Source organism: Castor canadensis, chromosome X, assembly GCF_047511655.1.
Source record: "Castor canadensis chromosome X, mCasCan1.hap1v2, whole genome shotgun sequence".
NCBI classification, from domain to species: Eukaryota; Metazoa; Chordata; class Mammalia; order Rodentia; family Castoridae; genus Castor; species Castor canadensis.
This window is the reverse complement of record NC_133405.1, coordinates 94,732,635-94,851,187: the sequence shown is the minus strand read 5'-3', so window position 1 is coordinate 94,851,187 and position 118,553 is coordinate 94,732,635. Positions and strand designations below refer to the sequence as shown.

Sequence of the window (118,553 nt, the reverse complement as noted above, 5' to 3'; positions counted from 1 at the left end):
AGGAAACCCTTATATACTATTAATGGGAGTGTAAATTAGTTCAGCCATTATGGAAAACATTCTGAATGTTCCTAAACTATTAAAAATTGAACTATCAGGTGATCCAGCAATTCTACTACTAAGTATATAGCCAAAGAAATTGCAATAAGTATGTCAAACAGGTATCTGCATCCCATGTTCACTGCAGCACTATTCACATGAGCCAAAAGATGGAAACAGCCCAAGTGTTCGACAATTAATGAGTGGATAAAGAAAATGTGGTACATACACACAATGGAATTCTGTTCAGCCATTAAAAGACTGAAATCCTGTTGTTTGTGATGACATGGATAGAACTGGAGATCTTTTTGCTAAATGAAATAAGTCAGGCATAGAAAAACAATTACTGCATGATCTCACTCATATATTGAATCTAAAAAGTTGACTTCATAGAAGTTAAGAATGGTGATTACTAGAAACTGGGGAGAATGGGAGGTAGGAGTGGATAAAAGATGACCAATGGACACAAAATTACAGTTCCATACAAACAAGTTCTGGTGTTGTATTTCACAAGTGGGTGACTAAAGATAATAATAATGTACTGTACATCTCAAAAAGCTTGAAGAAAGGATCTTAAAGTTTTCACTACATAGAAATGATAAGTATTTGAGGAGATCATTATGTTAGCCTGATTTAAACATTGCACAATGTATACACGTATTGATAAATTACACTGTATCCCATTAATATGTATATTTTGTTTTGATGTATCAGTTCAAATAAACTTTAAAAATTAAAAATAAATAATAAAAAGCCTATAGTATCACAATAGGTAACATATATAAAGAAATTAGGCCAAATGTAAAACAAGTGGAAGAGAAAAGATAGCAACAAACTTTAGCACTAATTGCTCCTCTGAAGATGGCAGCCATTACCCTTCGATGAGTTGTTTTCATATAGCATCACTAATCTAGTGTCTCCACAGCTAGTTATCTGAGACAAGCCAGAAATTCAGTTTTATGTGAAGTGTCCTGATTTTTTTGTGTTAGCAATTAATACAATTAAAAGGTAAAAAAAAAAAAAAACTCTGAGGGCCAAATAAAACCTAGCTACACTCCTAATTCTGCCCAAGCAAAGTCCATTTGCAAGTTATGCTTCTTTTCTTACTTACACTGTTCTCTCTGCCTGAAATGTCATGTCTTAATGACTGCCTCTCACTGTCCACCAAACCATCCATTAATAAGTAAGTTATCATTTATTAAGACTCAGCTCAGATGTCATCTCATCTCAGAAGGCTTCCAAAACTTCCACGTTCCAGCCCCTTCCTCTGAAAAGTTAAAGTCAAGAGAATAATAGGGCATAAAAATTTCTACACAGTATTTTGCTTACTTTGGGAGTGTTAACAGGGGAAAAAAATCATAAAGTAGGGTGATAGCTGCCTGAGCACTGAAGGACTAAGGGAGTTCAAAGAAAAGGTAAGATATAAGGCAAGCCATAGCACACTATTTTCATGGAAGTGCAAACCATTCAATATTACTAGGGTATAAACTGGGAGACAATAAGTGGAAAGAGATAAATCAAGAGAAGTGTGAATGGGTATGCTAAAAACCTGAACTTTATTACAAAGTCATTACTGAATTTTATAAAAAGAGGTAACAGAGTTTGTTTGATTTTTACATAGATTACTCTGGTAGCAGAATGAAAAAAAATATTTACTTTTATGTCTAAATTGACAGCTAAGCTGCAGAGAGAGGAGAAAAAAGGGGGAGGAGGAAAAGAGAGGGAGGAAGGGAAGGAGGGAGGAGAGGGAGTTTGGAGATTGATATTTGGATATGTTGAATTTAAAGTATTTGTGGTATGTTCATGCAAAAACAAAGTTTGATGTCTTAGTTTAGATATCAAAGGAGAAATGAATGCTGGGGATATAATTCATGAATCATTATCAAATACAGGACCATTTACAAGATGGTTGTATGCTATACAAGATGTCTGATTGAGGGGCTCAGTTGAGATGGAAATTTAGTCCACATGCTTTAGACCCTTACATAAGATAAAATGACCTTAAAGGAAAACAGATCTTTAAAAATTAGCACAACATTGCCATTCACTACCCAAGCACTGTACCTACAAGAATGGGACCACCAAGAGGGGACACCTTTTTCATATTCTTACAAAGGTGTCCTAATACATGAATGGCAGCCCTGAGCTTATTTGTAGTCACTAAAACCTGTGAGAGGGAATGGACTCTTCTAAGAATAATGTGTAGCTCAAGGATGACAATGATCTGAGGATGGAAATTTAAGGAAAGTTGGCATTTAAGGCAAGTAATGGAAAAGATATGTAAATAAATACTTAGGAAATGAATGAATAAATAAGTGAGTAAAAGAAAAAAACAGGAAAAGGAAACAGAGAATATGGCCAAAGAATTCTAAGAGAAACAAGAAAGTATGGTAAAGCTGGGGGGAGTTGGGTACATAGATGACTATTACATCATTTCCTATACTTTTATTTTTGAAACATTTAATCAAAATATGTGGAATTATAAACCCTATTGCATATTACAAAGAGATATAGTAAAATACAAATGAAATGGTTACTTTTTGCATTGTGTTCATGCTATCTGCTTTAATATATGTTTTCCCAATAACTGTGATCTCCTTAAAAACCAGAGGCTGGTCTTAGTTATCACTGGATCTCTAGAACTTAGAACATTATATGGTATAAAGCAGGCTTCAATGTTTTCTGAATGAATAAATGAATGGTTGTCTTTAGTATCTAACACAGGGCAACACATAGAATAGGCTCTTCCAGAATGTTTATTAATTGTCCTAAAGATTAAATTTATGAGAAATAAACTTCTTTATCTTAAAGACTTAGCTGGATGAGAAACTGTCTCTGTATATTGTGGTTGGGTCAGCAAGCATTCTTGAATTTATTGGCTTAGGAGTCAAAACACACTGAAATATAACTAACTCTAACAATGATACCAGAAAATACTAGTCTACAATGCATGTGGAGAAAGATCACAAGGATACCAGACAAGCATCTGGGCAGAGTACCTGTTCAGGGCAGATGGACTTTTTCATTCACTCATAATAAATCATCCTACAAACCACATATTCCTTATTATTAATCCAAATGAGGGTTGTATTTTTCCAATTATTGTTATTTAATCAAGATACTGACTTACCCAATAATGTAATGCCTGATATATCAGTTAATAATCAGAAACTTGCTTGGAGACTAGGAAAACAGAACATAGGGAACTGAATACCCTTGATAGATGTTTCATTATGGCTATAAATAAAACCTTATGCACAATCCCTGGCTCAGAAAATAATTCACCTTTCCAAAATATACGTGTCAGCTAGCATTCTGGGACAAAACAAAAAGAGAAGTTGTTCCCAAGGTTTTCTTTTTTTAGTAGGACTGACGTTTGAAGTCAGGTCTTTGCACTTGCAAAACAGGCACTCCACCACTTGAGCCACATCTCCACTCCATCTGGCTCTGCTTATTTTGGAGATGAGATCTCTTGAACTATTAGCCCAGCTGGCCTCAATTCATGATCCTCCCGATCTCAGCCTCCCAAGTAGCTAGGACTACAGGTGTGAGCCATGTATATTTGGCATCTTTCTCCTTCTTTGATGCAATGCAGGCCTTTTGCTTCAACTAACACAGTTTTCTTTTGGTTTTATAATATTATGTTGATTGACACATAGTTTTCTTCAATCTTGTCAAAATTTATTTAGACCCTATCCTTCCTGCTTTAAATCAAGGAGTCAGCCAGTCTTTTCAAGGTGACTCCTGCATATGATTCACTCAATATGTGTCAAATTCATTAGATCAACCCTAAAAGGGCAATATTTATTTTCAATATCATGGTAATTTCATATGTGGACTACAGACAAGGTCTACAACATTATTTAATCAATATGTTGTTTGACTCAGACATTCTTTAAAAAATAGTTCCAACATTTTAAACTCTCAGGATCTTATATAAGAACATGAAATTTGTTCTTAAAAATTTGAGAACATAGGGACTACATTTCTGCATCATAACAACTGGTTCAAGTTGTGAAGTGACTGCCTTATTTAACTATTTATTCATTTATCCATTTATTTTTGAGACAGGATCTCACTATCCAGCCCAGACTGGTCTAGAATTTGCTATGCAGCCTTAGGCTTGCCTCAAATTCATGATCTTCCTGTCTCAACTGCCCCAGTGCTAGAGTTACAGTCATATGCCACCTTACCCAATTACTGCCCCTTCAGATGAGGTATGCATATGTAGTTTGCCATCCTCCAGAATGCTCCATATTTTTCCCTGACAATGAAGTCATACATTTTTACTCCATTTGTTTTCTTATGCTTTGCCTGGTTCATTTATATATACTACTTGCTTGGTCCCTATAGGAATGTGAGTTCATAAGCCATGAATTACTTTTAAAGAAGTGGTATACCATGTAAACATTAAATGTGGGCATAAACAAGATTTTAGGAGAATTATGTGTCAGGAACCGTTAAAGGAAACTAACAAATCTCAAGTATCTCATGTTCCATTAAAATAGTGCATAATATATTTCATTTAGTATTTTAATTTACTGAATTATATATCCTCTTAATACATTCCTTATATTCATTGTCTCTGTTGGAAAATGGTGCCTCCAAGTTTTAGTATATATTAAGTGGTAAAACTATATATTTTTTTAAAGCAGCAACTGATTCAGAGTCATCATGGACCCAGACTGGCTGTCATCCAGTCTGGGTCTGGTGGCATGGCTCAAATGCCATAAAAAAAAAGGTTAGGCATAAAGAAAAATACTCTGAAGTATATATTTCTTCTCCTTTTCCAAAAATAAATATTCTTAAACCAGGCCAAAGTCTTTGAGTAAATACTGATGCCAAGAAAGAACAGTGAGATGCATCAAAGGTGAAATAATTACAGAGAATGTAAAAACTTTTGGAACTGATATTTGAATTCAGGGCCTTGAATCTGTTAGGCAAGTGATCTGCTATTTGAGCCACACCTCCAAATCTCTTTGCTTTTAGGTTGTTTTTTTAGATAGGGTCTCTGGTTGTTGGTGGCCTAGACCATGATCCTCCTACTTATGTAGCTTGGATCACAGGTATGTGCCACCATGCCTGACTTATTCGTTGAGATGGGATCTTGCTAACTTTTTGCCTGGGCTGGTCTTGAACCTTCATCCTTCACATTTCTGCCTCCCAAGTAGCTGGGATTAGAGGCACAAGCCATTATGACTGACCTAGTAATAAGTACTTTTAAAAATTGAAAACAGGAAATTCCAAGATGGTGACTAGAGGAGGGAAGCAGAAAGCGTGCTTCCTAAAGTAAAATCTTGGAGAGATGCTGGAGATACACCTTGCAGGAAAAACCACCAAGAAGAGGTAAAACTCCAACACCACGACACCCCCAGCCCGTGCATAGCATCTCCACTCCACAGTAAACGGAGAAACCAGGAGGGCTTCCACACCGCCAGATGCCATCTACTACCAGCTTGAGAGAAGCAGACCACCAGGTGAGCTAAGCGGCACGTGGTACTCCCACAGACAGCCCTGGGCAAGATCAGCATAGCCCCCTGGACAGACTGACCCCCATCCAGGGAAAACAGAGAAAAAAACAAACTGAATAATAACAACAATAAAAAAAGACACGTAACAAAGAGGGTGGGGTGCTCTGAGCACCAAAGGTGGGGGAGGAGCAATCCCTCACAGAACTGTAAATAAACAAGCCAGCCAGAGAAGGTAGGAGCGGAGGCACCTGCCCAGCAACCAGGAGCAGGAAAGTTTGTAAAAGTGATGGTGGGAGGAAAACTCCACAGGAGAGGGGGGAAGTGACACTTCCCATGCGAACTGTAAATAAACACTCCAGCTGGAGAATGCGGGTGTAGCGCCATCTCACCCAGTGTGCTTGGAAAGAGGAAAGCTTGTAACAATGACAGTCGTGCCCAAGTAAACAAAGCCTGGGGGGCTAGGTGAGTGGTAAGCTCACTCCTGAGATCTGCTATCAATAAACCCTGCAGCAACAGCTGGCTGACAGCAGTGGGCAGGCGAGCCACAACCTCAGATAGACTTTCACAGAACTGTTTCCAGACTCTGTTTTTCTCTCCCTTCCTTTGATGAGACAACAACCGAACTACACCTGCATGCTGAAAAACTTACTGAAACTATATTGCATCTGAACTTGGGACACTTTGTTGTCTTTTGTGGGTTTTTTTTGCTTTTTTGGTTTTTCTCCTTTTGATGAAACAATGACAGAACTACTTCTGAGACACCATCTCCAGGATTTCAGGCTAAGAGACTAAAACCAAAATTATTAAGACTGAAACTTTATTGCATTTGAACTTGGAGATTTTTTTTTTAATTATTTTACTTTATTTTTTTTACTTTTAATTTTTATTTCATTTATTTATTTTATTAATTCTTTATCCTCTCTCTGTCTCTCTAATGCCTGTTTAGCTTACTGTTGATTAGTACACTATCTCTCCCTGTCTATATCTTTGACACAGTTTTGTTTGTTTGTTTGTTTTTACTTGTTTGTTTGTCCCTTTTTCTTTACCTTCCTTGCTTTCCTTCTCCTCTCACCACTCCATTCTAAATATCACCATTGTTATTATTACAACCTAGAAAATACTTATTGCACACAGTACAGGGACAGTAACAATACCAAGGGCAATGATGTGAAGACAGAAAAAACAGGGAAACCAGTTTCCCCACTGCAAAAAATTAGTACAGGAATGAGAGGGAAATAAAGAAAACAGATACTCAGATCCAGACTACAAAAAAACTAAGATAAACTATGCCAAAGAACCCAATGAAGCCCACAAGAATAATCTGAAACATGAAATACTCCAAGTAATCAATGAAAATTTTATAGAGATGATACTGGATATGGTCAACCAAAATGTGCAGGAGACACTCAAGAAATTCCAAGACAACAAAAATAGAGAATTTGAAAAAGTACAAGAAGAAATAAAAGAAACCATAGAAGCATTTTATAAACACCAAAGAACTATTAGTTAAACAACTCAAGACCTGTGAAAAGAAAATGCAAGAACTCACTGACTCCATCAAAAGAACAAAGCTGAGAATCATGGGCATTGAAGAAGGAGAAGAGGTGCAAGCAAAGGGAATACATAATATATTCAACAAAATAATTACAGAAAATTTCCCAAATCTAGAAAAATCTATGCCCATACATAGATGTTCTGGAGGCAAGAGGCCTAGGATACTCTACCCAGCAAAACTATCATTCAAAATAGATGGAGCAATAAAAGTCTCCCACAATAAGCAGAAACTAAAAAAATATGTGACCACAAAGCCACCACTACAAAAGATTCTTCAAGGGATTCTGCACACAGAAAGTGAAATCCAACATAACCATGAAAGGGCAGGCAGCACCAAACTACAGGAAAAGAAAAAGCAAGAAAGTAGAGAGTAACCTAGATTTAGGTACACACAATCAAACTTTCAAACAACTAAGACAACTAAATGACAGGAATCACCACATACCTGCTTAATACATACATATACCTGCTTAATCTTAACGGACTTATTTCCCAATCAAAAGGCACTGCTTGACAAACTGGATTAAAAAGGAAGATCCAACAATTTGTTGCTTACAGGAGACCCATCTCGCTGACAGAAATAAGCATAGGCTTAGGATGAAAAGCTGGAAGAAGATTTACCAAGCCAATGGCCCCCGAAAACAGGCAGGAGTAGCAATACTTATCTCTGACAAAGTAGACTTCAAACCTACATTGATCAAACTAGATAAAGAAGGACATTCCATACTAATACAAGGGGAAATAGACCAAAAGGAAATAACAACTATCAACATATATGCACCCAATATCAACGCACCCACTTTCATCAAACATACCCTGAAGGACCTAAAAGCATATATTAACTCCAATACAGTGGTCGTGGGAGACTTTAACAGCCCTTTATCATCAATAGATAGATTATCCAGACAAAAAAATCAATAAAGAAACCCTAGATCTAAAATATACCATAGATCAAAAGGACCTAGTTGATATTTACAGAACATTCCATCCAACTTCTACACAATATGCATTCTTCTCAGCAGACCATGGAACCTTGTCCAAAATAGATCATATCCTAGGTCACAAAGCGAGCCTCAGCAAATATAAGAAAATAGAAATTATACCATGCATTCTATCTGATCACAATGCAATAAAACTAGAACTCAACAACAAAAGTAAAGACAAAAAACATGCAAACAGCTGGAAACTGAAAAACTCATTGCTTAATGAATAATGGCTCATTGATGAAATAAAGAGGAAATTAAAAAGTTCCTGGAAGTCAATGAAAATGAAAACACAACCTACCGGAACCTATGGGACACAGCAAAGGCAGTCCTGAGAGGAAAGTTTATAGCATGAGTGCATATATTAAAAAGACTGAAAGATCCCAAATCAATGACTCAATGATACATCTCAAACTCCTAGAAAAACAAGAACAAGCAACTCCCAAAACAAATAGAAGGAGAGAAATAATTTTAAAAAAAGCTGAAATCAATGAACTAGAAACCAAAAAACCATACAAAGAATTAATGAAACAAAAAGTTGGTTCTTTGAAAAAATAAACAAGATCGACAGACCTCTGGGAAACCTGCCAAAATGAGGAGAGGAAAAAATTAGTAGAATCATGAATGCAAAAGGGGAGATAACAACAAACACCATGGAAGTCCAGGGAATCATCAGAGACTACTTCAAGAACCTATGTTCAAATACATTCGAAAATCTTAAAGAAATGGACATATTTCTACATACATATGATCATCCAAAACTGAACAAAGAGGACATTAATCACCTGAAATAGATCTGTAACACAAAATGAAATTGAAGCAGCAATCAAGAGTCTCCCTGAAAAGAAAAGTCCACGACCTGATGGACTCTCTGCTGAATTCTATCAGACTTTTAAAGAAGAACTGATACCAATCCTTCTTAAACTGTTCCATGAAATAGAAAGGGAAGGAAAACTGCCTAACACATTTTATGAAGCCAGTATTACACTTATCTCAAAACCATTTTTACTGTGGAAAGTTTCAATTATACACAAATGCAAAAATAATAATATAATGAACTCCTTTGTACTCATAATGATCTTTAACAATTATCAAGTCAACATCTCATTTCATCTATACATCTACACAGACCTTCAGATAATTTTGAAGCAAATTTCTAACTTCCTATATTTTCATCAATAAATATTTCAGGCCTATAGCACCAGCTACTCATGAGGTATCGGTAGGAGGATCACAGTCCAAGAGGGGCCTTGAACAAAATCAAGACTATCTGAAAACAGTAACTAAAGCAAAAAGGGCTGAAGGGCATGGTTCAAGTAGTAGAGCACCTGCCTAGCAAGTACAAGTCCATGAGTTCAAAACCCCAGTATCACCAAAACAAATATTTCAGCATTTATGTCTGAAAAGTAAGAACCATCTCAGAGTTTTGAGCAGGGGAATGGTAAGATTTATGAGGATGAAGTAATGTAAGTAAAATGCCTACATCACAGAAGGTACTCTCCACAAAGCAGGTATTACCATAATTACTTTGGCAGGATACTGAATGACACTGAAATTTTGAGTGGTATTGGAACTAGAATGGCTGACAAGCATAAAGATAGAACTGGGAGTCAGATGGGGAGGAGAAAGCCAGCTAGGATATGAATGGATGTAGATTAGGCAAAGGAGCTCTTGCCATCATGGCTATCAAATCAGAGCCCAAGTCTACAAAGAGAGACACAAATACTCAGGCTTCAGTTAAACCCTAGGAACACATTATCATGTGTTCACCGAAGCTTTCCGGTGAACCTTTCTAGGTTCAATATACCACTAATTTGTAGAGACTTCTTGTAGTTTACAGTTGGATTGTCTCCCATGTCTTAAATAAGGTGGGAGGTCTTCCGGACCCTGGGGGCACACTCTTGAAGGGGATTTTGGGACCATGGTCTCTTCCTCCTCTTCTTTTTTTGGACAGCCACAAGGTAAACAGGCCTTCTCTTCCATGTGATTCCACCATAATGTACAGTGCCACAACAGCTTCAAAAAATGGGCCAATCAGTCATGGACTAAAACCTCAAAGACTGTGAGCCAAAATGAGCCTCTCCTATTTGTAAGCTTATTTATTACAGGTGTTTTTTATACTAAGACCCCACTGCCTCATAACTTTTTAGTGGTTCAGGGTTTCAGATTCTGGGGAGTTAACTAAGCCAGCTCTCCCTTTACATCTCCCTGAACTTGGTATTCTAGATTCATCCCACAAGTATCTACAAATGGATGAATTTTATTATTATTTTTGTTATTATGATTCATTATTGTTGAGTACCAAATATTGAGAGGGATTGTTAGGGAGCTTTAGACGCATTATTTCATCTCATTCTCCATATAGACTTGTGAAGCTGTTATGGTAAAATTATCATCTAATTGATGAACAAATTGAGAGTGGGAGAATTTAAGAGACATTCAAAATGGTGTCTAAAGAGTATAAATCTGATCTGTCTGACTTTAATGTCCATCATTTTACTTCTATAATAGGCTACCTTAGAGAAAAATCAGTATCTTTTCCATATTTGGACATCTAGGTAGCTCATGGCTACCTGGTGCACTGAAGAATGTACCTCACCTACTCCACAGGGAAAGTGACAGAAGGAAGACCAGGTATCTCCCTGCCTTTGGGGGTTTTATACCCTAGTTCCTGAGAGCTCTGCTTAAGAAAGCATAGCTGGAGGCAAAGAAAGTGTCTGGAGTGGAAAAGTATGAAGCATGCATAACCCAGGCCATCTATTTCTTTACCTATCAGAGAAAACCCTCAGAGTAAGACAATGTCTCCTGCTTCAGATTATGTCACAAAGCATGAAATAAACTAATGTTATCTCCAGTGGCCCACAGCTACAGAATGCCTTTCCCTTGCTCAAAGTTTCAAGAGGTACTTTGGCAAGATAGTTCAAAAGACAAAAGGAAACCAAGCAGCTAACTCAAGCATTTTGACCTTGTGGCTCCAACTAACAACTTAAAATGACATGATTATACAGTAATCTAAAATCTATTAACTAGAGCTCAATTTATTCACAATTCAACTAATCCAGATAGCACTAGCTTGATCCCTCTCTATTTATTGAATGCTATGGCATGTGAGTCATTGCCAGTAATTGTAGAATTACTAGAGGAGAAAAAATAGACATTTTATGTCCTAACGGAGTGTCTAGTCTAGTAGGAAGACTTTTTTTTTGCACGTAGTCTTTGTCTTCTCAACTTCAAAGCCTAAAACAGTTCTAAGCATAAAGAGCTGCTCAGTAAAGGATTGTTGAATGCATGAAGGGAAATTAGCAATGATACCGTGGTGCTAATTTAATTTCAATCTTAATTGAAAGTAATGTGTCCATATAGTTCCATCCACCTTAATCTGAAGTTTCTGATCTGTACAGGGTGCAGACAACTCCATCTCTAAGCTATTTTCTGCTGCTACAGCAGTACAGTGGCACACACTGGATTGCCCTGAACTCAAGACTTGACTTTTTCACTCACTAACTATGTGATTTGTGGACAAGTAGTCTAACCTCTCTGTGCCTCAGTTTCATTACCTATAATGGCACCCAATTAATGGAATTTTATTAAAGTATTAATTGAGTTTATATGAGTACTTGGAATATGTATATATGGTAAAGTGATGAATAAATGTTGGATATCATAATTGGTATTCTGGAGCTAGAATGAAGGAAGCTATCAAAAGTTAGTTGTTCGGCTAGTAGAGTGGCTCAATTGGTAGAGTACCTGCCTAGTAATTTACGCAAAGGCCCTGAGTTCAAACCTCAGTATCACCAAATATATTTGTTTCCAATTGAGTGATTCCAACAAAATCGTTTCCTATTTTAATAGGATGAACATGTGGCTGCTTTCACTTTATATACTGAATTCAGCCTTTCTAGTTTCAATGAGAGGATATATGTGGTACAGAAAATAAGTTACACATGAGGCAACTTTCACTCAGAAGCTGCTGGTCAGACTTTCTGAGATATTTATTTTGGTATATGAAAAGAGCCAAAGAAAGAAACTTTTAAGAAGTTGTGGAAAACTTCTTCCTTGGAAATTGCTGTCATTCTCTCTCCTTTCTTCCCTGCATCACTATACTTCTTTGAAGAGTTATAATTTTTTCCTTCACCACTTTTTACTCTTTATGCCTTAATGCATGGCTCTTACCTTTTCCACACCAATGTAACTGCTCTCTTAATAGTCAAATTGAAACTCAGAATTGCCAGCATGCAAACTGAAACTATACCTAGTTCTTATTTGACTCGATCTTTCTACAACATAACACTGTGTTGACCAACTAATTTATTGTTGAGTGTTTTTTCTCCCCTGGGGAAAGATAAGAGAAAATTAACATTTGTTAACACCATATGCTAAGAACTTTATAACTATTATTTCATTTAATCCTCACAACAATCCTTGGCAGTATGGTCATCTCTTGGGTGAGACAGGTTTCAGGTACCCACCCCCCCCCCACACACACACTGACAGCAAAATCTGCATATGTTCATGTCCATTATATAAAATGGTGTAGTATTTGCATATAAACAATACACATCTTCTTGTATACTTTAAATCATCTCAGATTATTTATAATACCTAATAAAATGTAAATGTTGTAAATAGTTATACTGTATTTTTAGGGAATAATGACAATAAAATGTCTGTACATGTCAGTATGAATACAATCTTCTCTTTCAAATATTTCAATCTATATGGTTCATTGAGTCTGTGGATACAGAACCCAGGGATTCAGAAGGCCAACTGTATTAACTTGATATTGTAGGTTATGTTACAGATTCTGAGAAGTTAGAACTGACTTGCCTTAGGTTGCACAGCTATAAGTAACTGCATCCAGAAAAGAAAGGTTGTAACCAGGATTCTGTCAAACAAACTTCAAATTCTGGCTCTACCATAACGAGATTTATGACCTTAGAAAGTCACCTGAATTGTTAGCTTCAGTTCCTCACTTATAAAATTGGGTAAAGAATAGGATCAAAATCAGAATAGCCATGGGATAAGGTCAAAGAAAAGTATTTTGCAAGTAGCCTTGCTTCTTAAGTAACTAGCTCTCTGCTGCTGTCACCTAACTAAAGCAGTTGCTTTAAGGAACAGTGAGTACTTTGAAAAAGGATATTTTCTATCTTTTTCTTTACTCATTCATTCATATGTGCATACATTGCTTGGGTCATTTCTCCCCCTTGCCCTCCACCCCATCCCTATTCCCCCCACCCCCTTGAGTCCAGGCAGAAACTGTTCTGCCCTTCTCAATTTTATTGAAGAAAAGACATAAGCAATAATAAGAAAGACATAGCATTTTTGCTAGTTGAGAAAAGGAGAGCTATACAGATATTCCTAGCATTGCTTCCATGCACAAATGTATTACAACCCGAATTGATTCATCTCTACCTGACCTCTTCACTACTTCCAAGTCACTTTCCCACATTGACCTCTGTCGCTTTAAGGTTACTGTATTAGCTCCTCTTCAGTGGGGACATCAAACACTTTCAAATTTTGGGTTTCCTACCTAACCCCATTCATCCCATATGTGCTCTCCCCTTAGCATGTGACCCAAGTCCAACAACATAACTACCTTTGTCCTAGATCTAAATTCCGCATATGAGGAAGAACATAAGATTTTTGGTCTTCTGAGCCTGGCTAACCTCACTCAGAATGATGTTCTCCAGTTCCATCCATTTACTTTCGAATGATAACATTTCATTCTTCTTCATGGCTGAGTAAAATTCCATTGTCTATAAATACCACATTTTCTTAATCCATTTTTCACTAGTGGGGCATCTTGGTTGTCTCCATAACTTGGCTATTGTGAATAGCCCGCCAATAAACATGGGAGTGCAGGTGCCTCTGGAGTAACCTGAGTTGCATTCCTTTGGGTACATCCCTAGGAATGGGATTGCTGGATCATATAGCAGATCTATGTTTAGTTTTTAAAGAAGCCTCCATATTGTTTTCCAAAGTGGTTGCACTAGCTTGCATTCCCACCAGCAGTGTACTAGGGTTCCTTTCTCACTACATCCTCACCAACACCTGTTGTTGGTGGTGTTTTTGATGATGGCTATTCTAACAGGGGTGAGGTGGAATCTTAGTGTGGTTTGATTTGCATTTCCTTTATGGCCAGAGATAGTGAGCATTTTTTCATGTGTTTTTTGGGCATTTGAATTTCTTCTTTTGAAAAAGTTCTGTTTAGTCCAGTTGCCCATTTCATTATTGATTCATTAATTTTGGGAGAGTTTAGTTTTTTGAGCCCCCTGTATATTCTGGTTATCAGTCCTTTGTCTGATGTATAGCTGGCAAATATTTTCTCCCACTCTGTGGGTCATCTATTCAGTTTAGAGACTATTTCTTTTGTTGTGCAGAAGCTTTTGAATTTTATGTAGCCCCATTTCTCTTAGTTGCTGAGTTGCTGGGGTTCTACTGAGGAAGTCCTTGCCTATACCAAATGAACTTTACAGTAGATTTTTTAATCTCTGTGATGAATGTCATTGGGATTTTGATGGGAATTACACTAAACATGTAGATTGCTTTTGGTAGTATAACCATTTTTACATTGTTGATTCTACCAATCCATTAGCATGGGAGATATTTCCACCTTCTGTATTCTTCCTTGATCTCTTTCTTCAGGGGTTTTAGTTCTCCTTGTAGAGGTCATTCACATCCTTTATTAAGTTTATTCCTAAATATTTGATTTTTTTAGGCTATTATAAATGGAATTATTTCCATATATTTTTTCTCAATTTGTTCACTGTTGGTGTATAGAAAAGCTAATGAATTTGTAAGTTAATTTTGTATCCTGCCACCTTTCTGTAGCTGGTGTCTAGGAGTTTTGGGGTAGAGTTTTTTGGGTCTTTAAGGTATAGGATCATATCATCTGCAAATAGGGATGTTTTGACAATTTTCTTACATATTTATAATCCTTTTATTTCTTCTTCTTGCCTAATTGCTCTGGCTAGGAATCCCAGGAATATGTTGAATAGGAGTGGGGATAGTGGACACCCTTGTCTCATTCCTGATTTTAGGGGAAATGGTTTCAGTTTTTCTCCATTAAGGATGCTGTTTGCTGCAGGTTTGTCATATGTAGCCTTTACAATGTTGAGGTACATTCCTTCCATTCCTAGTTTTCTTAGAGCTTTTATCATGAAATGGTGTTGGATCTTGTTGAAGGCTTTTTTGGCATGTATTGAGATGATCAAGAGGTTTTTTTGTCTTTGAGTCTACTAATGTGCTGTATTACACTTATAGATTTGCATATGTTGAACCACCCCTGCATCCCTGGGATGAGGCCGACTTGGTCATGGTAAATGATCTTTCTAATATGCTGTTGAATGTGGTGTGCCATTATTTTATTGAGGATTTTTGCATCAATGTTCATTAAGGAGATTGGCCTATAGTTCTCCTTTTTGGGTATGTCTTTGTCTAGTTTGGTGATGAGGGTAATAATGGCTTCGGAAAATGAGTTAGTTAGTGTTCCTTCCCTTTCTATTTCATGGAACAGTTTAAGGAGAGTTGATATTAGTTCTTTAAAGGTCCGATAGAATTCAGCTGATAATCCATCAGGTCCTGGACTTTTCTTTTTTGGGAGACTCTCGCTGCTTCAATTTCATTTTGTGTTATAGATCTATTCAGGTGATTAATATCCTCTTGGTTCAATTTTGGATGGTGATAAGTATCTAGAAATTTGTCCATTTCTTCAAGATTTTCAAATTTATTGCAGTATAGTTTCTCAAAGTAGTCTCTGATGATTCCATGGATTTCCATGGTGTTTGTTGTTATCTCCCCTTTTGCATTTCTCATTTTACTGATTTGGGGTTTTTTTCTCCTCAATTTTGTCATGTTTGCCAGAGGTCTGTCAACTTTGTTTATTTTCTCAAACAATCAGCTTTTTGTTCCTTTGATTCTTTGTATGTTTTTTGTTTGTTTGTTTCTATTTCATTAATTTCAGCCCTTATTTTTATTATTTCTCTCTTTCTGCTTGATTTGGGTTTTGCTTGTTCTTGTTTTTCTAGGAGTTTGAGATGCAGCATTAGGTCATTGATTTGAGATCTTTCTGTCCTTTTAATATATTCACTCAGGGCTATAAATTTTCCTCTTAGGACTGCCTTTTCTGTGTCCCATAGGTTCTGGTGAGATGTGTTTTTATTTTCATTAACTTCCAGGAACCTTTTAATTTCCTCTTTTATTTCATCAATGACCCACTGATCATTGAGCAATGTGCTATTCAGCTTCCAATTGTTTACATGTTTTCTGTTGTTTTTGTTGTTGAGTTCTAATTTTAATGTATTGTGATCAGATAGAATACAGGGGATTATTTCTATTTTCTAATATTTGCTGAGGCTAGCTTTGTGCCCTAAGATATGATAAATTTGGAGAAAGTTTCATGGGCTGCTGAGAAGAATGTATCTTGTGCAGTAGTTGGATGAAATATTCTGTAGACATCAGCTAGGTCCATTTGATCTATGGTGTGATTTACTTCTAGAATTTCTTTATTGATTTTTTGTTTGGACGACCTATCTATTAGTGATAGGAGGGTATTGAAGTCTCCCACTACTACTGTGTTTGAGTCTATATATGCTTTTTAGGTCCTTCAGAGTATGTTTGATGAAATTGGATGCAGCATTGATGTTGGGTGCATATAGGCTGATAATTGTTATTTCCTTTTGATCTATTTCCCTTTTTATTAGTACAGAGTGTCCTTCTTTATCTCCTTTGATCAATGTAAGTTTGAAGTCTACTTTGTCTGACATAAGTTTTGCTACACCTTCCTGTTTTCGGGGGCCATTGGCTTGGTAAATCTTCTTCCAGCCTTTCATCATAAATCAGTGCTTGTTTCTGACAATGGGATGGGTCTCCTGTAAACAACAGATTGTTGGATCTTCCTTTTTAATCCAGTTTGCCAAATGGTGTCTTTTGATGGGGGAGTTAAGTCCGTTAACATTCAGTGTTAATATTGATAGGTATGTGGTGATTCCTGTCATTTAGTTGTTTTTGTTGTTTAAGGGTTTGATTTTGTGCAGCTGAATCAATGTTACTCACTGATTCCTTGTCTTTTCTTCTTCTGTGGTTTGGTACTGCCTATCTTTTCATGGTTTTGTTTGCTTTCATTTTCTGTGTGCAGAATTCTTTGGAGAATCTTTTGTATTGGTGGCTTGGTGGTCATATATTGTTTTAGTTTCTGCTTATCATGGAAGACTTTTATTGCTCCATCTAGTTTGAATGATAGTTTTGCTGGGTAGAGTATCCTAGGGTTGAAGTTATTTTCATTCAGTGCCTGGAATACCTCACTCCATGCCCTTCTTGCTTTTTAAAATCTGCTGTGATTTTGATGTGTTTACCTTTGCATGTTATTTGTTTTTCCTCTCTTGCAGCCTTCAATGTTCTTTCTCTATTCTCTGTGCTTGTTGGTTTAATGGTAATATGTTGTGAGGTAGTTCTATTTTAGTCAATTCTGTTTGGTGTCCTGGAGGCTTCCAGTATCTGAATGGGCATAACTTACTCTAGATTTGGGAAATTTTCTGTTGTTGTTTTATTGAATATATTACAAATTCCTTTTGCTTGGATGTCTTCTCCTTCAGTTCCCATGATTCTCAGGTTTGGTCTGATGGAGTTGTTGAATTCTTGCATACCTTTTCTTAGGTCTTGAGTTGTTTGACTAATAGCTCTTCAATTTTTCCTTTAATTTCCATTTTATCTTCAAGTTCTGAGATTCTGTCTTTGGCTTGTTCTAGTCTGCTGTAGTGGCCTTCCATTGTGTTTTGTGTTTCTGTTTCATTCTTTTCCCTGAGGTTTTCCACATCATGAGTCACTTCTTCTTTAATACTGTCTATTTTCATCTTTAATTCATTTATCTCTCTATTTATAGTGTTCTCTGTTTCACTCTGGTGTTTATTTAGGGCTCTCATGAGTTTATTTGTTTCTGTGTCTTCTTGTATTCTTTATTTTTGGCATCTTGAAATTTCTTGAGTGTCTCTTCTACGTTTTGGTTAACCATGTCTAGTAACATCTCCATGACATTGTCAGTGATTACTTGCAGGATTTCATCTTTGAGGATGTTCCTGTGGACATCTTTGGGTTACTTGTTGTCATTTATCTTTGTTTTGTTGGAATCCAGAATTGGGTATCTGTTTTCTTCATTTCCTTCTGAATCCTGTATTAAATTATTTTGGGGGGAAGAATGGTTTCCATCCGTTTTTTGTCTTCACATCACTCTACTTGGTACTGTGCAACTATGTTCTTAATAGGCTACTTGGTGGTTTCAATCATCTGTTTTCTTTCCCTTGGTTTAATTTTGTTTTGTGGCTATATTGGGTTTGTAGCTAAATGTGTGTGTGCTATTTCTGTCCCTTGTCTGGGTGTAATATAGTATTAACTAATACACAATTGTAAAACTAACAAAAACAAACAAAAAACAACAAAACCCAAAGAAATCAACAGGGAGAAATGAAAAACAAACACAAACAAAACAAACAGAACCAAAATTCCAGGTTCAGGAACAATAGAATTTCATTCTTAGTTTAAGTTCTGGTGTTATTCCTCCCATATCCAGTCCTGGTGTTGGCATTTAAGCTGAAGCTCTGTCGTAGTGTTGCCAGGTGTTTGGGTAGTTTTTTGTTTTGTTTTGTTTTTCTCTTCTTTCAGCGGCAGCTGCTTGGTCAGCTCCTCCCTTAGTGAGGTGTGGCAGTTTAAGTTTGAGTGTTGTCCTCAGGTTCCAGAATCAGCTCTGTAGTCTGCCAGGTGTCCTGCTTTGGAGTTGGGTTTTCACTCTGCTTGTTTGCTGGGGTCTTGTTTCTTTGCCTCACCCCCTTTCTCTGGCGCAAGGTCAGTGATCCTTCAGCCAGCCCCCTGCTGTCAGTGTGGTGTGATGTTTTCCTGTTTGGTTTTCAATTTTGCAGAGCTGTTTGACTTTGGATATTGCTCACTGGCTCAGGAGATGAGCTTTGTGGACCTACCTACCCTATTTCAGGCAGTGGCTTATCACCCACCTGCTGTCAGCACTCCTGCCTTTTCAGTCTTTGTTTCCTGAAATTTCAAGTGGAGATCAGCTCCTTGCTCCTCCCCGCTTCTCTGGTGTGCTTTCAGAGTTCCTGTTCCCTTTGCTGTGTGCTAGTTTTCAGTTTATAGTTTATTATTCAGGTTTTTTTGCAGGGAGGGTCAGTCTGCCCAGGGAGCTCTGCTGGTTTATACCAGGGTTGGCTAGGGGAATTCCACATGATGCTTGGTGCTCACCTGTTTGGTCTGCTGACTGTCTTCCAAGCAGGTTTGGAGCTGGTGGCTGGTGGCCATGGCAGCCCTCCTGTTTTCTCAGTGTAAAGTGGCATGGAGAAGCTTTCTATGGGCTAGGGGTTCAGGTTGTTGAATTTTTTTTGTCCTTGGTGCTTTATTTTTGCCAAGTGTGGCCCCAGCATCTTAGCATTCACAGAGCTCACACTGTCTGCTTCTGTACCCTAGTCACCATCTTGGATCTTCCAGGATATTTTCTTAAAACAAAATTATTTTAAACTCTCTGCTAGAACAACCACCAAATTCAAGGCTTTTATTATCAATGAAGTCAGTGTAACATGGTAGACCCCACCTATGACAACAAAGATATTCTACTAAGTTGAAGTGGGTAATGAAAGCCATGATCTCAAATAGTCCACATAGTACACAATCACAGAAAGTTGTAAAGAAGGGCTGAGATTTTGTGAGTACTGTGCTTTCAGAAAATTAAAATTTCCTTTCTAGCCATGAGAATGTCGGAGACTAGACAGGATGAATTAATTTATATAAATCAATGTCATTCAAATGGTGAGCTGCAATTCTGAGAGTCATAAAAGGTCTAGTAGAATGCAAACATATACCCCACTTTTTCTTGCAGGTTCACTGTCATCATAACTTCCCAGCACAAAAATTTCATAATATTTAGCTCTTCCTTTACTCTCAGTAATTCCTCCCTACAATCCAAGGCTTATACATTGTTTTTGCACTGTCTCTCCCAACTCTTCTTTATTTATCTGTTCTCTTTCTACCACCTATGCAAGTCATGTAACTAGAACACAGGAAATCATATTGTTTGACCATGGCATGTATAAGAACCTACATTTTACATCAGAACACACACACACACACACACACACCTGCAAAGAGAGAGGGAAAAGGCTCAGAGAACATACTGTACTTCATTTGATATACTCTGGTATTTTCTAGTTTAGTATAGTCTAATTTGTTTTCTTTAAAAAGGAGGATAGAAATATGCTATAGATAGATAGATAGATAGATAGATAGACAGACAGACAGCATAATGAAACCAACCACTTTGAAAAAGGGAGAGGAGAATTGGAATATAATGTAGAGGATGAATGGATGAACTTGTTCAAAGTACATTGTATGAATGTATGGAATAATTACAATGAAATCCCCCCTTGGATTACTAATGTATGATTGTTGAATTTTGTCAAAGGCTTTTTCTGCATCTATTGAGATGTTCGTGTGTTTTTTGTCCTCATTTCTGTTTATGTGCTGTATTACATTTATCAATTTGCATCTGTTGAACCATCCTGGATGCCTGGAATGAAACTGACTTGATCATGGTGTATGATCTTTTTGATGTGCTATTGAATTCAGATTGTCAGTATTTTATTGAGAATTTTTGCATCTATGTTCATTAAAGAGATTGGCCTATAATTCATTCTCTCTCTCCCTCTGTCTCCCCCCCCCACTCTCCCTCTCTCCTCTCTCTCTCTCTCTCTCTCTCTCTCTCTCTCTCATCTTTGTCCAATGAGAGTAATAGTCACTTCATAGAATGAATTTGGTTGTGCTCCTTCCTTTCTATTTCATGGAAATTCTTCAGGAGTATTGGTATTTATTCTTTAAAGATCTGGTAGATTGAGCATGGAAAGGTCTGTGTTGTGGCTTACATATAGTCACTGCAGAAAAGGAAGGCAGAAAGAGAACTAAAAAGAAAGTGAGAAAGAGAGAACAAAAAATATCTAGAACAAACATAAACATATAAAACTAAAAAGGACAAAGACAACACCACAACCAAAACCCCCTCAAAAGCAATCCATATTGTCTTCTTTGCTCTGAGGGGAAGATTAGCTTTTTTTTTTAACATGTCCAAACTTGTTTTTCCAGTTAGGGGAGCCTGGTTTAGAGTCAATTCTGCAGAATGGTGCTTGTTTTGAACCTTCCCTGTAGGAAGATAGACTTAAAGTTCTGATTATAGGGAAGGCACTAAATCCCACAATTCTCAATCACTCCTGTCTTGTGGTGTGCTCCATCTCCCAGATCCCCACCAACTCACAGTCTGTTTTTCTGTATGCAGGCTCCCTTAGGCTTTCAGGTCAGAGACTGCTGAATTGTGCTCTGAGTTTGATGGCACTCTCCCTGGTCATGCCACTTTGGTCCACACCATGGAGAATTTCTGGATAGAGATGTGACTACTAAGTAGGACTCTCCTCAGGATTGTCTTTTATCTCATGGTGGGGGGAGGAGAGGTATCTGTGAAGCAGTTAGTGTGGTTTCCTCTCTTTCCACAACAGGCCCAGACCAGCTGAACTAAAGATCTCTGCCACCTGCAGCTTCTCTCATCCAGCTCATTTCCTATCACTTTTGGCATGTGAGTGGTCTGCACCACGTTGTCTGTGCAGATCTGTGCCCATTGTTGCCATTGTTGGCAAACTCGTTGGAATACTGATGGAATCAAATTCACTGTGCCAGGAGCACTGATTTCATTAGTAGTTTTTCAGAGTTTGGAGGGTGAATAGTATTCAATAAGGTGCATCCCTGAGAGATGCCAGGTGACGTCACTCAGCTACCATCTTCTTCAGTCTCTGAAATTTTCTTTTCATTTACTATCCTTATCTGGTTTTGGTATGAATGTGATGATGCAGGTTTTGTAGAATGAGTTTGGAAGTATTTCTCCTTTTCATCTTTTGGGAAGAATTTGAGGACTCCTGTTAATTTGTTTAATGCTTGGTAGAATTCATCCATAAAGCCATGTAGAACTGGTCTTTTCTTTTTTGGGAGGTTATTGATTTCTGATTCAATCTCCATACTCTATCGGTTTGTTCAAATTTTCTATTTCTTCATGATTCAATGTTAGCAAATTGTATGTGTCTAGGAATTAATTCTAAGTTATCTATTTTCTGGCATACAACTAAGTTGTCTCATGATCCTTTGCATTTCTGTGATTTTAGTTATGATGTCTCCTCTTTCATTCAGTTTTATTTACTTGACCTTCTTTTTCTTGGTTAGTTTCATTAGTGGTCTATCATTTATTTTATCTTTTGAAAAACCCAGTGCTCATTTTTATCTTTTCTATTTCTCTCTAGTCTTTATTTTATTTATGTCTACTCTTTACTATTTTATTTCTTCTGATTTTGGCTTTGTTTGTTCTTTTTCTACTTCCTTAGGTTGTGAAGTTGTATTGCTTATTTAAGATCTGTTTCTTAATGTTGGCAGTAACCATTACAAATTTCCCTCTTAGAACTGATTTTGCTGCATTCTTTAAGTTTTGGTACATTGTGTTTTCACTTGCATTCATTTCATGATAATTTTGATTCTTTCTTTGATCCATTTGTTTTTCAGAGTGTCTGATCTAATTTTCACATATTTGTCAATTTTCCAAAATTCAACCTATTATTTATTTCTAGTTTTATATCACTGTGGTCTGAAATGATACCAAGTATCATTGTTGGGTGCCCTACAACTGATGAATGGATTAAGAAAATGTGATATATGTATATATATATGTTTTATTCACCATAAAAAAGAATGATACCATGTGGTCTGAAGACAAATGGATGCAATTGGAGGACATCATGTTAAGCGAAGTAAGCCAGGCTCAAAGACAACAGCCACATTTTCACTCATATGTGGAAGATAGATTCAAAAGATAAATGTATACATAAAAACAAACATGATCATATACAAAAATATATAGAATATGTTTGTTATAGCAAAACCACTCTATGGAACTCAGGGGAGGAGGGAAAGGAAAAGAGAATGATAGTGTCAACAATATTGAAATATATAACATCTGTAAAAGTAGAGGATCTCACAATACATATTGAATGCTATTGAATAATGGGGGGGAGAGGGAAGGAGTAAGAGAGAGTAATGGAACAGGTTGAACAAACCAAAGTAAAGAATACTCACAGCAGGGATACATCAAGAAACCCCTTTGAAAATTGACTTAGGAATTAATAACTAAAGATAGGAGTGCAAAATAGGTACAGTGTGTGTGTGGGAGAGGTACTCGTGGGCAGTGGAGGGTGAGTGAAGGAGATTAAAAATTAAAGTGAGGGTATATGGTGGCTGGACTTCATATACTTATACGAACTAGAACAATGAAACCTCTTACAACTGATTTAAGAAGGGTGGGGAGGAGGTTGAGGGGGAAAGACAGTGGGGTCATCTAACCAATGTACAATATAAGCCTATTTGGAATTGTCACAATGAATCACCCCTGTACAACAAATATATCTTCAGTAAAAAAAAAAAGACTTGTGGCCCAACATATGCTATATTCTGTAGGATATTTTGTGAGCACTAAGAATGTTTGTTATGCTATTGTTAGATGGAATATTATATATATCTGTGTGTGTATGTATATATATCTTAGCACCATTTGGACTACAGTGTTACTGAAGTATGATTCCTTACTGTTTTTCTGCCTGGAGAACCTATCCATTGTTGAAAATGGGGTAGTAAAGTACCCTTCTATTATTGTATGGCTATCTATCTCTCTCTTCTGATCTATTACTATTTATTTTGTATAACTAGGTGCTTCAGCTTTGGGTATGCATAAATTTACAGTTGTTACATCCTTCTGATGAATTGACTCCTTTATCATTTTATCATTACACAATAACCTCTCATATCTTGTGACAGATTTTGACTAAAAGTTTGTCTAATATACAGTTTGTCCTGCTGTCTTTTTTTTTTTGAAGCAGGGTCATGCTATGTAGCTCACACTGGCCTCAATTTCACAAGCCTCCTACCTCAGCCTCTTGAGTGCTTGGATTATAGACATGCACCACCACACCTGGCCACCTACTCTTTTTTATATCACTTGTATGAAATTTATTTTTTGATCCATTGACTTTTAGCCTATGTGTGTCTTTAAAGCTAAAGGGAGTATTGTGTAGGCAGCTTGCTGTTGGAACTTGCTCTTTGGTTTTTTAACTTTTCTGGTAGAACTGGGGTTTGAATTCAGTGTCTCACAGTTGCTGGACAGGCACTCTACCACTTGAGCCACTCCAACAGCCTTTTTTGTTGTTATTGGGTATTTTCGAGATAGGGTCTTGAGAACCACTTGCCCAGGCTGGTCTTCAACCATGATCTCTGTCTCCTGAGTAGTTAGGATTACAGGTGTTAGCTGGGTTTTTTAAATCAATACATCCACATTGTGTATTTTGATTGGAGGATTTAATTCATTTATAGTTAAAGAAATTGATTAATGACTTGGTATTGATATTTTATAAATTGTATCCTGAATACTATGCAATTCTTTTATGTTTTCTTCTCATGTCTTCCTTTATGACTTGTTTTTTTTTTATTTTTGCAGCACTGGGGTTTGAACTCAGGGATTCATGCTTGCTAGGCAAGTGCTCTCACCATTTGAGCCACTCTGCCAGCTCTCAGTAATTTTTTTTTATAATGGTATGCTTTGACCCTTTTTCTCTTCATCATTGATATTTTATCTAAAGATATTTTTTACAAAGCGGATTACATAAGGCAATTTACAACACTCTTTTCTAAACTGATAACAACTTTATTTCAATAGCATACAAAACTCTACACTTTTACTTCCTCTCCTCACACTTTATACTATTGATGTCACATATAACCTACTTTATATTGTTCATTCATTGAAATTTATTGTAGCTATAGTTATTCTTAATACTTTCGTCTTTTAACTTTTTTAAATAAAATAATGGATTCCATTATGACATTCTTGTGCATGTATACTATGTATTTTGATACCATTTACCTCTCATCACCATTTCTTCTTCCCTGACTTTCTGATCCCCAAATGGTTCCCCTTGTACACTCATGTCTTTTTGTTTGTTTGTTTTTGGATCTCGATGCCACATGAGAGAAAACATGGTATTTGTCTTTTTGAGTCTGGCTTATCTCACTTAGCCTGATGATTTCCACTTGAATTCATTTTCCATAAGTAACATAGTTTCATTCTTTTTTATGACAGAATAATACTCTATTGTGTGAATAATTCCCAAAACAACCTACAGAATCAATACAGTGATTATTAAAATCTCAATGGCCATTTTTCAGAAATGGAAAATCTGATCCCTGAATTCATGTGTAATTATAAGGTATCCAGAGTAGCCAAAACATGAAAAAAAAGTTTCAGAATTTTCTGATTTCAAAAATTAAGAACCAAAATAGTATATAAACATGAATCAAAACACAATGTACATTTATGTATCAATCAAAAAATTTAAATGTAAAACAGTGTGGTACTGACATTGGGATGGAAATCTAGATCAATGGAATATAATCGAGTGTCCAGAAATAAATCCGTGTATCTACATCCAACTGATTTTTGGTAAGGGTGCCAAGACGATTCAATGACGGAGTCTTTTCAACAAAGGGAAATGACTAATAAAGGGTATTGAGACAACTGGATATCCACATAACAACATTATGAAGTTGGAACCTTGTATATGTAAATTACCTTAAACTGTATAAAAGACTTAAATATAATAACTAAAACTACAAAACTGTCAAAAGAAAACATGAGGTAAATCTCATGACCTTGGTTAGATATAACAACAAAAGCATTTAACAAGAAAAGACAGAAAAATTGGACGTTGTAAGAATTAAAAGCTTTGGTGCATGAAAGAACATTATAAAGCAATGCTAGGAATCTCTCTGCATAGCTATCCTTAACTCAAGTAGCAAAAACACTTTGTCTTCCTTATTATGATTATGTCTTCTCTTCAACAAAATTAAAGATAAGGGCAGAACAGGTTCTGCCTGGAAGCGAGGGGGGAGAGGGGGAGAGGGCGGGGGAGGGGGACGGGGGGGGGGGGAATGACCCAGACAATGTACGCACATGTGAATAAATGAATAAAAAAAAAAGAACATTATGAAGAAAGTGAAAAGGTAATCAAAAATGTGTGAAAAACTGGAAATCATATATCTGAGAATATATAGTTAACTCTTACAGTTCAACAACACAAAGACAAATACCCAATTAAATAATTAACAAAGTACTTAACTAGACATTCCTAAAGAGAATAAAAATATGGCCAATAAGCACATAAAAAGATGCTCAATATCATCAGTTATTAGGGAAATGCAAATCAAAACCACTTCATATCCATTATGATGGCTATATTCTTAAAGGCAAAAAACAAAATAACAGATGTTGTCGTTAGAATGTGAAGGATAAACTGGATTCCTCATATATTGTTGTTGGGGACGCAAAATGGTATTCCTGCTATGTAAAACATCCCCTCAGTAAGTTAACATGATGTTAGCAATTCTGAACCTAGGTACATACCTCCCCAAAATTGAAAATAGGCAAACAAAAACTTTTACAAAATGTTCATAGCAACACTATTTACAGTAGTCGAAAGGTGGAAACAACCACAAGGTTCATCAACTGAAGGATGGCTAAAGATAATATATCCATAGAATGAGTTATTATTTTGCCATAAAAAGGAATTAAGTACTGATACAACATGGACAAATCTTGAAAATATTACACTGAATAAAAGGAGCCAGATCCAAAAAGTAACTCATTGCAGGATTCAATTTGTATTAAGTGTTCACAATAGACAAATTCATGCACAGACTGCTGATAGATATGGGTTTTACAGGGTAGAGAGAGAAAAATTAAAATGTTCTGGAACTAGATAGCAGTAATATACAATTTTGTGAATATCTGAACTATTGAATACAGTACTTCAAAATAAAAGAGTGAATTTTATGGTATTTAAATTATGTCTTAATAAAAAAACTAGCCCCCAAATGTTTGCTAAAATAGCAAAAAAAAAAAAAAACCCTTTAATACTTAACACTCTTGAGGATGTCACTGAATAGTTTCATGATCTTCTGGTATATTGGTAGGGATCTGATTTGCCTAGAAAGTAATTTGCTACTAAATTTAATTTTTTGAAATTCGTGTGTCCTTTGATATAATCATCGTACTTTAAGAAATCTGTATTTAAGAGTTATAGTCAGATATGTGGATAGATTTTTGTTCAAGGATGTTCCTTTCTGAGTATCACATTGCTGTGGTATTTGGTTCCATTTGTGAAAGTTAAGTGTGAAGTAAAAATCTTATTTTAAAATGTGAACATTTATGATGCACCAAAACTTACATATTTTGTATTTAAATTTATCTTGAAATTTTTAGATGTCAGCTTAAAAATGTATGAAGGCATATATAGTTTATTTTAAAAAACTGCAGTGCTGCTCAGCCTTGGCTTGAACACAATTTTTTTTAATATATTTTTTGGTGGTGCTGGGAATTGAACCCAGGGCCTTGTGCATGCTAGGCAGGCACTTTACCACTGAGCTACATCAGGAGCTTGGCTTGACTTTAGAGTTTCAAAACTTCACACTGTGTAGCTTCAAAACTTATGGATGGTTGGGTCCCACTTCCAGAGTTTCTGCCCATATTGGTTTGGGGTATGACCTGGGGCACCAGGATTTTTAAAGCTTCCCAAGTAATTCTAGTATTAGCCACTGTGGACAACTATGCTTTTTATTACAGTTATTAACTCAATTATACAAAGTAATGGGTTTCACTGTGATATTTCCATACATGCATATATCATCCTTAGATCATATCTACCCTCCCTACCACCCTCTTATCCTTCTCTTACCCCCTAACTTGGCATCCTCTTCCCCCTCCTTAATAGAGAACTATGGTTTGGGAGTAGATGTATAAGCAAAAAAAGTGTGAAAACTCTGTTACAGGAATGCCTTTTGTCACTATCCATTTCAGCCCCATTTCTTGTGAGGATCACTATTAGTCACTCAATGTCAAGATCCTGGTCTCATTCATTTGATGTAGTTTGCTCTCCAGATGCTTCAAGTGGTCCTGAACATGATTCTTAAGCCCTTGGACTAGAGTTTTCTCCTATTATTGCCTTTTGTTCTGAAGAGAAGCATCAAAGCCCATCATCTGAACCATTCCCTTTCCAAGATCTTAAAGACAGAAAAAATTCCTTCCCTTAAGCATAGAACTGTCCTTTTGCTTGTCTCTTACTTTTCTAATCCATCTATTACCTATCAATAATTATGGGCTTTTATACAGTAACCAACACTGAATAAACATCCTTAAATTTCCCGAGATCCTCCTTAAGGATAATGGGCTCTAATTTGTTGTTAATTTAAAATTTATTTGCCAAAGACCTTAAATACCCATGGCATAAAAATGAAAATGTAATTAAATTTCCCTCCCATATCTGTTTCTAGCAATCCACTTCTTCCCATGGGCAACTCCTATTAACAGTTTCTTGTAAATCCTTTCAGATACATTCTGTGCATTTACATTTAGTTACACATAGATGCCCTTTTCCTCCTTTTTTCACAAATAGAACCACATCATACATTCTTCTCTGCATCTTGTGGATAGTCTCATATCAGCACACAGACATCTTGAGTTCTGACTTGGAGTTTAGTATATTAGCTCTGGTCTGTCTTGCAATTCTTATCTCTTCATTGTCCAGTTTAATGATAGGCTTCTATGTTCACTGCCTAAGGCTGGTCATTTAAGTATGGAAAGAGTTTATCCTATACTTACTTCATCACTAGTGGGGTGCTGTGGTATATGAGGTCCCATATTCCATTCAGCTCCATGAGCTGACAAAGGAAAGTGAGACTGAAACCTGGTGTATACTAGAGGAGATTTTTTTGTCTTTTCTTTTTTGATGCTGGGATCAAACCCAGGGCCTCACACATGCTAAGCAAGTGCTCTACCACTGAACTACATCCCAGCACACTAGAGAAGATTTTTAAGAGCCATTTTCTTTCCTTTTTTGTGTACCTAACTTAATTATTCATATACCCAAAAGTGAACTTCCAGTTTCTCTATTTATTCTCTAATAACAGCTACATGTATTGAATGTTCTCCCCTGTGCCAAGCCCTGTGGTAAACATTTTTCATGTCATTTTCTCACCTGTTCCTTTTACAGCTGTGAGAAGTGAGTTGTGTTATTTATTTCTATTTCACAGATGAGAAAATTAAGAGGGAAAACAGGAAAATCTTCCTTATTTGCCGGTAAAGTCAGGGTATGAACTGAGATGTTCTGGTTTCACTCAGACTTTACTTAGCTCCCTTCACTGCTGTGTATTTTATTGCATCCAGGGTACAAATAAGAAACAAAATCAACATAAGTATATTTAATACTGAGATTGGAATCCTTAGTCTGCAGATAACTTTGAAGGTTTGCTGGCAAGAAATTGGTTTCCACTTAATGGTGAGATTGAGGCCTAAGAGGGTAGGAAAGGTTTAAATAGCCATTATTGAGAGTGAGGGAGAGTCATCTGGGGGAAAAAAGCAGGCAGTTTACTGGAATAATATTTATTAAATAGTTACTAATATTTCTATGATAGTTGCTTTTTCCTATTGGTCTCCCTTCTAATAAGGAAGCTCTTCTAGGCAGTGTCTTAGCAATCTACTATCAAGAAATGGAAAAACATGAGTTATTAATTCAGCAAATGTTTATTCAACATCTATGACATACCAGGCACTAATGCACATCATTGGCACATTGGACCAAAATGAAAGACCAGCAGGAGGGCCAGTGTGTAGAGGAGAAATCTGCTGGCAGTAACCACGTGACCCTTCTTCATTTTCTCTAGGTGTCTTCTGCACTAGGATGGGGCTCTGCTATGCTATAAGCAGATCAGGAAGCAAGACTTACCTCATTGTTAAGGTGACATAAATCAGTGTTCTTACTGAGAAGGAAAAGCTTCTCCTTATCAGCTGAGGTTCCAGTCATGCTCTCTGAGAGGTAGGTAACCTCCTATTTTGAGTCTTCTCTGTGTTGGTGCCTTGTGTTTTTTATCAGGAGAAAATGGAATGCAAGCAAGACATCCAAAACCTTAGTCTGGTGCTCAATGCATTCCACCTTCTGGTAGCTGCATACATTTGCCTGTTTAAAATAGTAACAGTTAACATTTATTAAATATTCACTCTGCACCAGACATTTAGTTAAGTACTTTTTATGGACTCTCCTTTAGTCTGCCCCAGAAAATTTATGATTTGATGCTATTACCCTGTGTCTTTAAGAGGTATGAAGAGGTTAAGCCATCCTAGTTGGCAGCTGATAAAATGGCAGAGGTAGAATTTGAATCTGAGCAATCTATACCAGAGCTTATATACTTAACCACTTCATGATACTGCCTTCCAAACCCACAAATGGTTTTCCCTCACACTTAACATTGATTCTCACCATGACCTGCAAGATCCATATGATTTTTACCTCTTATCTACCTCTTCAACATTAAGTTTCACAAATTTCTCTTATATTCATTCTGTTCCTGCTATACTTGGCCTTGCTGTTTTTGAACACATCAAGCTAATTCTTATTTCCAGGACTTTTCTGTAGCTGTTAGCTCTACTTGGATTGTTGTTCACATTCAGTATTCAAATCTGTTCACATATTACCTCAGAAATCTCCTTCATGAACACCTTATCATGACTATTCTTATTTTACCCCAAGTTACTCTGTCAGAGTATCCCATTTTATTGTCTTTGTAGGACTTTCCATTAGTTTATTTGGTAATTGTCTATTGGCTTTCACGAAACTTGTAGGTTCCCATGAGGGCAGAGACCTTGTTCACTGCTATAGCTCCAGCACCTAGAACAAAACAGGGCATACAGTAAAGGACTCAGTACACAGTTTTAAAGGAGAACAAGGCTCACAAATTTTTATTGTACACCTTCTATGTGTCAGGCCAGATACTGAGAATACAGAGATTGCATAGGACATGGACTTTGCCATTGAAATTTCTGTAGTTTTATGAGATAGGAAGACACTGCAACACAGAGGAAACATTGTACCAGAAGGAAACAAGGGCTCTTAATGCAGCCTGGAGGCATCAGGGAACGCTTCTGAGAGGAGACCTTTGGGTCACATGTTGAAGACTAAGTCCATGCCAAGTAGAAAAATGAGGAAATAATAGCAGAGAGACCAGCACACCAGTAAGAGTCCTGGAAGTGTGAGACATCATGATGCTTTTAAGACACAATGGCATGACTGTTGCAATGTGAGAGTGCAAAGAGATGCCCCTCCCCTGTTCCAGCTTGATTCACTCCTACTGCTGTTTAAGACCCAGTTTGGATGGCACTGCCAGTGAAGCTGCCTTTGCCCCTGCTCTACCCTTCTTCCTTTAGCACACTATCCATGTCTTTAACATAATCCCTAGCTCACAGTATTAGAATGATTTTCTTTTTCACTTCAGTCTTTCCCACTAGAGTGGAAACTCCTTGAGAGAGGGGCTTGCGTAACTCATTTATATGCCCTTTCTATATTCAATGCCCAAATGGTGCAATTTTAAGTAATGGAAATTATTGAAAGATGGTCATGGGTCCAGCAGTGAAAGATAAAATTGTCATTAAATACAAAAAGATTCTGGTGTCAGAAGGGAAGAAAGAATTAGAAAAACCACTGTCCTGAAGCCAATGTCCTCTCCAAAGGCAATTTTCCTGGAAAGCTTTTCACCAAGTTTTATGGACTATCCAAGAAGACTATGATGTAGTGGTTAAATTACAGACTTTGGATCAAATAGACACTTTAAAAAAATCCTGGATCTGGGCTGGAGGCATGGCTCAAGTGGTAGAATGCCTGCCTAGCAAACATGAGGCCCTGAGTTCAAACACCAGTACCATAGAAAAAAAAAATACTGGCTCTGCCATAACTAACTTTAAGGAAGCAATTTAACCTCAGTTTCATAATCTGATGATTTGGGAGATAATAATAGGACCTATCTCATAAAATCGTTGTAAGGATTAAATAGGATGAGGCATGTAAAAGTTTCCTAGCAGCATTTGGCATGCAGTAAACGTACAAAAAATGTTTGCTTCTTTTGTTATTATCCAAATGCTCATCATCTATGGCACAGGAAAGTGTCAGCTGGGTTGAATCATAGGTCTTAGGAAGAACTATTCCTCACGTGGCAACATTTGGAAAATAATGTTTAATATGTAAATTTTTAAAGAAAAAGTCAATTATCTAAGTGTGTATGTGCTATACTTACAACTATTTGGAAGTTTATATATAGTCTGCCCTCCATATCCATGGCTTTCATGAAATCTGTGAATTAGACCAACCATGGATTGAAAATATTTAAAAAACTGCATTATCCTAAATATGTACTGATTTTTCATTATTTCCTAAACAGTACAGTATAACAAGTATTTACGTAGCAATTACATTGAATTAGATATTATAGGTAATCTAGAGATCATATAAAATATATGTATCGCTTTTATTACCTCTTGCAGTTATTGTTAATTCAAAATTCTAAGAATATCTCAGATGAGAGATTCTGTCTTAGGGTTTCTCTGGCAGTTAAAGTCAAATAGAAGGTAGAGTTGCAACAGAAAGCATGTGCCAAGAGTACTAAGAATTTATAATTGGCATTTCTGAATAGATGATTCTACCTATCTATCAATCCATCTATCCATCCATCCATCCATTCATCCTCTACTTGAGATGATAGAGGATATCTATATGCTACTCCTGACTTTAGTAGGAATGTTTTTAATGAAGTTAGGAAATTTGCTTTTATTCCTAGTTTCATCAGGAATGGGTGTAGAATTTTGATAAATATTCTTCAATATTTTTAGAGATGACCAAATTGATTTTCTTCTTTACTCTGAAAACGAAATGAATTCTATTGTTATTTTTCTATTACAGAACTGGCAGAATGGCTCAATAGGTAAGAGCACCTGCCTAGCAAGCGTGAGGCCTGAAATTCAAACCTCAGTACCACCAGGAAAAAAAAAAAAGAAAGCTGAGGATCCCATATAGACTGTGGCACTGGGGATTAAACTAAGGCCCTTGTGCATGCTAAGTAGATGCTACATAGTACTGGTGTCTTTAAAATGATAAATCTTTTAGTACCTTTTCTGTTTATTCTTTGGTTAGTAGACTTAGCCAATTCTGGGAACTTAAAAAATAAGTTTTTTTTCTAGATTTTCAAATTTATTGGCAAAAGTTATATAAAATGTTCTTAAATTTTTCCAATGATGTAAAATCTCTTCTGTATCTCCATGTTTCATTTCTCATTCCTATGTTTTATTTGTAAATTATCTCCCCATTACAATAAGAATCTAGGCCTGTTATTTCACTTTCCTCATTATTTTCTTTTGTCTTTTACTTGTGTTATTTTGCTGTACTTTATCATTTTGTAATTCTGTCCAAAAAAAATAAAAACACAAAGCCTGTGTTTTCTAGGTCTTGGTCTTTCTGAAAATTTCCTCATTTTATTTCCATAGTTGAGAGTTTTTCAGGGAGTATTAAACTATATTTAAAACCAGAGAAATGGCCCAAACAATGTATGCACATGTGAATGAACAAAAAAATTTAAAAAAATTTTTTAAAAACCCATTATTAACTTTTAAAATATCACTCCATTGGACCTTTTTGTCCAATATTGGTGATGAAAAATCTAATGCTATTGTTCTACTTCCTCTTTTATGTCAATTTTTCCTTCTGGAAGCTTTTGTATATTTTTCATTTAATTTTTTAAAAATTAAAAAAATTTGTATTAGCATATACTAGTTGTACAGGGAGATACATTGTGATATTTACATATGTACATACAATATATATTAGATTTATCCCCTCCTTCATTCTCCCTATTTCCCCATCCCCCTTCTGGAAGCTTTTATGATCATATTATACTTGTCAGTGCTCAGTAATTCCATCATTATGTGTCCAGCTTTGTTGTGGTTCTAGTATTAAACTTATGACCTAGTTCATGCTAAACAAGTATTGTACCACTGATCTGCATCCTCACCTCACGGATTCAGTTTTTTGTTTTGTTTTTGTGCTTTTTGAGGTGGTACTGGGGTTTGAACTCTGGACTTGTGCTTGTTAGGCAGGCATCCTACTGCCTGAGCTACACTTCCAGCCCTTTCTGCTCTGGTTATTCTGGAGATAGAGTCTCACTTTTTGCCCAGGCTGGACTGGACCACAATCCTATTTTAAGCTTCTTGCAGTCACTGGGATGACAGCTGCATGCCATCACATCCAGCTTTTTTCTACTGAGATGGGGGTCTCACATATTTTTTGGCCAGGCTAACCTGGAACTGTGACCCTCCCATCTTCAGCCTCTTGCATACTTTGGGATGACAGGAGTACACCATCCTGCACAGCTATTGGTTGAGATGGGAGGCTGTCCTGGAACCAGGATCTTCCTGATCTAAGCCTCTCAAGTATCTAGGATTATAGGTATAAGCCACTGGCAGCCGGCTATGTGCCCAGTTTCTTATGCTTTGTTTCATACTTATGCAAAGTCTCAAACTGCTAGGTACTCACTAAGCCTTTCCTATTTGAACATCTGTGGATTTTTTTCCACTTTGGAAAATTTTTCATCTTCTATTGATTTAGTATTTTTTCTCAAAATAATCTCCTCTTTCTTCTTGAGATCTTCTTCTAGATGAATGTTTTAATTTCTGGATCTCCACATCTCTTAAATTATCTTTTTTATATATTTTCCTTTTTTTGGTTATTGTTTGTTTCTATGTCTGTACAGCATTTTGCAAGAATTCTGTAGCTTGATCTTTTACTTTTCTAGTTATATATTAAGCAGCATTTATTCTGCTGCTTAACCTATTTAGTAAGCTTTTATCTTTTGACAGTTGGTTCTATTTCATAAAAACCAGTTCTGGCTTCTTGAATATAATATTCCCTTTTACGACTGATTATAGAAACTCTGGTTTCCTTTTTTAGCAAGACATTTGAAACTCCCTCTTCTAGCTATTTTAAACTATACATTACATTATTATTAACTATGATTACCTTACTGTATAATAGAATGTCAAAATTCATTGCATAATATATATTATTGAAGTGCTACATTGTATTCCATAAATATGTACTATTATGTGTCCATTAAAACAATTAAAAGAGGAAATTATCATTCCCTTAATATATTATTGTATTTTTCTATTAGCTCTGTTGTCTAGAACGTTATTCTATTTTAAAATTTAAGTTTGGTACTTTCTTTTCTTCTGGAGGGGATAAGCTTCCTTAATCCTTTGCCCATATCCTTAAATTATAGTTTAAAGATCATAATTTATAGCAAAATTTAAGGAACCATAAATATATAGTACAATCTATAATTTTTTATATTCTTAAACACTTTAACTTTTAATCTTGTATATGCAGGCTTCAGGCATGTAGAAATTTCAAGTTTTGATAGTGAAATATATTAGTCCTCTGCTACAGATTTTGTCTTTTCTCTGTTGCTTAAGGAGGCCTCCTACCACAAGTTTTATAAGGCCTCTTCTTGTGTATAGGACACCTTAGAGTGAATTAGAAAAAAGCAGATGGGTTTGGGTCTGATAATATTATCATAACCTCACAGTTTCCTGATTGATCACAACTCTTGGCCCACACTCTAGCTGCTTTTCTGGGTCTTCCTGTTTGGCAGTGAGAAGCTAGTCCCTGGTCCCATGACAGGAGGAATGGGATAGAGGAAATATTTTCCTTTAGTCAATTATAGGACAATCTTCTACTTTGGCTCTGGAATATTGCTAAATATATACTATTAACTCTGTAATTAGCATACAGTTATCAAAAATGTAAAGTATGTGCATTTGCTAAGTGAATTACAGACTTCTTTCACATGCAGATACACACATACAGACCAAAGATTAACATCTAGATATCTTGCCAGACAAACTGCAAAGTATTTCAAAGAGGGTGGAAAATGAGCATTAGATACCCAGAAAAACTATTCACATATTATAGAAGGTTTCACTGCACAGCAGAAGGAACTAAGGAGTTAAGACAGAATCCCACAGTATATAAGTAGTACAGCTGGAATCTAAATCCTTGACTCCTTACATCTCAGTATGGCATGAATAAGTTTGGGAACTGACATGGAAATGTTTTGTTTCCTAAGGATCTTAAGTGGTATTTACATGTTCATTAAATAGCCACAGGTTCTTCCATTTTTGCATCCCCGAAAGGATAATCCTCAATGGAAGCACAAACAACTTGGTCAGACTATCCAAGACTGCACAACTTCCAAGACCTGGACGACAAGAACATTTCTCTTTTGAGGCATGCCCAATAGCACAGAACCGCAAAAGGGCCCAGAACAGCAAGGTAACTGATCTGAAAGATCAACTGTGTCTTGAAATGCTATGTAATATAATTGCAGAAAGATTCTGGTGCTTTTTAAAAGAATCTCCTCCTCTTATACCTTGACCCCAGCCTCTTTCTGCCTACTTGCCAGTAGGATAAAGCTTCCAATAGGTACTCAGTCACTTCCTAAGAAACTGCAGTTCTAGTTACTTTGCCAAATTATCCATGAGCATACCATGTAATCTTCGCTTTTTGCAACTCTCCAAATATTATATACTCATATGTTTAATGCATTCCTAGGCTTCTGCCTTGACAACTCTCATCTACTATGTTTTTCATTCTGATTTTGAACAGACATAAATTTTTTAAACTATCTGAAAGAGCACAAGGACCAGGAAAGAATCAAAACTGAGAATGACAACTACTTAAGGAGATGAAGCAACAAATGGTTCTTCTGAAAGAACAGGTTCAATTTCCACCTATATCTCTCATCCCTAACAAAACAGTTTGAGAGCATGCCTGGTATTATTCATTCTCAAGCCAGGTTTGTCTAATTGCATTTTTTTTCAATCATAGAGGCATATATGTTCAGATAAACAACACAGGTAAAAGAGACTAGATGAGTGCATTATATCACACACAGCAGGAGATACAAACCACTCATTCATTTGTGCACTGGATATTTGCACAATAGACAGTCTATTACATGTCAGGCATGGTCCTAGCACTAAAGATACAACAGTAAGCAAATAAGTATAATTCTTGCCCTTATGGAACATAGAGATAAGAACAAGAGACACATTTTAATAAAATAATCATATCGATGAATGCATAATTATGGAGCAGGTATGAATCTTCTTCCACAAAGTTTGATATGTAAGAAATGTCATATCTCTATTTTCTTTAAATTAAGAAAACACATATTTGGTGTCAGGAATGTTAGGAGTGAAAATAACATGAACGAAGGGACTTATGTGGCGATTGTTTCTCCATTTAACTTGAAGTGGTAAAACACTAACTCTAAGTAGAATGTGAAAAATTAATTCCGTATAATGTGACTCTAAACCCCTCTCTCATGCCCCATCCTATCAGGCTGATAGAAAAATTAATATAAAACATTAGTAATACACCTCAACCATATTCTACCCACCAGTTCCTACTCCAACAAAGCAAAGAAGTACAAAACATTTAATAACCACCCAGACACTGACTCATAGTGATAAACATATATGATGAATGTGCAAACCTGTATGACCCTTTGACATTAAGATTTTAGGGGAATGCCAGGTGTGATGATTCTCACCTGTAACTCCAGCACTGAAGAAGTTGAGACAGGAGGATTGCAAGTTTGGGGCCAGCCTGAGCTACACAGCAAGATCTTGTGTCAAAAAACCCCAAAAACAAACAAACAAAAAGATTTTAGGTCATGTTTTGTAAATCTGAAAGTCCCTGAAGATAATCCTAGTGGAAATATGTGAGCAATAGCACATAGGCAATTGTGGAGATCACGTAGGCAGTTGAAAGGCTTCACACGTTATGGAATTTGAAGCATTTACACATGTCTATGTAGATGATATAGAGCAAGAAAAATAAAATAAACTTTTTTATATTTTTGCAAAGGATACTGAGAAGAGCAGTCAAAGAGGTGGGAATAATCAGGCTGTCAAGAAAGATAACAGAGGGGTGTGTTCCAAAAAAGTGAGTGGTCAACAGTGCCAGGTATTGTTTTAATAGTCAAGGAAGATGAATACTGAAATATGTCAATTGGGTTTTATTAACATGGATGACACAGATGTTTCTAACAAGAGCTGTTTTGGTGGAATTGTGAAGACAAAGCATATTAGAGCTGGCTCAGGAGTGAATGGGATTTGATAAAACAGTGACAAAAACTGGCTATGATAGGATGCTACTTGGGGAAATATGTGGAATCTAGAAAGGGTTTTTACCTCAAAAATGGGAAAGACTTAGACAGATGCACCAGGGTGGAAAGGGGCTTGTTTGGCACTGAAAAACCATGTATAAGTAAACCTCTCTCTGTCTAGGCTCACATATAGATTTACTCTACTGTATAATTCCAACTATATAGAGCACAGGGAATTAATTCTGTATGATAATAGTGAGTAAATATCCTTATGTTTTTGTCAAAGATCACAAAATATATAACAATATAAACTAATATAAACTATAAATTTTAGTTAAAAATAATGTATCAATATTATTTCATAAGTTATAACAAATATATCACACTAATACAACATGTTAATAATAGGAGAAACTAAAGGGGGCACAGGTATATATGAGAACTCTGTACTTCCTGCTAATTTTTAGGCAAAACAAAAACTGCTATAAAATACAAAATATGTTGACAATTTCCTTTATCAAAGGCCTCATGGCAGATATGGGCAAGGGTAGTTTCCTTCCTGTAATGTCTCTTTTTCTCTGATATATTCTGTCTCATCTTTGAAGATGACTTTCAGAGAGATTGTCATAACAAACAGGTATTTCAACACTTTTTTAAAAGTAAGTCCAATGAAAATGAACCCATTCTGTTACATCACTTCAAGGGCCACAAAAAGTCACTGGTCCCTTGCTCTGATACCTGTTTAACCACTGCCTCTAGATCACAGTAAGGCAGTTGCAATGAGCACTGTGAACAGCATATTCTTCCAAAGGAAGAGACAGGCCCAGGACTTTTAGACTTTTGCATTCGACTTTTAAGAGACCAGTGTGGCCAATCACATAGCCTGTCTTGCTTATTCCCTACAGAAGATGTTTTACCTTATGTCGAAGTACTACCAACTGCAACCTAGCCTAAATCATTTGCCAATACAACCCATTTAAAGTAACAATAAGCACGCCTTTTAAGTTGCAGCACCATGGTGCTTTCTGATAGTGAAGGAAGAGCCACATGTCTATTAATAAACCCCATGTTGCTTCTCTATGTTGCAGCCCTACAGAGACAGGGGATTCTCTGTAGCAGCAGCATTCACATTCTCTACACACTCCACCCACAATCCACAGTCAAATCTATTCAATGACAACACAGATGGCAAAGAAAATGCTTAGTGATCTATTTGGTCCTTTGTACCCCAAAACATACCTTTGCTTTTCAATATCAGAAATTTTATAGAAAACAAACAATTTAATGAACATTATGCTTTTTTTTTACAATTCTTGTAAAAAAAGAATTGGAATGATCCAATTCTTTGGATCATTTTCAATGTGTACACATAGGTGTAATCGGTATATTTCAACTCTTGACGAACAACCCTGGAAGTCTAAGAATTAGTAATTAGTCTTTTTGCTCAAATACAAATTTGAATTATATAATAAAAACTCATCCTCCCACTACAAAAAAGCCCAGTACCTCCAATTTTTAAAATCTCCACTTAGTGTTTTACAGGCAGTACTCTTACCAAGTTAAGAAAAATAAATCCCTTTGTGAAAAATCGTTATCAAGAAAACTAATTTTTATACCTACTGAAATCACCATAAGAAGGGGACTAAGGTAGAAAGAAAAACAGAGATGAACCAATTCGAGTTATAATACATATATACATGGAAATGTCACAAGGAAACTCCCTGTATAACTATCTTAAACAAACAAAATTGTCATTTTTTAAAAATAAAAATCGAGAACAGGAGGGCAGAACAGGTCCTAGGGGTTGGTGCCAGGGAGAAGGGGGAGGATGTGAGGAAACAGGAGGGTGAATATGGTGCCAATATTGTGTACACATGTACGTAAATGGAAAAAATGAGACCTGTTGACACTATTCCAGGAATGTGGGGAGGGGTGAATTCAACTATGACACATTATTAAGAACTTTTGTAAATGTCACAAAGTACCCCTAGCACAATAATAAAAAATAAATAAATAAAAGAAAACTTAATGAAATTGAACAGAGATTATCTTATATTGGGAGACTAAGCACAGAAATATGACTTGACAGAAATGATTCCAGAAAAAGCCAGGCATTGAAATTAATATTTTCACCTTTAAAGATTCAAGATTTTTAAGATCTCCAAAGATACCCCTTCATAAATGCAGTCATCTATGCGTATCTCCATTTGCCAACTTAGTCCACAGACTTATACGTAGTAACTTGAGGCTTTTAACTCCAGCATCCATTCTTCCCTTGTTTCTTACTGACAAAATACTATTTTATAATATTTTGGTATTGTATTTAACTAAAAGTTGACATTTCTCATTCTCTCTTGCAGTTAGATATGGCCATCAACTAGATTCTGGCCAAGATACAAGTGTGAGTGCTGTCCATGACTTTCATGAAGTCTCCTAAAACATTCTGCTGCCTAGAATATGGACATGATGGCTAGAGTTTAAATAGCCATTTTGGGCAAAGAGGTGATATTTTAAGCAACAAGATAGAAGGAGTCTGACTCTGATTATTAAAAAAGGAAAAAGAAGTCTTACTTAAGTTACTTGTGTTATCTGTAAGCAGACCTAATAATCCTAGACAATATGATGTTCTACTATATTACATTAAGCTGGTGCATCCAGTGTAGATCTTTAATCAATATTGGATATTTTAAATGTTCCTTTTATTGACTATTATTTGGAGTACAGCATTAATCACTTTAAAAAATAAATATACCTCCACCTCCAAACATACTTTGGGTATTTTCTTAGGGTGTTTTTCCAAAAACAAAACAAAACAAAAAGGAATAATCACATCAAAGGGTTAGAAAATTGTGTAACATGATTTTTGCTAGAATATTTGTCAATATGGACCACTTTGGGGCTGTCAGCAATATACATGTATACAACTATTAGTGTTTTTTTCTCTTTTTTTTTTTTGTATTTTGGAAGGTGTATGGTTACTTTAAAGTGCTTTTTGATGGCTACATAGGCAGTGCATTTTTTTTCTTCTAAAAAATGATCAGTGTTGTGTATTGCCTGATACATTCAAACTAGAAAGGAAGCGCTCTAATGGGGCAGGGCCAAATCCAATACATCTTTGATTACCCTAGATATCTGTCATATATTGCTGGATAACAAATTATACGAAACTTAAGGGCTTAAAACAATAAGCCGTTTTCTCAGGTTCTGCAGATAAACAAACTAGATGCAGCTGAGCTGAGTGCCTCTGCTTCAAAGTCTCTTATAGCTAACTAACATATTTGCTGGGGCTGTGGTCTCATGTGGAGGGAGAATTTGCTTCCATGCCCATTCATGTGATTAATGTAAGGATTCAACAACCTGGCAAGCTACTTGACTGAGGTCTCAGTTTCCCCTTCCTGGCTGCTGGCCAGAGGCCACCCTCAGTTCCTCAGTTCTTCAGGGTAAACATGCAAGATAGAGCAAGATGGAAGGCATAGTCTTTGTAACCTAATCTCAGAAGTGACATCCCATCATTTTTGCCAAATTCTATTTGTTAGAAGAGAGTCACTAGATCCAGTCTAAACTTAAGGGGAAAGGAGTTATAAAAGTGCATAGAGGTCACCTGTCACAACTATTGAGAGGCCTTGAGTAAGCATTTATTGAATGTATAAATTGTCAAGTATAATTTCACTATTAAATTTAGACACTATTCATCTATTCTTTTATATGTATCATACATTGTCCTTTTGGCGTTCAATTTTTTCCATATAGCAAATATTTTATACAATTTCAAGTTGAACCATTTACTTGATTACTGTGTGTAAGGTTTGCCAAGACTCTATTTAGAATGGCTGATATTCACAAGTTATGATCAACCTGAAATTTTAATTTGTAGGGAAGTTATTTTGGAGTTTGAGGATAGGGATCTTATTTCTTTCATCAAATTAAGACAACGTTCAATCCTTTTCTATTTCAAAGTAGTACAACATAGGATTAACTACTCTTGAAATAACTGAAAAACTTACATGGTCTATTTGTGATATAAAGAGATGAGGAATAGCTTAATAGTATTTCATATAATCTTTTTAATCATTCATTCATATTTTCAAGCTGCACTAGTGGTATCCACTAGTCACACATGCTATAAACATTTAAATTTAAAAATCAGTTCCTTAGTTTTACTAACCACACTTCAAGTGTTCAACAGCACATGTTGAGTGGCTACCATACTGAAGAACACAGATAACAGAGTATTTCCATCATAACAAGAAGTTCTACTGAGTAGTGCTACCTTAGAGTAAGTTAGGTGAGGTTGGCTTGGAATCAGTAGAACCCAGTTTGAGTCTCAACTCTACCCTTTATTAGTTTTATGACCTTGAATACATCACAACCTGACTGTTTCACACTTGTCTCTTCTATAAAACTGTGCTACTATCTTTCCTATCCATTTCACAATACCACTGAGAATATATGAGAAACTAATGTGAAAATTATAAAATACTCTACATTTACAAGATGTCAATTTTTAAGGTTGTAAATTTAGAGGTTTTTTATTACAATGCAAATTACTTACTGTCTTTGTGCAAAATGGAGGTAACAATATCTAGTTCATTAGACTGCTGTGACAATTAAGTGAATTAGTACATGTAAAAAACATTTTGGATCTGTGCCTGGCACATATTAACAGATATAATTATTGTTGTAGGCATTCAGCATTAAGGACATATATGTGACTAAAAGTAGGTGTAAGGAATTAGACAATTTCAGAGAAATGAGAATAGATTTTCCTTATAAGAGTCAGTCTGAGAGTCCATAATTTCAGTCATCTATTATTATACTTGTGACAAGTTACTTACTCCCTCCAGTGGGTAACATCTTTAGTAATTTTAAAGTAACTACCTATTTTATCTATCTACACACACGGCTTAGCTGATTTCATTCAATGTCAAGACTAAATTTGAATCTCTAGGCTCAATTCCTCCTGAGTCCAAGACCCATATGTGAGTATGCAGACATGACTGTATTCATGTTATATATATATATATAACTTATCATGAGTAAAGCTCCCTATTCTTTACCTCAAGTCAGGTTCTCCCTCAGCATTCTTAGTCTCGAATACCTCTATTAAACCACTTGTTCAAGCAAAAACCTTGGTGTTTTCTCATTCCCCTTTTCTACTCTTCATTAAGAAAACCTGTTAGCCTTGGAAACATAGCCAGAATCTTGCCACTTTTCATCAATTCCCCTGCTACTATTCTGGCCCAAACCACCATCATTTCTCACTTGAGACTTCCTCACTGGTCTCTCCACAATTACTCTTATTTCCAAAGTCTATTCTGCAGCAGTGATCTTTTTAAAAAGTAAGTCTGATCATATCACATAAACTTCAGGAGAGTGGCTTTCCCACCTTACTGGAAGTAAACATCAACATCCTTACAATGGCTTAAAGAACCCTATAGAGTCTTCTCTCCCATGCCTTCTTTACCTCATCACCCCTCCTCATAGTTCTCACTACTCTTGGCTCCTGTCCAGTTATTCTGACCTTGCTACTGCCCCTCTAATATTTCAAGAACCCTCCCAACTCAGAGACTTTGTTCTTGTTGTTTCCTCTACCTAGATTGTTTTTTCCCAAATATACACATGGCTCACTCAATTTATTCAGGTCTTTGTTCAAATGTCATCCCATCATGGAGGCTATTTCTGATATTCCTAACTGAATAAATTCCTGTGTTAGTTTCTATGATGGTTAAATTTAAGTGTCAACTTGACTGAGTCACAAGATGCCCAGATATCTGGTAAAACATTATTTTACCTGTGTCTGTGAGGGTGTTTTTGGATGAGAATAATATTTGATTCAGTAGAATGGATAAAGCAGTCTAGTTCCCTAATGTGCGTGAGCCTTAGCTAATCAACTGAAGGCATGAAAGGAACAGAAAGGCTGACCCTATTGATAGTAAGAAGGAACTCCCCTGCCTGACTGTGCCAAGCTGGGAGATCAGTCATTTCCTGACTTTAAAATTTAACTAAAACATACTCTTGGCTGGTGGAATGGCTCAAGTGGTAGAGCGCCTGTCTAAAACACACTCTTCTTGGGTCTTGAGCCTGACAGCTTTTGGACTGCAACTTACACTACCAGTTCTCCTGCTTTTCTGGCTTTTGGACTCTGACTGGAATTCTGTGGCCTCTCCTGGGTCTCCAGCTTGCCAACTACAGATCTTGAGACCTCTCTGCTTCTATAATCATGTGAGCCAATTACATATAATACACCTTTACACACATACATACACACACTTGGTTCCATTCTTCCAGAGAACCCTAATAGTTTCCTCTTGCTGCTCTGACAAATTACCACAAATTTAGTGGCTTAAAACAATACAGATTTATTATTTTATAGTTCTCAAGGTCAGAAGACTGACATAGGTTTCACTGGATTAAAATCCAGGTTTCAGCAGGATGTTTACTTGAGAGAAACATTTCCTTGCCTCTTCCAGCTTCACATGTCTTGGCTTGTGGCCCCTTTCTTCAATCTTCAAAGCCAGGAACAGAGTCACTCTGACATTGCCTTGTGATTATAGTGGGCTACTTGGATAATCTCTTTATCTTAAGAACAGATGATTAGTAACCTTAATTCCTTCTGCAACCTTGCCGGCACACTCACTAGTTCCAGGGATCAGGATGTGGCTATCTTGGGTGGGTGGCATTATTCTGCCTACCTCAATGCCTTCCTCCACCACTGTTGTAGTTTTCTTCATAGCACTTATCTCTACTAATATAATATATTTGCTTAGTCATTACCTGTCTCCCCTTAATAGAATATAATGGGCACAAGGGCTTTGTTTTGCTCACTCCTACACCCCAAATTCTGAAATCAGTATCTGAACAATAATAGGTATGGACAAAACATCTTTCGACTAAATTAACTAAGCCCACAATTTTGTTAGTGAGGGCTGCACGGGGGCCCTGGTTACCTTCCTGCTTTATAAGGAAGAGTTAGGAATCTGAGCCAAAAATCATAAGCTGGGCTTTGCATTGTGGTAGGAGACTTTAAAAAGTTACGTGCTTTCTCCCTCCTCTTTTTAAAGGACCCCAGAATAGTAGAGACTATAATTGACCACAGCAGCACAATTAAGGGGAAAACCTCTAAATACAGAAAAACTGCTTAAGTTGACCTAAATCCTTCAATGTGGTGGGGTTTTTTTGTTTTGTTATGTTTTCCTATTGACTTTGCTTTGTATTACCTACTGGGAAGTTTCTTATTCTGTGTGGCAAAATCCCAAAGGAAACAGGAGTGAGACAGGTTTGCAAGCTTTTGCTTTAGTATTTCTATAGTAGCCAATACAGAGGTAGTTCACAGCCAGGTTCCACACTTGAGGACACCTCATACTCTTCACTATGAGTAAGTCCTGAAGTTCAGGAAGGCCATATAACTTCAAGGTTAAGAGTACAGGCTCTGGAGTTAAGGCCACAGCATCCCCAACATTACATAACTGTAGGTTAGTTCCTTATCCTTTCTGAGCCCAGTTTTTCCATTTGCAAAATGGGGATGGTGATAGTACTTACCTCATGAGGTTCTTAGGAAGATTAAATGAGGTTATTTTCATAATGTACTCACAACCTGAGACTTAATAAGTACTCAACTAAAGGTAGCACTATTTTCATTTGGTAACCTACCTAACTTCATGATGCATTTATTGAGTCAGCACATGAAGCTGATTAAAACTGGAAAAAGCTAGGTCCCTATACAAATTGGTACCAATACTCTCCTTATGCTAGCAACAGTTTCCATTTGCAACGTGTTACTTGTGAAACAGAAACTTCCCAGTTATTGTTTTTGTCTAAATCAGTGTTTCTAGATCTCAAATTTAAGATCATTTTGAGAACCAACTATCTAAAACATAAGAATTTTTCTTGGTATAATGCCTTCAATTTATCTGGCGAACATGTTTTCTCACACCTGCTCCCATGTCTACATTTCCTTTTCTTTCCCCTAAAGCAGTGGTTTCCGAAGTATAGTCCCTCAACCAGCAGGATCAGCATCAACATCATTTGGGAATCTGTTAGAAATGCAGATTCACAAGGCCAACCCAAGACCTACTGAATCAGACTCTCAAGGTGGGGATGAGGCAACAATCTTGGAAAAGATGAGCCTTTTCCAAGTTATTCTGATGAACACTAAAGTTTGAGAACTACTGCTGTATCCTACTCAATAACTAACATGATCTATAAAAAGCATCACTTCATTGTGTCACTAATCCTATAACTTTTGCATCTCTAATTTCAATTTGTTTTCTCCATCTTTCCATGAACATTACCTCACTGTCCATCTGCATTTACTTCAGCTTCTAAGAGTTGACAAATATATATCAAAACTTTATTTTGTTTTTAATGACAAAGACGACTAGCTGGCTATCACCATTAGAAGAGTTAAGTCAAATCATATTCTTATTTTTATAATCATTCGTTCTGTCATAGCACACAAATACAAGTTATAACTAGAATAAGAGCAAGGATTGAACCAAGGATAAATAAGGTAAGGATACTTCATGATTTTTACATAATCATCTAATTTAACATCTCTACCTATCTGTATTCATCTACCTTAAAAAATACCTTTTGAGCATTTCCTTCCAAATCCCACCCAAAATACTGCAGATAATGAGAATATGCCAAATCATGACTCATATTTTTATAGGAGAGACACCTATTCATTTGCTTTTTTTCATTTTTTAAAATGCAATTAGGACAAAGAATCTGGAACATCTACATAAAAGTCTTCTTATATAAGTTAATACAGCAGTTGATAAAAATTAGTTCCATGAAGTTCTTTAAGAGTTGAAATTTTTAGTCTATATAATGTAGGCTACCTAAAAACATGTTCTATGCTACACAGTGGAAACTCTACTTATCCCTCAACTGGGAAAAATAAACTAAGATAAGAGAAAGATAAGAGAATAGTGTCTGGAAACAGTTTCTTTGTGACACAGAGACAGGAGAAACAAGATGAGTGAACTGTTCTGTAGAGCCCCTACGTATTTTTGTATTGTTATCCTGTCAGTGGAAACTGAGAAGGTTAGGGCTTAGAGTAATTCTATTTAGCGTTCTCAAACTCCATTTCTTGCAGTTCACAGTACTTCCCTGTTTTCTCCTTAGAGGATTAAACACAACTCCCAACTTATAAAAGGTTTTCATACTGCTTAACTAGATGAAGGTACATACCATTAGGTGTTGCAGAATGTATAAAATTAAGCATTGATGGACCTCAAAGAAAAACTTTCTTCTCATAAATCCTATCAATTTTCTCTCCACATTTTTAATTATTGCATCCTGGAACAGACTTTCAATCCAGGTACCTTAAGCCTAGATTATTAATAGAGCTTCTTCCCCAACTGCTGTCAGTCCATATAGTCTAGGTTAATTTTCTTTTTTATACTGATTCATACTTTTATTTTTAATTTAGTTTTTGTTAGTATAAATTAAATTGTACAAAGGGGTGTCATAATATTTACAACATGCATAAAATGTTCTTTGATCAAATTCAACTCTTTCAAATAGATTTAAAAGTCCACAATGCTCTCTTATTTCCTATTACATTTAGATATCATGCATCTAAACTCTACTGCCTAGCTTTAAGGCTTAATTAGTCCACCCAACTTTATTTTGTTCTCTTTCCAACAAGCGAGTTCACAAGCAAAATTGAAATTTCTTTGCTCTTTCTTAAGGCAAAGTTGAAGAAATGAGAAAAAGAAAAAACAGACACTAAAATCCCTAACAGCAAAAGTTTATTTACAATTGAAGTTAAGGAATATTTTCAAGCATGCTGAGAAAACAGTAAAACTCCAAACTTATAGGTTATTATCTGATAAGGGATACAAGAGGATGATGGGAAATGCTTTGGCATACACAACTATTTGAACCAGGTTATCAGAACATTTAAAAACTGTTAGAATCATGTTAGCAGAACACTTACATATATCACCTACTTTTATATTACATCAACTTCATAGACACCTCATCTTCTAACTCCTCACTGGCTATTTGAGAAAATAGCATCCGAAGTTAAACATTAAGACTGGGGAATAGAGAAGAAATACGGAAATGGTAAGCATCACAACATTTCAGAGCCTACATATATGAATACAACATTAAGATTAATCAAGAAACAGTGTTTCAATTTTTTGTGTGAAACAATATTCGGCAATGTTTAGCGCATTAGAAGACACTGCTTTGGTCCATCCACTCTTTCCAGCTTTTCAAAGTGTTTCCTGGCATTTCGGATGTTGATCAGAGTAGCTGCGGAAGCTAAGGGTAGGGGTGGGGAGACACCCAATAGAGTAAGAAGGGCAGCCAAAGGAATTTCTCACAAGTAAAAACAAACAAAACATAGCCAAAAACTTCAATGTATATCACACAGAACATACAGGAACAGGAGGATCCAAGTAACCAACGTTTGATATTTTTGAAGAAGCAGAAGATTGCTCATATTCTAAATATATAATTTCTAAAAAATCTTTTGGTTTGAGGTAAATAGCAAAAACCACATTATCTTATGTTATATTTTGATATTAACCTAAAGTAGGAAAAGCCAGTGGATGACGAATAATTTTAACTTCTGAGAACATTCTGGAAATTCTGTAAGAATCTCTATTCTAATGGTTGTGATAAACTTCCCTTCATTCCCATAACAAAAAACATGGAGCTGTCGCAGATAGGAATATGCAATGACATATAAAATGGTTCACTATGTAGTATCTTAGAGGTTATACGGACAAGTCTTTTAAAAAGCTATACCATATGGAGCACAAATCATGGATCTGGGTTCTATCTTCTTTAAAATTCCTAGATTTAAGTCTTGCTTTCTGAAGTTTCCATGAAGAAAAACAATACTTTAGATGATAAATTATTTTTCAGCTTCAAAATATAAGCCTATTAAATTAAAAAAACTATTCTTTAAGTGTGGTAAAATAAACATAACATAAAATTTACCATGCTTACTATTTTTAAGTGCACAGTTTAGTAAGATTAAATACTTTTCATAATATTGTGCACCTATCCCCACTACAAAATAGTTAAATTACCTAATAAAGTACTACCTCTACAGCAATTGTTTAAAAAATATGTGGCTTTGCAATTATGTCAGCAAAGTCTAAACTTACGAATGGATGGATCAGACATCACGACCATCACATAAGTATTGGATGTAAAGATGTCAATGAAAGCAGCAAAGTTAGAGTTCCTGACTTCCATACTCTGGAAAGAGGCAGCCAGCTTGCTATAGGAGAAAGGAGAAAAGTGGTTAAATAAAATAAAGTAATAATAACATAAGTAAAATAATATAAATAATTATATATTTATAATATTTAATATATACATTAAATATATTTGTAATTATATATAATTATAATTAAATATAAATTATATAAAATAATTAAAAATAATAACATATGTAAATCAATTTTATAGTATTATACTTTAATCAACCATGTCCTTAATATGGTGTCCAATGATATTCTAATATTGAATTTAGAAAGTGACTGGAATGGAAATTAGGTTAAGGCTTGATGTGACTAAGAAGTGAAAATGGGCTTAGACCTAGATCCACGTTAAAAATCATGTTCCAAAAGATTTTTCCAGTATTTAAGAAACATCTTAATTTGTAATATCCCTATCACTGAGTTTAATATTGGTATCTTTTCAATGTTACATTTAAATTCAAGAAGGCATTCCATTTCTTTGAAAATGAACAAGGTAAGTATATTTGCTTGTTATTGACTATTTCTTCTTTTAAAATGTTAGCATATAATGGGAGAAGGAGGGTAAAGGTGAATATGATTGATGTACTTTCTATACAAGAATGAACATACAATTTTTAAACCTGTTGAAATCACCAGAAGAAGGGGACTAAGATAGAAGGAGAAAAATAAGAGGGGATGGGATGAACCAATTTGGGTTAGAATTTACATACATGGAAATGTCACAGTAAAACTCCCTGTATAACTATCTTAAACAAACAAAAATGTCAATTTTCAAAAACAGAGAACAGAAAGGTAAAACAGGTCCTGTCTGGAAGCTGGTACCAGTGAGAGAGGGGAGTATATAAGAAAGGGTGTAAGGTGAATGTGGTGGAAATACTATGTACTCATGTATGAAAATGGAACAATGAGACCTGTTGAAACTATTCCAGGAATGGGGGGAGGGAGGATAAAGGAGAATGAGGGAGGGGGTGAATTCAACTATGATATATTGTAAGAACTTTTGTAAATGTCACATTGTACCCCCAGAACAACAATAAAATGAGAAAGAAACTTAAAAAAAGAAAACATTACCATAAACATTCCAGAAAGTCTCAAAAATGTGCTAAGGTGTAACGTAGGTAAACTTATTACCACTATCCAAGCATCAAAGTTTTACCAGGAGAAGAACTCTGATTTTAAGTATTTACTAAATTATGTTCAGTCATTCCTTTTTCCTACACTCATAAGGCTAAGATTCAAATTTTATTCAGTTAAAGCTGACATAAAGCTCTACCATTTCTAAACCAGTATCTCACTATTTTAATTACTATACTTCTATAGTCAATTTTGGTATTTAATAGGGCAAATTCTCCTTCCTTCTTTTTCTAAAAAAATTTGACATTCTGTTTATTTCTTCATGAAAAGCAGCAAAAAAAATCTCAAAAAGATACTCCGCTTGAATATTTTTCTTATGCTTCTACACCAGTTGAATATGCATAAATCGGAGATCTGGGTTCCCTTTTCTTTCAAATTCTTGGATTTAGTAACTTGCTTTCTGAAGGTCCCGGGAAGAAAAACATAACACCCTAGAGGCCAAATTATTTTTCAGCTTCAGAATATAAGCCTACTGAGTTTGCATTCAAAGACAATAACCTGCAACTGTAGGCTCTCTTAGGAGTTTAACTTTTTTCTTTTTGGTGGTATGGGGATTTGAACTCAGGGGTCCATGCTTGCTAGGCAGGTACTCTGCCGATTGAGCCATGCCTGTAGAACTTTGTGTTTTGGTTATTTTGGACATAGGGTCTCTCTTTTTACCCAGGCTGGCCTGGACTTACACTTCCCACACATTGCTGGAATGATAGACATGCACCATGCTTTTTCTGTTTAGATGGATCTCACTAACTTTTTGCCCTACTGGCCTCAAACCACGATCCTCCAGACTTCAGCCTCCAAAATAGCTAGGATTACAGATGTGAGCAACTGATGCCTGGCAGAAATTTTTTTATTATCATATTATTGTTATACTGGGGGTACATTGTGACATTTTCAAAAGATCTTAAAATATATCATAGTTGAATTCACCCCCTTCATCATTCTCCTTAATCCTCTCTCTCCCCATTCCTGGAATAGTTTCAACAGGTCTTATTTTTCCATTTTCATACCTGGGTACATAATATTTCCTCTATGACTGCCCTTTCCTTGTATCCTCTTACCTCCTGCTGGTACCAACCCCCCTCCAAAACAGAACCCGTTTTACCTTCTTTCCAGAAATTAATAGACAACAAATATAAGATCTCTTACCTGCAGCTCAGCTTGAACTGCTTAATAATGTTGCTGATTTTCTCAAATCTATGGGCATCACGCTGCTCTTTACACTGATAATGAGAAATCACCTGTGAAAAAGAACAATATCCTTTGAATCCGTGCCTATACTCATATCACCCTCTGTTATAATTCAAAGCAGACATATCTCAGTCTCCTGGTCACCCTGCTTTTTAGGATAGACTTCTCACTTGACTTACTGACCCCTCTCCTTTGTCTCATATACCTGTCAACATTATGTGTGATTTCAATCCATTCAGATAAGCTATCAAGAACCATTTAGTTATTACTTTATTAGATCATTTAAGTATTCTCTACAGATGGGCTTCAACTTATGATAGTTCAACTTCTGGCTTGACAATAGTGTGGAAGTGACAGGCATGAATTTTCCCAAGCTAGGGATATGCAGTACCATATTCTCTTGTGATACTAAACAGCAGTAGTGAGCCATGACTGCCAGTCAGCCATGAGATTACAAGGACAAACAACTGATAAATTGCAGTTAGTTGTGTTGCTAAGCTATGATGCTTGGTAGGTTAGGTGTATCAAATGCATTTTCAACTTACAAAGGATTTAATAGGACATAACCCCATCCTAAGGCAAGGAGCATCTGTATTTTGGTTCACTGATGTTCTTCCTCACTTATTTCAATCATTAAATGTATGTCTTACTTCTGTATTTCACAAGATGGTCTTTGATTTTAAAAAGTACAAATGAAAAACGAAAATAAAAATCTGTACATATTCTTGAGAGGTATACTTAATATACTAAATTTTAATGAAGTCTATAACCAAGTAGCTTTTGAAATCATATTTTAAAAATCTTAACTAGATTACTCCAGCTCCTGAAGACTGACTGTATTAAATTAATCTATTCAGGATGGTCACTCACACCAGCTGAAATACTTTCCTTAACACTTTCAAATTTTATTTTATTTTTGTAGTACTAGGGTTTTTTTATTATCATATTATTTTAGTTCTGGAGGTACATTGTGACATCTACAAAAGTTCTTAGAATATACCACAGTTGAATTCACCCCCTCTATCATTCTCCTTCATCCACACTCAAATTTCAATAAAACCAAACAAGTACCCTAAAGGCTAAACATATAGATGTGAAGTTTCTAGAAGGAAGCAAAACTGAGCCATTCACCAGAAGAAAATTCACAGGGAAATTCTCTGAGACAATGTGAAAGTTTCAAAATATAATTCCTATACCAATGGCAGAAAAAATCCACCTTGCTTGACTTAATCCCCTTCAGAAAAAAATGGTCAACTATACTTAAGCTTGGTCTTCAAGGGAAAGAGAAGCTCCCCGTTAGGAATAGAGAGCTTATATTAAGTTATCTTCTACAGTCATTGTGGCAATTGTGGCAAGTGAATACCACTGAAGCAAGATTCTGTTTTACCATGCAAATCACGACAGACAGAATAGCTTACTTTCTTATTGCTATCATATCAGCTAGAAAAATGAGCTCAGAGCAGTAATTCTAAGAAAGTTATCTGTGCAAGTGGGATGATGCAGAAAGACACCCTAATTAGGACTCCTTACCTCAGCTGTACCGGTTACCAGAATGGATGGCTCCCAAATACTGGTATATATACAGTGTTTCCACAAAGAAAAGGTGGGGGGAGGGGAGGAACATCAGTTTAGATTCTCTGCCCTCTTTTGCTGTACCAGCAAAATAACCAACATTTAATTGTTTGCCAATTACATAACAATGCTTATGCAAGGTGCCCTATTTTAATCCACACAATAAATTTATGATATAAATACTATTATTACCATTTTACAGAAGGAGAAATAAGCTCACAAAGATTAAGGAATGTGTCTAAAATCATCCAGCATTGGTGAGCTCCGAAACAAATTATTTACTGGGAGCTGCTCCTAGAGTTACATTTAATTAGCTTTTATTACTGTAACCTTAGAAATTAATTTATAAAAATAATACAGGTTTTTGCATTTCCCACTCAAGGCTATACAAACAGTAGGTTCTAATAACACAGTTGCTAAGTTAAATTTATAAGAAAAGTAAAAGTACCAACATGCCTCTTTCCTCCTCCACTTCTCCATCCTGAACTTTTAACTATGTCATTGAATTAACCAGTTGACCATTACATACATCTCTTCCACGTTAAAAGTTTACAACTCATTCTTTTTGAGAAAAGGTTGGAAGAGAGGTTTCCCTAAAGGAAATGAATACCCCACATTTCATAATAAGGTCAACAGGAAATAGGAATCCATCATCAGAAATGAAGTTATTATCAAAAATAATCGAGAACTCTAACAAGGCATACCTGCAGCAATCTAAGTTTTACTGACTATAAGCAGCTACATACCAAAGGACTTCTTTCAGATCACTTGTTGATAATAGCATTTTATAAATAAGGCTGTGCATGCTGAAGTAATGACCAAAGGAAAAAAGGTTCTTCCTGAAAGTGAGAACATGTTCTCTGCTGCTGATCAGAAAAAGATACAGTGTAAAACTTATCTGTAGAGTAGAAAGTTTTTACCAGAAAAGTAGCTCTCTCAAACAGAAGTACTTCATCAGCCTCAATAATTTCAGCAAAATTTCTTAGGTTCATTTCCAGCTGCTGAACATTGGGAATCAGCTGATAAACAATGCTGGACCAAGCCTAACAGAACAGAAGCACATTGTAATATTAGTAACAAGTAGCTAGTTTCATACCTTTGAAATGAGTAAGTACACTATAACATATAGACAGCAAAATACAATCATAATTGAGTCCCAAACAAATACTGACATTAAATATAACACGAATAAAATGAGAAAAAGAGGCTAGTATTTTATTTTTATCCTTGAGTTGAATTTTTAAGTTCAAACACTTGAGAAATGCTGGAGAAACTTCTTTCCATTGATAATTAAAAGTAAGCAAGTAATTTAATGCCATCATGTTGCCTTAGGAAAAAAGCTGCAAAATATCTACTGTGCTAAAAAGCTTCTAATCCAGACATGTGACAAATATGTGAGACCAACAGCATAGACTGCTTTAAGAATCAGAACCTGGTAAAGCAATATTTAGCATATAACCAAGAATAAGTTTTGTGAAAATATCAGAGCCACATGGACAAATGGCCCCTCCTCTCAAGAGAGGATAATATACCATTATAAGAGAAACTAGTGGCATTATAATTTCCAAATGTTTGTCGTCTGTACAAATTATTCATCCAATTGAGTTAAAACAGGTCCACTGTGTGTTTGTTTAAAACTGACTTCATCCAGAGGAGTATGACTAATACAAGCAGTTGAAATTAACCACACCCTCCCTCTATTCTCAATTAAGTTCTTTTATTCGTACTTTCATTATAATACTTCCTTCAACTTCCTTTACTCTCATTCCAATTTGTCTGGTTAGGTGTATTTTGTTTTTCTCTCCCCTACAAGAGGGCAGGAACCTGATCTTAGTTATTTTGGTATGCAACTGTATCAAGCAGATAGGTAATGAGTGCTTGTTGAATTAAACTTAATATAAAAATTTAAGTCAGTTCTATGTAACATTGATATAAGAGGTAGTAGTGCCATGTCTCTGTTCCAATTAGTTTTATTACTTAGGCATAACGGTTCAGGTTCCAAGTTCCCAGGTTGGTGTTAATGTCACTGCTGAATTTACCTTGGAGAAGGCACCAAAGCTAACCACAGCAGAGACATTGTCACTCACAGCAGTGTTGTGATTAGCCAATTGTCTTTGGTCGTGTTATGTATTGCCATCCTTCACACCGCAGTTGGTTCTTATCAGTGCGTCATGTCCATCCTTATTCACGGTTACCTGTTCTATGGGAATAAGGCTTTGAGAGAAATTCGGCCCATATTAATCTAGAACAGTACTTCCTAGACAGGTATCTCAAAATGTTGTTATCAGAGTGAGGCTGGGTCAACATAATTTTTGGGAAAAAAATGAATTAGTTAAAAAAAAAAAGCAATGGCTATTTTTAAAGTCCAATGGTTTTTCTCCTTGGTATGTCGGGTTTCTGTGCTTCTGGTTGTAGATACTTGTCAGCTGCAGTTGATACTGAGGCTCTAGCTACCAGTGACAGAGAAGGATTCTTTGCCATTCAGAGTCAGATTTGTCAATGGATACCAGAAGTAGTCTGAAGGAAAGGTTTGACCACAGGAGGACCCAAAAGGAGCCAGTCCTCAAATCACTAGATCAGTAGGAATAGGGGAAGAAGCAGGAACCTACATGACAATATGGTAATTTCAGCTTCATCCATTCAGAACTATCGTCATAACCGCTACAATTACTGCAAACAGTGTGGTATCCATTCCAGCAATGGGAACAATCCTTCTGGTTGAAAGAAGGCCGGTCTCCAATTTGGCATGAAAGTTGAAGCTATTATACTCTAGGCATAATGTATCTCATTTTAAGATTCCATTCTCCAAATTTCTCCATGAAATATTTTTCTTCCATTGCCAACCAAACTTAAGCAAACTAGGTTATATCATTATCATGTAGAGGTACCTGAGTATTACATACAACTCCAATCAGCATTGAGACCACAACAGGTCAAAATGGATGATGGCTAGTAAGTGAAATTTCTTCTGTCACAAAGATCAGTATCAAATTAATCACAACCAAACTGGCTAATTCAGTGTGACTTGTAACAATGTCAACCCAATCTAAGATTGAACCCCAAATCTCTTAATGTTAAGTTTGATATTCTTCAAACAATTGGTTGTACATTTTTTTTAGTACAACAAATCTAGATGGCTACAAAATAGTTTAAAATCTTTTAGTTTTGTTAATGTCCTTCTAGTTTTTTTCATGCTTTTAAAATGAGGGAATTTGGGGAAAATACACACCTTATAAAGAGTTTCATCCCAGATAGATGTTCGGAAACAAGAACATTCCAGTGGGCGAGACAAACGCCTCAGATCTTCTTCTCGTTCTTTAAAAATCTGAATTAAAAAGTCCAACATATTGATCAACATATAACAGCTCTCCTCCTTCATTGAAAAACCTAATATGTAAGTATTTCAGCATATTTTAATTAGGAGCTTTTGCTCTTTCTTAAGAGGGATTTTGAGTATTTTTACATTAGTTCACAAACTAGGATGGCAGAAATGGTGTCAGTTCATGTCTACAAGTACTAATGGCTAATAGAATTCTTTAGGCTTAGCCTGATTATGCTGAATGCTCACAGATAGCACTATGATGGAAAATAAAATTGATCATACAGAGGAGTCTTAAAACATATCTAACACTAAATCACCAAATCTGTGTCATTTTATGATTGTTATAGCTTTATCGAAATTTTGTAAAATACTATAACTTTTTATGTATATTTCTCTCATATATATACATCTGTACACATTATTTATATATGTATTATACTTACTTCAACATACAGATTTAATACCCCATAGGCACACATATCCATCTTAGATATGTTTCTATATATCTACGTTCACATATATATGGAACAATATCTCTACATAAATATATATTCACGGATATTTTCCCTGAATGGATAGATTGGTAGTAAGTGTGTACATGTTACACATATTTTATGTGTCAACATGGTTAGGCTGCAGTACCCAGACGTATGGTTAAAAAAATAATAACCCATCAGGATCTTGTTGCAAAGGTCTTTAGAAGAGATTAACATTTAACTAAGTACACTTTGAGGAAAGCAAATTACCTTCCATAATGTGAGTGGGCCAAATCTAATCAGTTGAAGGCCTTAAGAACAAAAAGACTGACATACTGGGGAAAAAGGAAATCTGCCTCTAGACTGCCTTTTGACTTCAAGTGTAATATCAGCTTTTCCATAGATCTTTAGTTTGTTGGCCAGCCCTACAGATTTCAGACTTGCTAGTCTCCACAATGGTTAAAGCCAGTTACTTAAACTAAATCTCTATGCCTCTTGTCTCATTTGTGCATTTCTTTCTCTCTCTCTCTGTGTGCATGTGTGTGCGCGTGAGTGGGTCCTAGAGGAAAATCTTATAGGTGTGTTTTTTGAAGTTTCCAGAATTAGTTTAAATTAGATTTAAAGGTGCTTATAACTCTTCTATTTCTAATAGTAGAGAGTAATGATAGTCCATGGTTCACTAGCAAGAGAAATAGTGAATATTCTTAATCAAATACTTGTAAGAGGCAAGATTTTGCATAAACTCACACATATATATATTTACATATATACTCATATACATATTTATGAGCATATATAAGTATATGTAAGTATATAAGTATATATACACTCATATATATATAAATATATATTTTTATATATATAACTGTTTTTCTCAAAATGATAACGATAATGAGATTTGCTGGCTGATCCTAACAGTGCTGGGTGAAGTAGGAAAAGAAAAGGATGAGCTCAGATTTGAATCCCTGGTTCGATCACTATATAAATGACCACAAGGTTTCTATATCTGCCCTGAAAGATACCCTCACCTCCTATAGCGACAGAACTAAGATTGCTGAAAACTAAACTTGATCTCTCATCCTGGGAGTAGATAAATCACAATGCAAATTGAATTCCCAACAGGAATTCCCAACAAGGTATCTGCTGGTAAAGCAGGGGCACTGACTGTGAAGGAACAGGGTTCTAGATATTGGAATGAGAGCCATATGAGAAGATCTTGATGAATCTGGGGACACTGAACCCCTAAATTCTCAAGTCTTTGCCAGTAGAAGCAGTCATTTCATCTCTATCTGAGATTAACCCCACTTTTCCTAAAGAAACTGTAATGGCTTCCTCTGAGGAGGACAGTCCTGATTCCTTTGATTGCTTATTTGGAGATTCTAGCAGGAGAGCACAGGTACTCATATACTCTTGACCAAAGAATAATCTTCTATTGAGAAGGTTGTCCTCTTCAACCAAATGTACAGCTTCAGGAGAGATGCACAATGGAAGTGGTGAGGGAGGAATGGCATATCTGCCTAGCCAGCCAGATCAACCTGGCAATCAATGGCATGACAGACATCACAGCCAGATCACCCTTGCATCCAACCCCTACCCATCCTTCTTTGCCTCTAGACCTACAACTAGGCTTAAGTCCCAGATGACGCCTAAAAGGTGAAGTACAAAGTGCAAGCCAAGAGGAAGTATCATACACTCCAAAAGAACTGTATGGTTTTTCCAATTTATACAGACCAAAATCTCAGGAATAAGTATGGGAATGGATATTAAATACAGGATAATGATGGAAGGAACATAAAGTTAGATCAGGCCAAGTTTATTGACATGGGTACATTAAGTGGAGGGTTTGCGTTTAATTTTGAGCTCAGGTGATAAGAAAGGGCTGTTCAGTTGCTTAGCTTAAATTGAACCAAAAGATGGCTTATACTAAATGAAGTTAAAATGCCAGACCTGCATTGATATATTACACAAGAAGGGATCCAAAAGCTTAGGGATCTTGTCCTTTTAAGATATATTCACAAGCTGGGTGCCGATAACTCTCATCTATAATCCTACTTACTTAGGAGGCTGAGATCACAAGGATCACTGTTCAAGGTCAGACCAGGCAGAAAGTTTTTGAGATTCCATCTCAACCAATAGCTGGGCACAGTAGCACACACCTGTCATCCCAAGCTATGTGGGAGGCTGAGAATGGGAGGATGACAGTTCCAGGCCAGCCTGGGCAAAAGTCTGAGACCCCATCTCATTGGAAAAAAGTTGGACATGGTAGTGTATGGCTGTCATCTCAGCAATGGTGGGAAGCATAAAAGGAGGATCATCAGCAATACCACACCTAGGGATATACCCATAGGAATGTAAGTGAGGTCACAATAAAGGCACCCGTACACCCATGTTGATCACAGCATTATTCACAATAGCTAAGCTATGGTAACAGCCAAGAGGCCCCACTACTGATGAATGGATTAAGAAAATTTAGTATTTATATACAATGGAATTTTATTCAGCCACAAAGAATGAAATTTTGTCATTTACAGGTAAATGGACAGAACTGGAAAACATCATCTTAAGTGAAGTTAGCCAGGTTCAGAAGGCCAAAGGCAGCATGTTTTCTCTCATGTGTGGAATATAGGTCCAAAACAAATACAAGCAATATTATAAAAAACAGGTCATGTTAAGGGAAAGTTACATACAAGAGAAGGAGGGTAAAAGAAGGATGTTAAGAAGGTGAATATGGTTGACATACTTCCTATATAAGAATGAATATAGAATTTTTAAACCTGTTGAAATCACCATAAGGAGGGGACTAAGGCCAAACGGCTAAAAAGCACATGAAAAAATATTCACCATCCCTGGCCATAAAGGAAATGTAAATCAAAACCACACTAAGATTCTACCTCACTCCTGTTAGAACTGCTACAATCAAGAACACCACCAACAACAAATGTTGGCAAGGATGCAGGGAAAAAGGAACCCTCTACTGGTGGGAATGTAAGCTAGTCCAACCACTATGGAAAACAATACGGAGGCTTCTTAAAAAACTAAAAATAGACCTGCCATATGATCAAGCAATACCAATCCTAGGGATTTATCTGAAGGAATGTGAGTCAGGTTACTACAAAGGCACCTGCACACCCATGTTTATTGCAGCACTAAGCAAAACAGCCAAGCTATGGAAACAGCCAAGATGCCCCACTAACAATAAATGGATTAAGAAAATGTGGTACTTGTACACAGTGGAATTTTATTTAGCCACAAAGAAGAATGAAATTTTTGTCATTCACAGGTAAATGGATAGACCTGGAGAACACCATCTGAAGCAAAGTTAGCCAGGCTCAGAAGGCCAAAAATCGCATGTTCTCCCTAATGCAGATTATAGAAATAAAATAAATGCAGTAATATTATTGGACATGGGTCACACACTAAGGGGAGACCTGGCACAGGAGGGATAGGGAAAGGGAAGAAAACCAAAAACTTGAATGTGGTTAATGTGCTCACTGAATAGGAATGAATATAGTAACCTTAAACTGGCAGAGGCCACTATGGGAAGGGGACTAGGAAGTAGTGAAGAAGTCTGGTAGAGGTGAACTAATTTGGGTTGTAATACACATATACATGGAATCAACACAAAGAATCTCCCTGTATAGCTATCCCTATCTTAAACTAGCAAAAACACCATGTTTTTCTTATTATCTTTTATGGTTTTTCTTCAACAAAATTGGAGAACAAGAGAGCGGAATGGGTTCCACCCGGAGGTGAGGGGGGTTGTGGATGTGGCCCAAATAATGTAAACACATGTAAGTAAATGTAAAAACAATAAAATAAAATTTTTTAAAAGGAGGGGACTAAGGTAGAAGGGAGATAAATAGAGGGGATGAACCAATTTCGGGTTATTATACACATATATATATGTATACATACATATATATATATATATACATATATATGGAAATGTCACAATGAAACAACCTTTATAGCTATGTTAAACAAACAAAAATGTAATTTCTTTTTTCAAAACTGGAGAACAGGAAGGCAAAACAGGTCCTGTCTGGGGGGTTGGTACCAGTCGGGGGGGATATAAGGAAACAGGTGTAGGAGTGTGAATACGGTGCAGATACTGTATACACATGTATGTAAATGGAAAAATGAGACTTGGTGAAACTATTTCAGAAATGGGGGAAAGGGGATAAAGGAGAATAAAGGAGGTGAATTCAACTATGATATATTTGATATATTGTAAGAACTTTTGTAAATGCCACAATGTACCTCCAGAACAACAATTAAAAAAAATAGGATCGTGGTGGGCTGGCCAATACAAAAAGTGAGACCCTACCTCCAAAATAACCAGAACAAAAAGGGTTGGTGAACTGGTTCACGTGGTAGATCAGCTGTCTAGCAAGCACAAAGCACTGAGTTCAAACCCCAGTACTTCCCCCCCCCCCCGCAAAAAAAAAGATGTATTCGCCAACACTGGGAGGTTACAGAAGATATACCTTTCACTATAAGTATGAAAAATAAATTTGTAAGAGAGCCCCAGCTTCCTTCCCCACCTCTCTGATCACTCTTCTCTGTAGGCCAAAAAGTTTACAGTGGGAACTGCTGCCACTGAATTGGGAAACCTAAATGAAATGGGAATAAATTTCAGCCTCTGGAAGGGCAGGAGCAAAGTAAAGGCACTTAATCTTCAAATGCAAGGTGAATGCAGTTACCTTAATGGATAGCAGAATCAAAGTAGCAATAGAATAGTCTGTCTTGCAGAGACATATGGTGTTGGCTAGTTGATCATGGTTGATCTATATAAGTGGAAGAGTCTTGTGAAGTGATCAAAAATCTAACTTGATTCAGAGTTGTGGACCCTCAATTGATATACAGACTTGTGCCAGTTTAAAAGCCTTAACCACCTTGAATGAAGAAGAAGCTGGGTATACTTAAGGAAGAATCCTACTACACTGCCAAAATTTATACTATTAATTTTCTCACTTGTCTTCCCTAACTGGATTCCTTTTACCATAGTGACTGAGCATTGGGCAAAAGGAAATCATCAGAACTTTTGGAGATTGCTGGGCACTAGCTCCAAACTAACACTAACTCTAGGAGACCCAATAAGTTACTGTGGTCCAGCAGTCAGAATAGGGACTTACGGAAGTCAAGTGGTCAATGGAATTTTAGTTTAAGTTTTCTCACAGTGGGCCCAGTGGCTCTCTGAAGTTCACACTATCATTATTTTCCCAATTCTGTAATGTATAATTGCTTAACTGGTAGAATCCCCATATTGGTTCCCTTATCTGTGCAGTGAGGGATATTATGACTGGAAAAGCCAAGTGGAGGCCACTGAAACTGCCTCTAGTGTCTCCACCTAGACAAACCAAAAGCAGTATCGAATCCCTGAAGGAACTGTAGATATTAATGACACCAAAGACTTGAAAGATGCCAGGTTAGTGATTCCTATCACATCCGCATTCAACTTGCTTATTCATCATAAACTTAACCAAGTGGTGACTACAACAACTGTAGCTGCTGTACCAGATGTAGTTTCACTGCCTAAGCAAACTAACACCTCCCCAACCCGGTATCTACATGTAACTAATTCTTGACAAATGCCTTTTCTCTCCATACTTGTCCATAAAATTCACCGGATGCAATATGCTTTGAGGTAACAAGGCCAGCAATCTCCTCCCCAATCTACCTCAGTGAACTACCAACATAATTTAGTTTGCAGGATCTTAATTACCTTTCCCTTTTACAAGATATGATACTGGTCCATTACATTGATGACACTGCACCAAATGGACTCACCAAGCAAGAAGGAGCTACTCTAGACTTACTGAAAACATACCTGCATGTCAGAGGGTAGGAAATAAATCTAACAAAAATTCAGGGGTATTCTACCTCAGTGAAATTTCTAAGGATCCAGGGGATCTCTAGATCCCTGGGGCATGCTTAGATATCCCTTCTAAGTGGAAGGATAAGTTGTTACATCTGGCCTACCCCACAACTAAGAAACACAACATCTAGTGAGCCTGTTAGGATTTTGGAATCAACATATTCCTCACTTTGAATATGTTACTTCAGCTCATTTACTGAGTGACCCAATAAGATGCTAGTTTTGAGTATAGCCCAGAACAGAAGCAGCTCCATAACAGGTCCAGGCTGCTATGCAAGCTTCTCTGCCTCTTGGGCCATATCATCCAGCAAATTCAATGATGATATGAGTATCAGTAGCAGATGGGGATAATGTTTGGAGCTTTTGGCAGACCCCCATAGGTGAAATGCAGTATATACCTTCACAGATAACTATTCTCCTTTTGAGAAACAGCTCTTCGCCTGCCACTGGGCCACAGGACATATAGACTAAACACTTAATCATAGCCCACCCCCCCCAAGTTACCATGAGACCTGAGCCGTCCATTATGACTAAAAACCCATAAAGTCAGGTATCCACACTAGCACTCCATCACCAAATTAAAGTTATATATATGAGACTGGATTCAAGAAGGCCTTCATAGCACAAGTAAGTTACACAAAGAAGTGGCCCAAATGTCTGTTGTCCCCATTCCTGCTACACTGCTTTTTCTCCCAGTCTGCTCCTATGACCTCATGATGAGTTCTATATAATCAGTTGACTGAGAAAAAGAAAACCAGGGCCTAGGAAACCTACTCTGGGAGTGAATTTGCCTTTATTTCACACAACGCTTCTGTCAAAACTACATCCATGCACTTACAGAATGTCTCATCCAGTGCCTGATTTATAGATGGTTCTGTATGATATACCTGGAAGCAGAGAGCTGCAGCTCTACAGACCATTTCTGGAACAACCCTCAAGGAAAGTGGTGAGCATGAAATCCTACCAGTGAGGAAAATTTCAGGTACATGGTTGGTTGTTCACTTTGCTTAGAAAGAGAAATGGCACCACATATAATTATGTACCAACTAATAATCTGGTTTTCTGGATGGCCAGGAACTTGATATGAAAATTGGTGACAAGGAGGTCTGTGGAAGAGGTACCTAGATAGATCTCTCTGAATAGGCAAAAAAATGAAGATCTTTGTGCCTCAGATGACTGCTCATGAAAGGGTAAACTCAGTAAAGGAGAATTTTTAATAATCAAGTGGATAGGATAACAAGTTCTATGGATACCAGTCAGCCTGTGTCCTCAGTCATGCCTGTTCTTGCCTAGTGAGTTCAGAACTACGTGAACATGGTGGCAGGGTTGGCAGTTATATGTAAGCTCAGCAACCCAGACTTTTACTCACCAAGGCTATCCTGCTGAGTGCCCAATTTGCCAGCAGCAGAGACCAACTCTGAGTCCATGATATGGCAACATTGCCCAAAGTGATCATCCAGTTACCTGGTGGTGGGTTGACTACATTATTTTGTTTCCATCAATGCAGTGGCAGCATTCTATTCTTACTGGAATAGACACTTATATGGATATGGATTCGTCTTCTGCCAAAACTACAACCATCTGTGGACTTGCAGAGTACATCATTTACCATCATGGTATTGCACACAGCATTACTTATCAACAAGGAACCCACTTAGCAACAAATAAAGGCAATAGGTTCCATGCTCAATAGAATTCACTGGTCTTACCATGTTCCTCAGCATCCTGATGCAGTTGGCTTCAAACAATGGTGGGGTGGCAACACCTTCCAGGGCTAGAGCCAGATTCTCTAGGAGGTTGTAAATGCTGGGAATCAGCATCCAATGCATGGTGCTTTTTCTTCCATAGTGAGGTGGTAGCAAGAGTGGTGCCATTTACTATTATTCTTTTTTGTGGCACTAGGGTTTGAACTCGGCCTCACACTTGCTAGGTAGGCTCTGTTACTGCTTAAGCCACTCCACCAGCCATACTACTACCCTTAATAATCCACTAGCCATTACTAAGGGTAAGGGATAAAGTTTTTGTTTCTTGTCCTTATCACCTTAAATTCTGCTGGCCTACATTTCTCAGTTCCAAAGGCAGGAAAGACACAACATTAATTCCCCTAAATTGGACATTAAGACTTCCACTCAGCCACTTTGGGATCTTCGTGCCTCTGAATCAACTGACAAAAGAAAGGAGTTACTATGCCAGGTGGTGTCACTGATTCTGAATAGCAAGGGGAAAATGGACTGCTACCTCACAATGGAGGTAAGGAAGGGCATCTCTGGAATACAAGAGATCCCTAAGGGCATCTCTTAGTAATATCATACACCGTAATTAAAGTAGTGGAAAACTATAACTTCCCAATTGAGGCAGTTCTACTAATGGGCCAGACCATTAGGTCTAATTAATGGTCTTTGGTTCACTACACAAGTATGAACTACAACAAGCTATGGTGCTTGCTATGGGCAAAAAGTATCTGGAACTGAAGAAGTTAGTTGTAAATATCAACTGTGCCTACATGACCAGTTATACAAATGAGGTTATGAGTAGTTCTTCCTTGATTTTGTTATGAATATTAAGCATGTCTTTTTTCTTCCCTCTTATTCTTTTATCACGAACAGAAGATGTATAGACTTTGTATCAAAAATATATTTAAATACTATTTACATTTTAATATTTAAGTTACAGGATAATAAGAAAAGTAATTATTGCCTAAGGACTGTGGTTGAAAGAGATACTATATTTCTGGTTGTACGCAGGATACTTGTATCATGTTAAGTGAAGTATGACCTTTTAATTATCTTTATTTGGATATTAAGTACAGTTTCAAAAATGTATATGAGTGTCAGGTTGACAAAGAGTGGGCATGATGGTTAGTTTTATGTGTTAACTTGGCTTAGAACACACTACCCATTTGGTAAAACAGCAATCTTCATGTTGCTGTGAATGTATGCTTTGGATGAGATTACATTCTTGTTCAGTAGACCCAAAAATAAAACCACACAGCTATACCCATCTGATCTTTAACAAAAAATGCCAAAAGTATACACTAGAGAAAAGACAGCCTCTTCAATAACTGGTGCTGGGAAACTGCTTATCTATATGTAAAAGACTAAAACTAGACCCTTATCTCTCACCCTGTACAAAAATCAACTCCAAATAGATTAAAGATCTTAATGTAAGGATTGGAGGTGTGGCTCAAGTGATAGAATGCCTGCCTAGCAAGCAGTTCAAACTCCAGTATGGCCAAAAAAAAAAAGAGATCTTAATATAAGACCTGAAGCCTTGAAATTACTATAGGACAACACAGGGGAAACTCTGGAAGATACAGACATAGGTAATTATTTTCTGAACAGGACTCCAATTCCTCAGGAAATAAGAACAAGAATTGACAAATGGGACTGCATCAAATTAAACAGTCTCTGCACATCAAAAGAAACAATTACCAGAACCAAAAAACAAAGGGGGAAAATCTTTGGCAGCAACTCAACATATAAAGGATTAATATCCAGAATATACAAAGAGCTCAAAAACTAAACAGCAAAAGAATAATCCAATTAATAAATGGGCAAACTGGACAGTTCTCAGAAGAAATACAAATGGCTAATAAATACATGAAGAAGTATTCAATATCCTTAGCTATAGCAAATCAAAACTACACTCAGATTCTATCTCACCCCAGTCAGACTGGCAATCATTAAGAAAGAAACAACAAATGTTGGTGAGGATGGCAGGGGAAGGAAACCCTCATACACTGTTGGTGGGACTGTAAAGTAGTGCAACCACTATGAAAATCAGTATAGAGGTTCCTCAAAAAACTAAAAGTAGACCTACCTTATAATACCACCATACCACTCTTGGGCATATATCCAAAGGAATATAAATCAATGCACACAAGAGTGATACCTGCATACCCATGTTTATTGAAGCTCTCTTCATAATAGCTAAACTGTGGAATCAGTCAAGGTGCCTAGCAACCAATGAATGGATAAAGAAAATATGGTAAATATACACCATGGAGTATTATTCAGGCAAAAAGAATAATGAAATTATGTCTTTTGCAGGAAAATGGATGGAACTGGAGATCACTGTGTTGAGTGAAATAAGCTAAGCTCAAAAAAAGTCAAATATTGCATGTTCTCACTCATTTGTGGAACCTAGATCTAAAATGATAATAATAGTAATAATGGGACATGAATGTGAAAGGGGGACAGTGGGAGGGATCACCAGGAGGAAAGAGAGGAAAGGAAATGATACTGAGGGGTAAAAAGGATCAAAATATGCTACATATATATATTCGAAGACACATAATGAAAACCACCAAACACTGTTTGAAAAAGAGGGTTGAAGGGAGGGAGAGGATGGGAATATAAAAAAGGGGTGAACGTGTTCAAAGTATACTGTATGCAGGTATGGAATTACCACAATGAAACTCCCTTGTATTATTAATGTATGCTAATTTAAAATATAATAAAACTACTAAAAAAAGACTGACTTCCCAAGGAAGAGGGAATTCTGTCTTGTCACTGCTTTCTAACTTCAACAGCAACATTAATTCCTTCCTAGGTCTCTAGACTATCTGCTTGCTTTCAAGACTTCAGTCCCACCAACCTCCACAATTGGTTGAGCCTCTTCCCTAAAATAAATCCACCTCCATCTCTTTCTGTCTCTTTTTCTACACACACACACACACACACACACACACACACACACACACACACACTTAATTGGTTCTATTTCTCTGGAAAACCCTAACATGCACACACACATATAGGGAAATACCTACCTTAGCCGAAATTGATATTTTAGGATGCACTCTTAACAATTTTTATTTTAACCTTTCAGGTCTAAATCTTTAATGAAACTAAATATACTAACCTACTTGAAAGGCAGAGACAGAAGGATCACAGTTTGAGGCCAGACTGGGCAAAAAGAACAAGATCCTACCTGAAAAATAACTAAAGAAAAAGAGGGCTGGAGGTGTGGCTCAAGTTAGAGTGCTTGCCCTGAGTCCAAATCCTAGTACTGCCAAAAAAAAAGAATATCAACATATCTGGGGATATTTATGTGAGCACTATTTAGAAAACAGTAATATGATCACTGAAAATTACAAGTGACCAAAACATGCATAAGGAGCTCATTTGTTGGAATGCTCTATTGCAATTCTGGCTAAAGAATGAAATGACATTTTTTGCAGTGGTGGGAATTAATCCCACAGTCTCACATATACAAAGAAGCACTGTACCACTGAGCTACATCTCCAACCTCTGAAATTTTAAAAAGAAACAGAAGAGAACCAAACACAGCAACAATAACAACAAAACTCTCAAAAAACCAAGACCTACACTATATATATAATTTCCTGAGACAGGGTGAGGGGGGAAAAGCTAAAAACAGTACCAGATACTCAAAAGTAGTTTTCTGAATCAAATATAGAACCCTGTTCAAATGGTTTTTCAAAGCCTGTAAGCTAATCTAGGGTAAAACACTGGAAGCAATCCTGCATCAAGTCATAATGAATACTATGCAAAATAGTAGAGCAGAGATAGGAGACTCACAGTTTGAGGCCAGCCTGGACAAAAACTTAATGAAACCCTACTCAACAAGTCAGGTATGATGGTGCATACATGGGAGGCGGAAGTAGAATTGTAGCCCAAGGCCAGCCCCAGGCAAAAATGCATGATCCTATCTGAAAAAAAAAAAAAGCAAAAAGGGCTGGGGGTGTGGCTCAAGTGATAGAGAACTAGCCTAGCAAGTGCAAGGCCCTGAATTCAAACCCCAGAACCAAAAATAGTAATAACAAATAAAGGCTGCTTAGTGATGTCACATGGTCAGATTCTTACCCAATTTTGAAAATTACTTGCTAAGTGAATACTGTCTTTCCCTTACCATGGAAATATATTTAAGAATGTTTTTGAGATAGGGTCTTACCATGTTACCCAGGATGGTCTGGAACTTGTTGGCTCAAGCAATCTTCCCACCTAGCCTCTCAAGTGGCTGTGACTACAGGCATGAAACACTATGCTCAGCTAAGAGTATTTGTTAAAACAAATGACAGGATTTCAATTTGCAGGTTTACTCTATGAATAGAGAATTTTTAAACCTGTTGAAACCACCATAAGAAGAGAACGAAGATAGGATGAAAGAAAAAAAATAGAGATGAACCAATTTGGGTTATAATACATACTTACATAGAATTGTCACAAGGAAACTTCCTTTGTAGCTATCTTAAACAAAAATGTCATTTTTTTTTTCTTTTACAAAATTGGAGAACAAGAGCATGGAACAGGTCCTTGTCTGGGAGGATTGGTACCACTGGGAGGCGGGAGGAGGTGGGAAAAGGGTGTGGGAGGGTGACTATAATGAAAACACTGTGTACACATGTGTATACTGTGTACACAGGGGGGAGGGGGATAAAGGAGAATGGTGGAAGGGGAGAATTCAGTATGATATATTTGATATAAGAATTTCTGTAAATGCCACAATGTACCCCCACCCAGCACAACAGTAAAAAAAAATTTTTTAAGAAAATATAAAAAAAAAAATAAAAATAGTAAGTTTATTCTAGGCTTTTTTTTTCCAAAAAAAAGAATGCTACAAATTTACCTGTACTTCTATCAAAGAAGGTTGCAAAGCAAATCAACCATTTGGTACAGCATCTTTTCTGTTTCTTACCAGGTCCCGTTGATCCTCCTGTACCAGATCCATTTTGTGAACCAAGCAAAAGATTTTGGCCTCTGGAGAGTTCTGCAGAATGGCCTCCAAGCATGACTGATAATAGTGCATATCCTTTTCAAGTTCACGGCTCTCCACATCAAAGACATAAATCAGAACTTCCACATTTCGGAAGATGTTGTCACGTTGGCTGGTGAAATAATTTTCCATGAAGGTGTCTTGTCTGTTAGGAAAAAATATCTAGGTAGTAAAGAAGTCCTCAGCTCAATCACTCCTGCTTATGGTCTACCCTTGTTAGCTTGATCAAAGTAAAATACAACCTTAAGACTTCAATTTAAAAGGCAACTAATAGCAAACAGGTTTGACCTTATCTTATCTCTTGAGCTGCAACTTGCAAACTTACACCAACCTCTGCCCCTCTCCTTGTATTCTAAACACACTGACCTCTCTGTTCCTCAAGTGGCCCATGGATTATCCACCATGGTGCTTTTACACATGCTGTTCACTCTGTCTCAGATGCCTCTTCATCTAATTATCTCCTACTTGTGCCTTTAGATCTCAATTCAATCCACACTTCCTCACAGAAACCATCCCTCACATCCCTTACTTGGGCCAACTCACTCATCATAGGCACTTCTACCAATGTATTATTCTTATTTCCAACACTTACCACAGGTATGATATTACATTTGTTTATATGGGGTTTTAATTAATGACACTACTTTCCTAGACAATAAGGCCATGACTCTGCCTGGTACAATTCCCCATCATTTCTTGGCTTTTAAGAGTATTAGATGCAGAATGAACATTTGTTGAGTGAATAACTTCATAGCCAAACATTCTAAATTCTATAAATATGAGTTCAATGGTAACTTCTCAGCAGAATGTTGTTTCTTACTCCATAGTCTGGGTGCCACTTCCCAAGCAGTTCTCAATTAACTACTGGACAGCAGAAAACAATAGCACTGCATAATGGAAGAAAAGTCAGGCATCTAGATATAATGCTGCATCTAGCTGTTAGATGTGTGACCCTAGACTTCAGCTGCCTTATCTCTTGACACAGATTAGAGAATTGGAAGCAATGACAATGAGGAAGGATTTATATGGAAAGGGCTGTTGGGGAATTAAGTGATTCATGTGTTGGCAGGAATAGAATCATTTTCTTAGACAGTATTTAGCTATTACATTATTCTTTCAACAAATAGTCACTGAGCACACCTATTCTATGTTAGGATGTATACTAGGAGCTGGGGAATACTGAGCTAACAACATATCTATTTTGTGAGACATTGTGGTATGAGTTTTGTATATATTATCTTACTTAATCAAAATAAACCTATGCACTGGTATCATTACTATCCTTCTTGTATAAAGAAGCTGTGGCTAAATAGTTTATGGGATCTACCCAAGATAAAACAGCTATCAGAGCTGTGATATAAACCCCAATGTAACTCTAATGCCTGCATTCCTAATCACCGTTCACTATATCCTGCTGCTTCGGCAGAGATGCAAATAGCCATTGGGTAGGGAGCAACATCAACATACAAGCATAGTGACTGTGCATTTGTGATGGTATTTGGTGAGTGCCTTGGTCATAAGAGAAAGTACTTTCTTCTACTCTTCCAACAGTGAGCAACTCAGCATGGGAATACATGCTCAGAGTCTAATTTATAGTGCTGAGACTACCTGGAAATAATCACTGAAATAAATAATAACAACGCAGTATGGTGTGAAGCTAAGACCTCTCAGCACTGGTGTCAGACCACCTGAGGCAGAAATCTAATTTATCTGGAGGCTACTTAAAAAGCTATACATTGATCTATCATACAATCCAACAATACCACTCTTGGGGATATATCCAAAAGGATGTGACACAGGTTACTCCAGAGGCACCTGCACACCCATGTTTATTGCAGCACTATTCACAATAGCCAAGTTATGGAAACAGCCAAGATGCCCCACTACTGACGAATGGATTAAGAAAATGTGGTATTTATACACAATGGAATTTTATGCAGCCATGAAGAAGAATGAAATGTTATCATTCGCTGGTAAATGGATGGAATTGGAGAACATCATTCTGAGTGAGGTTAGCCTGGCCCAAAAGACCAAAACTCGTATGTTCTCTCTCATATGCGGACATTAGATCAAGGGCAAACACAACAAGGGGATTGGACTTTGATCACATGATAAAAGCGAGAGCACACAAGGGAGGGGTGAGGATAGGTAAGACACCTAAAAACCTAGATAGCATTTGTTGTCCTCAACGCAGAGAAACTAAAGTAGATACTTTAAAGCAACTGAGGCCAATAGGAGAAGGGGACCAGGAACTAGAGAAAAGGTTAGTTCAAGAAGAATTAACTTAGAAGGTAACACACATGCACAGGAAAGCAATGTGAGTCAAGTCCCTGTATAGCTATCCTTATCTCAACTAGCAAAAACCCTTGGTCCTTCCTATTACTGCTTATACTCTCTCTTCAACAAAATTAGAGATAAGGGCAAAATAGTTTCTGCCCGGTGGGGGGGGGGTGTAAGGGAGGGGGTGGGGGCGGGGGCGAGAAATGACCCAAACATTGTATGCACATATGAATAAAATTAAAATTTTTTTAAAAATAAATAAAAAAAAATAAAGACATCATAAATGAACAGATGTGTTACATAAATTCCATCATTGTGCATGGAAGCTTTCAACGGTTTATGTGTAGTAGTAAATAAGCAATGGAGAAATTTCTTAAAATCTTTTTATTCATTTGTGTTGCACTGAAGAATACACTATTAAACTGAATGTTTCATTAAAGTAAAAAAAAAGAAATCTAATTTATGCTCCTGCAAAGGAGGGGATAATCTATCCCATACTACACATACCTACATGGAGCTTGGATCAGAGCTACTGAAACATGTCATATAAAAGGGTATTTTCACAAAACTCAGAGATCTTTATTTAATCAAGTACCAATTATGAAGTAATTTCTATCCAATGTATCTATTACAAATAATAGTTACCCTGGGTATATTTGCCATGCTGATTAAACTAGATGCCATGGTTATTGCCACTGGCTTCACAAACAAGTAAGTACTTACCCACCGCAATCCCACAGGTTCAAAACCAGGTTTCCCAGAAATCGAACATGAGAATGTTCTACATCAACTGGAAGACAAGTGTGACAAATCTAATAACTGTAGCAAGCAAGGTGAAAATCAAAATAAGCAAAGTACTAACCCTTGGAATTTAGAAGGACCAAAGTGGAGTGAAATGCTCAAAGCCACAACAAGAAGGTGATTTTCAGCTTAGTCATGTGGTTTAGTGTCAAAGTGGGCACCTAAACTACTCTGAGCTACAGAATTGGTCATTATACTTTTTAGTAGTTTAATACTCAGAGCAGAAACAATCTCCAATTATAATATCAGTGTTAAAATTTAACATGTAAGACAATGACATATACCATTTAATAGATTTTCCCTATTCCACCTGCCCTCACCAACTTCTCCCACAAAAACAAAACAAACACAAAACAAACATTAAACATTACAAAACTAATTCCTGTCTTACTTTCCTTTTCAGTTAATGATGCTACTTTTTTCCATTTTGACTCCTCTGTCCACATTTCATTCATTGCTAGTCCTTTCTAATTTCATTCAACTCCATTCTTTTATTTGACAGCCCACTACTATCAAGGCCCTATTATCTCATGCTTAAATGCTACAAGACTTCCAAACTGAGCTTCAAATAAGAAACCTTTACCCACTTTACATCATCCTATAGGCTACTGTCAGGCTCATCTTCTTAACACTACTTTGAACATATCACTCCCCATTCAAAACACTTTCAATGGCTCTTCCATGCCTAAAAGGGGGTGTTCAAGGTCCTTCACAATTTGGCTTCCCATCTACCTTTATATTCCCCAATAATTCACATTAACATAGCCTTTTACTCCAGCCCAATTTATTTTTTTTCACAGTCCTCCCAACCCCCCATACCTCCCCAACCCCCAACACACTTTACATATCAGTGGTCGCAAACTTGCTAACAAGGGCCAGGTCAGCAAACATACACCATCAAAGCTGGCCACATATGGAATGGTAGACTGGACGGCAGTTATTCAGCTCTTGTTCAATTGTTATGCAAAAATGTTTGCTAGGGGTTACCAGGTCTTTAAATTTTTTAATAGCAGTGGGAAATCCAGATTTTTATGGAAACTTTTACATGTGATAACTAATTCCAATTTTTCAAAAACAATGTATAGGCCAAACAAAACACATCTCCAGCATACTGCTGCCTGTTTGCGACCTCTGCCTTACACTTCCCTCCCCCAATCCTAGCCTACTCTGTCCTTCCATATGAAAGCCCTCCCCATTTTCTTTTCAAAGTTGCATTTATCTTTTAAGACCCAGACTAAATCCCACCTCCTCTAAAAGCTCTGCCTGGAAAACCCCACTTACCGTCATCTCTCCCTCTGAATTAATTCAAACATTTATTAAGCATCTACTCTCTGCCAGGCACCAAGAATCCCAAGGAAGAATAATAAAAATTTTTATCCCCAAAATTTCTCAAAGTTTAGCAATTACCACCCATATAATTTATGCAATTGTCAAATTAATCACATAGTAGCATTTCTTCTATGACTACCTCAAAACTATTCCTTAAACTGACTACTATCTAACTTTTGTGCAATTTTTTTTATCCTATCATGCTCTAGATCCTAGACAGCAAAGCATTATAAAATAAAGCATACACACTTTGGGGTCAAAAAGACCTTAGTTCAAATGCCATTTCTACCTCTTGTGACTTTGAGAAAATCATTTAAGCTCTAAGTATTAGCTTCCACTTCTATTTTAAAAAGAAAAAAGGGGCATAGTATTGACCTCACAGAATTGCTGTGAGGTTTCAATGAGTTATACATAAAGTGCCTGGCACATAGTAGGTGCTCAAACTACTTCCCTTCTCCCCTTTACTTCCCCCTCCTTGGAAAAGGAATCATATCTTACATGTCTTTGTATTTCCAACAGAGTCTACGAGAGAGTAGGTGCTCAAACTGCTATTAATTTGAAGACTATGTATACGGTCTAGTACTAAAAAAAAATGGAAAGAAGTGCTACTGAGAAAGGGAAAGACAATAACAAAAGAAGTGACAGGATTCAGTGACTTTTTAGATATGGGGCACGTGGGATAGAAATCTGGTTTCTATTCCCATATCATGGAAATATTTTCAAGTGACCAATGGCCCCATAGCCAAATCCAGTGGACTTTTTAGTCCTTGTCTTACTTTCTGCAGCATGACACTGTTGACTACTCTCTTCTTCTCAAAAGCATTTTTCTTCTCTTGGTCTCTGATATCACCTAAAAACTCTCTGGAAGATCCTCTCCCTCACAGGCTGCTATTCTTCTTTCTGTCCCTTAAATGTTAAGAGTTTTTCAGGACTCCATCCTTGGCTGCCTTCTCATCTACGTATTCTTCCCCAAGGCAAGATAATCTATTCCTATTGTTTTATTTACCATTTGGATATTGATGACTCATAAATAAGTAGCTCTAGCATAGATTTCTCTCCTACCTATTGCATATATTGTACATCTTCACTTGAATATACAAGTACCATAAACTCAACATATCCAAATATAATTCATTTCCCCTTTATTCTCAAACTCTATGCCCCTTTGTCTTCTGCATCTCAGTGAATTTAAACAGTTACCTAGGCCAAAACCTTAATTTCATCCTTCATTCTTCTCTTTCTTTCACCATTCTCTCCAAATCTACCAGCAAGTCCTATTGACTCTACCTCTTAAATATGTCCCAAATTCATTAACTTCTCACTGTATCTACTACTATCACCCTAACCCAAATCAAGCCCCTGCCATCTCTTACGTGGTCTACTAAAATAGCTTCTTTACTGACCAATCTGTTTTTATTCTTGTCCCCCTCACTCTATACTTTGCATTACAAATTTTTATTCCATTATTCTTTTAAAAGAAAAAAGAACATGTCTCTCTGTACACACCCATAAAAGAAAGAATCAGATAACCTCAAAACTACCAATGGTGGTTGTCCCTAGGAAGTTGACCTAACAGTGAAGGAGAAAATAGACTTTCTACATTCTGTAATGTTTGAATTTTCATAAGTATTACTTATTTTTAGCTAGAAATGATAAAATATAAATCTGACATGTTACTTTTCTGTTCATAACTCTCTACGAGGCTGTCCTCTACACTCAATTCAAACTACCTAACTTGGCATATAAGGCAGTTTATGATCAAACCCCCACTTCTTGCTTCTCTCTCAGTCTCATGCTCCCTATATGTCCCTTTGCTTCTCCTAATCTTCCTGCCCTGTTGTCATGAGAGCAACTGAAAAGAACCAAGAAAACAGCTTTGGGGAATCATATACACTTATGGGACAGAAAGAAGAAAATGTCACAAAAAAGATTATCTTTTTTAAATAGCAGGGAGGGATGGTTAAAGATAAAGGAAGAAAACCAGTGCAATAAAGCATTAAATAAAAGCCAAGAGAATTTTGAGAAGGTAGGAAATCTTGGAGCTGTCAACAGTGTTTGAGAGTAAAATATTTCATAATCATATTTTAATGACAAATTTACTATTCCAACAAACACATTTTAACACCCATCTAATAAATTAACAACATTTCTATTCTTTGAATTTCAAAACACAGTAGGCTCTAAGTTTAACAAAGTAAAACTGGACTTTTTTCAGGAATGACAAACTAGGAAAACACTAAAACATCAAAGTCAAATAATATTTTTAAAGAATTACTCTTTTACTACTTTTACAGGAAATCAGCAAACTGCATAAAAGGAGTATTGAGTAATGCACTGTACATAGTTTGAACTAGTCTATACATTTAGCAATAAAACCCAGAACTTTCTTTAGCAATGACAAACTAGCTAATGATGATACACTAATGCCTTAATGCCAACATAACAGTTTTAAGTATATTTTTACTACCTTTAAAGAAACAGTAATTACTAAGTAATATCATTAAAGTTCCTACTTGAGAAATCCTTAAGCATAACAGCCCTGTACATTAGTAGTGCCTCTCATAGAGGAAACTTCAGAAATGTACTTGTTTAATAAATGGCTCTAATGAATACAGTCAATTTTCAATATTGTTGGAAATTGATGCTGCCAGATTATGTCAAAACTATATTAAGCAGTTTGATTAGTTCTGAAACCTCACTGAACATGGTATAATAAATCAACTCTGCTAATCAGGAAAAAACAATGGAACATCACTAGAACTAAAAAAAGGCATTTCAACAAAGTGTGCAGAATTTAAACCATAAAGAAAAAGAACTCTTCCAGGAATTAAGGGTAATGTAAGCTACAGAGGCTATGATGTAATAAACAGAAGATGAGCATGGTTTATATTTCAGTTCTAATGCTTACTACCTAAGTAAGATTAATTTCTAAGTCATACTTTCATCATCTATTAGAAAAAAATTAATATGAGGACTTAAGTAAATAATACAGCATGTAAAAATCTGGCAAATAACAGTAGTTCAATAAAACATTAACTTCCTCTAATCTACTAAAATCATACATATTTTAGACCCAGATATTTAACCTGGAAGAAAAGAAAAATGTTAACTATGTCAAGTCAAGACAGAAAGAAATTTGGGCGGGTAGACTTTTCCACAGGCCTGATGTCAACTCTACAGGTACGATAGGTCATGGGAAACTATCCTGACCAAAATGTTTGGCCAATGACTTAGATAAAAACTAGATGAAATATTTATCAAATGTACAATCTGTACAGAGCTAGAAAAGGCAGCTAATATATTAGATGAAAGAATAAATGAAAAATAGTTAAAATGAAAATAGGATCCAACCCATTTTCTATAGGTAAGGCAACTAAGGCCCAAGAGATAGTGACTTGCCCTGGCTTTCATAATCAACAAACACAGGGTACAGAAATATATCATGGGCTAAAACAAATCTGAATAATTTACTATGAATAAGCACATATGCATAGGTTCAAATATTAGCTGCAAAAGAATTGGAAGGGTATGTGTTTTAAAGTAGCAATAACCCAGAATGCTGCTCCAGAAAAGGGTTACACCATGCTAAGAGCAATGTAATGTCCAGACTAAGAGATGTAATAGGCCCACTCTGCCCAGATCAGACCACATCTGCATTCAAGTCTCATAACAAAAATGCAGAGAAGTTTGAACAAGTCTTTAAAAATACTTCAAAATTATGTCAAATGAGGAATAGAGGCCAGGTATGGTGGTTCACAATTGTAATCCCAGCTACTTAGGAGGGGGAGATCAGGAGGATCACGGCTAAAGCCCAGTCCAGGCAAAATGTTAGTGAGACCCCATCTAAAAAATAAGCCAGTGTGGTGTAATCCCATCTATACAGGAGACCTAGGTAGGAAGACTGTGGTCAAGACTAGTCCTACGCAAAAGCACAAGACCCTATCCAAAAAATAACTAAAGCAAAAAAGGGCTAGGGTTCATGGCTTAAGTGGTTGCCTGCCTAGCAAGTACAAGGCCCTGAGTTAAAACCCCAGTACCACCAAATAAATAAATAAGTAAAATTAAAAAAAAAACAGAAGAACTGGAAATGTTTAACTTAAGATTTGGGAGACAGGAAATAACTAGTATAAATTGAGACACTGAGCATCCTCAAATAATTGCAGAGCCTTAACAGAACAGAATGAGAACTGGCTAACAGAAATAAAGGAAAATAGATTTAGGGTTCTACTAAGAAATAGCTTTCTAATCATCAAAGCTGTCCCAATCATGGAAGTCTATACTATACTCCAAGCCCCATAAGACCAGAAATAATGTTTACTTCTCCTTTATATCCTAGGGTCTGGAGCATAATATATTTAAATGATGTTTATTATTTTTGAAGGTAGAGTTAAACACCTTATAGAGCACACAGTGACTTGTCCCTAAAAGTATTCAAGATGCTATAAACCAGATGAGGAATGACTGAAGTCAAGGTAAGGAAATGCCTTCCTCACCTAGAAGCCAAGGACCAGGGCATACTCCAGAAATGGTTGCATGCTGCAAATTGAAATGATATTAGAGCCCAGGGGCAGAAGGGTTCTCCTAGGATCTTGGCTTCACTATCCTGGCAGCTATGGTGGCCCATCAAGTCTACACTAACCATGAAGGGTAATAAGATATTTCCCAAGTCAGAGCAGAAATTTCCAACTGGAATACCTATATGTATCTAGAAAGAGAAGTAGCAGAGTATAGATCAGTTAACCTCCCTCCTCCTCACCATTTTACCTCTAATAATAGTTTACCTCTAATGAGGACAAGAACTACTGCTTTAAAAAATCTTAGGAGATTTTATTATATGCTTAATACCTGTGACTTTCCCTTTGTATAATAACAATTAAAAAGCAACATTCTCCCCGCTAAACGAACAAGCAAATGGGTCCCTCTATGCTTGCAGGAACAAGAAGTTAGAGAAGGGCACCATCTTTCTAAGCAACCTAGAAAGGAAATAAACTCTCCAGGAGAATTTAACAGTAATAACCAGAATTAAGCCACACCACTCTGAGGAGGAATGCAGAAGGGGGAAACTGCTCCAATGCAAATCCCTCAACCTCTGCATCTGAAAGCTACCACAAGCAACTGTGTTATACAGATTATTAACAGTTAAGATCACCTTACTTTACAAGAAAATAAAATATCTTACTTGTTGCACCAAGGCGACGTGTGTCTCTGGCAATATAATTTGCAAAGATAATAGACCTCATGCTGGTCTTACCAGACCCACTTTTACCCATCAACAGCACCTAAGAACAAAGTGGAGAAAAAAGTTAGCAATCTAGAGCAAATCTAGTATACAGGGACCTATTTCTCTCCTATATTTGACATTTAACAGAAGTGACAGCACCAAGAACCAGACACAGATACTTGTAACTCTACTAAACTGATCCCCAATCAATGTTGAATCCAGATATACCTAGCATTCCAGAAGCCAGGCACTTACATGTCATAGGTCACACATTATTTTGCCAATAGAAATTATGTTAATATGTAATATTAATATATTTAGAAGCAGGTTAGAAAAATACCATTTTGAAAGGAAACTAAACCCTGTCCTCTCATAATCTAATGTTTTCTGCACTGAATTACCTAACAGGGGATTTTAATATAAACTGAAAGTTCTTGCCCCTTCTGCTTGAGGTCAACCTTTTCACCTCTGCCTTGATTTCATCCCTTCCACTTAACCCTATGATTTGTTCCATTAATTAGTTGGTCTCTCCCTTCATTTTTAAAAGCTTCCCATGGCCTACAGGATCGAGTCCTTAAACAATATGTAAGACCTTCCTTGATCTAGCATATCTACTTCTCTGTCTTCATCTCCTGCACCTTCTGGCCTGGAACTTTTAGCATCCAGCCACATCAAACTCAATGGCTTGTATGTAGTCCCCTTGCTCCCAGCCCTCTGGGGAGTCCTGCCTCTGTCTTTGTTTCATGCTGTTCTCTGCCAATAATGTTCCATTGTCTTTTCTTCTTTCAAGAAAATTTCACTTAGCCTTCAAGACTTGGCTCAGTAATCATCTCCTCAAGAATTTTCTCTTATGTTAATCCCTTCAGCTGACTTAGGTTTCTTACTTAGGTTGCCCTGTGACATTGTTAGATCACTGCAGACTATAATGCACTGCAGTTATTCATTGTGGAATCTGTCTTTCACAAGACTCTGGGCAGGAAGAGTCCCCTTTGCATTTCTAGTGCCTAATGTATAATGGCTGTTCAAAATACATTCATCAAAAGAATGAAGCTATCAAAACAGATAGCTTTTTCACAGTTTGGTGAAAAAGGTTTGAACTGAAGGTTTCATGCTTGCAAAGCAGGCACTCTACCACTTTTGGTATGCTTCCAGTCCATTTTGCTCTGGTTATTTGAGAGGGGGGGTGTCTCTCAAACTATTTGCCTGGGCTGGCCTCCAAAGGAGTTTTTAACAATGATAATTGTTCAGGGGAAGGTGGGGTCTTATAAAAGTAAACAGCCTTCTTGCCAATATTAGCATTTAACACAGAGAGAACTGTCAAAGTTGCTGGGTAGTTTTTCATGACAAGGAAATTGATCCCAAGATAACTTATTAAAAATTCTGATTTACAAATACAAGGAATGTTAGTGGAAATGTAGTGTGCTAAGGCTTGATTCAATCTAACAATTTAGCTACATAACTTTACCTCACTAAGGATATGTCATCTACTGACCCAATCTAAAATTGGTATGAAAAGTTTGGCTTTGTCCTTTTTAAAAATTTTAACTGGAAAATAATAATTTGATATATTTGTGAGGCACAGTGTGATGTTTTGATACATGTATACATTGTATCAATCTGGTATTTGCCCTTAATCACGTAGAAACTTCCGGCATTTTAGGCATCCTTGCTAATAACAACTTTAGAAAAGTTGATCAACAATATTTCTTTAGCAAATCTGAGGTACAGAACTGAACTATTTAATGAAATTAAGGTTAAATACATTTTTTAAAATAAAATAGGGTCTTACTTCAATTGCTTATGAAAGGCCAAGCCTCATGATGTTAGGTACTAATCTAAGTGCTCTACAGAAATTTATTCATTTAAAGTTTACAAGACAGGTAAGAAATATAAGATAAGTAATATTACCACCATTTTACAAATGAAGCCATTGAAACCCCAAAAAGTTTAAGAAATTTGCTCCAGAACTGCATCCTTATTGATTCTGACTAAACTCCAAGACAGGGTACAGCACTATAAACGCACAAAGGAAAGGGCATCCAATTCCAGTCAGAAAATTCATGTAAGACTTTGTAGTGGTAACATTTGATTTGGGTTGAAAATAAATGCTCAGGCAGAGGTCTATGTAATATGTGTACATGGGTTGGCCCAATTAGATTTATACACTGAAAAAATAAATCTGACAGTAATGTCCTTGTACACACACTACACATTTCCTGATTAGCAACTTCGTACCTTTACCTTCATGTTTCTGATGCACCCAACACATCTTACCTTTTTCTTCATGGCTGTATTTGGTAGCACCCACCTGCAGATATAAACCAAAAAAACAGGGCTTCCGTGATCCAATTGCCTTAGAAATTGAAATTAAAGAAATACAAACAAATGTGAAGGTGCAAAAGAGTATATGCAACAGAACAGTTGAGTCTAGCTGTGTATGGAAGCTCACTCGAGTAGAGGCCCTCATTTTCACAAATTATAAAACTGCATTTATGCTCCCTGTCCCCTATCCACAAGCTCAAGAGATAGCTCCTAAAAAAATATATTTAGGAATACAAACGAGACATTAAAATTCAAGATTCAATTTTTGATATCTTAAAAAATTAGTCAAAGCAACATATATGAGTATTTTAACAAAACAGTATCTTCACATTTGAATATTCTCTATGTTTTAAAAATGCAGCTTCGTATTTTTAAAATCTGGAAATATCCTTGGTCCTTCAGCTTTTAAGGTCCTTCCATTTAAGCCGCATTTCACTCATCAAAGGCAGAAAATACATGTAAGTGTCAAATTCAGGTACAAATTGGCACAGAAAGCACTCTAAAGCATCTAGTCTGACCAGGAAATGTCAATCCTCTCCTCTTCTTATCATCCCCATCATGGTGGTAAATCGCCTTTACTGAAAATTCAAAGCAATTCAGTAACTCGATTAAAAACACCACCCCCAATACACCAGTAGTATCAATCCCATCCCAAAAACTGTTTCTGCTCAGTTAGCACCAGTCCCCTTTTCAAAACCATATCCATCAACCCTACTGGTAAACGGAAGAAATTTATCACTGCGGAGGTGGGCGGTGTGGAATTCTAATTCACAATACTGTCTTCAATTAAAACACCCTCCCTTCCAGGTTTGACATAATACCTTCACCCACCCAAGCGATCCTTCTGGTTCCCCTAGTGGAGGATCCATTCTTGGCCCCAGATTCTCCTTCTCCATCTTTTTCTCAGAGTCAGCTTCTTCCATCGCGCAACAAGTCCTTCTAGTGCCTTCCAAAGCCGCAGTACTGTTTTTTTTTTTTTCCTCGTTCACCCACTCAACTGCCTATTCTCATAGCCTGCGGCTCTTAGGCCTGCTCTATTCTTGCCTCCGCCTTTGTCCACTGGGGGGCCGCTTTCCCCACGGTTACCTTTACCGCCCGAACTTGGTCTCAAGGCACCGCCAAGCAGGCCAACTCAAAGGCCAAGTGATTCGGTAGTGGAAAGAAAGAAGACGATGAAAAGAAAAGGGTGGGGGGGTTATTGTCCTGAGTTTGGGCCTCACGCCCCAAGCTCTCGAAACCCAAAGGTGACTTCACCGCAAAGACGTGGGAACAGCAAAGGCGGAGGAAGCAGAAAGAGCTGAGCCTTGCTGGAGGCACTAAGCGGAGAATGCCTCAGCTGGCTGGTTGCTGCAGAGACTGGCCGCAGGGTAGAATCCGCCAGCGGAGGCGGTTACGACCTATCCGCCCGCCCTTCAGGAGCCCAGGTACCTCACCGCAGCCACCGGACTGCAGGCCAGGATCACGTGGGAACCTGCCGTAAACTCGGAGCCTGTCACATGACTGTTGCTACCCAAGGGGCGGGTGGGCTCGGAAGAATACCATAGAGACTGCTGTGGAAAAGCCAGAGTGCCGCCAGTCACCATCACGTGACGCGCGCTCGCCAGCCAAGGCTGGCGCTGAGAGAAGGCCGGCTCCTTGGAAGTGGGCGGGACTGCCCCGCCCCCCCCACGGGCTGCGACAATTAAAGGGTATCTTTGCAATTTAAGTGCCTCCAAGCTAGCCATTTTTTACTTTCAAGGGTTTGGAGTGGAAAAGGCCAAGCTTTGTCTTCCTGCGTTTTACTGTTAATGCTTGTAACCAAGGTCATAATTAAATTAATTAATACATCTAAATAACTTAAAACTGTCTTTCACATAGAAAATGCTCACTAAGTTGTTATTGCTGGGGTCAGAGATTTATTTATTATTAGGGGTTTTAGCACACACATTCACATTTTGTCTTTTTGAATTTTTTATTAACATGTAATATTTACAGGTATTTATGGAGTTCAGTATGGGTAACATATGCATAATGTATTTGGATATAGAGACTGGCCAGAAAACAATTCTCCAAGGAATTCAAAAGCAGGGCAGAGACTATTACTTGTCATCTTAAACCCTACTGTACTATATGTTATATACAAATACAGCAGATATATGTAATATATACATACATGGTATATCCATGTGCATAATATTACTTTGATAAGGAAAGGAAAAAAGGGGAAAACTGCACTGAAACTTCCCACTTAAGGTCCTGTATGACCCTTTCTCCCCACAACTTCCGTACCTCAAGAAAAAGTTATTCTCTTTTGATGACCCACTTTCTTCCCCTATTATTTGCTAATCTGCTACATCCACCCTCACCAACCACCACAAATAGGCTCTTATTCTAGCTTTCATATCTGTGAAAGACCTTGAGTCTCAAATCAGGAAGTCACTTTAGATTCCGCCCACAATACAAGTCAGTGAAAGCAACATAGCTGGTTTGTTCTTTACAATGTGTCCACTTCTTCCTGTAATTCTGCAGTTTTGTTTCTGGTGTCCTCATCTCTGGCCTGAATAATCGCAGTAACCTCCTACGTGATTTTCATACAGTGGCGGTTCTAAATGGATGGGGAGTGGATAGAATAACTTTAATCAACGCATCTCAACCCCCTAACATTCAATGTATATAATATGTGCTTGCTTTATAAAATCAGCTTTCAGATGTGTCGGTTTACCGCCATGACCTCCCCCTTCCCAAGGCTTTACCAACTAAATTATTCCTTTAACGTGTTGTTTATAAAAATTCTACGTCTCCCTGCTGCTGCCAGTTTTCCTTTTCCAGTCCCCCAAACCATTCATCCTTCCTCCCTGCTGCATGATGTATCTTTTTACAGCTCAAATCACAGAAGGCTATTTGCTTTAAAATCCTGGTATAACTCAAGGAAAAAGGGTGTCAACATAATGTGAAGACCTGGCCTATAGCAACTTCATCGGCTGCATTTGTCTGCACATTCTCACTACCGCGCTCAAGTTTCATAAGGAGTTTGAGTTGTCTAGTGTTTTGGTTTGGTTTTTATTTTTTTGTTTTGTTTTGTTTTGTTTTGCTGTACTGGAGTTTGAATTCCATTTCCATGCTTGCTAGGCAGGCGTTCTTACCTCTTGAGCCACTCCACCAACCCCAATTGTCTTATGTAAAGGGGCAAAAAGAAAGAAGAGTAAAGGACAAAGGAGAGTGGAGCAATAAAGAAGAAAAGGGAGAAGTGAAGAGATGAAAAGAGGGAAATAAGAGAAGAAAGAGGAGAAATAGGGGTAGGAGGAAGGAAGTGGAAGAGAGGGAGTGGAAAAAAGTTCAGAAACTAAATCAAACAAATTTAGGGTTGACTCCAAAGAATGGTAATTAGCACTATTGGTACAATGCATTCCTATATGATGTAGAAGTTAAGATATGACTTCCACCCAGGTCTCTGGGTTTTGTTTTGTTTTGTTTTGTTTTTACATTTTCATTAAAGAACCTGTCATAAATAGGAGATAAAGGTCACTTTATTTTTGTCAAAATAATTTTTTAAAAAATTATTATACACTTTTTTCAGAAAGTGCTAAGATCCTTTTTTCACACATTCATTCAACACATATTTATTGAGCAGCCATTCAGTACCAGAAACTGTGATGAATGTTGGGGATACAAACATCACTCTATTTCAGATCCACAGATGCTTCTGTCTTAACACCTCAGCTCCACTATGCATACAAATATGATCAGCAATCCCACTTCTGGGTTATCCAAAGGGATTGAAATACATATTTTTAAAATTTGTTGATTCCACACCCCCAGACAGTCCTCCTTTTGAACTCATGTCCTATTATTATCATTTTAGGTGTAGATTCATCATATGAGAGAAAATGTGAATATTTGGCTTTCTGGGCTTGGCTTATCACTTGCTCATGATTATGTTGATCTCCAGTTTTTCCTATTTTTCTGCAAACCACATAATTTCATTCTTCTTTATAGCGAATAATACTTCATTGTGTATATATATATTCCACATTTTCTTTATCCATCCATCAGTTATTGGCCACCTGAGCTGATTCCATGGCTTGGCTATTGTGAATAGTGCTGCAATAAGCATGGGTGTGCAGGTATTTCTCTTGGATATATGCCCAAGAGTGGTATCTTGGGCCACTTTTGGCCCAAGGGTCATAAGGTAGGTCTTTGAAATCCATATATAGAAGAGGTATCTGCACTCACATGTTCATTGCAGCATTACTGACAGTAGCCAAGGCATGGAAGCAACATAAATGCCAGTCAATAGATAAGTAGAAAAAGGAAATGTGGTCTGCACATACAATGGAATATTATTCAGTCTTTTTATTTGGCAGTACTGGGGTTTGAACTTAAAGCTTCATACTTGCTAGGCAGGAGCTTTGCCACTTATGCAACACCTCAAGTACTTCTTCAGCCTTAAAAGAGAAAGAAATCTTGCAATATATGACAGCATGAGTGAAACTGGAACACATGTTAAGTGAAATAAGCCAGACAAAGGACAAATATTACATTATGTCACTTAATCTAAAATGGGCAAACTCGTAAAAGCGGAGAGTGAATGGTGGTTCCCTGGAACTGGGGAGAGGGATAAACCAGGCAGTATTGGTCAAGTTTTGGTTGCTGAAGATGAATAAGTCTTAGAGATCTACTGTACAGCATAGTACCTATTATTAACAAACTGGTTTGTAGACCTTAGGTTAAGTATTCTTATGACAAAAATATTCACAGATGTTTATTGCGGCTTTGATAGAAGCAACCAAGAAGTCCTTCAGTAAATGAATGAATAAACTGTGGGATATGTAGACACTGGAAAAATTTTTAATGCTAAAAAGAAACAAGCTATCCAACTATGGAAAAAAGAACCTGAAGTGCATATTACTAAATGAAAGGACCCAATCTAAAAAGACTTCACATTGTATCATTCTAACTATATGGCATTCTGGAGAGGTCAAAACTATGGAGTCAGTAAAAAGATCACTGGTTGCTAAGGGTTAGGAGGTAAGGAGCAATGAACAGAAAGAACACATAAGACTTTTAGAGAAGTGAAACTGTTCTTTATGACACAATGGTAGTGTATACATATCATTATATATTTGTTAAAACTCATAAAATGTATAACATCAAGAGCAAATTCTAAGGAATTTGGAAACTAATGATGTGTTCATTGATTGTAACAAATGTAGCTCTGCAATGGGGGACTATGAATAGTGAGGAAGGTTGTACATGTGTGAAGAGGGAGAGTATGTATGTTAGAGCTCTGTAATTTCTCCTCAATTTTGAACCTAAAACTGCTCTAAAAATAAAGTTTGTTTATGATAATGAAACCTAGTGGAGGAAGACAACACTACCAAATACAAATAAACTCTTAACAAAGACCTTTTAATGGATTTAGAGCTTATATTTCCTGGGTCATCCAATTTAGATCAAGGGAGAACCCTGAATTAAGTTACCCATGAGTTACAATGCCAGTTAAAGAATTAACTCACGTAAATATTATTCCCTTATCAGATCTGTGACTGGCAAATATTTTCCCAACTCTGTAATTCACATTGAATTTAACAAAGCAAAGATTTTTGTTAATTTTGATAAGGCTCAATTTCATTATTTCCTTTTATGGCTCATGCTTTTGGTTCTAAGTCAAAACTCTGCCTAACCTCACATCCCAAAGATTTTCATTCTAAAAAAATTTCATATTTAAGACCCACTTGATATGAGGTTTAAATTGAAGTTGAAACTTGTTCAGACTTGCTTTGTAGCCTATCATATGATCTATCCTGGAGAATGTTCCATGTGCTAATGAGAAGACTGTATATGATGCAGCTGTTGGATGGAATGTTCTGTAGATTTCTGTTAGGATGACTTGGTCTCAGGTGCAATTTAACTGACATTTCTCTGTTTACTTTCTATCTGGACAATCTGTGATCTGTACATTGCTGAAAGTGGAGTGTTAAAGCACTCCACTATTATTATATTTGAGTCTATGTCTCTCTTTAGGTCTCTTACTATTTGCTGTATGTAGTTGGGTGCTGTAATATTCAGTGCATATATATTTAGAATTATTTCCTCCTGCTGAATATACCCCTTTATCATTAATGACCTTCATTATCTCTTTTTGCTGTTTTTGATTTAAAGCATATTTTATCTGATATAAGTATGGCTATTCCTGATTACTTTTGGGTTCCATTTGCACAGAATATCTTATTCCAGCTTTTCATTTCTAGTCTATTCTTACCCTTATAGATTAAGTATTATTAGTAACATATATTTGGGTCTTGTTTTGTATCTAATCAATCTATGTCTTTTAATTGGAGAATGTCATGTATTTAAAGAAATTATTGGTTTAGTTGTAGGTTTATTGTATATATTTGTTTCAAGAGTTTTATCATGAATAATTGTCATGTTTTTCTGCACCAACTGATATTAGAATGCAATTTTTCTTATTTAGCCTATTAATGTGACTATATAGTTTTCAAATATTAAATCAGTCTTGCAGCTCTAGAATAAATCTTACTTGATCCTATAATTTATACATAAATTCAAGTTGCTCATATATCTGTAATGATTTTGTGTCTTTATTCATAAGGGATATTGGTCTGTAGTTTTATTTATTTTGTGCTTTCTTTGTTTCTCCTTTGTTTCAAATCAGGGCAAAATTGACTTCTTAAAATAAATTAGGAAGACTTCATTTTCTCAGAGAGACTGTATAAAATGGTGTTCATCTACAGTTTAATAGAATTTTCCAGTGAAAGCATTTAGTCATAAATTTTTTTTAATTTTTTAAATTACAAATTCAATTTCTTTAATAGTTTATAGGGATTTCAACTTATTTCATATCAGGGGAGTTCACCTAAGCTGGGTGAGAGGGGTGCCTCATTTATAGCCAGGTTAGAATAAGTCTAGACTCTCTACATGGTCTTTACCCATATCCCCAGGGGAAGCTCCATACTGTCCAGAGGAAATGCAAGTCCAGGCTCTCTACTTGGTCTTGTCTGCTTGAATAAAGAGGGAGGTCTGAGCAATCTATTTACACCCAAGGCAAAGACAGAAGACTGGACTCCCCACTCAGCCTCTGCAGGTATGAATCCACACTATTTTCTGCGTTCTTTGGCTGGAATGGAATAATTGTTCTCGCTAGGAATTTTGTCTTGCTTGGTTGTTCCTTTCCTAGTCTGTCTTCTAACTGGAGAATGAAGACTTTTCTTGATTTTTAGTATGAATTCACTACCAGACCCATTTCTCTGTCAGCGGCTTCTTCAATTCCAAGACTGTGACAAAAAGACAAAAAGAAAACTCAAAGAATTCACTGCCATGTCATTCTTCTGTTCTTATAGTCTTAACAGATCCGCCTTCTCTCCACCTTTCAGAGTTTTGCCATGTTTGTTTTATATATAAAGTCCAGGATTTATAGTTTTACTTACTAGGACAAATGGGGAAAAGTATATCTAATGGTTTGAACAGTGTACCACTGAAATTCATGTTTGCCTTGAACTTCAAAATGCAACTTTATTTGGAAATAAGATTTTTACAGATGCAATTAGTTAAGATGAAACCATACTGAATTAGATTGGGCCCTAAATCCATTATGGCTGGTGTTCTTATAAAAAGAAGATACAAATAAACATAGACACATGTGTGAAGGCCAGGTGATGATAGAGGCAGAGATTGCAACTATGCTGCCAGAAACCAAGGAATATTTGGGTCCATCAGAAGCTAGGAAGAGGCAAGGAAAGATTTTTTTCTTGAACTTTTCAGAAGGACATTGCCCCACAACTCCTTTATTTTAGACTTTTAACTTCCAGATCTTTGAGAAAAAAATATTTCTGTTGTTTTAAGCCATAAGGTGTGTGCTGATTTATTACAACAGCCCAAGAAAACTTATAGAATGTGTGTCTACTCCATCTTCCTGAATGAAAAAGTCTCAAGTCATTTTATCTGAAAGTAAATACAAATATTTTATCTAATGTATAGAGTCAAGTATTCTAAATCATAACAGGAGTGTGATTAGAGTTTGTTAAATGAATGAATGAATGAATGAGTGAATTCTTACAAGTCTCAGAGTTTAAAAGAAAGCAAAGTCTTGTCTGTTTGTTGAGAAATTTTCTGTTATATTTAAAAAACAGAGGACAAGAAAAGAGAGTTTAAAAATATGGTTACAAAAATTTTCATATATTTATATTTAATTGTTCAATGCCTAACTATATATAGAGAGAGAACCTTATTGGAGGATCATGTCAAATATCTAAACTGGAAGCCCATTCGTGAATATAAAACTTGGGCCAAATGGCCTTCTTAGTAAATAAAAGGCACATTTTATTTGGCTTTCCTATTTTGACGAAATGAGGTGTTTTGGCCTCCGTTTATACTCTTACCTCTATATTTACCCCAAGACCAGCCTTATTATTCATAGTCTAGGTTCTTCACTTTAAAGTGTGAGGACACTTACAGTTTCACAGATATATTCTTGATGTACTCAGGTTTCTATGAGGTTTTTAAATTTTTGTGTTTTCATTTCAATGATAGCTATTCTTTTTTAAATTCTTTTTACATTTATTCATATGTGTATACATTGTTTGGGCCACCTTTCCCTCTGTCCCCCACCCCCTACCCCTACCCCCCTCACTTCCAGGCAGAACCTGTTCTGCCCTCTTGTTCTCCAATTTTGTTGAAGAGAAAACATAAGTGACAGTAAGAAAGACATAGCAATTTTGCTAGGTTGAGATAAAGATAGATATACAAAGAAATTCCTAGCATTGCTTCCATCCACATGTGTATTACAACCCACATTGGTTCATCTCTACCAGACCTCTTCACTACTTCCTAGTCATCTTCCCATAGTGGCCTCTGCCAGTTTAAGATTACTATATTTGCTCACCTACAGTGGGCACATCAGCCACATTAAAATTTTAGGTTTCCTTCCCTTTCCCTAGTCCTCCCACGTGCATTTTCCCCTTAGTATGTGACCCATGTCCAATAAAATTACTACATTTGTTGTAGGGCTATAATCCGCATATGAGGGAGAACATACGATTTTTGGCCTTCTGAGCCTGGCTAACTTTGCTTAAGATGTTCTCCAGTTCCATCCATTTACCTGCAAATGACAAAATTTCATTCTTCTTTGTGGCTGAATAAAATTCCATTGTATATAAATACCACATTTTCTTAACCCATTTGTAGGTAAGTGGAGATCTTCACTGTTTCCATAGCTTGGCTATTGTGAATACTGCTGCAGTAAACGTGGGTGTGCAGGTGCCTTTGGAATAACCTGATCTGCATTTCTTTGGGTATATCCCTAGGAGTGGTATTGCTGGATCATATGGCAGATCTATGTTTAATTTTTTTAAGAAGCCTCCATATTGCTTTCCAAAGTGGTTGTACTAGCTTACAACCCACCAGCAGCATATGAGGGTTCCTTTTTCCCCACAGCCTTGCCAACATTTATTGTTTGTGGTGTTCTTGCTGCTAGCTATTCTGACATAAATGAGGTAGAATCTGATTGTGGTTTTTATTTGCATATTCTTTATGGCCAGGGATGGTGAGCATTCTTTCATGTGTTTTTTGGCCATTTGGACTTCTTCCTTTGAAAAAGTCTGTTTAGTTCAGTTGCCCACTTCTTTATTGGTTCATTGATTTTGGGGGAGTTTAGTTTTTTGAGCTCCCTGTATATTCTGGTTATCAGTCCTTTATCTGATGTATAGCCAGCAAATATTTTCTCCCACTCTGTGGGTGGTCTATTCAATTTAGAGACCATTTCTTTTGTTGTGCAGAAGATTTTTAATTTCATGTAGTCCCATTTGTCCATCCTTTCTCTTAGTTGTTGGGCTGCTGGAGTTCTACTGAGGAAGTCTTTACCTATTCCTATTGCTTCCAGAGTATTCCCTGCTCTTTCCTGTACTAACTTCAAGGTTTCAGGTGGCTGTCCTTTTTAAGTTCTCACAGTTTCAAGTTGGGTCAGGTACCCATCCTTTCTGTTGTTCTAAGAGCCCTGTAATTACATGACAATTTGTATTTTAATCATCTATTTCCACCCCATCTCCCCTACTGGATTAATTATGCACTCCTTGAAAACATGAGAGAACTCATTCATTTTTCAACCTTACATGCTGAATACAATGCCTATAATACAGGTGCTCACTGCTACTTGGATGAATGGATGAATAAATGATAAACATACGTTGGGGATATAATGGAATGCATACTATCTTAGGAGACATTTGGCTTGTTTTCAAATGGATATGCTGCCTTTCTAATCTTCATAAAATAGAATTTATAGTAAAAATTTCATTTTTCATGTATTTTCATGTGTGAAATAAATGTCTATGTATAACATGTGTACATATGCATGTACACATGCATCTATATGACACTATACACAAATATGTATAGTTAATGCTTAAAATAATTTTGCATACTAGCTAATATTTATTGAGCAGTGATTATATGTAGCTCATTATTTTTTGAGTTGAGGTCTTGCTATATTGCCAAGGCTGGTCTCAAACTTCTGGGCTCAATCAATCCTCCTGTCTTGGCCTCCTAAGTAGCTGGGACTACATGGGCATGCCACTATGCATGGCTATATGTAGCTCATTCTTTTAAGATCTTTCAAGGTAATATCTTATTTAATTATCCCAACAACTCTATGAGAGTGATATTATTATTTTGCCTATCTTATAATTGAGGAAATTTAGGCATAAAGAGAATAAGTAAATTTGCAGAGTCCAAGGATCACAATCCAGATTGTTTGGCTTAAAAACCAATGTCCTGGATGGAGTTTAGTCATTGATTCTAGCTTGGCTGCTATCATCCTTCCATTATGTTTTCACCAATATAGGCAAAAGCTAAACATCATAACAATGTTTTAAGGAGAAAAGCATCTTTAAATTTCTGTTAAACCTTGAGATAAGAGGCCAAGGATTGTGCTGCCTGACTGTGCAGTGGGAAGGAGGAGGAAGGATTTCAATGGTATTTTTTCTGAATGCAGAAGGAAAGAGGAGCTATGGATAGGCAAATTCTTTGTGCAAGTGTAGTAAGCTAGAGCTGGCTTTTTCTCCCTCAACAGTAGAAAGTATTAAAAAGAAATTCATGAGTAGGATAGTTTGGTAGGGAGCATAAGTAGAACAAATAACCAGATTATTGGTTTTCTGGGTAAAAAGTTTTGAAAATACAGAAAGGGGTCACTGTTCAGGGAGAAAACAAATAGTAGTTGTAGTTAAGTTTGAACTCTAGTGACGGCAAGCTTTCAAACGTCAAAAATGTGAAGAGACAGCCTATAGAATGGAAGATAATTGTTGCCAGCTATTCATCCAATAGGAGATTAATATACAGACTACAAAGGCCTCAAAAATTAAACAGTGGCATGATGTGTGTGCGCACTTTGCCTCGTCCACCACTGCTGCCTTCTTCTGCTACTATGGTGCTGCTCCTGTGCTGTCAGTGCAGACCAAGCACCTCTTTTGTGAAGTGGCAGCTCAGGAGACTCTAGCACTCACCATGATGAAAGAGTCAAGACTGAGAACAATGATCATATTAATTTGAAGGCAGAGGGGCAGGATGGTTCTGTGGCACAGTTTAAGATTAAGAGGCCTATACCACATAGTGAAAAATGAAAGCACATTGTGATGACAGGGTTTGTCAATGAGGCAGATCAGATTCAGATTTGACAAGCAGCCAATCAAGGAAACAGACACACCTGCACAGTTGGAAATGGAGGATGAAGATAGAATTGATGTGTTCCAGCAGCAGACAGGAGGTATCTACTAAAAAGGGAACTCCAAAACTTTGTTGTTCTAATAGACCAAGAATACATTCTCAATTAGAAAACTGCAATTTGGTTCCACCACATCCTGACTACTAGAGTACAGCTTTCTCTATTCTTCCGTTTTCCCCTTTCCTTTATTGTGCATAAAGTAACTGGTATATGTGCACAAGCATATTGCTTTTCTTTTTTCTTTTTCTTTTCTTTTTTTAATAAATGGCCAATGGTATGTTTTGATAAACATCAAATGGAGATGGGATAGGAGAAAATACTGGTTCTATGAAAATATCCCCTTTTTCTATTATTAGTGGCATGCTCGTTCAGCTTTTATATATTCCAGTAAGTTATTTTGCTTTCACTGTTTTAACAAAAAAGCCCAACAACATAAAAATCCTTGCATACATTGTTTGATTGGAGAATTTTGGTGTTTTCATTTATCATTATAAAACCAAGGACAACTTTATAGCTTTTCTGTATGTAGCTGTTACTTGTAGGGCAATCTGTAAGTAGGGGTAAATTAATCTTAAAAAAAAAAGAGGAAGAAGAAGCAGGGCACTGGTGGCTATACATCTATAAATCTAGTTACTTAGGAAGCAGAGATCAGGAAGATCACAGTTCAAAGTCAGCCCAGGCCAATAGTTCATGAGACCCTATCTTGAAAAAACCTTCACAAAAACTGCTGGTGGAGTGGCTCGAGGTATAGACCCTGAGTTCAAACTCCAGTACCACAAAGAAAAAAAAATTGTAGATAGTTTTCCCTTCAAGTGTCTTGTTTAAATAAACTTCTTGTTTAAAATGAAAAAAAAATCAAACAGCAAAAGACTAATAATCCAATCAGTAAATGGGTAAATGAACTGTATAGACAATTTTCAAATGAAGAACTAAAAATGACCAATAAATACATGAAAAATGCTCAAAATCTTTAGCCATCAGGGATATGCAAATCAAAACTACACTGAAATTCCATCTTGTCCCAGCCAGAAAACAAACATCTTGCTTTTACCAAAGAACCCTTATATACTGCTGGTAGGAATGTAAATTAGTCCACTCACTATAGAAATCAGTATGGAGTTTCCTTTAAAAAAACATAGGCTAGGGATATAGTTCAGAGGAAGAGCACTTGCACAAGGCCCCAAGTTTGGTCCCTAGCACTGCAAAACAAACAAAAATCCTTAAAAGTAGAACTACCATATGATCTATGTATACTTCTCCTGGGTATACACATCTATACTTACTTCTCCTGGGTATACACCTGAAGGAACCAAAGGCAGCAGACAATAGAGATACCTGCATACCCATGTTCATTGTGGCACTATTCAGAATAGCCAAATCATGTAATTGGCCTAGACACTCGTCAATGTATGAATGGATAAAGAAAATGTGGTATATATACACAATGGACTATTATTCAGCTATAAAGATTAATGAAATATGTCATTTGCAGGAAAATGGATAGAACTGGAGATCATTGTGTTAAGCAAAATAAGCCAGAGACACAAAGACAAATAACACATGTTTTCTCTCATTTGTGAAATTAAAAGAAAAAAATAGATGTTAAAGTAAAAGGAGGACCACTAGGGAATAGAAAAGGGACCAGCAGGAAGGCAGAGGGGGATAAGTGTGAGTAATTTTGCAGGCAAATATGATCAAAATACCATATATGTTTCTATGGAAATATCATAATGTAACCCATTATTTTGTACAACTAATATATTCTAATAAAATAAAGAATTCTAATAAAATAATATTAGAAATGTTCAGTATTTTATTGCTGTAATAAAATAAAATATATTCTAATAAAAACAAAATATAAAGTCATGTGTAAGTAATATCACAGTGTTCCTTTTGGTAAAATTTCAAAACAAACTATAATGTCCAACTATAGGATCCAGTTGCTAAAGTAAACCATTCATTCCAAAACACATTTTAAGTGTATATTAAATGTCAAACATTATGTTAATACCTAAGGATTTAAATGCTTTAAATAAGAAACATGCCATGCCTTTATCCCTACAATGAAATATTTTGCAGTCCATCAGGAAAAGTATTTGAGTAGAATATTTAATGATAAGAGAAAAATGCTAAGATGTCCTAAATTTTGTCACCACACTGGAGGATTGAGGAAAGGAAAGATAAGAGAACCTAGTCACCTAACAGCTTTGGGCCAGAGAAAAATGACACCAAAAGTACTCCACATTCCTAAACATGTATTGTAATCCTTGACTCAAAATCCCAGGAAGATGACTATCAGGGGGGCATTGCATTCTGTTTACAACTCCCACCAATTAAGAAGCAACAAGTTCTTCCCTTTGTAGCCAATCTTCCTATCCCAAAATTTTGCCCACTTTACACTTTCCTACCCTCTTATCTGTAACCAATGTAGGTTACTGTGCTTTCCTTCACAAAAGTTTATAAAAAAGGTTCTACGCTCTGGTTTGGTGGACATTTTCCATCTACTATAGTTCTAGCTAGCTAGCATCTATAATGGTTCAATAAACATTTTTTATTCCAGAGAATAAAAACTTTTTGGTATCAAAAGTTTTGGTTTTGAATGTAAATATCAGAAGGCTATCTTTATCTCAAACAAGCAAAAACATCATTAAAAAATTTTTTACCTGTTTTCTTCTACTAAATCAGAGAACAGGAGGGCAGAAAAGCCCTGGGTGGGTGTTGGCACCAGTGGGAGGGGGAGGTTATGGGGAAAGGGGGTAGGAGAGTGAACACAGTGCAAAAATGTGTATACATGTATGTAAATGCAAAAATGATACCTGTTGAAACTGTTCCAGGAATCAGGGGAGGGGGGATAAAGGAGGACTGTGGAAGGGGTGAATTCAAATATGATATATTTGATATATTGTAAGAACATTTGTAAATGCCATCCAGCACAACAATAAAGGAAAAAAATTTTAAAGTTTTGATTTAACAATGAAATGGATAAAATATTCTAATAAGGTAAAAGAGTAGAATACATAATTAGTATGTTTAAAACAATGGCTATAGTAATAAAATATGAACTAAAATATGAATAGTGATTTTCTTAGTTATATCATGCAATTTTTGTACATTTCTGCTTTGTGCTCTTCTCTGCAATACCATCAATTACTCTTATTTTCAGAAAAAAAAATTCTGAGATAATACTCTTTCTCTACCACTATTAAAATTGCACAGAACACTTCTGTGACCCCCCCCCCATCTCAAGCATTTCTTCAGTGGACAACAACTGAGTATTCTATAATAAAATTCAGTTTTTACACTATCAAACTTAAAGAATGAAGGGTAGAATATAAAATAGGTGCTGTTCACGAATGAGTACTAATGGGAAGGGGAAGGGTGAAAAGAGAGGATAAAAGGATGATAATGGTTGATGTTGTTGGGTCTGGAGACCAAAGGCAGATGAGTGAGTATCCCATCCCCCATGGAGAGGACTGCATTCCTGCTTCCTGAGAGGGAGTTGTAAACCTGCATTCCTGCAACCTGAAGAGGAGATGCAAGGTCTGATAGATCTGCCACAGGACTGATAAGCCAAATGCTCTCAAGATCGTTTCCCCTCCCCCAATAAGGGTCAAACAGACCAGCTCATCTAAGAAAGCCCTCGAATCCACAACCAATGAAAAGAGCCCACCTAACCCTTACCCAAACCCAGAGTTAAAACGTCCATAAAAACCCCATCCTTCACCTGAGCAGTGAGCTACCGCTTTCCAGGCTCCACTGCACTGCTCTATCTGTAGGCTTTCCTTTCTCTCTACTAAATCCTACTTCATATACCAGCTTTGGCTTTTAAGTCAACCAGCTGCCTCACGAGCCAGTTCTCTGGCCCATGAAGGCAAGGACCTGCAACACCAGCCTGCAACACTTCAAAACAGCATGTAACAATGTATTTTATCTACTTGTATGAAAATATATAATGAAACCTCTTGAAATTGTTTTAACAGGGAAGAGAAGATAAAGGGGAATGAAGGAGGGGGTGAATCTAACCAAGGTATATTGTAAGAATATGTAGAAATACAATGAAATCTCCCTGCACAACTAATACATGCTAATAAAAATGTTTTTAAAAGATTTTTTCTTTCTCTATTTTTATTTTTATTTATTTTTATTATTGTTGTACTGGGGGTACAATGTGACACTTACGAAAGTTCTTATAATATATCATAGTTGAATTCACCCCTTCCATCATTCTCCTTTATCCTCCTTCTCCCATTCCTGGAATAGTTTCAAAAGGTTGCATTTTTCCATTTACATACATATGTACATAATAGATTTTTTAAAGAAGTAAAATTATCTCTATATGCAGATGATCTGATCCTACACTTAGAAGACTATAAAGATTCCAGCAGAAGATTTCCAAAGCTGATTAAAAAATTCAGCCAATTGGCAGGATACTAAACCAACATATAAAAATCAATAGCTTTCCTATAAACCAATAACAAGTCTGCTGAGAGTGAAATTTTAAAAAATACTATTATTCAGTTTTCTTGTTGTAGTGACAAATACCTGAGAAAACAGTGTAAGGGATGAAGGATTTATTTTGGCTGTTTCATGGTTGACTTGGATATTGCCATGAGCCTGTGGTGAGGCAGAGGATCATGGAGGCAAGAGCATGTGGTGGAGCAAAGTTGCTCACCTTGTGGTGGCCAAGAAGAAGAGAGATGGGGAAGAAAGAGGGAGAGACTCTCTCTTTCACCCTTACTTCTGCAAAAGGGAATCTCCACCTATGCCAGCTGTGGAGCTTGGATACAGATGCTGATCTGAATTGTCCCAGATCTCTGAATTTAATGAAGAGGCAGTCAACCTCTTGCCGCTTGCTGTTTTCCAGTTGTTAGGTCCCTGGCATTCTTGGGGTGGGCAGAGAGTCCCAAGGCTAACACCGAAACCAGACCCCCTGATTTATGACCACTTGCCAAACTCCCCTGCTTGTTTCCCTGCTTGCGAAATCTCAGGAACTTCAGTTTCTCAAGTAGCTAGGCAGGTCAACCAGTTCCATCTGGTGATCACAGATAATTGGAGACCAGAAACTCTCTCTCTCCCTCACGGCTTGGCCCCTGCTATAAAGCCCATTACCCATTCCAGCTAAGTTGCTGCACCCTGGTCCCAAAGGAGACAGCCCAGCTGTCTGTATTTCAATAAATCTTTCTTTTCTACACGTGGTGTGGTCTTTGTTCGGCAGTTCCTTACACCAGTGTTCTTCCATGGTCCCTATCCTCAAAATGCAGCTACATATCTGCTACCTTGGCTTGTCTTTGTAGAGGAGGTTAGTGCTGGGCATTTCTTTTTTTTTTTTTTTCATTTTTCTTTTATTAGTCATATGTGCATACAAGGCTTGGTTCATTTCTCCCCCCTGCCCCCACCCCCTCCCTTACCACCCACTCCACCCCCTCCCGCTCCCCCCCTCAATACCCAGCAGAAACTATTTTGCCCTTATCTCTAATTTTGTTGTAGAGAGAGTATAAGCAATAATAGGAAGGAACAAGGGGTTTTGCTGGTTGAGATAAGGATAGCTATACAGGGCATTGACTCACATTGATTTCCTGTGCGTGGGTGTTACCTTCTAGGTTAATTCTTTTTGATCTAACCTTTTCTCTAGTTCCTGGTCCCCTTTTCCTATTGGCCTCAGTTGCTTTAAGGTACCTGCTTTAGTTTCTCTGCATTAAGGGCAACGAATGCTAGCTAGTTTTTTAGGTGTCTTACCTATCCTCACCCCTCCCTTGTGTGCTCTCGCTTTTATCATGTAGTGCTGGGCATTTCTATTCAGTCATCTTGATTCTCAAAAATGAAACTTTTTTTGCAGTACTGGGGTTTGAACTCAAGGCTTTGCACTTGCTAGGCAGGTGTTCTACCACTTGAGCCACATCTCCAGCCTCAAAATTAAACATTTTTAAATAATATTTTTTCCTTACCTGGTTCCTACATAATTTGGAAACTTCTATTGGGTGTGTTTATTTCACGATAATGTAACTATTTGCATAATAAGGTTCAATAAGAGTCTCTCCTCCTTGTTAACAAGATACAATTGGAAATAGTGGTTATACAACTAAGGTTTCAACTGCAATGTCATATTTGAGAATGATGCTCATTTAATTAGATTGATGACACATTTTTAGAGATCTAAGGCTGCCCTAATGGGATCATTGTTTACAAAACTATTTTGGGAAAACCAGTCTGGCACCTGGTTTACAACATCCCCAGCCTTTCAAGTATGTAAATCTACTCCCAGGCAGGCCCAGGAAACAGAATATCTTGGTGACTCTGAGGAGAATTTCCCCAAATTTATAAGTACAACAGGTGAAATCTGGTAATGACTTGTAGATTTTGTTTTTCAGCCTCAAGAAACCTTTAAAGTCCTATCTGAGATTCCTTATTAAAACTTCCAAGAAAAACTTAAGTTCTTATGGCAGTTCTGTAAAAAATCAGGATGAATTTAATGAGATCAGTCTCATTACTTTGTGAGCAAGAACAACCTTTCCTTGAGACTATTTTTCATTAAAGGTAGATGACTATAGACAGATATTTTGTATTTCAGTGAAAAATTATTCACTGATTATAGTTGGCCTTTGATTAGTCAGAACCTCGTACTGTTCATAGTGTTTGAATTATTTTTGAACACTTGGTGTCTTGTAGATAACTGAAAAATACATAAATTGTACCCTCCATGTTCAGACATAATTGAGATCTCCCTTCCCCAGTTTGAAAACTATTTTTGCCTCCTTTGCAATTCATCTTAACATTCCCTAAATATGTTTAAGTCTGTGATGTTTTGACTTCTCCTTTGAGGTAATAACTTATAAAGTTTCCTCATTGAATAAGTAAAATAAAATCTTTAACACTTATTCATCTTTGTATTTAAATGAGTCATGATTCCACCTTTTTTTGAAAATTGCCTTTTAACAGATTGAATAAATGATAAATTTTAGAAATACTACCATAAAAAATGGTGAATAACTCACTTTTCACCACTATGCTTTTTCAGATTATTTGAATTTTGTGTGATGCATGCCTGTTAATTATTCAAATCATTGAATCTAGAACTAAAAAATAATTACCCTGCTAAAGCAGTTGTTTCACCTAATAATAGCTCTAGCCTAGCTGTTTCAGAAGGATAATTGAGGCAATTTAATCTTTCTCAATTAACAGGCTAAACAAAGAGAACACTCATTTTTGTACTTAATAACTCAAAGAAAGAAAAGCCAGTTGTTTGGCCCTATTTGACCTCTAGTCAAGAAGACTTCATTGCCTGTAATCCTAGGTATTTGAGAGGCTGAAATCAGGAGGATATTGGTTCAAGGCCAGCCCAGGCAAACACTTCTAGAGACCCTCTTCTGCAAAGTAATTAGAGCCAAATGGACTGGAGGTGTGGCTCAGGCAGTAGAGCACCTGCTTTGGAAGTGCAAAGCCTGAGTACAAACCCCAGTCCCACCTGAAAAAAGACAACTTAATTATCTGTGTTGTTATCAATAACTCTGAATTGTGAGAGAGCTAAGAATAAACATATATACGCTATTATATAGCATACACTTTCCACAGAACTTCATTCTTAATTTTTATAATAATCATTAAGGTCAATATTGCTTCCATTTTACAGGTGAGGAGAGAGAGGCTTTGGAATAACTTGCTTTTTTATTATTTTATTATTCACATGTGCATACAAGGCTTAGGTCATTTCTCCCCCCCTGCCCCCACCCCCTCCCTTACCACCCACTCTGCCCCCTCCCTCTCCCCCCCACCCCCTCAATACCCAGCAGAAACTATTTTGCCCTTATTTCTAATTTTGTTGTAGAGAGAGTATAAGCAATAATAGGAAGGAACAAGGGTTTTTGCTGGTTGAGATAAGGATAGTTATACAGGGAGTTGACTTGCATTGATTTCCTGTGCATATGTATTACATTCTAAATTAATTCTTCTCAAACTAACCTTTTCTGTAGTTCCTGGTCCCCTTCTCCTATTGGCCTCAGTTGCTTTAAAGTATCTGCTTTAGTTTCTCTGCGTTGAGGGCAACAAATGCTAGCTAATTTTTTAGGTGTCTTACCTATCCTCACCCCTCCCTTGTGTGCTCTCGCTTTTATCATGTGCTCAAAGTCCAATCCCATTGTTGTGTTTGCCCTTGTTCTAATGTCTGCATATGAAGGAGAACATACAATTTTTGGTCTTTTGGGCCAGGCTAACCTCACTCAGAATGTTGTTCTCTAATTCCATCCATTTACCGGCGAATGATAACATTTCATTCTTCTTCATGGCTGCATAAAATTCCATTGTGTATAGATACCACATTTTCTTAATCCATTCGTCAGTGGTGGGGCATCTTGGCTGTTTCCATAACTTGGCTATTGTGAATAGTGCTGCAATAAAAATGGGTGTGCAGGTGCCTCTGGAGTAACCTGTGTCATAGTCTTTTGGGTATTTCCCCAAGAGTAGTATTGCTGGATCAAATGGCAGATCAATGTTTAGCTTTTTAAGTAGCCTCCAAATTTTTTTCCAGAGTGGTTATACTAGTTTACATTCCCACCAGCAGAGTAAGAGGGTTCCTTTTACCCCGCATCTTCGCCAACACCTATTGGTGGTGGTGTTGCTAATGATGGCTATTCTAACAGGGGTGAGGTGGAATCTTAGTGTGGTTTTAATTTGCATTTCCTTTATTGCTAGAGATGGTGAGCATTCTTTCATGTGTTTTTTGGCCATTTGAATTTCTTCTTTTGAGAACATTCTGTTTAGCTCAGTTGCCCATTTCTTTATTGGTTCATTAGTTTTAGGAGAATTTAATTATTTAAGTTCCCTATATATTCTGGTTATCAGTCCTCTGTCTGATGTGTAGCTGACAAATATTTTCTCCCACTCTGTGGGTGTTCTCTTCAGTTTAGAGACCATTTCTTTTGTTGAGCAGAAGCTTTTTAGTTTTATGAGGTCCCATTTATCTATGCTATCTCTTAGTTGCTGTGCTGCTGCAGTTCCATTGAGAAAGTTCTTACCTATACCCACTAATTCCAGGGTATTTCCTACTCTTTCCTGTATCAACTTTAGAGTTTGGGGTCTGATATTAAGATCCTTGATCCATTTTGAGTTAATCTTGGTATAGGGTGATATACATGGATCTAGTTTCAGTTTTTTGCAGACTGCTAACCAGTTTTCCCAGCAGTTTTTGTTGAAGAGGCTGCTAGTTCTCCATCGTATATTTTTAGCTCCTTTGTCAAAGACAAGTTGGTTATAGTTTTGTGGCTTCATATCTGCGTCCTCTATTCTGTTCCACTGGTCTTCATGTCTGTTTTTGTGCCAGTACCATGCTGTTTTTATTGTTATTGCTTTGTAATATAGTTTGAAGTCAGGTATCGTGATACCTCCAGCATTGTTCTTTTGATTGAGTATTGCCTTGGCTATTCGTGGCCTCTTGTGTTTCCATATAAATTTCATGGTAGATTTTTCAATCTCTTTAGTGAATGTCATTGGAATTTGATGGGAATTGCATTAAACATGTAGATTACTTTTGGGAGTATAGACATTTTTACTATGTTGATTCTACCAATCCATATGCATGGGAGATCTCTCCACTTTCTATAGTCCTCCTCAATCTCTTTCTTCAGAAGTTTATAGTTTTCCTTGTAGAGGTCTTTCACATCTTTTGTTAGGTTTACACCTAGGTATTTGATTTTTTTTGAGGCTATTGTAAATGGAATTGTTTTCATACATTCTTTTTCAGTTTGCTCATTGTTAGTGTATAGAAATGCTAATGATTTTTGTATGTTGATTTTATATCCTGCTACCTTGCTGTAGCTATTGATGATGTCTAGAAGCTTCTGAGTAGAGTTTTTTGGGTCTTTAAGGTATAGGATCATGTCATCTGCAAATAGGGATATTTTGACAGTTTCTTTACCTATTTGTATGGAATAACTTGCTTGGCAGTAAAATAGCCTTTGGCATTATCAAGTCTAGGGCATTTTTGTGCTTTTCTCCATTATGCACCTATTCCTAGTCCCAATCAGACTACTTGTTTTTAAGGAGGTGAACACTGTCACATTTCTCACTCTGTCTTTTCTGTAAAGATTTATTCTTCCTTAGGCACCAGACAATTCATTATTAGATCAAGTCAAATCATTTTGTTCCAAATAAATCCCTGCAGGTTGGTTGGGTGGAAAGAGAGTAGAAATTGTTTATTCCATTATATAAGGCTTTTAGAGCTCCTCACCTTAATTGGGAGGGGCCAGCTGCTTGCTTTATAATCCTCAAAACTGGTGAAGTTTTGAAGAGGAGTAGGAGGAAATAGCACAGGGGAAGCTGATGAACTGAGCTCCAGGTTTCAAACATACATTTGCTACACTCTCCTTTACTAAAAAAAAGTGATGCAATGATGTTGCAGTGATATTGACTGCAGTGTTGGCACATGCAACTGCCAGTAATGGACTGAAGTGCTAGAAATGTGCACAATAGTTGGCTTAGTCCAGTTCTGAGTGGCAGACACCAGGCCATATGAACAGACATAGCTTTGGGGTTGAGGAGACACTGCTAAGTTGGCTCCCAGTGAGGCGGGAGAATAGGAAAGTACAGTTTGGTCAAGAGTGGGTGGAGACTGATCAAATAAAACATCATAAAAGTCCCATCTGGGACATCCCACAAGTCCTGTCTAGAACATGCCTCCTTCAGGAGACATCTGGTTGGCAATATCCTTGGAACCTCTTTTGTGGTTAACTCAGTAGCCATTATCAATATAAAAGACAATGTTTGTTCAGAAGGGAAATTCCTGGAACCAGCACATGAGCTGAGGGCTGGGAAACCTGTCCTCAAATGACTTTTTGAGACACCACCCCTCCCCAAACACTTAAAGCTTCATATATATGGACTGTATCTCATGCATGTGATTATAATTGAATGCATTATGGGTAGGGACATGCATGCACAGTTAAACTAAGTCATATAACATCCTCCTTCCAATCAAAGCTGTCAATCAGAAGGATCAACACCCCCCTCAGCCCCAACTTGGGCCTTAAATTACAACCCTAACAGAGCATCAGGGCTTTGAGCTTATTTGCTCAGGTCTGCTCCTGTCTGTGTGAGTGTATTCCACTTTCAACAAATCTACACTTTGCTTGCTACTTCTGTGCATTTTGACCAAATCTTTGTTCAATTCACCAAGAACCTGAAGCACTCACAACCAAGAGGTGCTCAGAGCCCCCTCCAAGATGTTATTACCAGGAAGCTTTTAGGTGCCAACACCAGGCTGGACAGCCCCATGGCTGCCAAGAAATAAACAGCTGGAGGATTAGCACCCTAGCCCAATTCCACCTGTCCTGCCCACTTTGAACTTATCCTGGGATTTCCTACCTTCTTGAACTTCACACCCAGCCTGCTACCCCTCTGAATCCTACTTTGTCATTGCTGACCCTGAATCTTATCCCATTGTCATTCAAGAACCCAACCCCACTTGGAGGCTTGGCTCAAGTGGTAGAGCACTTGCCTAGCAAACACAGACCCTAAGTTCAAACCCCAGTACAACCAAAACCAAAAAGAACTCAACCCTATGAACATGGCACCTGCAGGCCAGCGGTCCTCAACTGCCCTTGCATTCTGCTGCCTCCCCAGAGGATTCAGTATTAAGAACAGGAAAGTGAAATCAAACTCACAAATAGAATCCTGCATTAACAGAGCATCCTATTAGGTAATTTTGAGGTCCTTTGAAAAAGACCCCATATTTAGATCATCTACAATGTTGTGGTACCATTTGACCCTCTTACCTTTGTGCCAGGAAGGTGTATCAGTGTTAATGGTGCTAGTGCAGTCTGTGATCAGAAGACTTCCAAAGTCCTTGTGTCCCACAGTGAAGAATCCATAGCATGACATGCGGGTGCAATTGGAGTTTATTAAAAGTTAGGGAAGGGAAATACAGGTGGAAGCTGGGAAACAGAAAGAATATGCTTCTCTTCTCCAGATGCTTTTAAAACCTATACTAACCTATGGGAAGGAAGAACCAGGTGATTCCTGTCCAATAATCAATGAGTGGGGAGGGGCAGGGGAGGGGCAGGTGAGGGCGGTCTCAGCCAACCTTGGGCCAGGTATGGGTAACCTACATATACACATACAATATTAAGTCATATATTTTTTTTATGAGTCCCTACCTTTCCCTAACTCTACCCTGCCTCAAATTCCCCCTGAGAGACAAGATTCCAAAAAAATCTTTTTGAGGTTGTTGAGGGACTGGAGTTCTCTTTTTCTTCTGAATCTTCTTCAAGCTGACAGGGGGAAGCAGACCCTACCTACAAGGGGAAATTGTCTCTCCTATTTCTTTCCCTTGGGGCTCATTTGGACAGGGGTGTCTGAATTATTGTCCAGCACAGTCAAGGTTTCTCATGGAGATCTAGGTTGTTCATGGAGATCTCATTCATCTACAGAGATTGATAGCCCTGTCACCTCATGATTTGGGTCCTAAAGGCTTTTATCCTAGAAGAGATCAATCTGGTTTAGAAGACATGACCCAAAAATGAACAATGATATATGCATCAGAAGGCACCCTGCCAGGGTAGCAAGGAAGGATAAAGAATCTAAACTTCCATTTTGAAAAGTGAAAGAGAGTTTATTATTTTTTTATAGGTGTCTATACCTGTGGCTATTTTTAATCCTTGGAGGGCCCTCCATTTAGACTGCCACTGCAGTGGGCAGTTAAGGACTGATAATTGCCCCCAAGCAATATCTACATTAGGGTTCAGGAGTGTGAGGGAGCAGGTCAATAGGAGTCAGTTTTGTACAGAAAGAATTACAGTCAATAGGAGTTAGTTTTGTACAGAAAAAGACTCACAGTGTCCCTAAGCAGAAGTTAAATACCATTGAAAGTAGAATAAAAGGAAGAGTATAAACAACTCTTGAATATTATTAAGAGGACAGATCTTGAGCTAGTAGATATAGTCATATTGTCTTTGCTTAAACAGAAGGCCTTAACCAAAGACATGAGTTTGCCTTTTGCCAGAAGCCTAGAAGGCTTAAATATTAGAACACATGCATCAGAGCCCCCTTTTAAAATCTCTCAGCTTTGGTTACTTTTAGAGGTCTGGCATAATTGACTTTATCTAGATCTGCAGAAGTCCCCTAATTTGTGTGGTCATTTTGAACTGTAGTCCTCTTAAACTGTTCCTCTGAACACTTGTCTTTGAAGATTTTGCCCATGTGGCAGTTTTTTCCCTCAGAGCCAGGAGTAGCTTCCCCCCAGAAAATCATAGCTTTTTCAGAAAGTCAGATTTTTGTCCCATGGAAGAGGGGAAGTAACACATCAAACAGATCAAAAGCCAATGCCAATGCAACCTTTTTTGGTCAAATTAAGCAACAAAGAGATTTATTAAAAATGGCTCTTAGGCTGGGCTTCCTTAAATCTAATTGTCTCATACAGGATGTAGTGACATCTTTAAATTGTCATGAAGTGTCAGCAGACAGCAGTTATAAAGTTTTTACAAGGAAAATACAAAATGATCCCAATACTTAAGAATGTCTGTCCTGGTTGACAGATAAGCACTTGTCAGAATCATTTTTCATGGGCTTGATTGTAAATGTTTCAGAAGGATCAGAACTGAAATGACAAAATTTAAAGTAACCATGATTAACAGTTTAGCAATTAATATAATAGTCTAATTACTTTTAATTATATGTAGTATTACCAAACCTCTTATCCGATTGGGAACAGAGGTTAAGGCATCAGTTTGGTACAGCATCTTTTTATAACTCTATTTTAGAAAGCTTGTATGTTTGAGGAATACAAAGACACCTAACATATAAAGGAGCCAGTAATAGCATCGCAGTTTAAACCTTGAATTTCGGTTAAGTAAAGCAACAGGCTAGTGGTTGACAGTATAGTACTGACAATTAAAAACCCTAAATTTCCCAATGGTTAGGGGAAGACAGTGTCAGTAATCCCAAATAGTCCCTGCTTCAATATTCAACTGCGTATCATATATATTACAATGGTTATCTAACATTACATTGGTTTATCTGACAAACAGATATCAGGCCTAAATGGCAGACCTCTTAGCATTTGTCATGAACTGCAGAAATGTCAAAGACATTTTAAGATAGAATGTACCTTAGATAAAAGAGCTAACAAAAACTCATTTTTAGACATACACATACATTAGTACCCTAAATTTTGACCTTAGAAAATTCTCAAGGCAAACTTCAAACTATAGCCAATTCAATCACACACATAAGCTTTAAGACCTTAATTTATATCTTGAAACAGTCTTTGTAAAAACCCAAATTTAGATAACACTGTTTTTAATAAAACTCTTAGCAACCTTATACCTTAAAAGAAGACTCAAGAAGAAAAGTAAATTAAACTATCAATTTTATAATAATGATCTATAAGAACACATGGTAATGTTAATAAACCTAATTATAAAAGAGTTAAATGTAAATTATACTCACAATAGAATGAAACAGATTATTGTCCATAAATTTTTTAGTCCTAAGGCAGAGGATAGTTAAGTCTGGTTGGGATCACAACTTTAGATAACATTTGATTCAGTTTTACACATTAACTTTATAAACATAGTTTAAGAATCATCCTAAAGATATCTAAACACATGCACACTGATGTTTTGACCTAGGCATGCCAAAAATTGTTACATGTGCATGTATGAGCTCAAAAAAAGTAAAAATTCAGTGGACACAATAACATTAGCAGGAGACAGACTAAGACATTCACAGAATACACAAAATGACACACAAAACAATCACAGCGCACTCTTAAATAAATTATTTTTGTCATTACTTTTAATAGGTTAGCCAACTAGATTCTTAAGTAGTTTATAACTAATCTTTAACACAAATATTCTATTGTTTGTCCAATCCTCAACAGATTAATATATTTAAAACTATATTAATTTAAAAAATTTTAACCACAAGTTAGTTATAATTTTCTTAAAGATGGTATCACCCATGAGTTTCCTATCCCTAGGGAATAGCAAGATGGCACTGAACACATGGTGGCTTTATCATGGTGGCAGCATTTCATGTGACCACATGGTCTCTCCAAAGGGACTTTCAAATGGAACACAAAGACATGTTACATGTAACATACTCTCACAGCCAGCATGAGTAGATCCGTTGACCTGACTGGGAGTGACTTGTGATTAAGAAAAAGACACAAAGACAGACATAGAGAAAAGCTGGGATCGGGTGGGTCTGATGCTCCTGATGAGAGATGCCAGCCACCCCCTCTGCCTCCAAGCACATTTATTTATACAGCATATATGAAAAAGCAGGGTGAAATGCATGTCGAGTTCTTATGGGTCCAGTTGTGTAGGCAGCAGGAACAGAGAAGCTGTGGTATGTTGTTTATTACTACAGACTATCCTGACCAGGTCAGAGTGCCCTGTTTTTCTTGCAAGGCAGCCTTGCTGAACCTTGCCTCCCCTTTGCTGGGTCTGTGCCTATCAGCCAAGAGGCCCTTGACATAGCCGTGCTCATGTCAAAGCCTACTTCCACTCTCTCAGTCTCCCACAACATACAGGCTCAAAATAGCAATCTGCTAAAGGGATAAAAGTCATCTCCCCCTGAGAGATAGGTATTACTGCCTATATGAGTTAGTCATCTTTTTAGATTAGCTGGATCAAAGTGCTTCCAGTATTTAAGGATACAGACAAGAGGTGAATATGTTGGCTTCCCCTATGCTGGCTGGTGGGGAGAGAGAAAGGGAAAGGGAAGGGGGAATTTGCCCTTTAAGAGAGGGAACCATTCTGCTAAGGGTCACCTCTCCACCCCATAAGGGCTCCTGAGTGGAATTCCCTATGTTGGCAGGTGGAAAGAAGGAGAGAGAAAGGGAAGGGGGAAATTACCCTTAGAGAGAGAGATGAGAACATCTGAGATCAGCAAGGTGTCCCTTTTGTCTCAAGGAAACCTCCAAGTCCTTTTGACTTGGTTTCGTTGAACTTCTCTGAGTGGCAGCCAGTGCAGGATACCCTGGCTTCCAATCAGCTGTTCTCCTAAAGGCCTGCCTCTCCACCCTTTTGTGGGGCTCCTGAATGAAATGCTGATCCTAAATGCTAATCTAATTATTATCCTAATAAGAGACCAAATAACTGAAGCAAACTAAGGTGGGACTTGAACTCATGGCCTCACACTTGCGAGGCAGGCATTCTACCATTTGAGCCATTCTGCCAGTTCTTGTTAGCTTCCCTGGAGAAAGGAGACTTAGAAACTATCTTTAGAATCTGGTAACCAATCTCATAAGGCCCATCAGTGACAGGTATCAGCTGTTTACTGGCATGTGTCCCTGGGACAGGGGGATGTTACTTTGGAAGTAAGCATTTCTGTGACCCCTGCAGGCCATGAGGACAAGAAGAGCACAAGTGATAGTCAGAACGGGGTGCTCAGGACAAACAGAGGCATGGTGGGCAAGAGAGTAAGGGCGTGAGACAGAGGAGGAAGAGTAAGTAGGGTGGAGACATATGATAAGTGCCAGAAAGAGGGGTATGGCCTGAGGACCGGGGCCACTGGCCGCCAGAAATGGTGCTTTAGCTTCCCCAGGTGCTTGCAGTGGTGGAGGCGCTTTTTGTCTGTGCTACTTTCTCCTCCCGCTGGCTGCTCAGCCACTGCTCTGGTTGCCTGATGAGACCCAGGATCTCCACATGGAGGCTCCTGTCTTTCCCTTGTGCCTGACACTTTAAGATTCAGCCCTCACTATTCACAATAGCCAAGTTATGGAAACAGCCAAGATGCCCCACCACTGACGAATGGATTAAGAAAATGTGGTATCTATACACAATGGAATTTTATGCAGCCATGAAGAAGAACGAAATGTTATCATTCGCTGGTAAATGGATGGAATTGGAGAACATCATTCTGAGTGAGGTTAGCCTGGCCCAAAAGACCAAAAATCGTATGTTCTCCCTCATATGTGGACATTAGATCAAGGGCAAACACAACAAGGGGATTGGACTTTGAGCACATGATAAAAGCGAGAGCACACAAGGGAGGGGTGAGGATAGGTAAGACACCTAAAAAATTAGCTAGCATTTGTTGCCCTCAACACAGAGAAACTAAAGCAGATACCTTAAAATCAACTGAGGCCAATAGGAAAAGGGGACCAGGAACTAGAGAAAAGGTTAGATCAAAAAGAATTAACCTAGAAGGTAACACACACGTACAGGAAATTAATGTGAGTCAACTCCCTGTATAGCTATCCTTATCTCAACCAGGAACACTTGTTCCTTCCTATTATTGCCTATACTCTCTCTTCAACAAAATTAGAGATAAGGGCAAAATAGTTTTTGCTGGGTATTGAGGGGGTTGGGGGGAGAGGGAGGGGGCGGAGTGGGTGGTAAGGGAGGGGGTGGGGGCAGGGGGCAGAAATGACCCAAGCCTTGTATGCACATATGAATAATAAAACAAAAAAAAATTCAGCCCTACTGGAGGCAGTTTAAAGCCTGGGGCCGGTTGGGTTGGGTGAGGCATGCTTCTTTATTTACCCTTCAGAACTCTGCCTGGTGGCCCATAGCATTGGACAGGTTAAGAGGTGGAGGATGAGTGACTAGGGGTCCAGCCTAAGTGCCTGGGTTATGGCTGTCATAGCTGGCATTACCCAGGGTCCTGGGGTAGTCCTAATCACCCTTTCTGGGCCATGTGGCTGCCTGGGCTGGGTGGTCAGAAACCTTGGCACACACTTTCTGCACAGCAGCATTTTTGGGAGAGTGAGCCTATCATGCAAAAAAAAAGGTGGGGGGAGATGAGGGGGAAGGGGGAAGGGAGGAGGGCATCTTGGTTTAACATAGTTCATCCCCTGGGGTATGCATCCCCAGGGCACAACCTGGCAACACGAACCACGTGCCTCAGAGCAAGCCCAAGTCCCATTAAGGCACTAGGTGCTTTTCCCAGAGGGAGTTATGGGACTCTGTTGTCCTAGCATGAGGGTCCCATGCTAGGTTTTGGTTTGGTTCCAAAATATCTGGTGAAAGGGCGCAGGGCCAGAGGACAGAGAGGGATGGGTTAGGAGCAAAGAAATTAATAGAAGTAGCATCTTGAGGTCTCACCCTTTAACTCCTGGCTAGTTTTGCCACAAATGTTAAGGGCACCAGTGCTGTCTGTGATCAGAAGTCTTCCAAAGTCCTTGTGTCACACAGGGAAGAATCCATAGCAGGACATGTAGGTGTAACTGGGGTTTATTAGAAGTTAGGGAAGGGAAATACAGGTGGAAACTGGGAAGCAGAGAGAGCAGAGAGCTTCTCTTCTCCAGGTGCTTTTAAAACTTATGCTAACATATGGGAAGGGAAGAACTAGGTGATTCCCATCCAATAATCAATGAGTGAGGAGGGGCATGGGTGGTTCCTGGGCCAGGAAAGGATGGTCTGAGCTGTCCCTATGCCAGGCGTGGGCAACTTACATACACATACAATATTAAGTCATATTTTTTTATGAATCCCTAACTTTCCCTAACTCTAGTCTGCCTCATCAGTACTGAAGAAATAACTTTAGTGCTTGAGAAGATACAAGTGCTCCACAAAGCAGGTTATAAAGTTTGTGAAGTTGATCAAAGTACATTGTTCGCATGTATGGAAATATCACAATGAAACCCCTTGATATAATTAATATATGCTAATATTAAAAAGAGAAAAAAACAGGTTACAAGCTTCATTCAATTCAAAGGTGGGGCGGGCCCACTAGGCAAGAACTAGACCATTTTAAGGAAATATGAATTCTGATTTCCTAGATAAAATGACAGAAGTCACCAGGGTATGGGCAACCAGAGAATGAAGGCTTTAGCAAAAATAAGATATAGAATTTGACAGAAAGGAGCTGCTTGATTACAACCCTCCTTTGAACTCTCCTAAATACAAGGTTTTGAAACATATTTGACAGCAGGGATAATGTTCAAAAGCAGTTTGCCTAGTGATATAGAGGAATTGTGGAATCTAAAAGAATTTAAAAGGGAGATTTGGTAGATGAGTTTAACAGACATCCTCATATATTTAGATGAAGAGAATGAAATCTCTTCAGAGAAGAAAAGCAGAGAAAAGGGGCATGTTACTTAATTGACTCCTATTAAAGGTAGTTCTCTAACTGAAATTAAAAATGCAAACCCCAGTGTGGGATCACTGCGTGGTAACATTAATTTTGAGGAATATAATCTATGACAACCATGCTTTTATTCATTTTGCTTACCTAAAAGGTCCCAAATAAATACAAGGGCAAAAAATGACACAAATTCAGTGACAAGAAAGAAGGCAAGTGTAAGCAAAGAACAAGTGTAAGCTATACACCAGGTTTCCCAAACATCAGAGCACCTACGAACATTTGCAAAACTATTATTGATGTGTTGAGAGGTGAATAGGTCCCCTTCCCAATCAGTTTAAGTCCTCTCAAAGGAAAGATTAGTAACACCATAACAAGAAATGCTACTATCATCAACGATAAAGAAAACTGTTGTTAGAATGCCATTCCCAAACGGCATCAAAGAAACATAGTGATAACAGGAATTTATTCAGTTAAGAAAAACAGCTCTTTGACCACAAGAACCTTGCAAGGTCAAGTAACATTTCACAAAGCATGTAGGCAGCAATTCGGGGAGGTTAGCTGACATCTACACAATGATAGTTTTACATTAACTCCTTTGACAGAAAAGACCTAACTTTAGTTGATTCTCACAATTCCCCCTTTTTCTTTTATTTATAGCTCTTTTCTTCAAACTTAACTAGTATTGACTTTTGGTTAAGCCCAACCATCTAGTTTCCCCTATCCTTATCAGACTGGACACTCTTAAGAGGGCCTGGTTAGTTCATGCTGTCCTTGAGGCTTGTTACCTATATTTTATGACTACTGCTCATTATTTTGGTGAGACCCCTTTTTGTTTATTTTGGGAAAGTCTGTTGTACCTCAGCACCTCTGTGTGGAGCTGGTTTTTAAAAAATGTCTTTTTTGTCTCCTTTATTTAAACAAAGTTACTTTTGTTATTTGTCCCTTTACATTTATATCACTAGGGATATTTTTGTTATTTTATTTTTCCCTACATTTGTCCCCTTATATTTCTCCTCTCCAGAGGTAACCCTGACTCTGTCAAGAAAAGGAGTGTTGACATAAAGGGTCCCCAGAAGACCCAGGGTCAGGGTCTCTTCTGAGATGTCAGAGGGGGTCTGACAAGGGGTCCATGAAACCAGGAGTAGGTCTCTGGCATGTGTGGCTTTGTCTCCATCACCATCTGGAGCTCAATTGCCTCCAACTTTGGAGAAACAAACTTGACAAGCGGATTAAGAGACCAAGGGCTGAGTAGAGGGAGGAAACAGGTTAGAGATGGTAGTCAAGTTTTAACTTATTTTTCATACTTGTAGCAGGAGGAGTTGGCTATAGTACATTTTTTAAATGTCTGAAACTGTGGTTTTTCTTGTACTGAGTGGAATTACCATGGCAACAATATATTATCAGTATATATGTCCAAGAAAAACCCATTGTTTTTAAAAAAGTTAAAAACACCGTCTTTAAGTATTGAAGGACATGTCTAGAGTCAGTAAAAATAGTTACTTTGTCTCTTTTTATGTAGATGGCCCTGGCTAAAAATATGAGTTGTGCCTGGAAGAGCTTTAATGCCAGATAGCCACACATGCATAGGAACCACTTCCTCAATCCTCTCAGCCTTGGTTGTTTTTGAGAGGTCTGGCACCAGTGACTCCATTTGAACTTTGACAGAATTCCCCCTGTCTCCAACCTGTTTGTCTCTGAGCAGTCTCTTCTGAAGATCTGTCTCCCATCTAAGTACTAAACAGGCCCAACCTTGCTTAGCTTCCAAGACCAGATGAGATTGGGCAGGTTTAGGATAGTATGGTGGTAGACTAAAGATCTTTCTTGATTGGTCATTTTTGTCCCTCCTTGTAAGGATTTGGTTTCTTTTCTGGATTTTTTGTTTTTGGTCTCACGTTGAGGGGGTGGAGTAACAAGGAGATCAGGTGGGAGTCAGTGCCAACTAGACCCTTTGGGCCAAATTTAAGCAACAAAGAGGCTTAGACTGCGTGGCTCTTAGGCAGTGGGCTTCTAGACAAGGAAAATACAAAACAAAGTCCAAAAAAAGCAGCCATTCAAAAAGTTAACCTGGTTGACACATAAGTATTTTTAGAGTAATTTTCCAGGGACTCAATTCTAAATGCCCCAGAAGGATCAACACTGTAATGACAAAAACTTAAAAGAGCCATGGTTAAATTTTTGATGGACAATTTAGCAACTAACAGAACAGTATATCAGTACCATTAACTTCTTGTTACAGTGTTTATATAAACTGTATTTTAGAAGGCTTGATATACTTGGAAAACACAAATATATATACAGGAGCCAGCAACAGCACCAGAGCTCTATAGAGGTTGTATATACATATTAGTTTAGTTGTTATTCTTGAAGTAAAACCTTAGATTTTCCCATCAGTTTGGGAGAAGGGGGATACAGTGTCAGTGACCCCAAATAGCCCAGTTAGAGACACATATATGGTACTGAGTGCATTAGAACTAGCAAAGACAATAGTTGTTTAACCATAATTATGAGGTCATCTAAAAGATTTTACATAAACCAACTCTTAAATGAACTTTTATTTAGTTATGACTCAGTTACCTCAGTAGTCAAAACCCTGACAGAAATCACCAGAGAACACAGGTAAATATTCATGGGGACTAAGTGTGGAGTTAGGAAACCTAATGGCCGAGAATCATGGCTCAGATGTTGATAAGGAATCACATCCCAGATTGTTGACATTAACAGATGGCTCATGACATACAGCAGGATCCCACCAACCTGTAGTCAATGGAGCCCCCCCCTAAAATAACAGGCCCAATCTGACCATCCCAGGCCAAAAATTCCCTCCATCCAACATGTGGAAGGAGTAGGAGAAACAAAACCTCCATTCTGTTGACTCCAATAAGAAAAAATTTGAGGTCTCAAGACCTCCAGTGTAGTGTTTTTTGAGTTTTTCCTTTATCCTATCTGGAGCATGTACTTTGGCTTTTTTTTTTTTTACTCTGCTTTACAAAAGTAAATCTGTCCCAACCCTCATATCAGAGCACTCCTTCTGCTCAGCTGCCTATTGCCTGTGTTTTTTTTGTGGTTTTTTTTTTTTTGTGGTACTGAAGATTGAACTCAGGGCCTTCACCTTGAGCCACCCCACCAGCTCTATTTTTGTGAAAGGTTTTTCTAGATATGGTCTCATGGAACTATTTGCTGTGGCTAGCTTCGAGCAGCGATTCTCCTGATCTCTGCCTCCTGAGTAGTTAGGATTATAGGCATGAGCCATGAGCACCTGGCCCTGACAGTTATCTTGACAAAACAAAAACATTTTCTTTAAGACAGTTTTTGTAAATGTTATCAAGAACAGAACAATATTTTTAAGACAGCCTTGTTGTTATGAGCTTAGAGAATTAAGTTTTAGTTTAACATCAGTACATTAAATTTTGACCTTATTAAACATTTAATGTAACTTAGATTTTAGTCAACTTAATTACTTACATAAGCATTTACAAACTCCATTTTTTATGACAATCTATTTTGTATTTTTTATGATAACTTACTTTATAAGTACTGGGGGGAGCTAGTCCTTATCTCTTTTTTTTTAATTTGAGGAAAAACCTTTTTACTATAATCCTTTTTTTATCCAAAAGTATTTTTCCTTTAAACTTTTATTTTTAAAAACCATATCCTTAATGTTTTATATTTTTTTGTATAAAAACAATTTATAGAAAGCCCATTTGTTAAGAGACCCATATATTATAAGAGAGAATTAAATCCCAGATTTTATTTACAACAGAATGAAATAAGCCAAGGTCATTTCTTTAACTCTCCAAATTCCAAGATTCCTGCTGCAGTCTGTGCCCCTCCCCTTTTCTTTTTTCTCCACTGGTCTGAGCCAGAGTGTTAACCCCTGAATGCTTGCATCTTAGTGTAAGAAAAACGATCTTTTCTATCAAAGTATATGTCACCCTCTTAGATCACTTAAAATTTCACAGGTCACCATCTTAGGTGACTTGCATTGTTTAAAGGGTTCCTGTTTCTTCTTCTGGATTCTTGTACAGCCCCATTGCCCATGAAAATTGCCCACCAAATTACTTGCCCTAACTCATCCCCCAAGCCTTTTAGCAAATCAAGAAAGACTGTGAAGCTTTGACCTGGACAAATCCCAGGTAAGGGGCAGGTACAGCTGCATCAGGGATATAAGGAGGAGCCACTGTTGGCCATCTTGTGCTTGCGTGTCTGCTCAGCTGGAGTGAATACGTGCCTGCACCCTTTTGTCAAGATTTTCTCTGTCTCTCGTGTGTCTGTTTTCAGCACCGCAGGGTCTTTAATTCCAACATTAGTGAGACCTGATTGAAATGTCTGAAAACTGCTTTTCTTAAAAGTAGCAGTGTAGCAGGGAGGAGGGCCAGAAAAGAAACAGACAGGCTGTGTTCTGATGAGACAGGGGGAGGGGATGGCAAAGCAGAGATAAAACTTAAAGAATTGAAACATAAAGGTCACATAGCACTGGGAAAAGGAAATAGCCGATGAAGTCACACGCAGCCACAAGTGGATTGAGCTTTGCTTTTTGCTTTTGTAACCTGCTTGCAAGGATATATTAGGTGAGACCTGTTTGTTCTCGGGGCTCAGCCTTTGGACATGAGTCCTCTGGGTCTGTGTCAGCACAATAAAAGGTTGCTTCCTACTAAACTGCCTCAATGTCCCGTATCTCAGCTTGAGATTCCCACAACAGCAGAACAGAGTAAAAGTAACAATATTTTTTACATTGACTGTACAGTAAGAACCATCCTCAAGATGTTTACATATTCAAATGTAAAATGTTTAAGCAGTTTATAACAGAGATCTTCAACACAAACACCCTGGTTTTCCTTTTGTTGTTACCTTGAATATCACCTTAACCTTGTAACAGCAGTTTAAGAACCATTTTGAAGATGCTTACACATATACACACACAAAAGTTTTATAAATTAAGCATAACAGAAAAAAAAGTCAATTTAAGTGCTCATAAGATGAGCTAAAATTCCAGGCGCAAGTTAAATTTTGCCCATTTCTCTAAACAAATTGACACACACTCACACAAATTACAGTGTACTCTCAAAAAAACCTTTTTAAACCATACCCAGAGAGCTAGCCAGTGGAATGGTGGATGATGCATCTACTCTCTTTGGAACTGAATTTTTGTTACCCATCCCTTAACCTTGGTTATGTCTATTTCCCTGGGAAAAGCTCAACCTCCCCAGTACTGGAGGTTTCTCACATTTTACCGAAAGAGTTTTCATTTTCTCTAAAGTCAGCACTTGCTTTGTGTCTGAGACAAGTCCCGCTCACACCTAAACAACCTCCAGGATGTCCTAGTCACAAAGGAAATATCCTTCGTCTGTGCACAGAGCTGTCCTGGCCACCATGTTGCTTGCTTATAAAGGCCCCTTCCCTGCATTGCTGAGTGACTCTTAACCTTGGGTTCCTTGTTGGCCCAGGGATGGCAGATCTTCCCATTCTGAGGCCTCAGCAACTAGGTAGTGGGATGCGTCTCCTCTGAGAAGGGAGTCCCTGTGATCCCCGTGGCAACAAAGTTTTCCCCACATTGGGCACCAAATTGTTAGACATGCCATTCCCAAATGATGATCAAAGAAACACTTGAAAGTCGCTCAGCAAGGCAAAAAGAAAAGTTTTACTTCTGCAGAAGGGTGCAGTCACAGACTGTGTCTGATAGGCAGAACACACTGAGTGGGGAGTCAGCTCAGTTTTTATCTCTCTGCCCCCACCCTGATGGATGGGTTTGGGTTCACAATCTTCCCAATTGGCTAGCTATTGTTTGGGGTAAGGACAAGGTTTTCTGATGCAGTGACATTTTTTACAGCTCAGTGAGAAAGTGATTTCTCAAGGTCCCCTGAAAATAGAGATTAGGACATCTGTTGATAACAGGAACTTACTGTTAAGAAAAACAGCTCTTTGTCTGACCACAAGAACCTTGCAAGGTCAAGCAACATTTCACAAAGCATGTAGGCAGCAATTCGGGGAGGTTAGTTGGCATCTACATGATGATAGCTTTACATTAACTCTTTTGACAGAAAAGACCTAACTTTAGTTGATTTTCACACTGTCAGCAATGGCTTTGTATTACTGAGAATACTGAGTAGGAAAAG

The 118,553-nt window shown here is 37.2% G+C and overlaps 1 protein-coding gene across 3 annotated transcripts; it reads right to left on the bottom strand.

Moving 5' to 3' along the window:
• Positions 1-29,731: 29,731 nt before the first annotated feature.
• Rragb (Ras related GTP binding B) lies at positions 29,732-83,213 on the bottom strand. 3 transcript variants are annotated; one of them, XM_074063866.1, is made up of 11 exons: positions 83,136-83,213; positions 81,660-81,693; positions 79,344-79,443; positions 74,663-74,746; positions 72,758-72,824; positions 69,677-69,899; positions 56,570-56,665; positions 54,261-54,383; positions 51,727-51,818; positions 49,348-49,463; positions 29,732-48,493 (listed from the first exon to the last, which is right to left on the bottom strand). In XM_074063866.1, the coding sequence occupies exons 2-11, from the start codon at positions 81,669-81,671 to the stop codon at positions 48,396-48,398; spliced, it is 1,011 nt and encodes a 336-aa protein (XP_073919967.1). In that variant the 5' UTR covers positions 81,672-81,693; positions 83,136-83,213; the 3' UTR covers positions 29,732-48,395. The 3 variants fall into 3 exon arrangements, with proteins under 3 accessions (XP_073919967.1, XP_073919965.1, XP_073919966.1); XM_074063864.1 differs by having other exon boundaries at positions 82,539-83,209; XM_074063865.1 differs by lacking the exon at positions 74,663-74,746 and having other exon boundaries at positions 82,539-83,212.
• Between the last annotated feature and the right edge of the window lie 35,340 nt (positions 83,214-118,553).

What these genes read in the sequence shown, in the direction of transcription:
- Rragb (XM_074063864.1), bottom strand. Translation starts at nt 82,630, where the DNA reads ATGGAAGAAGCTGACTCTGAGAAAAAGATGGAGAAGGAGAATCTGGGG. An exon ending in AACCTGTGGGATTGCGGTGG is followed by an intron (nt 69,900 to 72,757) that starts GTAAGTACTTAC and finishes TTTTCCTAACAG; the next exon opens with ACAAGACACCTTCATGGAAA. An exon ending in TTGAGAGAGCTACTTTTCTG is followed by an intron (nt 51,819 to 54,260) that starts GTAAAAACTTTC and finishes TCTTTTTCACAG; the next exon opens with GTGATTTCTCATTATCAGTG.